The sequence below is a fragment of the Sus scrofa genome, chromosome 12 (genome assembly GCF_054392235.1).
Source record: "Sus scrofa isolate SSC_HxYL_T2T_F1_AM1 chromosome 12, Sscrofa_HxYL_maternal_Yorkshire_Landrace_v2.0, whole genome shotgun sequence".
NCBI lineage: Eukaryota > Metazoa > Chordata > Mammalia > Artiodactyla > Suidae > Sus > Sus scrofa.
The window spans coordinates 47763-190164 of record NC_139394.1 but is presented as its reverse complement, the minus strand read 5'-3'; the positions used below and the strand labels follow the sequence as shown (position 1 = coordinate 190164).

The 142402-nt window shown below is 50.1% G+C and overlaps 1 protein-coding gene and 2 long non-coding RNA genes across 20 annotated transcripts in view; 2 read left to right on the top strand and 1 right to left on the bottom strand.

Annotated features, from left to right (window-relative positions):
• LOC146397952 (uncharacterized) overlaps positions 1-12203 on the top strand; it is a 15591-nt gene extending 3388 nt beyond the window's left edge. The window contains exons 2-3 of one of the 2 annotated variants that reach the window (XR_014820382.1): positions 462-1440; positions 10254-12203. This is a non-coding gene — a long non-coding RNA (uncharacterized LOC146397952). Of the gene's footprint in view, positions 1-461; positions 1441-7420; positions 9725-10253 lie in introns of those variants that run through there. The other variant, XR_014820383.1, reaches the window with a different exon arrangement.
• Positions 12204-22874: 10671 nt separating this feature from the next.
• LOC110255247 (uncharacterized) lies at positions 22875-103611 on the top strand. 14 transcript variants are annotated; one of them, XR_014820373.1, is made up of 11 exons: positions 22875-23166; positions 77130-77210; positions 77936-78028; positions 78803-78855; positions 78972-79097; positions 79634-79756; positions 81196-81282; positions 82009-82133; positions 88043-88132; positions 89463-90928; positions 91216-91358. XR_014820373.1 is itself a non-coding variant. In XM_084983034.1 (10 exons), the coding sequence occupies exons 7-10, from the start codon at positions 82101-82103 to the stop codon at positions 103275-103277; spliced, it is 303 nt and encodes a 100-aa protein (XP_084839160.1). In that variant the 5' UTR covers positions 22875-23166; positions 77130-77210; positions 77936-78028; positions 78803-78855; positions 78972-79097; positions 81196-81282; positions 82009-82100; the 3' UTR covers positions 103278-103611. The 14 variants fall into 14 exon arrangements, 2 of the variants coding, with proteins under 2 accessions (XP_084839160.1, XP_005668626.3); XR_014820371.1 differs by lacking the exon at positions 79634-79756; XM_084983034.1 differs by lacking the exons at positions 79634-79756; positions 88043-88132; positions 89463-90928; positions 91216-91358 and adding exons at positions 102175-102305; positions 102672-102804; positions 103272-103611.
• LOC102167199 (uncharacterized) lies at positions 75080-128900 on the bottom strand. Of its 4 annotated transcripts, none has more exons than XR_014820381.1 (4): positions 128777-128900; positions 100686-100747; positions 78950-79119; positions 75080-78217 (listed from the first exon to the last, which is right to left on the bottom strand). It is a non-coding gene; the product is annotated as an uncharacterized LOC102167199 (long non-coding RNA). The 4 variants fall into 4 exon arrangements; XR_014820380.1 differs by lacking the exon at positions 128777-128900 and adding an exon at positions 121939-122095; XR_001299725.3 differs by lacking the exon at positions 100686-100747.
• Between the last annotated feature and the right edge of the window lie 13502 nt (positions 128901-142402).

Here is a 142402-nt window from a genome sequence, read left to right as displayed (position 1 = left end):
CTTTCTGATTTGCGGGGATTCTCTGTACTCGCCGAACGTCGGCCCCTGCGTTCACCCCGCGGATGCCAGCTGCTAGCCTTCTGCTCAATCGTTCGCCTTACCAGGGGCACCCTTCCCACCGCTGAGACGTCCTCGAGGTTGTCGTAGCAAACCTGCGGCTCACTCTTCCTTCAGGGCTTTGGATGTTGCCTCTGGCTGTCTCCCGAGAATATGCTCTTGGGTTTCGTTCCAGTGCTTTTATAATTATGCTTTTTGTCTTTAATCTATCCGAGTTTATTTTCGGGTATGCGTGAGACAGAGTGGAACTGCTTTTCCATGAAATCTTAGATGTCACAAGCCCTGCAGGGCAGCAATTATGGCCTAGGGGGCTTGGCGCCCAGATTGGAGAAGGGCTTCCTGGGCGGGACCCACGCCCTGCCCTCACGGCTGGGCCTGGCTGAGCCCCCTTTGCTCTTTTCCAGAAGGTTCTTTCGTGGATGAAGTGAGCACCTGTGCGTGCCTCTACAGCTGCTGAGCCTTTCCCCAGCCTGGGGCCCCCAGCTCTCCTGCTTCTTCTGGAAGAGGGGTAGGGCCAAGACGAGGGAAGAAAACCTGCAGCCTCCTGGTGGCTCGGCGAAGCGAGACCAGCAGTGCGCTCGGCGGGGCGCCTCGCACTGGTGACTTAGGGCAGACCTCAGGATGGCAGCCACAGGCTGCTGGTGGCCTCTGAGGAGAATCATATCCAGCGGGGCTTTGACAAAGCCCAGAGAGGCCCTGAAAGCTGGAAACGGATGTGGGGGCGGGGAGTAGAGGGCCTGGCTGAGGGTCAGCCCTGAGGACTGTGGAAGGATTCTCCCCCCGGCCACCGCTGCTCCGAGCATCGCCAGGTCGGCCTGGGTCCCCTGCAGGTCGGAGCACGGCCAGGAGGCCAAACAGCCTCACTGACCCTGCAGGGACCTCTCCCCCGAGCTGCTCCTTGCCTGTCAGAGGAGGGCTGCGCCGGCCACCCAGTGGCTCCTCCTGAGACCCCCGCCTCAAGGATGGGCCCCGAGGGGGCCGAGGGCCGGGGTTCCCTGACCAGACACTGGCCAGGCACGGTCAGCCTGAGCGCTGGCAGCAAGAGCAGAGGCCCCAAGAACCCGCCACAGGATGTGAGGAAATAGCAGGCCCTGCTCCAGACGGGCTTGTCGGATCCCAGAGAGGGCTGCTGGGCTTCCTCCTTTTCATCCGAGCTCGCCTCCTTTTCCAACTTTGTACGTTTTGTGAGACTTTGGAGGTGAGACGAGCTTCCCCTGCTGCTCTGTGGCCATTGATGTTGCTGAGCTGAGCTCGGTTGCAACACTTTCCTGTAAAATGGACTAAAGCAGAAGTTGCTGTGTTCCTCATAAAGAAATGCATAAATCAGCTAAAAATAGTTCTTCAGAGCGGATGTGATGATGCCGTGGCTGTCACAGGAAACACGTGAGTCAGGCTCCTCCCAGGAACAGGGGAGGGCGGCAGGGCGCACGGGCTCTGGGTGGCACCGGACACCTGGCCCAGGCAGAGCCCACCTGCAGGGACTGTGGGCTGTGCTTCTGTGTGCGCAGCTAGTTGCCGGGGGTTTGTTCAGAATTTACCAGCCAATGACCCACATGCCAGCACGTCACTGCTCACCCACCACAGGCTCCTCTCATCGTGTGGGCTTTCATGGTGCACACACACACGCACAGACCTCTGCCTGGTGCATGTATGTGTGGGCACACACATATACACGTGCACACATCTGCCTGGTGCACCTGTGTGTACAAGCACGTGCACACACACACACGTGCATGTTTAGCCAAGGGAGGCAGTGGTGGGGTCCTGCTCTTTCTGGACTTCTAGCCTCTCATCTTGCCAGGACCCAGCAGGCACCCACTGGCTACTGGCCACAGAGGCAGAGAGGTGGAGCCAGATGGCTGGGACTCCAGGGGGCTGCAGGGGGCTGCAGGGGGGCTCGGGTTTTCCCGTGGCCTCTGATGCCTTCTCTGTCCCAAGCACGGTGTGGGGTGAATGCCACCATCTGAGAGCCCCCAGGGTGAGGAGGTGCAGCCGTGCTCTCTTGTGGGGGGCACTGCTCCCAAGGTCCTCCTGCTCCATGGCCACCACCCGACCCTGTGCTGCCCCAAAGTTGGGGCAGCGCTCCTGAGCAGATCAGCTACCCCTCACTTGGTTTCTGATATCCGTCCCCAGCACCCAGGCTTGTTGACTGTCTCCCCAGCTAGGCTGCGGATGCTGGCTCTCACCCTCAAGAGTTTCTGAATCCAAACATCTCCAACGGCCTGTGCTCAGGGAGGGCATCTGTGCTTGGCCGCTGGATACAGGGCAGCAATTTCTCGTAAAGACTCCAAGCCCAGGCAGATAGAGCCATTGCTGGGGCTGCTGTCTCCTCCAGTCTCTCTTGCTGGGTAGTGCCGGGCAGGGCAGGTGCTGGCACCTGTTCGTGGCCGGCCCTCCTCTGGTGCCCAGTCCCAGCCAAGGGCCGCCCCTGCCCTCACTGACCCGGCAGTGGAATGTGTGTGTGAGTTTAACAGAACACCTTGTCTTTTCAAGCCTGTGATTAAACAGTGCGTGGAGATGGAGCTTCACAGGACGGAAGCATTTAAGCATCATCCACTGATGTCTAGAAGCCTCTCAGCTCAGACTCTGGTCTGGCCCTGAACTTTACCCTATGGTAGATGTTGGGATGGCTAGCTTTCTTTTTTGCATGATAGCTGGTTTACAGTGCCCTGTCACTTTTCTACAGTACAGCAGAGAGACCCAGCCACACACACACATATTCTTTGTCGCACATTATCCTCCATCAGGCTCCATCATAAGTGACTAGACATAGTTCTCAGTGCCGCACAGCAGGGTCTCATTGCTCATCCGTTCCCAAGGCAACAATCTGCACCTATTAACCCCAAGTTCCCATCCATCCCACTCCCTCCCCCTCCCCCCGGCAACCACAAGTCTGTTCTCCAAGTCCATGAGTTTCTCTTCTGTGGAAAGGTTCTTTTGTGTCTTACATTAGATTCCAGATATAAGTGATATCATACGGTGTTTGTCTTTCTTTTTCTGACTTACTTCACTTCGTGTGAGAGTCTCTAGTTCCATCCCTGTTGCTGTCAATGGTGTTATTGTGCTCTTTGTTATGGCTGAGTAGTATTCCATTGTGTGTATATACCATCTTTTTTTTTTTTTTTTTTTTTGTCTTTTGCCTTTTTTTTTTTTTAGGGCTGCACCCAGTGCATATGGAAGTTCCCAGGCTAAGGGTCTAATCAGAGTTGTAGCTGCCGCCCTACCCCAGAGCCACAGCAATGCCAGATCCAAGCACATCTGTGACCCACAGCTCATGGCAAGGCCAGATCCTTAACCCACTGAGCAAGACCAGGGATTGGACCCGCGACCTCATGGTTCCTAGTCAGACTCGTTTCCACTGCGCCACGATGGGAACTCCTATGTAACATCTTCTTAATCCATTCATCTGTCTAAGGACATTCAGGTTATTTCCATGTCTTGGCTGCTGTGACTAGTGCTGCAATGAACATAGCAGGCCATCTGTCTTTTTCAAGGAAAGTTTTGTCTGGATATATGCCAAGGGCGGGATGGCTGGGTCAAAAGATCATTCTACATTTAGTTTTGTTGGGGTACCTCCATACTGTCCTCCACAGTGGCTGCACCAGCCTACATTCCCACCAGCAGTGCAGGAGGGATCCCTTTCCTCCACACCCCCCTGCATCTGTCATTTGTGGACTCATTAATGATGGCCATTCTGACTGGTGCGAGGGGTAGTTTTGAGTTGCATTTCTCTCGTGATCAGTGGTGCTGAGCATTTTTTCATGTGTCTGTTGGCCATCTGTGTATCTTCTCTGGAGAAATGTCTAGTCAGGTCTTTTGGCCATTTTTCGATTGTGTTGTTGGCTTTTTTGCTGTGGAGCTGTACAAGTTGTTTGTATATTCTAGAGATTAAGCCCTTGTCAGTTACATCGTTTGAAACTATTTTCTCCCATTCTGTAAGTTATCTTTTCATTTTTTTTTAATGGTTTCCTTTGCTGTGCAAAAGCTTGTCAGTTTGATTATGTCCCATTGGTTTATTTTTGCTTTTATTTCTGTTGCCTTGGGAGACTGACGTGAGAAAACATTTGTAAGGTTGATGTCAGAGAATGTTTTGCCCGTGTTCTCTTCCAGGAGTTTGATGGTGTCTTGCCTTATGTTGAAGTCTTTAAGTCATTTTGAGTTTACTTTTGTGCATGGTGTGAGGGTGCATTCCGGTTTCATTGATTTGCAGGCAGCTGTTTAGTTTTCCCAGCACCACTTGCTGAAAAGACTGTCTTTTTATCATTTTATATTCTTGCCTCATTTGTCGAAGATTAACTGGCTTTCTTTTAAAAGTGTTTAAATGACAGTGCACAGCATCTGAACACAGTTATCCACCGTGAACGCTTGCCCAGGCTCCCAGCTCCCCCAGAGTCCAGCACACTGGTCAGGGCCTGGTTTCTCGACCCTGAGTCTGGATCCTGCATGGCGGGGTCCTCGCAGCTCAGGACCCTGCTCCTGGTACTTCCTGAAGAGGAGTTTTCAGCAACACGAACTTTGATGGGTTAGGTCAGACTCCAGGCTGGGCAGTCACAGGGGCGAGAGCTGGGGGTGGTCCTGGCCTTCACTCGGGCTTCGGAGACCACCTTAGCAAGGGCACTGAGTGTCCACCCAGCCCCTCTGCACCCCTTCTTCCCTGTTACCACTTTATCCATGGCTTCTAGACTGTGGAATCCTTGACTGCCTGTGCCAGGCTGACCACTCACTGTGTGAGGGCTTACCTGAGAAGCTCAGGGACAGCTTGGTGGCTGCCCAAAGTCCTTAAAGGTTCGGAAGCTTCACCATGTAGATCTACGAAGCACCGGCTATTTCTGTGCCAAATTGCTAATTCACCGAAGGAAGCAAATTCAGGACCTGGAGGGGGCTCTCCCCAAAGGCTGCCCCCATGGGACGGACATCTGCATGGCTGGCCACCACCCCCTCGTCCTGCGGGCTCACACTGCAGAGGTTCATGGAACAGCCTGGCTCTGAGAAGGAAGAGCCCGCCTTGAGCTCTGCGCTGAGCATTTGACAGCCCTGGACATCTTGTCTGATCCTCCGATTGTGCCCATTTTTCAGATGAACGGGCACAGAGAGGTTAGAGAACTTACCCGATGTCACACAGCAGCGAATGAGATGGCACAGAAGCCATCAGAACAGGACAGGTGCAGCCAGGGTACCTGGCCAGGGGCAATGAGATAGCAAGAGGGCAGCCCCGCTTACCCGCAGTGGCCAAGAGCATCGCATGCGTGCTGCAGGTGGGCTAGGCTGAGGTGACATGGACAAGACCCTGCTTGTGACCCCTCCCCTACTCTACTGCCCCCTCCCCAACTCGTGCCTCCAGAAGCTGGCTGCACCTCCACTGCCCAGCCAGTTTTCCTGCTGGAGGAGACCCTCTCCTGGCAGCCTGGGCAGAGCACCTCTGGGGCCCCATCGCTGGCATGTGGCAGCTGTCCTCTTTCTGACCCCACGGCCATGTAACCTGACCCTGTGCCGTCCCCCAGCCACACTCACCCCTTCCTCCCCTTCTGTCTGGTGCCGAGCCTGCAGAGGTGCCCCCAGGCACCCAGGTTCCTGTCTGGAGGGGCCACAGCCCTCAAAGCCACATTCCACAAGCCGAGGAGGCGCCCCTGCTGGGCCAGCAGGTGAGCACCCCTCGGGCTCCCCCTCCAGCCACGCCATCATTCAGAGCTCTCGTTCTCCCTCTAATTAGAGCTGGATTAGGGTTGGTGCAAGGGAACGCTGCTCACCAACAAAGAGGGCTTAGACTCAGGGTAGTGGTGGGCAGGTTGCAGCAGGGCGGCCGGCCCCTTCCTGGGGCAGCCCCTCAGCCATTGCCCTTCCCCGCCTCTCAGCCTCATGGACCCAGCGCAGCCCCAAGGATCAGGGCACCGATCCTGGCCTCCTCTGTAGGGCCCTCGATGCCTCCTGGGCTGAGGCCCATCAGACATCCCAGGGGACCCCTGAGGCTGGACAGCTCAGGGTGGCGGTGCCTGCTGCTTCTGGAGCAGGTGGCTGGACGCTCTGGAGGTGGGGTCTGCAGAGCACCCTGTGCAGCTGGTTCCAGGCTTTTAGCCAGAATGCAGCCTGCTCCTGTGGACCAAGCCACTGAACAGAACACAGAGGGTTCCAGCATCCCCACCCATCCTTCTGTGGGAGAGGCAGCCATCACCCCTGACTTGGGGTTCCTGCTGGCCTCGTCCCTCTGGGCTCCCCTGAGCAGGTGTGGGCTGCATCTGCGGGAGGCCTTCCCAAGGGTCAGCTGGGGCCACCAGGGTCACAGGAGGCTTCCTAGGTCCCAGAGTGGGCCTCTCCTGTTTGTGCAGGGGAAGGCGTGGCCTCTGGGACCCGACTCCCCTTCCTGCTGTCTCTGGAGAGTCTGCCAGTGCCACCTGGTTGGGGCTCACCCAAGCTGGGCTAGAACACAGGATATGCAGCCAGAGCTGTTGGGAAGCACCCCCGGCGGGTGCGGGTGGGGTCTGGATGGGATGGGCAGACCCTACCCCCACTCACTTGCCTTCAGGCTCTCTGACCCTCTCCTCGGGTGATCAGAACAGGCAGGTTCGGGCTCAGCCCTATCCTGAGAGCAGGGCAAGTCCAAGCTCTGGGAAGGGGGCCCTGAAGCTGGGGCCCTGCTCGCTGTCCTCTGGGCACATTCAGGGCAGTCTCAGGTGCCCTTCCAGAGTTTCTGGGGCCTCTCTCTTAGCAGGGCCTACCCAGAACTTCTCTTTCATGTTGCATATTTTAAAATGTCTCCATTACGGGCTGACCACAGGCTGAGACGCAGCACTCCTGCCCCCACATGGGTTTGTAGGGTCCCCATTGTGCATTAGGGTGTCAGAATCCCAGAAGAGGTGGCAGCCTGCCAGCCCCAAGACTTCCCCGTCCCGGAGTGCTTGATGGCTATCACTTCTCCAGCTATGCAGCCCGAGTTGGCTGTGCCGGCGCCCAGCCTGTCCGTCACCTCCTGGGGGCAGGGGTGAAGTGTCCCCAGGAGGCCAGCTGCGGGGGTGGGCAGAACCATGTGCTGGGCGTGCAGCGCGGGCAGAGGCGCGACGTGGCTGGCCTCTGAGGGCTGTGGTGGGTGGGGTGCAGCCCGAGCCTTCTCGAGCTGAGTCACGATCCGGCTGCAGGAAGCCTGGCCACATGACCTCCAAACTGAGGCAACTCTGGCTTTTTGCTGTGTGCAAGCATAGTTGCTGCTGCTCCTGGAAGCAAAGGGAGTGGAGTTTCACTGAGCCTCCCCTTCCGAGAACAGACGTCATCTCTGGGGCACTTCAGGGTCACATGAAGGGCAGGAACGTGGCCACCTGCAGGCACTGGCGCACCCCTGAGCAGGGGACAAGGCTCGGACCTGTCTGAGCATCTTAGGCTGAGGAAGAGATGAAGCTTACAGGTTCGGGAAGGTCCAGGAGCTGCTCACATACCCAGACACACACACCTGGTACACACACGGCTGGATGCACCCGACACACTCACCACACTTGTACTCACCCACAGAGAGCACACCCCTGCACACTCACAGACACCCACGCCAGCACTGCACATGCCCGCAGCACGGGGCCACCGGCTGAAGACTGAGGGCCCCAGATGGACCTGGACCCCACGACCTGGTCAAGAGGTGGCAGGAACATGCCCAATACAAGGTCCGGCCGGCTCGGCAGTGCAGGGCCGCGAGGTGTGTCCAGACCTGAGCCTCGACCTTTCATCCGGGAAACTGGCACCCGGGCCCACCAGGTTGTCTAAGGGGATCTGCCCCCCCAAGCGTCAGCACGGGGTGTGCGTGGAAGGATTGCCAGGGCACCGGCCTCTGCGTGGGACGCCCTCCCGCGCTGCAGCCTGAGCCCTCGCTCTGAGCCCACACTCCCCAGCCAGCGCGGAGCCCCGGAGCCCTTGGCAACCCCCACGGAGGAAGCCCAGCCCGCCGGTCCCCTGCAGCGCCACCTACCGGCCGCAGGGAGACTCCGCCGGCCACCAGACTCGGGAGCCCCGAGCTGCAGGACAGGCTCAACCAGGGGGTGGGGCACAGGCTGGGAGAGCCAGGGAACTGGCCCCCGATTTCTAGAGGGTCAGAAAGGGCAGAGGCAAAGCTTTGGTGCCAGGAGCCAGGCTCTCTTCCCAGAGTTACTCTTGGAAGTGGGTGAGTTCAGGAGGGCTGGATTTTGAGCCTTCCAACCCTGCCCCCGCCCCAGCTGCTCCCTCTGCAGGCCCCAGAGTTGAGGCTTCACCTTGATAAAGCAGGGTCCCATGGGATGGGACAGAAGATCCCATGGGCACGCCAGGAGCTCTGGTCCACAAGTTGACCCCTGGCAGGACACCCTAAGACAGTGAACAGGCTACAGAGGGCAGAAAAGAATATTTGGGGGAAACTGCCGTGAGTTGCGTGTGGCCTACACGTGTGTACCTCGAATTCCACTGGAGACAGTGCATTACTCTTGCACCGGGCTGAACCACCTCTCTGGCTCTGGGCTTTTGTGTTCCCACTGCCTGAACCCCCACAGCCACCTGATCAGCCTCAGGAGCCCCTACAGACCCAGGTGACACCCCCCTCCTCCACCTCCCCGTCCCGGCCTTGCCCCTTGGTCACTCAGGAAAACAGTGTCATTCTCTCCAAAATCCTACTCTCCCTGAAGTCCGCAGGGTGCAGGTGTGACAGCTCACCTAAGACATAGATTCCACTCCGCGGCCGGTCTCCAGTCTCCAGGACGCCTGCTACTGCTTGGCACTTGGTCAAGTCCATCTCAACTCATTATTCACACAAGTAGTTTCTCAACCCAGCCCCAGAGAGGGGGTTTTTCCCTCCTCTGGGGTGCCCCTTGGGGCCGAAAATCCCAGATCTTCCCCTGGTGCTGCCGTTTGCTTCTCTGACGGTTTCCCTGCTCTTTGGTTCTAATCAAGACTTGCTTGCCACTCAGGTTACTGGTTGGTGTTTCCCCCTCTCCTGCCAGCTAGTCCCCCAGAGAGAACCATCTCACCTCGCTGAAGGCTGGGACGCACTTCCGTTCACGTGCATCTCAGAGCTGCTGAAGCAGGCTGCTTTACAGGAGAGGAAGCGGCCGTGAGGCAGGAAGACCCTTTCAGTGCAGCTCCCTGTTCCTTTCCCCCCGGCCCTTCCCCTCTCTGTCTCGGTGTCTCTCTCTCACACACGGTGGAGCAGAAAACATGATGAGACCATGTGACGTTAGGGCCTGTTGACGTGGCCTTGCTCACACAGATAGATGACAGATAGGTGGTAGATAGACGGTTGATAGGCTATAGACGGTAGACGGTGCGTAGAGGGCAGAGTCGGAGAGAGGTCACTGCGGCTGAGGCAGGTCCGAACCAGCAGGGTGGGAACGAGGATGGAGGCGAGGTCCTTGCAGGTCCCGGCTCTCACCCCCAGTCCTGGGGGTTGGGGCTGGGCTCTGACCGCACGCCTTTTCCTGGGAGGGGATGCTGTAGGTGTCTCTGCTGTGGCTGACAGCTTCTGGGGCCGTCGGAACGAGAAACCCTCACCCCGGGGAGGGGGGGTGGCACACAGAACCCACTCACGGGGAAGCCTGTCCTTTCTGCCCGCCTGTTTTCGCCGCCTCTTTGTGGAACCGGCTCCCGGCTCGGCTCACCCTGCGAAGCAGTCCCCCATGCCTTCGGGATCAGCAGGAGAAACAAGAGCGAGGCTGTGGTAAAGCAGGTGTGGCCCGTGTTCTGCTCCTCGGGGCACTGGAGGGTAACGTGCACAGAGCTGAGCCCGCTGGCCTGGAGGGGATGTGTCCTCGGCCTTGTCCTCTTCTGCGTCTCCCGCGCTGTCTCTGGTGTGTGTCTCCTGCCCAGCGCGAGGCCCTGGCCTGTCCACTGTCCTTTGAGTGTTGCTTACAGGCCGTCCTGGGGGTTCTCACCTGGCTGCGGGTTGCTGGCAACGGGTGGGGGTGTCCGTGGTCTCTGAGCAGGCGCAAGTTTCCCTGGGCTCCTCCGTCAGGGTCCTCTGGCCTCCCTGGGACTGGGTGTCCCCCAGGGGGGCCTGGAACTGTTGAGGCCTGAGCGGACGTATGGACCCCGCCCCTCCCCTCTGTGTTCACGGGGGCTGGGGGCCCCAAGAGTGTAGAAGGTTGCCCTGCGGTTTTCATTCCTTTTTCCTGGGGAGCATCTGACGTCCCTGAAACTCTCTTTTCCCGATTTTCTCGGACTGATTTCCCTCCCCGCGCCCACTTTGTCCCTTCCAGGCTCCAACCATCTGTCCTCCCGTGATCTCAGCCGGACACCGCCCTCCTCACCCTGCCTGTTGCCCGTCACTGCCAAGGCCATACGAAGGGTAAAATGCCACCAGAAGCTGGTCCTGAACCAAAGTTGCTCCCGTGCTATGGGGAGAGTCTGACCCAGCAGTTCTGATCCTGGCAGCTCTGACCCTGCAGCTCTGATTCTGGCGGCTCTGACCCTGGCAACTCTGACCCTGGCAAGGTCTGACCTGGCTGCTGCTCAGGGCTGCCTGCTTGGCGCCACCGGACTCCTCCTGTGGGGACCCCTGAGTCAGGAGCCAGGGTCCTCCACAAATGGGATGTGTGATCTTGTCCATGCTGAGGGAAGAGAACGGGACTCTCCCTCGAACCTCGGGCCCCGGCCTTTTCCACCCAAAGCCCCAGCCTTTTTTGCTCTCCTAACGAGCCCTGTAGGGCAGAGTTTACCTGGAAAAAATTTCCACTCACTCCAGATGCCACCAAAACCCATGCTGGAAGGGTTAGGGGAGGATGTCCAGGGAGCACCCAGCCTGGGCAGTGGCCTGAGGGAGTGCTCGTGAGCCTGCCCGGGCGGGGGGTTACTCGAGGAGCCTGCTCCGCCGGCTGGCCCCCACCTCTGCACTCCGCTCACTGGCTCTGCAACCCCTGGACTCACAGGGGCTCAGTGGGCACGGAGGTTGGGGTTTTAGTTGTAAAGTTGCTCATTATTTAGAAATTAATCTATGTAACATTCAGTGATGCACCGTTATGGTGCACCGTTATGCACCTTATGGTGCACCGTTCTATGAATTTAACACAGTTAGAGACTCGTGTAAGAACGTCTTAGGTACAGAACAGCTGGATCCCCCCCCAAACTTTTTATAGTCACGCCCCCCCCACCCAACCCTTGGCAACCACTCCTGTGGTTTTGTTTTTATGGATGGAGCCAGGCAGTGCGTGACCTTGGGGCTGGCTGCTCACACTCCTGCCGTGATGAGAGGGGCTTGGCTGCTGCTGGTGGCGGCTCCTTCCTTTTCCTGCAGGGCTGTGCTCCCCGGCAGGTGTGCCACCCTCTGCTGACCCCCTTTCTCGGTTGAAGGGTACGTAGGTTGTTTCTGGGTTAGGGTGATTATTGAACAGAGTTGCCATGTGCATCTGCGTACAGGTGTTTGTGCGAATGTAAGTTTTATCTTTTTTGGGTGAATACTCACGAGCGGGCTACTGGGTGACACGGTAAATGTATGTGCAACTTCACAGGAAGGGCTCAGCTGCCTCCAGGGGGACCACGCCAATTTGCATTCTTTCTGGACGTGAGCAATTGCTCCTTCTGCTCTGTGCTTTTCTCAGCACTCAGCATTATCGTAGTTCAATCCCAGCCATTTCACGAAGTATGGTGGTATTGCATCACGGTTTTTTGGTCTTTTTAGGGCCACACCTGTAGCATATGGACGCTCCCAGGCTAGGGGTCCAATCGGAGTTACAGCTGCCGGCCTCCACCACAGCCACGGCAACGCCAGATCGGAGCCATGTCTGCGACCTACACCACAGCTCACGGCAACACCGGATCCTGAACCCACTGAGCGAGGCCAGGGATGGAACCCGCAACCTCACGGTTCCTGGTCGGATTTATTTCTGCTGTGCCGGGCTGGGAGCTCCACATCATGGTTTGAATTTGCATTCCCGTTGGCTGATGATGTGACACTCGTTTTCACGGGCTCGTTTGCCATCCACGTATCCTTCTGTGGTGAGGCATCTGTTCAGTCCTCTCCCAGCTTATAACTGGACTGTCTGCTTTTTTACTGTTGGCTCTTGAACGGTCAGAGTTCCTTCTGCGTTCTGGACACGATGCCTTTGTCAGCTATGTGGTTCGAAAATATTTTCTCTTGGTCTATGTCTTACGTTTTCACTCTCTGGCCATTGTCTTCTGCCAAGCATAAATTTTTAATTTCGATGAAGTCCAGTCTGTCACGGTGCTTTTCTTTACACACCCATACACGCGGAAGTCCTCAGGCTAGGGATGGAATCCGTGCCACAGCAGTGACAATGACAGATCCCTAACCACTAGACAAAGTCCTACCTTCGGGGTCAGGTCTCCCCGTGTCCCTGACCAGGCAGTCCTCCCCTGTTCTCACCCACCCTCCCTCTAGAAACTGGCTTCTGTACTGATTGGCCTGGTGCCCACCTGCCCTGGCCCTTGGATCTAAGCCCTTGAGGCAAGGGAGACCCCTGCCTCTCCTGCCCTCTTGCAAATAGGCTGTGGGAAGAGGTCAGAGGAGGCCCCTCACTGGGCGCGGCCACCTGTGCTGTGAAGCGGAGCCAGCCGGTGGGCGGGACAAGGCCAGGTTAGGCATCCATCCGAGTTTTAGGCAGCTTGTTTTCACCCGGTCGGTCGGAGTGAGGTTGGAGGGGCAGGTGTGAGGTGAGGGGCCCGTCCGGAGGTGACGTCACTGATGCACGTCCAGAAGACGAGGTCAGGAACGGCGAGAGGGGCAGAAAGGAGGGCGGGACTCAGGGGCCCAGGGGTGACCTCACAGGCGGGGGGCAGCCACTGACCCCCTGCCAGGGTCCCCAGCTAGGGCCGCACCACCGGGACAGGGAAGCAGAAGAGGACGCAGCAGTGCTGGGAGTCTGGAAGGCCCATCTGCGGGAGGAGGATGGAGCAGGAGAAGAGGGTGGGGGAGGGGAGTGAGACAGGCAGACAGACGGACAGAAAGGAAAGGGAGGGAGGGAGGACAGTGGCGACCAGGAGCCTCTGCTGCCGTCACAGACGGCCCTGTGGCTTTGCCTCTGCCACCAGCCCCTGCAGGAAACTGGCTGCGGCTCGGAGACACAGGGATGTCCCACCAGGCGCCAGCCATGGGGGCTCCCCGGGCTCGCAGCCTGCGCTGGAGGAGAGCAGACGAGGCCTTGCACCGCCCGGCGCTGGCTCCTGGACGGAGAGCCCTCCCGCATGCAGGCAGGCCTCGGGGCGAGCATCTCAGCGATGAGAGTTGGCGAGAGGAGGGGCGCTTCCGACCATCAACGCCCTCCTTGGGTCAGTGGTCATGCCGGTGGGGGCGCCCAGAAACCCAGCAGAAACCCCCCGAGGCCACGTCGGTGAAAAGTCATGTGTGCTGGTGACTATCTGAGTGACACAAGGCACACGTTTCCTGCCTTTAAAGTCAAGGCAGGTCCCAGCAAAGGAAGAGAAACACCGTGCCCTGTCAGGACAGTGAAAGGGGAGGACCAGAAGGACACAGAGGCAGAAGGAACACCGCCCACGTGCTGCTGGGGCCAGTGGCACCTGCCAGCCGCCCTGCCTGGGACTCTGCACTTCCTGTCTAAGTGGGTCTGGCGGTGCCTCCTGTTGCTCCTGCAGAGCTTGTTCAGCCGGGGCTCCTGCTGGTGTCCCCAGGGCTCCAGGTGGTGCCTGCCTTGGGGGTCATGCTGCCCCACCGTGTCCTGGCCGTGTGGCTGGGTGGTGGGGCTCTTTGCCCACCTCCACGGCCTGTCCACTGCCGGGGTCAACAGGGAAGTGTGCCATACCACCGGATATTAATTATTTACTTATGCTTCTTTGGGAACAGACAAAATCAAAAGGTCAGAAAACTGAACAGCAGTTGCCAGGGCTGCACATGGGAAGTTTTAGGGTCTGGATGTGTTCTGGGTGGTTCTGTGATGGGGTACACACTCCACACACGTGTGAGACCCCTTAGGACCCTGCGAGAGGTGGCCTTGGCTAGGAAAAGATCCAGAACAGCTGGGAAGGGGAGGGGCTCTGAGGCCTGGCCCTGGTTACGGAGAAACTGTTCACCGGAGCCTTGCACGAAAGCGCATGAGAGACGTTGTTGGAGACTCTGGCAAAGGTGGAGGGAAGCCGAATTCAATGCCCAGCCTAACGGGGACCAGGGAAGAGTGACCGCCTGCGGCTGGGCCAGGTGAGGATGGGAGCACCAATGAAAAATGGCTGGCACGGGGCTAAGATTGGGCCTGGAGAAGAGGCACCAGGGAGTGGCCTGAGTTTGCTCCTGGTGGGCGTATCTGCCGCCCTCGAAGGGCGCCTTCCCTCCAAGTGGCGGTTCCTGCCAGTCCAGGAACCTGCCAAGGAGAGGACGCCGTGGCGACAGACGGATGCAGTCTCATGTGCCAAGACTCCCGGGGGTGTCTCTGTGCCTCAGCCTCTGGTTCCCCTTCACCCCAGCACCCCTCTCGCTGGCCTCTGCCCTGATTTCTTGGGGGTGTGAACTGCTGTCTCTGCACCATCCCCACGTCCCTCCTCCGGTCCCTGTCTGCCCCCCTCTCCGCCCAGAGCAGGTCTGCTGATTCCCTGTGGGCACCTTGCTACGCAAAGGGCCGTGTGCCCGTTTCTAAAGGTGACGAGTGCAATGCTTTCTCTATTCTTCTTTCTTAAAAGAAGAATCCTGGAGTTCCCGCCATGGCTCAGGGGTAATGCATCTGACTAGCACCCATGAGGACGCAGGTTTGATCCCTCACCTCGCTCAGTGGGTTAAGGATCTGGCCATGAGCTGTGGTGTAGTTTGCAGACATGGCTTGGATCCCACGTGGCTATGGCTGTGGTGTAGGCTGGCAACTGTAGCTCTGATTTGATCCCTAGCCTGGGAACCTCCATATGCCGCAGATGCGGCCCTAAAAAGACAAAAAAATGAAAAGTCCAAACAATGAAAGTAATGTGCCCTCTTGGCTGTGCCCTGCTGGGGTCTCCACAGGTGGCCCCAGAGCAAAGGGCTCCTGGAGGAGGCTGAGCCCGGCAAGGCTGTCTCTGCCTCGGCTCTCAGAGAGCATGTGGGAAGAGCTGCCTGGAGGCCACTGATGAAATGGTCCCCTTCCCAGAGGGATGGCCCCCCAGAGGGATGGCCCCCCAGAGGGAAGACCCCCACAGAGGGAAGGCCCAGGAACCCCCTTCTCACAGCCCAGAAGCCCAGTTGAAACTGGTGGCCCCAGGGCCAGGCCGGTTTTTCCCGCTTGTCCTGTTTCCTCAGGCGGAAACCTTGGAAACTAGAGCAGAGAGGAGAGCAGAGGTGAGGAGGGTGGGGGAGGGATGCAGCGGTGGCCGCGGAGCAGGGTGGCCCCGCACAGGCCCTTGGTGCTCCCTTGCCTGGTCCATGGACCCCGCTCCCGCTCCTCCCAGGTATCCTGTGCTGCAGGTACATCCCCCCCCCCCCGCCCCCGGCCCCTCCTGTGGATGCTGGGTGCCTGGCCTCAGCTCCTTGGGCGGCCCCTCCCCCACACAGAGCCCCCTTTTCAGCTCCGTGGTCACCTCTCCTGTGTCAAGTCCAAAGAACAGCCCTCCATGCACCCCCAGAACCTTGGGCTTCCCATTCAGTGAGGGGCTGAGTCTTTCTTCCAAATGCTCAGGCCAAAACTTGATGTCACCCTTCTCTTGGCCCCTTCTCACACACCCCTCCCTCCAGCCCTGATTTCTTGCTGCCTCTACTGTTACAATGTCTTCCAAATCCACTGGGGCTCCTGCACCACCGCCCTGCCTCCGCTGGTCTAAGTTTCTTCCTCCGCCAGGGCTGGGATTGCAGTAAATGGCCTCCCAATCTCCCCCGCTGTCCTCCCACTGCCACCGGCCACCAGAGACAGTGACGCTCTCCTCTTCTCTCGTTTGGAGTGAAATCCAAAGTCTTCTTCAGACTCAGGAGGTCGGCCGTCACCTGCTATGCCCTTGGCTGCCACCTTGCAGGCACTCAGGCTCTGGCTCCCTCAAGCAAGCACGCCCGCCTCAGGGCCTTTGCACCTCCCGTCTACCTGCTAGAAAGCTCTTCCCACAGGCAAGTGTGAGGCTGGCTCCACTTCATCTGCAGCTAAGTTCACATCTGTGTCCTTGCAAGAACTAAAGCTCCCGGGACACTGGGCCCTCCTTTTCCACCTGCTTCCTCAACACCTGGGCTGATGGCCAGCACACAGTAGGTGCCTGACTGATGGAGCCAGGACCCCCGGGACTGGCTGCCCCAGGTGTTCTGTGCCCTCCCCCCAACCCCCCGCCTCTTGCCTTGGCGACCAGCCGTGGCCAGCAAGCTGGAAGCAGCCACCCCACGCACAAGGAGCGGAGGGTTCCTCCTGGCCAGCCAGGGCTGAGAGTGTGCCCCTGCCAGCCTGGGTGCCTGCGTCCTACAGCCTAAAGGACACCTCGTGCTGTTTAGGCCACTGACGCTGGCTGGGCTGCTTCTTCATGAACAGCATGTCACAGACAATTTGTTATTGTCCAGTGGGTGATTTGCGGGTTCTCCCCTCCATTGCACCCCAAGTTCCTGACTCTCTGTGCTGGACATGGTCCTGGGAGGGGCACTGGACAGCTGGGGGGGGGGCACAATGAAAGGACGGGGATATATGTGTCCAGCCGATCACCTGCCATGCACCAGGCCTTGTGTGTTAGTGATCTTGCCTATCAAGGACCCTGGACAAGGCCCTGGGCAACTTGCCCAGGAGCCTAGGCCACTGGCCACACCCCAAGGTCGGCTGCCTCTGGTAAAGCCATGTCTAGTTCCCGGCTCAGAGCTCCTACTAAAGCTGGGCTTTGGGGTCCAAAGCCACCCCAATAAAGCTCAGAGCAGGAGAAAGAAGACAGCACAAGCCAAGAAAGCACAGCAACAGCCAAAGGCACCGAGGAGCTGGTGAGCTGCGGCTGCAGCGCAGAGGGAGCACACGGCTTACCAGGCCCCTGGAGGGGGTGGGGGGGGGGATGGGGGGGCGTCAGAGCTCCTCTTTGCTCTCTCCTCTACTGCCACCCGGCGCCCCTGAGAGGCTGACCAGAAACCACACACGTTTCCTTGCGCCCAGCTCAACATCAGAGCCGTCAAGTAACCCTTTGAGAATCTGCCGAAAGGTGGGACGAAATTTTTTCCCAGGAAAATGCGCTTGCCCACGCTTGCAGGGCTACCCCGAGGGTGCGAGGTAAAGAAGCCCCTTTCCAGAAGCTAGATGTTAGACCAGGAGTGGTGTCTGTACTCTACGGCCCTCTGGTCCTTGACTTCCTGAGGCCCAGCGGTGAAGAGCAAAGTCTCCCAGTTGAAGGCACTTGGGACTGGGGTGTGGTCGGAGGCTACAGGTCTGCCCGGTGGGACCACAATGGAAACCCAAGAACAGATGCTCAGTTCCTAGAAACACACTACTGGAGGTTCCGGGCGGTGCAGTGGGTTAAGGATCCAGTGTCGTCACTGCTGTGGCTCTGGTCGCTGCTACAGCTCCAGTTGCTGCTGTGGCACAGGTTCGACCCCTGGCTGTGCCTCAGGTGCAGCCAAAAAAAAAAAAAAAAAAAAAAAAACAAAAAACAAAAAACCCAGAAAGACTTGATGTGTTGGGGGCACTTCAAATCCATGGAAGGGCAGATGACTTTATAAACAGTGTTGGGATAAGTGCTTTTGCTAGTTTAGCTTTTGCTCCCTAACAAGCCACTCCAAGGCATAGTGGCTTATGGCAATCCTTTGTTTGCTCATGATTCTGTGTGTGGACAATTCGGGCTGGCTCAACAGGACAGTAATTTTTTTGGCTCTGCCCACCACATGAGGAAGTTCCCAGGAAGAACCCACACCACAGCAGTGACAATGCCGGACCCTTAACCAGCTGAGCTACCAGGGAACTCCAATAGGACAGTAATTTTGCTGGTTTCACCTAAGCTTACTGAGTATCTTGGTTGGTGGCATGTTCTCCAGCATGCAGCAGGTGGATGCAAGTTATTCTAGCACACAGGAGGTTGATGCATGATCAGCAAGCATGCACCTGGTTAATGCAAGTTCCTCGAGCATGCAGCAGTTTGGCTCTGGTTCCTTCAAATGGCAGCTAGTCTTCAAAGAGAGATCAAGTCCCAATGCACAAACACATGTGCAGTATCTCACTGGCTGAAGCAGGCTCACGGCCAAACGCAGATGCAGGAGTGAAAAAATGGACCCCCATCTCTTCATGAGCGAGGAGGCAAAAAGGCATGTGACAGGATTTCCAACAATTGGTGCCCATATATTTTTTGCAGTCTACTACACTTAGCCTTTTGAGGCAAGAATCAACTTATAAGCTTGCCTCAAACAGGACATTCACCACAATGTACTCCCAACTGGAATAAAATTTAAATACAAAAAATGAAACTGTGACATTATTTCAGAAAACAATTAGTGAATATTTCTCTGCCCTTGGAGGAGAAAAAAAGTCAGACACCATAAAGAAAAATGTAGTTTTGGGGGTTCCCGTCGTGGCGCAGAGGTTAACGAATCTGACTAGGAACCATGAGGTTGCGGGTTTGGTCCCTGCCCTTGCTCAGTGGGTTAACGATCCGGCGTTGCCGTGAGCTGTGGTGTAGGTTGCAGACGCGGCTCGGATCCCGCGTTGCTGTGGCTCTGGTGTAGGCCAGTGGCTACAGCTCCGATTCAACCCCTAGCCTGGGAACCTCCATATGCCTCAGGAGCGGCCCAAAGAAATAGCAAAAATAAATTTAAAAAAATGTAGTTTTGGCAGGCATTCTTAAGAAATACATTTATTCATTAAAAACATCGTGCATAAAATTAAAAGCCAAAATAAAACTTGGAAAATTATTTGTAACACGTGTATCAGAAAGAAAGATTTAATACCCTTCCTATGTTGAGCGTTTATATCAGAAAGAAACGGCGAATGACAGGATCAAATCTTTGATAAAGGACATGGGAAATAATCAGCAGCCCTTTGTTTTCTAAATGAATAAGCTGCAAACGCGTGAAAATATGCTCAGCTCATTCTTAACTAGAAAAACACAAATGAAAACAGCAAAGTGCCGTCTTCACTGACTGAATTGGCCAAGTGTTTTTTTTGTTTTTATTATTATGGTTTGTTAATGGGCAGTGCCCTGTGTGGCCATAGGTGATAATGAGGAGGTTCAAACTCGGTTCCTCTGAGGATAGAGGTCTCCTTGGCCCCAATCACAGATTCATTCCTTCAACCAAAGTTTACCGAGCACCTGCTATGTGCCAGGCACAGCCTAGACTCTGGAGCTTCCCCTGAGAAAGGAACATTTGTGCAAAGACCTGAACGTGAGAAGTGAGCCGTGTGGCTGTCCGTGGAAAAGGTCTCCCAGGCAGAGGAAACAGCACTGCGAGCCTTGAAGATGCAGCTCGTCCAGGGGTCAGAGCCCAAGGGGCTCACGGGGGGCAGCTGAGGGTGAGTGTTGGGAGGAGGTCAGAGGAGGTGGGTTGGAGGGGGCCTCTGCAGGGCGCAAGCGCTGTGGGAACGGGTGGGGAACGGGTCGATTGGGTGTTAGCTGATCCCTCTGGCTGACCGAAGGGCCAGAGTGCAGCTTCCGCAACAACCCAGGTGAGAAGGGATGCAGGGTTGGGGCCTGAACAACTGAAGGGATGAAGCCGTCCTCTGCGGAGGTGGGAAACCTCGGAGGGGCAGGCGTGGGGGGAGTATTCGAGCTCGGTACTGGTCACAGATTTGGAGGGAAGATGTTGAGTGGCAGGTAGCCCTGTTGCCCAAACTTGGCCTCTGTCTTCAGGCACCTAATGGAAATGCAGATACAGAGTTTTGGAAGGAGGAAAAGACAGCTTTGATTGCTTTGCCAGGCAAAGGAGGCCACAGCAGGCTAATGCCTTAAAGACCGCGCCCTCCATTGGGAAAAACTGCCAGGAGTTTTGTCGTAAAAAGGAGAAAAACGGCTTTTCAGATAGGAATCAGGATTGGGACAAACTGGCATTCCTCTTTCTTTGGGGAATCTTAGTCATCAAAGCTGACGTCAGGGGATCTTGGCCTGATCGCGGCGGTGGTCTTCCGGGTCATTGCCTCGAATAACTGTACTTGTGAAAAGGGCCTACTTTTTGTTTTGTTTTGTTTTTGACTTTTTGCCATTTCTAGGGTCGCTCCCGTGGCATATGGAGGTTCCCAGGCTAGGGGTCAAATCGGAGCTGTAGCCGCCGGCCTACGCCAGAGACACAGCAACGCAGGATCCGGGCTGCGTCTGTGACCTACACCACAGCTCACGGCAACGCCGGATCCTTAACCTACTGAGCAAGGCGAGGGGTTGAACCTGCAATCTCATGGTTCCTAGTCGGATTCGTTAACCACTGCGCCACAGTGGGAACTCCTGAAAAGGCCTATCGATCAGAGAGTAGAACAAACTAGGAAAGTTCCTGAAAAATGGCATGTGCTAAGATCTTTAACCCACAGGCAACTGTGCTCAGGGCGCCTAATTTTTAGCTTATAGGTGATTGTGTTTAGGGTACAATCAAGCCAGGGAGAAGGACAAGGAAGGACTCTAAGCTGTTCCCTTTTAAAGCATTCATTTCTAAAAGAAGCATGAGGAATATGACTTTTCTCCTAGGTGGATAAGGTGCCTGTGTCATTATGTGGATCCCCTGAGAGGGAACCAGGATCCTACCCCAAGGCTGCACTGTTGTTTCTTGATGGCTCCTCCCGGGTCTCTGCCTCCCCTCCCTTCCCTGATCAGCAACTGTCTGAACCTGCCCCTTAGAACTCAGGGAAGGCCATGGAGGCTGAATGAAGTCCATTTCCTAAAAGCAAGAAATGGGGGACACAGAAAAGCTTTTGTGCTCAGGAGCCCCCAGGGCCCTGCTCGGTTATAGACCTAGAAGCCTGAGGGCACTGAAATTGAGGTACCTCTGCCTTGGAATTCCCAGCCTCCAGGACTATGAGAAATAAACTCCTGTTCTTATAAGCTCTTTTATATCACTTTTTGTTTTCTTTATTTGACAAGGATTAAAAATGATATGGTAGGGAGTTCCTATTGTGGCTAAGCAGTGATGAACCCAACTAGTACCCATGAGGATGCGGGTTCAATCCCTGGCCTCACTCAGAGGGTTAAGTATCCAGTGTTGCCGTGAGCTGTGGCCTAGGCTGGTAGCTGCTGCTCTGACTCGACCCCTAGCCTGGAAACTTCCATATTCCGCATGTGCGGCCCTAAAAAAAAAAAAAAAAAGAAAAAAGATAAGCTAACCCGTCCCATCCTATTATATTTTTTTATTGCTTTTCATGAATTGCCTTCAATTTTGGAAAAAAAATATAATATATATATATAAATAAATATATAGGTTAAATACTCACTGATTCGTGTTTGTATTATATGTATACAATCCTTGTGTTTGTATTATATATATAGTACAAACACACAAATTGGTGAATATTTTACCCATATTATATATAGTAAGGGACCATTAAATATTAATCATTAAGAAAGTATTTGGAATTACCTTTTGTCCTTTTTATTCAACAAATATTTCTTGAGCACTACCGCGTTTCAGGGTACTGTCCGAGGCTCTTTTTCTTACCGGTGAAGTGCCATAGCCTTGACTCTGCACTGCACTCTTCCATTTTTTTCATCTTGATAGTGTCACTGATGGCACGTTCTCCCCATGCTGCACCTTATGCCAGTTTTGCTATATATGATGTGTGATCCGCTCTGAGGTGCTGTCTGCTTCTATGCCCTATGCTTACCTTTTGTGAGTTGATATAATTCTTATCATGTAACCTGCCTATAAATTGCAAAACATGTATTTAAAACCTTTGTGTGATAAAGTGGTAATTCTAATTCATGGTGGGAATTTTGGGAAATATGGAGAAACATAGGATAAAAAATTTTTTAAAGCCTATAATCCCTGAAGACAAAAATAGCCACTGTTAATAGTTTAGTGTAGTTCCTTCTAGTCTGTCTTTTCTTTTCTTTTTTTTTATGGCCTCGACGGCAGCATATGGACGTTTCCTGGCCAGGGATTGAAGTGGAGCTGCAGTTGCGGCAACGCAGGATTCTTTAACCCACTGCCCAGGGCTGTGGATGGAACCCGCACCTCCACAGCGACCCAACCCACTGTGCCGCAGCAGAAACTCCGTGGATTCTCAACCCACTGTGGATTCTCAACCCACTGTGCCGCAGCAGAAACTCCGTGGTTTTTTTCTATATGTACTTTTCTGTATTTTCCAAGTTTTGCATAATGAACAAGGTTTCAGAAATATTTGCAGTTACAGTAGGGTTCTATCATGCCCTTTGCATGCCTGGCCAGAGAGAGAAAATAAGAAAATAAACAAGATAGGTCTCCCCACTGTCACCGCTGCAGTGACCCCAAGACAAGGGCTGGATTGTTCTCAGGGGCTGCAGTCCCTCGTGGGTCTGCCCCGCTCCCCATCTTCCCTTCGCAATCCAGGCTGCCTGACCTCTTGGCAGACTAAAAACGAACATAGCCAACCTCTGGCTGGCGGCTTCTGAAGTGTTTGTTGAGAAATGCCACTCATAATAATTTCTTAATGTCTAATACCCATCTCTTCGTTCCATTGTTCCCGACTGTGTCATACATATCTTTTTACAATTTGTTAGAAACAAGCATCCAAAGGACCACAGCGTCCTCTACCGTCTGTAACATTTTTATACCGTTCTTTCTGCTCCTGGCCTGTGCCGGGAGGCGGCTGCACCGCGCGCGCCAGTGTCCAGAAGCGGTAGCGCTAGCTCGGAAGCTACCCTAACCTGACACAAGCTGCAGCGTCCACCACCAGCACAGTGGGAGGGAGCAGGCGTGGGCGGCTACCATGGAGATTCGGTGCGCGGTCCTGATTGGCTACCAGAGGGCGAGGTTCCGGGGACTTCTGGGAAAAGGGAAATCCTAGAGACGGAAAGCGGAAGCGGCGCGTCCCGAGGCATTCTGGGAGTCGCAGTTCGTCCGGGGCAACTTCTGCCTCTCAGGCTGGTTGCAGCCGGCGCCCCGGGCCAGCGCAGCCTGGGCCCCAGCCATCCTGCCCCCTCTCCGGCCGGGAGAAGCGGGCGCTGGGCTCTGGGGCTCCCTGAGCCCGCGGAGGCCAGCGCCCAGGGCGCACAAGAAGAGCAGGGGTGGAAGAAGAAAGGAATTTCAAGGAGGGCATTGCTTAAAGGGACGTTTGGACAGAGCCAGTTTCGGTGCTGGGCCGCAGCTCAGTGCCTAATTTTAATCTCAGGACTGCAGCCTGCGACCCGTGGACGGTGAGTCTTTGCCAAGATGTTTGGTTGGAGACCCCAAATTTGTCCTGAAAGAGCTGTTTTTTTTTTTTTTTTTTTTTTGGAGGATTTGTGAAGGACTTGCATTCATCCCTACGCTATAATTACACTTTTCAAGATCTACTTTCTTAAGACTTGCTGAAAGTTTTTTGAGCACGCACATCTTTATTTAATTAAGGAAACAAGGTATTGGCTTCCACAATTTAGGTGACCACTTATTTGCGATTCTCAGAGGGTTCAATTTGGTAGAAAAGGAAAGAGGAACGGTTCCTTGCCTGCCTTTGTACCAGGGTATCTCCCATGTTTATGATTGGTGAAAATGTCGACCCGCGCCGAGAGAAACACGGAGACAGAGTTTTGAGTGAAGGGGAAAAAATAGCTTTTATTGCTTTACCAGGTAAGGGAGGCCACAGCAGGCTAATGCTTTAAAGACTGTGCCCTCCTCTGGGGAAGAATTGTGGGGCGTTTTATAGTCTAAAGTAAAAACAGAGTTTCAGATAAGAATCAGGGTTGGGGCAGACATGCATTCTTCTTTCTTTTGGGGAATCTTAGTCATCCAAGCTGGTGTCAGGAGATGTTGGCCTGATCTTGGTGGTGGTCTTCTGGTCATTGCCTAGAATAACAGTACTTGCGAAAAGGGCATATTGATCAGAGATTAGAACAAACTAGGATAATTCCTGAAAGACATCACGTGCTAATAATCTTTAATCCATAGGCAGTCATGCTCAGGATGCCTAATCTTTAGCTCACAGATGATTGTATTTGGGTTACAATCAAATGAGGGAGAAACACAAGGAAGGGCTCCAAGCTCTTTAGTTTTCAAGCATTCATTTCTAAAGGAAGCGTAAGGAATATAACTTTTCTCTTAACTGTATATGGTGCCTGTGTCATTATGTGTATCCCTTAAGGATCGTGTGTACACCCTTCTGCCTCAAGGCTTGACTGTTCCTCCCTTGTCTTTGGATCTGCTCCCTCCCCTGATCAGCAGCTGTCTGAACCTGTCCCTTAGAACTCAGGGAAGGCCATGGAGGCTGAATGAAGTCCATTTCCTAAAAACAAGAAATGGGGGACACAGAAAGGCTTTCTGTGCCCTGGAGCCCCACAGGGCCCTACTCACTTATCAAAATGCTCTTGCTCTAGTTAATGATTCTACCCAAAAGTTTACTGTGATCTTGGATCGCCCTTCACACTGCCCTTCCGTTTCCAGCCAGTGTGATGACACCTCTTTCTGCGTCTCTGTAAGTGTCCTTTCCCTCTCGCGTTGCAACTCGTCTCTTCTATTGTTTGGAGGACTGTAAGTCTTTGTCCTTCAACACAAAGACATCTGGGCGACTCGGATTATGTTGATTATATTATTGATAGTCCTAATACTTTGAAATTTGCAAAATATTTGTGATGACAGTTTTTTTGTTTTTTTTTTTGTTTTGTTTTTGTTTTTTTGCTATTTCTTGGGCCGCTCCCGTGGCATATGGAGATTCCCAGGCTAGGGGTCGAATCGGAGCTGTAGCCACCAGCCTATGCCAGAGCCACAGCAACGCGGGATCCGAGCCGCGTCTGCAACCTACACCACAGCTCACAGCAATGCCACATTGTCAACCCACTGAGCAAGGGCAGGGACCGAACCTGCAACCTCATGGTTCCTAGTCAGATTCGTTAACCACTGTGCCACGATGGAAACTCCTGTGATGACAGTTTTGATTTTGTTTCATATTTTCCCATGAGCAGGATTCTCAGTTTCTAAAATTAGTCTTGGCCAAGGAAAGAATTGTGGAGATACTGTGAGATATTGAGGGTCTCTTGAGACACTTACTCAGATGAGGGATGATTCTGTATGTGAATGTTTAGGAGGAGAGGAATCTAAAATGTTGTCCAAGGAGATCTCCTTAATGCCTTAGGCTCTGCTGTTCTGTTCAGATTTGCACCTTCTCAACTATTACTGCATTCTATATTGCTTTTTCAGGTGCTGTTTGTAGCTCCTCAGTGGCTTCTCTCCATGTGCTGTCACTGCCATTTCTTCTTGTGGCTCATTTTCTAGTACTGCTGTGTGGCTCTGTTGTTACTTGGCTTTTGACCAGGTACCTGCCCATTCTCTCATTTAAGCTCTGTCTAGTTTCCAGATCACTGTGGTAGTATAGTGGACAAAGCTTTAGTTCTGTTTCTGACCATCTCATTAATAACCTCCCTAGTTATTAATCTTTAGGTTCATCACATAACCTCTCTAGTTCTAAACTTATTTATATTTAAATGAGAAGGTTAAACTTGTATATCTGTAAAAAAAATTTTTTTTTAAGCTTTCAGAATCTTTGTGGCATTGCCTCTTGGGTCAACCTCTTTCCTACCACTTCACACTGCTCCACTGGTTCATTATCTTCACAGATTACAAGACTGTTCTTATGCATCCTAATTTTAGTGAGGTTATTTCCTTTCTCCTGAGTGCAGTTCCCCTAATCCCAACACAGAAAATATGTTTTTATAATTTTTTATTCCCCTTAGATTTGAAGATCAGAGCAGATACCAGAGAGAAGACCAGGAGATTGTACTTTAGAGTGAGCAGCCCCATCATAGTCATCATGGAAGGGCTCAGAAGGGATGTGCCCAGAGGATGTTTATTTGAGGAAAGCTGTGAATGTGAGGCCAAGGTAGAAAAGCAAAAGGATAACTCTCTGGGCAAGATTTCGAGAGACTCTCTTACCCAAATGACTGGTTTTCAGCAAATTATTGTTGCCCACGAGGAAATAGCACTTGAGAAAAATGGGCATATTTTTAAGGAATTTGAAAGAACTTTTGATCAAAGATCTAAACTTACTCCACAGCATGTTACTCACTCAGAAGAGAAACTCCATATAGTTGATCCATTTGGGAAAAGTGTCAAATGGAACTTTTCTCCAATTAAAAGTCACATAACTTCTAAAAAGAAAACTTACAATTGTAGTGAATGTGGAAAATATTTCAGTGACCGTCCAAACTTTTTTCGTCATGAGAGAATTCATACTGGTGAAAAACCTTATAAATGTGATGACTGTGGAAAAACATTTATCCAGAGTTCATCTCTTACTGAACATCAGAGAACTCATACTGGAGAAAACCCCTATAAATGTAAAGTTTGTGGAAGAGCATTCACTGTAAATTCATCTCTTGTTCAACATCAGAGAATTCATACTGGGGAGAAACCTTATAAATGTAATGAATGTGGGAAAGCCTACAGTGACTGCTCATCCTTTATTCAACATCAGAGAATTCACACTGGAGTGAAACCCTATGAATGTAATGATTGTGGGAAGGCATTCAGACGAAGTATGCACCTTACCCAACACCAGAGAACTCATACTGGGGGAAAGCCCTATGAATGTAATGAATGTGGAAAAGCATTCAGTGCCCACTTAATCTTTACACAACACCAGAGGATTCACACTGGAGAGAAACCCTATACATGCAGTGAATGTGGGAAGGGCTTCCCTGAAAACTCATCCCTTACTAAACATCACCAAATTCATACTGGAGAGAAACCTTATGAATGTAATGAATGTGGGAAAGCCTTCAGCCAGAGCACTCATCTTATTCACCATCAGAGACTTCATACTGGAGAGAAACCTTTTAAATGTGACCAGTGTGGAAAAGCATTTGGTAACAGTTCAATCCTGATCAGACATCAGCAGCTGCACACTTCAGAGTCATCCTGAGGATACGAGAGCTTTGTGGACTGCTTCATCCTTTCATGTTCCACTCTTAGTTTTTGGCTGTATGTCTCTTACCATGCCACTCACTCTTTTGTTTACAGTTAGACTCTCTAGGGATGTTTTACTCCTGGGGTAGAGTAAAACGTAATATTGTATATATTTTGCTTTTTAGGGCAGCATCCGCAGCATACGGAAGTTCCCAGGGCAGGGTCAAATCAAAGCTACAGCTGCCAGCCTACACCACAGCCACAGCAACATGGGATCTGAGCCATGTCTGCAACCTGCATCACAGCTCAAGGCAATGCTGGATCCTTAACCCACTGAGTGAGGCCAGGGATGGAACCCACATCCTCATGGATCCTAGTCGGGTTTGTTAACCTCTGAGCCATGAAAGGAACTCCATAGTATTTTATATTTAAGTTTCCCATACCAAAGCATTGAAAGTAGCAATTTTAATGGATTATACCAGTTTTCTTAACATCTACCCTAGGGCTGTGCGGTTGGTTCTCCATCTTCTTGGACGTTTTCTGTAGAACCCAGGCCATTTTTTAAGACAGCCAAGATGAAGGCTGCTTTTGTTATCAAGAGTTCTTAACCAAGTTGCTCAGGTCCTGATTTATCTTTCATTTCTGGGATTCTTCACCCTATGGTTGTTTAAACAGCTATGTGAATCATTAATATATTTAGCCATATTTCTCAGTTCTTTGCTCTGCCCCAGATACTAGGCTGAGATTAAATATGAATAACAAAATAATACAGTGTCTCTGGGAGGCATTCTATATTGATAATTTGGTTTATGTATCTACCTAAGTCAGTGTGTTCATCTAAAAGATTCAAACTTCAGAAATGCTCATTAGTCTTTCAAGATTCCAAAGCAAATCTTATGGCTGGCTGCATTTTTCCCATCTGGAATCCACCATATTTTTCATACCCTTCTTTCCATTCAAGTTTGACCTTATTACCCACTTATATTTACCGCTGCCCTCGTTCATGTGTTGGTCAGAGAGATGGAGAAATTTGGTTTTTGTACTATTTTCTTTTTAGGGCCGCTCCTATGACATATAGAAATTCCCAGGCTAGGGGCCCAATTGGAGCTGCAAGTGCCGGCCTGCTCCAATGCCTGCTTCAGAGCCACAGCAATGCCAAATCTGAGCCATGTCTGCAACCCAGGCTGCAGCTCACAGCAACACCGGATCCTTAATCAACTGAGAGAGCCAGGGATATAACCTGCATCTTCATGGATACTAGTCAGGTTTGTAACCACTGAGCCACAATGGGAACTCCTTATATTATTTCTTAACTCACCATCAATATAGCTGACTTGGGCTCTTGTTAGACTGGGTCCGAAGATCAAATCTGGGATCTGGCTTCCCATTCCTGTATTCTATAACTCAGAGTGGCTTTATATCACTGGTAATCCATCAACTCTATGCCCTGGTCCACTCACTCAAGAGGTGGCACCAAAAACTGCCACTGTTCCTCAGACCGAGCTGAGCGAAGCCTCTGCGAGTGGAACTGGATCCTTTGCTAGCTGCAAAATAGTTATGCTTTTAGACTCACTGTTAGGGCAGTTGCTACCCACACTCATTGGGCTGACCTATTTTGTACTTCGGATGTCTGCTTCGAATGACTTTGACATTTTCTTCTTGGCCTCCTCATTTGGTATTTGTTAGTTCCACTTCAGTCTTACTTTCTGGTCACTTTATGTCTAGTTCCTGCTGTTTACTTTCCATTCTTAACAGATGTGAATTTCATTGGCCACCTGGTCTCAGCCTTGGGTTATTAACCAGCTATTGCTGTTAGGTTTTTAGCTACTCTCTGGCCTTCAGCTGCTTATTGACGTTTTCAACATGATTCCTCCTGGTGAGTTTTTTGTTGCTGTAGTTTTCACCCTTGTTTGTGATTTACTAGCACTAAATACACCACTGTTACAGAACTTCTCACATGGTGTTAGAGCTTGGTGTTTGTCTTACTAGACTTTGACGCTTTCATCTTTGGTTCTCTAGTCTCCAGTAGACTGATTGGCCCAGGTTACTGCTCAGTAAACACATTTTGAGTTAACGGTATGCCTTCCTAGTTATCACTTCCACAATCCAATTGAATACATTTTTTTCCTGGAAAGTCTTTGAGGTCGTAGGAGCTCCTTGGGCTAGATATGTCCATGCACACCTTGGCTGTATGTTTCTGCCCTTTGGCATGGCGTGCACATGAGATAGAAGTCAGTGGGAATAAAGCACAGTGGTTAAGAGCTTGGGCCCTGAAGTCAGAGACTCAACTCTAGCATCTACAGATGGCTCATGCTGCTGATTTTCTTCATTTTCCTGATTGACACAAGCAGAATAATATCTACCTGACAGGGTTGTATTACATGAAGTGATGATTTTGAGGAATTCAGCACCGTGCCTGTCACGTAAGAATGACTCATTAGCTGGTTTTGTTTGGACCCTGTCTGCCTGCCTGTTGAATTCTGTCTTCCAGTCTAGACCCAGAATGTCAGCTCTTCCATTCCCAGTATCCTGCCTTGTCTCAAGGGTATGTTGTCATTACTCATTGTTGACATACAATTGACATGAATCCATAAAATTTCCCTTTGAGCTTACTGCCTCTTTATTTATTATTTTTTTCTTTTTAGGGCCCCACCTGTGACATGTGGAAGTTCCCAGGCTAGGGGTTGAATCAGAGCTGTAGCTGCTGGACTACACTACAGCTACAGCAGTATGAGATACAAGCTTCATCTGTGACCTACAACAAGCTCATGGCAACGCCGGATCCTTAACCTGCTGAGCAAGGCCAGGGATTGAACATCTATCCTCTTGGATACCAGTCAGGATCGTTACCACTGAGGCACGATGGCAACTCCTAAACTCACTGCCTTTTTTGAGCACCGCTTTCTTTCCTGTTTGCTGCTTAAGTTCTTGAGTGAGTGGTCTGCAGCTCCTAACCTAGCTTCCCCTGTTTGGTGGATGTCAGCTTTTGCTCCAGAACTTTGCTCTTCAAGTAGATGGGCTGTGATACTCTTTGTGCCCCTACAGTGTCCAGCACAGCACTTAATGCAAATAGACTCTGAGTAAATATTTGGCTACTTTTTGATGAGTGTAAGAACCCACACCAACCTGACAGGAGGCGCTGTGCAGTTATTTTTATATTAGAGACAGTTTTAAGGCCTTGATTTCGTGCAAACCATTTATTACAAGACTCCAGATTGTCTTACAGTGTCTGAAGACAGCGATGTGAGGATCAGGAGCAGCTGGAACCAGACCCACAGTCTCTTCCCCTCTCACCCGACCCTCTCGGGGTAGTGATTTCCTTTCTCTTGCAGAACTAGGTTCCACATGGGGCAACACTGGGCTACCAGTAGCTCTTAAAACTTTTACAGTCTGAAGCATCCAGAGCTGCTGGGTCGCTCCTGATTTCCTGCCTGCCTGCTTGGTCTGTCAGTTACTGACAAAGGAATATTGTCTCCAGCTATGACCTTGGATTTGTGTATTTCTCCCTTGAGTTCTATCAGTTTCATGTCCTATATTTTGAAGTGTATCATTAGGTGCATACAGATTTAGATTGTTTTATCTTCTTGGAGAAGTGGCCCATTTATCATTATTTAATGCTGGATCATATGGTGGTTCTATTTTTAGTGAAGTATTATTTTTGATAGATCTCCTCCTCCCTCCCTTTTTTCCCTTTTCTTTCCCTATTTATTTCTTTTGGCAGTGCTATTTTTAGTTTTCTGAGGAGATTCCATACTGTTTTTACATTGGCTACACAAACTTACATTCTTGCTAACAGTGTGGTAGACTTTCCTTTTCCCCACAACCTCTCCAGCATTTGATATTTGTAGACTTAGCTAAGGATGGCCATTCGGACAGGTGCTAGGAGGTACCTCCTAGTAATTTTGATTTGCGTTTCTCACCTACTGAGTGGTGGTGAGCATGTTTTCATGTGCTTGTTGGCCATCTGTATATCTTGTTGGGAGAAATGTCTTTTCAGGACTTTTGCCCATTTTTTGTTTGGGTTATTGGTTTATTTTCTGTGGAGTTGCATCAGTTGTTGAGCTAGCAATTTTAAAAGCCCAGCCTGGCCTGGGGTTTGGGATCTGGATCAAGTGCCTGCAGGTTGTGAATGGTGGTAACACGGTGATATTTTGGTGAGCAGCCAACACGAATTCTGGTGATTGTTCTCTTCAGAGGTCTTCTGCAACTCAGTTCTTTTCTTTCCACCTGAGCTTCTTTTATTGTCTCTAACCACCTGGTATGAAGACCTGATGTGAGCCAGGTCAGGTGAATTAAGGCTGGCAGTTAGGAAGAAAACTCTCATGGAGATCCCTTCTGCTCCCCGGGTAAAGGATCTGTCTTTGTCCCTGTGGTAGTTTGGGAACCTCCGTGGCTTGAGTGAAAGCCTTCGATGGGCAGACAATTCATGCACACTTCTGGTGACATCAATAAAGTGAGAAAGACAGAAGAAAGAAAGAAAGAATGAAAAATGAAAGAAATGAAAGAAGCAAGACATGTATGAATGAATGAATAAAAGTTTGAAAGTTAAGAAACTATATCAGCAGTTACCTATGTACACACTTCTATTGATCAACGCACCAGTGCATGAATATATGAAGAATGGAAGAAGGCTGTCCTGACTTGACGGAATGGGCGCTGAGGTTGTGAATGGAGTGGCAGAGGGTAGGTTGGCCTCAGGGCTCTGAAAGAATTTGAGAGAGAAAGAGCCCACTTTGTAGGGCACTTCTTGGTATTTCAAGAAATTGGAAGAAGGAAATCCAACCAGCACATTGCCCAAGGACAGTGCTGCCCAGGGGGCTGCCCGCCCCGGAGAGGAGGAAAGCCTGAAAGTTGCTGTTAGAGCAGATGTCCACAAGATGGCAGCAGAGTACCTTCTGGACCGGGGAGTGGCTCCAAAGCTGCAGGTCCGGGCTCAGAATAGGGGTGGAGGGTGTGTGGGGCAGAACCCACAGCAAGCACCCAGAGGTTTGGGGTCATTTTCTGGGCGCTCGGGACTCTCTGCTCCAAGATGCCTCCTGTCAGGCAGAGGACACAGCTGTCCCTTCAGTATTTGATGGGGATTGGCAGCCTGGCTGGGTGGCAGAGTGTATAGCATGCTTGAGGGTTTCACTGGCATCGTTTTGCCTTGTGTTCCTCCAGAGGCAGGTGCCGGGACCCACACAGCATCTGTGTTAAATCATGAACTGGTAGTTTTCAGGCCTCTGCCCATTGAGGGTTTAGGTTTCTGGATAGAAGCTGGTGCTCATGAGTGGATGATGGATTTCAGGGGCATTGGGGTGGACATCCCTGTGCTTTTTTCGCTCAGACACCTAGGGAAATGTCCTTGCCTTTCAAGATGAGCGTCACTTATCAGTACAGTGCCAGGGTATGGAGGCCTGACCAAAGCCAAGTCTGATCGATTCAACAGGGTTGATCGGTTTCGTCAAGAGAGCTCTCAGGGAGTTCCCTCATGGCTGCCTGGCTTAAGAGTGTCTCTGTCACCGCTGTGGCTGTGGTAAGAGCTGCGTTGGGAGATCAAACCCAGGACAGACAACATGCCAATGTCTCAGGTGGTACCCAAATAAATTTATAAATATAAGTATTGAAAAGAATGAGCCCAATTGATAAAGAAGTCCATACATACATATATATACATTCCCACAGAGTAGCTGGGGGATTGACCCAATCATAAAGGGTCACCTGCCACCTTGCCTCTGGTGGCAGAGGGCTTTAAGTACGAGCCTGGGGTTGTAAGAGCAGTGGTGTGGAATCAGTTCCTGGCCAGACAGTATCTGCATCCACCAATGAGTGCATAAAAATAAATAAAAATGTTAATAGATAAATTCATACACCCTAGATAATTACTTCTGGTCAGATATCGCATTGCTAAGAAATCTTGACAGGTTCAGTGGAGGCGCTTTGATGATTTTTGTTTTGTTTTGTTTTGTTTTTTTCCCCGAGAGGCAGGATTCTGTACCAAGACACATTCTCTGGAGAACACTGAGCCAGTAATTTTGGTTTTTATTTTTATATAATTTTTTAATTTCAATAATGGTTGCTTTATAGTGCTCAATTTCTTTTTGACAGCAAAGCGAACTAGACATATGTGTATCTACATAATCTTTTCTTGTCACATTGTCCTCCACCTTGTTCCAAAAAAGCGACTAGATACAGTTCCCTGAGGTATACAGCAGGATCTCATTGCTTACACTCCAAGTACAAGAGTTTGCATCCATTACCCCCCAAATCCCAGGCTTCCCACACACTCCCTCTCCAATCTGGCAACCACAAATCTGCTTTCCAGTCCATGAGTTTCTTTTCTGTAGAGGGGTTCATTTGTGCCATTTGTTAGATTCCAGAGAGATGGTGTATCCTGTGGTATTTGTCTTTCGGTATCGCCCTTATTTCACTTAGTCTGGGCGTTTCTCGTTCCATCTATGTGGCAGCGAATGGCATTTTTTGTTCTTATTTTATGGCTGAATAGTATTCTATCATTTATACGTACAACATCTACCTAATCCATTGATCTGTTGGTGGACATTGCATTTGTTTCCATACTTTGGCTATTGCAAATAGTGCATTTGACTTTTTTAAAAGAACATTTTAATGGGTATACACCCGAGAGTGGTGGGGAATAGAGTGGTACTTTATTTATTTTTTGGATTTACCTCGATCCTGATGTCTGGTGGTTGTACCAGTTTACATGCCCACCCCCACTAAAGGAGGGCACCTTCTTGTCCACACCCTCTCTGGGATTTGCCATGGGTTGACTCACAAGTGAGGGCCCTTTGGAGAGGTGTGAGGTGGTACCTCAGGGTAGTTTTTATTTGCATTTCTCTCCTAACGAGTGACGGTGAGCATCTGCTCCGTCTGGTTTAGGGAAGTGTCGATGCAGGTCTTTTGCCCCTTTTACAGTCGGGTTGTTGGTTTTGTTTTTCTGTTGGGCGGTATCAGTGATCGAGCTGGGAATTTGGAAACCCCAGCCTGACCTGGCTTTGGGATCCGGATAAAGTGCCTATGGGTTGTGCATGGAAGGTGGTGTAACGGTGATATTTTGGTGAGCAGCTGTGCGAATCCCTGTGATTTTTCTCTCAAGAGGTCTCCTGAAACTGTCCTTTACTTTCTATGGGAGTCTCCTTTGGTCTCTCTATACACGTGGCAGAATACCTGATCTAAATTAAGGGAATTAAGGCTGATAGAATGATATAAAGAAAGCTCTCACGGAGATCCCTCCTGGCCCCTGGGTAAAAGATCTGTTTTTTCGCTGTGGTGGGTTTGGTAATCTCTGTGGCTTGAAAACCTTTGATGGGCAGACAACTCACGCATGCTTCAGATGGGGTCAATAATGTAACAAAGGAGGGAGTGAGAAAAAGAGAATTAAAGAAAGAAAAACAAGGCTTTACTGTAAGAATGAAGGAATAGCAGTTGAAAATTACGGAAAAAACCAACAGTTCCATGTATACACACTATCTTCATAATTAGATAAGTGCAGGAGTATCTAAAAATGGAAGAAGGCTGTCATGGCCTGATGGGTCGGGAGCTGAGGGTTTGAAAGGAATCGCAGGGGGAGGTTGGCCTCAGGGCTCTGAAAGTCTTTGAGAGAGAAATAGCCCCCTTGGGAGGACACCTCTTGGTATTTCAGGAAATTGGAGGAAGGAAACCCAACCAGCACACCGCCCAAGGTCAATGCTCAGGGGGCTGCTGAGCCAGAGAGAGGAAAACCTGAGAGCGGCTGTTAGCGCAGATGTCCACACGATGGCGCCAGAGTACGTTCTGGACCCAGATGCAGCTCCAAGGCTGCAGGTGCAGGCTCAGAGGTGGGGTGAGTGGTGTTTTGGGTGGAACCCACAGCAAGCACCCAGAGGTTTGGGGTTGTTTTCTGGGCACCTGGGACTCTGCTCCAAGAGGCCTCCTGTCAGGCAGAGGACACAGGTGTCCCTTCAGCACTGGATGTGGATTGGCAGCCTGGTTGGGTAGCAGTGTGTGTTTGGAGTGCTTGAGGGATTCACTGTTTTTCAGAATGCCTTGTGTTCTTCCAGATGCAGGAGCTGAGACCCACACAGCATTTGTGTTGAATCGTGAGCTGCCATTTTCAAGCCCCTGACTGTCAGGGCTTTAAGGGTGTGGAGAGAGAGGCTGGTGCTGATGAATGATTGGGGGACTTCGGTGGCATTATGGTGGGCAGCTTTGCTAACCCCTATGCTTTTTTTGCTCAAGACACCTAGTGAAGTTTCCTTCTTGCCTTTCAAGATGAGTCTTTCTTTTCAGTACAGCACCAGGCTATGGAGTCCTGACCGAAACCAGGTCTGATGAATTCAACAGGGTTGATTGGTATCATCAAGAAAGCTCTCAGGGATTTCTCTTGAAGCTGCCTGGCTTAAGAGCATCTCTCTGTCACTGTTGTGGCTGTGGTAAGGCTGTGCTGGGAGAACAAACCCTGGGCAGGCAACATCACTGTGTTGCAGGTGGCACCCAATTAATTTTCTAAATAAAAAGAGATATTGAAAAGAATGGGCTCAATTAATAAAAAAGTCTCTCTCTCTCTCTCTCTCTCTCTCTATATATATATATATATATATATATATATACACACACACACACATTCCTGCAGAGTAGCTAAGGGAACTGATAGATAAGGAAAAAATGGAGGATCTTCTGACATGATACCTCTGGTGACAGAGGGTTTTCAGTAGGGGCCTGGGTTAATAAAAACAGCAGTGTGGATTCAATTCCTGGCCAGAGAGTATCTGCACTGCAAGTGGGTGCCAAAAAATAAATAAGTGAAAAATAAATAAATAAAGATGTTAATATAGAAATAAATTCATACGCCTTAGGTAATTACTTCTGGTTGGATGCACATTGCTAAGAAATCTTGACAGGTTCAGTGGAGCCAGGTTGCCTGTATTTTTTCTTGAGAGGCAGGAGTCTGGACCCGACACCTTCTCTGGTGAATGCTGAGCTGGTAATTTTTTGAAATCGTTTTATTCCATTATAGCTGATTTACAGGGTCTGCCCATTTCTTTTAACAGCAAAGTGGTCTCGTCGTATGTAGACATACCTATCCTTTTCCTCACGTTTTCCTCCGTCTTGTTCCAAAATAAGTGTAGATATATTTTGCTCTGCTATACAGCAGGATCTCATTGCCTACCAGCTCCAAGTACAAGAGTTTGCATCAATTACCACCCCCCAATCCCAGGCCTTCCCACACCCTCCCCCTCCAATCTGGCAACCATAAGTCTGTTATCCAGTCCAAGATTTTTTTTTTTTTCTGTAGAAAGGTTCATTTGTGCCATTTGTTAAATTCCAGATCCAAAGGGTATCCTATGGTATTTTCCTTCATTTTCAGACTTATTTCACTTAGTATGAAGGTTTCTAGTTCCATCTGTGTGGCTGCGAATGTCATTTTTATGGCTGTGTAGTATTCCGTTGTGTATATGGACAACATCTTCTTAATCCACCCATCTGTCGATGGACATTAAGTTTGTTTCCATGTCTGGGCTGTTGCAAATATTGCTGCAAGGAACAGAATGGGGCAAGTACCTTTTGAAAGGAATAGTCATCCAGATATAAGCCCAAAGAGTGGGCTTCCTGGGTCGTACATCCTTTCTATAGGCATTTTTTGGATTTACCTCCATCCTGTTGTTCAGAATGGTTGCACCAATTTACAAACCACCCACGCTGTGGGAGGGCACCCTCTTCCCCACACCCTCTCCAGGATTTGTTATTTGTAGACTTGCTAATGATGTCCCTTTGGACGGGTATGAGGAAGTACCTCGATGTAGTTCTTATTTGCATTTCTCTCCTAATGCGTGATGGTGATCATTTATTCTGGTGCTTATTGCCCTCTGTCTGTTTGGTTTAGGGAAGTGTCGATTCAGGTCTTTTGCCCATTTTCAATTGGCTTGTTAGTTTTTTTTTTTTTTTCTTTGCTGTTGGGTGGTGTCAGTTGTTGAGCTGGTAATTTTGAAACCCCATTCTGACCTGGGCTTTGGGAACCAGATAGAGTGTCTGTGGGTTGTGCATGGAAGGTGGTATAAAGATGATATTTGGGTGAGCAGCTGCACTAATCCCTGTGCTTTTTCTTTCAAGAGGTCTCCTGAAATTCTCTCCTTTTCTTTCCATGGGAGACTCTTGTTCGTGCTATACATCTGGTATGAAGACCTGATTTAAAGCCAGGTCGGGTGATTTAAGGCCGGGAGAATGATATAAAGAAAGCTTTCATGGAGATCTCTCCTGGATCCCTGGATAAAAGATCTGTCTGTATCACTGGGGTGAGTTTGGTAAACTCTGTGGCTCAAAAACCTTCAAAGGGAAGACAAACCATGTATGCTTCAGGTGGGGTCAATAAAGTAAGAAAGAAATAGGGGAAGAGAGAAAGAAAGAAAAGAATCAAGACTTTATTGTATGAATGAAGGTTTAACGCTGGAAAATTAAGAAAAAATTCACCCACAGTTCCGTACGTACACACCTATCTTCATAAATACGGAAGTGCAGGACACGAGAAAAAGAAGAAGAAGGCTCTCATGACGCGATGGATCAGGAGCTGAGGGTTTGAACAGAGTGGCTTGGGGTAGGTTGGCCTCAGGGCTCCGAAAGTCTTGCCCACTTGGAAGAGCAATTCTTGGTATTTCAAGAAAGAGGAGGAAGGAAATCCAAGCAGCATAAGGCCCACGGCCAGTGCAGCCCCGGTGGCTGCTGAGCCAGAGAGGAGGAAAACCAGAGAGTTGCTGTTAGAGCAGATGTCCACAAGACGGCGCCAGAGTACCTTCTGGACCCAGGTTCATGACCAAGGCTGCAGGTGCCGGCTCAGAATTGGGTTTGATGGTGTGTTGTGTGGACTCCACACCAGGCACCCAGAGCTTTGTGGTGGTTTTCTGGGCACCTGGGCCTCGCTTCTCCAAGAGGCCCCCTGTCAGGCAGAGGGCACAGGTGTCCCTTCAGTGGATTCTGGGCACCTGGGCCTCGCTTCTCCAAGAGGCCTCCTGTCAGGCAGAGGGCACAGGTGTCCCTTCAGCAGTGGATGTGGATTGGCAGCCTGGTTGGGGGGCAGTGTGTTGAGAATGCTTGAGGGATTCACTGTTTTTCAGAATGCCTTGTGTTCCTCCAGAGGCAGGATCCTAGACCCACACCACATCGGTGTGGAATCATGAACTGGCTGTTTTCAAGTCACTGACTGTCGGGGGTTTAGTTATGTGGAGAGAGAGGCTGGTGCTGATGAGAGAATGGGGGCCTTCACTGGCATTTTGGTGGGCAGCTGTGCTAATCCCTGTGCTATTTTCACTGGAGACAGCCATGGAAATTTCCTTCTTGCCTTTCGAGGTGAGCCTCTCTTTTCATTACGGCACCAGGGTATGGAGGCCTGACCAAAACCAGGTCTGATGAATTAAGCACAGTTGATTGGTTTCATCGAGAAAGCTCTCAGGGAGTTCCCTCATGGCTGCCTGGCTTAAGAGTCACTCTCTTTGCTGTCACTGGGATAAGAGCTGCATTGGGAAATCAAATCCTGGCCAGACAACATCCCAATGCCATGTTGGCACCCAAATAAATTTATGAAGAAAAATAGATAGTGAAAGAATTAGCTCAATTGATAAGAATCAATAAATACATATATACATGCCTGCAGAGTAGATAAGGTAATTGACAGACAAGGCAGCCCTAAAGGATCTCCAGACACAATACCTCTGGTGGCAGAGGTGGTTAGGTATGGGCCTGGGGTTGTACAGCAGTGGCGTGGATTCAACTCCAGGCCAGACAGTATCTGCATGTCACTAATGAGAGCAGAATATGAACAGCTAAGTAAAAAAATGCAGGAATAATGATGTTAGTATAGTAATAAATTCATACAACTTAGGTACTGACATCTGGTCAGATGTCACATGGCTAAGACATCTTGACAGGTTCAAAGGAGTCAGGCTGCCTGTTTTTTTCTCAAGAGGCAGGAGTCTGGACCCAGACATCTTCTCTGGTGAATGCTGACCTGACCTGGTAATTTTTTTTATCAGTTTGTATAAATGTCTTTATAGGCATCGGTCCATACACACCAGGAAATTAGGTCTGGTCCGATGTGGCTAGGCTAGGCAATCTTGGCAGGATCCACGGAGTCCTTGTGCCGGTCGCTTATCCCGAGGGGCAGCCGTCTCCACACTGACACCTTCTCTGGTGAATGCCGAGCTGCCAATTAGGTCATTGATTTGTTTGTTTTCTTCATGACTGATTGTCGATTGTCGCTGCTACATGGGGCTCCATTTCACCTTAACACCAAAGCGATCCCGTTGTCCATGCATATCCATATTGCTTTTCTCACATGATCCTCCGTTCGGTTCCCCAAACAGGGACTAGATATGGTTCCCAGGGCTAAACAGCAGGTGGTCTGTGATTACCCACTCCAAGGGCAAGTGTTTGGATTGATTCCCTTCCAAATCCCCGAGAGGGGCTGTTCGAGCCAATGTCCACACGAGGGCGCCAGAGCCCCTTCTGGCCCCAGGTGCAGCTGGGAGGCTTTAAGCGGGGAGAGCTGCAAGGCTCCAAAGGCGCAGGCTCCGCGTTGGGGCTGATGGCGTGTGGAGCGGAACCCGAACCCCCCACAGCAAGCACCCAGAGGATGTGCGAGTGTTTCCTGGTCCCCAGGGACTCTCTCCTCCAAGACACCTCCTGTCAGGTGGATGGCACAGGTGTGTCCCTTCCGGATTTGGAGGTGGATGGGCAGCCTGCTTGGGTGGCAGTGGGTGTCAAATTCCTGAAGCATTTCCTGGGCTTCGGCGTGCCTTGGGTTCCTCTCGAGGCAGGCACCCAGACACACACAGCCTCGGGATTGGACCGTGAGCTGGCCACAGTCAAGCCCCTCCCCGTCAGGGGTCCAGGTAGGTGAGAAGGAGGGTGGTGCTGAGCAATCCATGGGGGGCTTCGGTGGCATGAGTGTGGGGGGCTGGACCAATCCCTGTGCTTTGTGCGCTCAAGAGGCTGAGGGAACTGTCCTTCCTGCCTTTGGAGAGGAGCCTCCCTTGTCAGTGGGGCGCCAGGCTATGGAGGCTTGAGCAAAACCAGGTCTGAGCAGTTAAGGATGGTTGATTGGTCTCATCAAGCAAGCTCTCAGGGAGTTCCCACGTGGCTGCCAGGCTTAAGAGTCTCTCCTGGTCACTGCTGGGGCTGGGGCAAGAGCTGCGTTGGGTGATCTACCTCTGGCCAGACAACATCTCCGTGGGGCAGGGGGCACCCACATAAATGGATAAATAAGAAGAGAGATTGAAAAGAATGAGCTGATTTGATAAAGAAATGAGGCAATGTCAATCTCTCTCTCATTCTCTCTCTATATATATACACACACACAGGAATATATATATTTCTACACGCATACTCACACACACACACACACACACACACACACACACACACAAATGCCTACATAGTATGAAAGAAAAGCTAAGGAAAAGGATAGATAAATCCGTCCTAAAGTCTCTCCTGACCCGATATGTCGGGTGGGAGTGGGTTGGAAGTGCCCACCTGGGGATGCCCAGCCTGGGAGGGGAGGCTTTTGCAGAGCAGAGTGGATCTGCATGCCACCCATGGGTGCAGGAAAATAATTTGGTATGTAAATCAATTAAAAAATAATCATGTTTTTATACTCCTAGATTCATACACGCCAGGTCATTAGGTCGGGTCCGATGCGGCTAGGCTAGGAAACCTTGACGGAATCCACGGAGTCCTTTGGCCTGTGTCTTTTCCTGAGGGGCAGCCGCCTCGACCGTGACGCCTTCTCTGGTGAACGCTGAGATGCCGATTTTTCGGTGTTTTTCTTTTTTTTCCTTCCTTTTTCTCATGATTTATTTTTGATTGTCGCTGATGTAAGTGGATCCATTGCATTTTCACGACAAAGGGATCCCATCTTACGTGTCTGTCCATCCTGTTTTTCTCACACGATCCTCCCTTTGGTTCCACCAAGAGTGACTCGATAGCGTTCCTTCTGCTAACCAGCAGGAGGGCTCTGCACCCCACTGCAAGGGCAAGGGGTTGGAGCTCTGACCTCCCCAATCCCAGGCATGCCCACACCCTCCCTCCCATCTGGCAACCACCATCTGTATGGCCGCGTCCAAGGGTTTCTTTCGTGTGGGAAGGTTCCTGGGTGTCCTTTGTAAGATGTGAGAGGGAAGGGGTTTCTCGTGGTGTGTGTGTCTCTCTGACTCACCTATTTTGTTTCGTGTGAGCATTTCTCTTTCCAACACTGTGGCTGCCAGTGGCCCTTTTGGGGCACACTTTGACGGCTGAGTCCTAAGGATGGCTATTGGGACAGGGCTGAGGAGGACCCTCGACCTTTTTGGGATTTGGAATTCTCTAGGAATGAGGGATGCTGTTCCTTTTCCTGGTGCTTTTTGCATTTCATGTATCTGTTATTGCTAAGGCTCTCTTGAGGTCTCTTGGCTGTTTTTCTTTTGGTTGTTGTAGTTATGTATTTTTTTCTTGCTTGAGATGCACTGGGGATACCCACCTGACCTTGGTTTGGGGATGCACATAGAGTGCCTGCGTGTTGTGCATGGGAGGTTCAAAAACAGTGATTTTTGTAGAACAGTGGTACCAATTGCTGGGCATTTTCTCTCGAGTGGTCTCATGAAACTCCATCCTTTTCTTTCCATGGGAGCTCGTTCTCTTCTTTGTATGCACCTGGTGTGAAGACGTGACATAAAGCCAGTTCGGGCATGTGCAGGCCACTCTATCGACGGATCAAAAGAATGCTCTCATGGAGATCTCTTCTGGCCCCTCGTTAAAAGTTCTGGTTTTGTCACTGGGGTCGGTTTGGGACACCCTGTGCCTTGGCCAACATCAAGGGTGGGTTATCACACACACCCTCGAGGTGGGGCCAATGCATTTATAAAGAAAGTGGGAAAGTGAGAACAGGGAGGAAAAAAAAGAAAGAAGGAAAGAAACGAGGCCAGACTTGATTGTACACAGGAAGGAGACACAGGGATAATATTAAGTGAAAACAAAGTGTGCCATCCCTACAAACCTAGCTTCATAAATATATAAGTGCAGGGCTGTGTAGACTCAGAAGCAACCTGGCATGACATGATTGGTCGTGAGATGAGGGTTTACACAGTGAAGCGTGGCGTTGGCTGGCCTCTGGGCTCTGAAAGCCTTTAGGAGAGAAAGAGCCCACGTGGAAGGGCACTTCTCGGTATTTCTGGAGAGTGGGGGCCACCCGCATAGGGGCCCCAGACAGTGCAGCCCAGGGGACTCCTGACCCAGAGAGAGGAGGAAATCATGAGAGTGGCTGTTTGAGCCGGTGTCCACACGAGGGCGCCAGAGTCCCCTCTGGCCCCAGATCCTGCTCCACTCTCTCCTGGTTGAGAGCTGCAAGGCTCCAAAATTGCACGCTCAGGCTTGGGGCGGATGCTGTCTTTTTTCGGAAGGCACAGCAAGCACCCAGAGCATTTTCAGGTGTTTCCTGGGCACCGGGGATTCTCTCCTCCAAGATGCCTCATGTCAGGCAGAGGGCACATGTGTCCCTTCTGGACGTGGAGGTGGATTGGCAGCCTGGTTGTGTGGCAGGGTGTTTGGAATGCTTGAAGCATTCCCTAGGTTTTGGCATACCTTGGATTCCTCTAGAGGTAGGCGCTGAGACCCACACAGCATCGGGGTAGTAACGTGAGGCCACCATGTCCTAGCCCCTGACCACTTGGGGTTCAGGTAGGTGAGAAGGAAAGTGGTGCTAAAGAATAAATGGAGGGCTATGGTGGCATATGTTTGGGCAGCTGGGCGAATTCCTCTGCTTTTTTTGATCTAGAGAGTGAAGGATATATTCTTCTTGCCTTTCGAGAGGAGCCTCGTTTGTCAGTAGGGCGTCAGGCTGGATGAAATAAGCATGGCTGATTGGTCTCATCAAGCAAGCTCTCAGGGAGTTCCCACATGGCTGCCAGGCTTAAGCCTCTTTCCTGGTCACTGCTGTGGTTGTGGCAAAAGCTGCGTTGGGAGATCAACTTATGGCCAAACAACATCTCAGTGTGGCAGAGTTCACCCGCATTAATTGATAAATGAAGACAGAGATTGACAAGAATTAGTAATTGATAAAGAAATGAGTCAATGACTCTCTCTCTCTCTCTCTCTCTCTCTCTCTATATATATATATATATATATATATATACGTGCATACACACACACAAACACACACATATACTTAGTACGACAGAATAGCTGAGGAAATGGATAGATAAATCAATCCTAATGTCTCTCCTGACCCAATATCCCAGGTGGCAGTGGGTTCAATGTGCCAGCCTGGTGATGTCCAGCCTAAAAGTGGATGCTTTTGCAGGGCACAGTGTATCTGCATGCCACACATGGGTGCAGGAAAATATCTCGGTGGGTAAAGAAATTAAGAAATAATGAAGTATCGATACTCATAAATTCATACACTCCAGGTAATCAGGTCTGGTCCGATGGGGCTGAGCCAGTAAATCTTGATGGAATCCAAGGAGCCCGTTTGCCTGGCTCTTTTCCTGAGGCGCAGCTGTCTCGACCGTGACAGCCTTCTCCGGTAACACACTAATTTGGGTTTTTTTTATCATGGCACATAATGGATTGCGCTGATATATGTGGTTCGATTTCACTGTAACAACAAAGCGATCCCATCTTACAGGTCGGTCCATGTTGTTTTTCTCACATTAGCCTCCATTTGGTTCCAAAATTAGTGACTAGATCTCGTTCCCTGTGCTGAAGGGCAGGACGTCTCTGCTGACCCACTCCAAGGGCAAGGGTTTGGATCTGTTAGCCTCCCGATCCCAGCCCTTCCCGCACCCTTGCCCTCCAGTCTGGCAACCAGAACCTCTGCTGCAGTCCTTGAGTTTCTTTCCTGGAGGAACGTTCCTTGGTGTCATGTGTAAAATTCCAGAGGGAAGGGGTTTCCCATGGTAAGTGTGGGTGTCTCTCTCAGACGTATTTGTTTAGTTTGAGAGTTTTTCTTTCCAAATCTGAGGCTGCCAGTGGCATTTTCTTGGCACATTTTTAAGGCTGAGGATGCTTCCGTTGTGTATATGGACATCCTCCTCCTAATGCAATCATCTGACCATGGACATAGAGTGCGTTTCCATGCCTTGCTATGGTGAGGCATGCTGCGTGAACACACCGGGGTGTTTAACTTCTGGAAAGGTACATTTTCTGGATGTATGCCCTGGAGTGGGAGTGCTGGGTCCTGTGGCATCAAGGCCTTATTTTATTCTGAGCACCTGGACCACCAGATCAGACTCCCAGGTGCTCAAGAGCAGTGCCAGCAGAACTGGGTGCCATCAGCTGCAGACGTTTGGGATGAGAACAGGTGGGAGTGGTAGTGGCCACGTGAGGACATGGAGACCTGACACAGCACTGCAGTTTAGGTTTGGCAACTCCAGGGTCAGAGATGGGGTTGGAGGTGGGACTGGGGACACCCCAAGGACATCCCCCAGGTGGAAATTTGAGTTATGGGTTGCTTCTGGCTCTCGGGTCCCAGATATGTCCCCTGGGAGTGAGTGGGTAGTCCTTCCTCTGTGATTAGGGGGTCTGTGCATAATGTTCATGGGGCCCTAAGACCAGAAGGTTTGATAGTCTATCTGAAGGGGGGGGATCTGAAAGCCCTTGGCGTCCCCAGCAATATAACCGTGAATGCACAGGCTTTTGGTTTGAGTCATGGACATGTCCATTTAGTGGAAGGGGTCTTTTGTTGGGTTTGGCATATGGAAAGCTGTGCTTGTGGGCCTGAATGGTGTGTGTAGAAGTGGCTTTTTTGTCTGGGCAGGACGTGCTGCTGCCCAGGATCTATGTCTCAAATTTATCCCTAGAATTCTTTTTTTTCATTTCGACCTGAGCTGTGACTTCTTCTAAGTTACCCACAAGGAAAAAACCACAGTGAGAACTAGGCCACAAGTATTAAGGCAGGCTTACAAATTTCCAACTGGTGAGCTGACTTGACGTGGGATCTGCTGGTGGTTGTAGGGTAGTGGTCTCGGTGGGCTAGGAGGAGGGAGAGTCCTGGGAGACTTTGGGAGCCACCTCTGGCCTCTGTAAGGCACATGGTTGTACTTAGAGTGAGAGTAGGAGGGAGTTTGGCCATCAGGTGAACCAGACGAGTGTGGCGCATCCATGGCTTTGGTCAGGAGGCAGGAGGAAGGGCTCTGAGTTGTTATTTGAGAGATTGGCCACCAGAGGGCGACAGAGCACTGACAGGGCCCAGCAGCTGCTTGGCATTGGCATCTCCCGCTGCAGAGGTCAGGTTTGAGTTGCTGCTGTTGGATTCACCAGACAGGCCTCAGGATGAGGGCTAGGTTATGGGTCCCCTGTGAATCTCAGATTTAAATTAACTCAGCTTATAGGAAGGAGCTTGTCCTACCCTTCCCTCAGGGAGCCTAAAATCCAGATAATTGGTCAGGCTCTCAAGGGTTCTGCCTGCCTTTAGTTTCGGCAGTGTTGGACATCTGAACCTCAGTGGTGCGGGGTTGTATATTGGGCTTGCAGTGTTCCTGGATCAGGCTTGCATGGTGTTCGTCCCCTGGACAGCTGGTGAGGGGTCGTGAATGGAAAGTGCAAAAGCAGTGGTTCCTTGCTCTCCCCGCATGCTGTGTCTGTCCCAGAGACTCATCTCTCTCTCTCTCTCTTTTTTTTTTTTTGTCTTTTGCCACTTCTCACAGCATATGGAGGTTCCCAGGCTAGGGGTCCAATCGGAGCTGTAGCCACAGGCCTATGCCAGAGCCACCGCAACACAGGATCTGAGCTGCATCTGCAACCTACACCACAGCTCACGGCAACACCGGATCCTTAACCCACTGAGCAAGGCCAGGAATCGAACCTGCAACCTCATGGTTCCTAGTCGGATTCGTTAGCCACTGAGCCATGACAGGAACTCCAAGACTCATCTCTTGAAGGTTCTCTGAAAAGTTTCTTCTTTTCCTTCCATCTCAGCCTCTCCCCTCCTCAGGTTCACCCCTGAGGCAGAAAATCTTACCTCAAACCAAGTCCCAAAAATGAAGATGGGAGGCTGATCCACTGAGGTCTGGTCACCTGGTTTGTACTGGGTTCGTCTCAGTGACTTAGAGGAGTGAGGAATGTTTGGGAGGAGTGAGGGCCAGGGCTGATTTGGAGAGAAAAATAACCCTCCTGGAATACACTTGGTGGTTCTTAGGGTGAGAGGAGGGATTAAACTGACTATTGGGTGCACAAGCCCAGTGCCCTCCATCCAGGAACTCTGTTCAGGAGGCAGGAGGCAGGTCTCTGGCTTGTCATTAGAGAGAATGGCCACAAGAGGGTGCTGAAGCCCTGGCCGAGCCCAGCAGCATCTTGCTAGTGGCACTTCCAGGGCCAGAGATGCGGTTCAAGTTGGGAATAGGTGGATCCCCCAGGAGGTGCCCATCCAAAAGCGATGACTTACGGGTCACAGCTGACTCTTCAGTCCGAATTGTCTCACCTGGTAGCAGGGAAAGGATTCTGCCTTCCAAATGTCAGGGTCACCTTCAGTGTACTCAGCTGGCACGAAGCCCACATTATCATTATTCATTATTATGAAACTTCGGGTTCACACAGCCTTGGGGTTCTGCAGAGGTAGAAGTCTGAGCACGCAGCACCTGGCGGGGGGATGGCGCATGCAGTTTTCCAGAGTCCAGGGGCTTGGCCTCTGGGGAGCTGGTCGTCAATGGGGAGTGTGTGTAAAAGCTGACGTCTTGCGGTGGGCAGACTGTCTTTACGCAGGAGCCCCCTCTGGAGAGTGGTCTGCAATGGTCCTTAGATTTTCTTCCATCTGTGCCTCTCCTGTCTTGTGAACACCACTGAGGGCACATCTTACCTGGAGCCAGGTGACACAAAAAGGGGTGGGTGGGGTGGGGAATTAAGGTAAATCAGAACGCCTGACTCCAAGTGTGTTACCCTGATGGATGCAAATGAGGGCTGACACGTATGCAGCAGGAAGGCCTATGGAGGACTTAGAGAAACACTGTCCTCCATAGGGCTTTAGATTGATCTGAAAGAGAGAGAGAGATGGGAGGACAGAGTCAGGCTCCCAGGTGCTTAGGAGCAGGGCCAGCAGAACCAGCTGGTGTCAGGAGACCAGTTTGGGACGAGACTGGCTGGGAGTCGTAATGTCCACTAGAGGACGAGGAGCCCTGCATTGAAGCAGCTTGGCCTTTGCGTATCTGAGCCCCGATGTGCAGTTTGAACTGGTGGTTTTGGATCCCTCTGGTATCTGCCTTGTGAGGAGGGCTAGGTTACAGGTCACCTCTGACTCTTGGGTCTAAATTAACTCACCTGGTAGGAAGGGCCTTGTCCTACCCTTCCCATCTCTGGGTCACTTTCAGACAATTCAGGGAGCCTACATTCCAGGTGCTTGGACATGCTGTCAAGAACTCTGACTCCCTTCAGGGAGTTCCCATCATGGCTCAGCCACTAATGAACCTGGTTAGCATCCATGAGGACACTGATTTGATCACTGGCCTCCCTCATTGGGTTAAGGATCCAGCTTTGCCATGAGCTGTGGCTCAAATCATGTGTTGCTGTGGCTGTGGTGTAGGCCGGTGGCTACAGCTCCAATTGGACACAGCATGGGAACGTCCATATGCAGTGGGTGAAGCTCCCCTCCCCAAAAAAAGACACACAAAAAAAGAATTCTGATGGCCTTCAGATTCTGCAGAGGCCGACAAACAAGCCCAAAAAGCACTGCGTTGAATATTGGCCTTGCAGAGTTCCTGGATCCAGTTTGCACTGTTTTTTTTTGGCATTTGGGCATCTTGGCAGGTGGTCGTGAATGGGGAGTGCAAAAACAGCGGTTCCTTGGTAATCACTTTGCTTCCAACCCTTGCCTTGTCTCTTGAGGGTTCTCTGAAAAACATCTTCTTTTCCTTCCATCTGAGCCTCTCCCCTCCTCCCTTTCACCCCTAATGAAAATTCTTACCTCAAGCCAAGACACAGAAATGAAGAGCGGGATGCTGTTTCATTTAAGTCTGGTTACCTGTTTGGCTTAGGTTCACCTCCTTTACTGCGTCTGGTGTGGGATATAGGGAGGAGTGTGTGTCATTTTTTTTTTTACTTGGAGAGAGAAACACCCACCTCTCAAAGGGCTTTGCTTGTTCACTTCATCGTGTAAGAAGGTGCAGATCCCACATGCCCCTCCCTGGACACACCTCCAGGCTCAGATCCTGGGTTGAAGATGGGTTGATGGAACTACCTGGATTTGCCCAGAGTTGTGAAGTTGTTTACAAGAGATTCTGACTCCCCCAACCCCCCACCAACTGCCTCACCTCAGGCACAGGACACACCTATTCCTTCAAGTCTGATGAGCCTCTCTAGTCTCCTTGGGTGGCCCAAGTGCCAGAGGGTTTGACACATTCCTGGGGTCAGACTGTCCTTTGTTTTCAATGCTGGGCAGGACTCTGGACCTAGAAACATCTGTCTTGAACCTTGGGCTTGCAGTTTGCTAACTTCTGAGTTGTGTGGGTTGTCATTTGGAAAAGGGGTCTGTTGGGAGTTCCCGTTGTGGCACAGCAGAAACGAATCCGACTAGTATCCATGAGGATGCAGGTTCCATCCCCGGCCCCACTCAGTTGGTTAAAGGATCCAGCATTGCTCTGAGCTGTGGGGTAGGTCACAGACATGGCTCAGATCCCACATGCTGCGGCTGTGACATAGGTCAGTAGCCATCGCTCCATTTTGACCCCTTTCCTGGGAACTTCCATATGTCCCTGCAGCTCTAAAAGGCAAAAAGAAAAAGGAAGAAAAGAAAAAGGAAAAAAGAAAGAAAAAAGGAAAAGGGGTCTATTCTTCATGAAGCGTGGAAACCTTATGATAGATTGCTGGGTGGCTTTGGGATCCCTGTGATTTTTTTCTCTCAAGCCTTCTCCCCAAGTGTCCTGCTTCCCTTTCTATCTGAACCTCTTCCTCCTCTATCTGAACCCTGTTAGTGGGACCTATCTGAAAACCTGTAACGTGCATGGGGGTGGAGGTTTACTGATTTAAGGCTGGCTCACAGGCCTAAAGGGTGCTGATTGTTTTATCTATTATTTATTTTTTGTCTTTTAGGGCCACACCCACAGCATATGGATGTTCCCAGGCTAGGGGTCCAATTGAAGCTACAGCTACAAGCCTACACCACAGCCACAGCAACAGAGGATCTGAGCTGTTTGTGACCTATGCCACAGCTCAGGGCAACACAGAATCCTTAACCCAGCGAGGCCAGGGATAGAGCCCACATCCTCATGGATGCTAGTTGGTGTCCTTAGCCACTGAGCTAAGTGGAACTCATGTGCTAATTGTTTTAAATGCTCTTCACAGGACTGACAATGTGGGGCCTCTGACAGATTTCAGGTAGTGGGTGGTCTAGGGTGGGGTGTGCACTGGGAGACTTCGAAAAAGTCATGACCCTGTCTGTTGGGGCATCTCCTTGGGTTGAGAAGCAGATCTGGAAACAAATCCAGCTGGGGGGTATCCAAGGCCAGGGCAGCCCCAGGGGGGCTGAGCTAGAAGGGCAGAGAGTTGGTGTTAGAGCAGATGGCCGCCAGGTGGCACCAGAGCACAGGCAGAGCCCACCTGCACCTCCCTGGCTGCATCTCCAGGCTCAGAGATGGGGTGAAAGTTGGTTGCCCAGAGTGTGGGGCTGATTTCAGGGCACCTCTGATGTTCTGGCCCAACTGGCGAAACTCATGAAGGAAAAATAAGTGTGCCTTCAGCATCAGATTGGTTATCCCAACCTGGTCAGATAGCCCAGGGGCCAGAGAGCTTTCCAAGGTCCCTGGGGTCAGACCAGCCTTTGTTTTTCAAGAGGCGAGACTCCGGACCCACCAATCTCTGTCCTGCATCCTGGAATGATCATTTTCAAGCCACTGGCTTCTGTAAAGTTGTCATGTGGAAACAGGGCTGGTGGTCCTGAATGGAGCTTGTAAATGTTGTGATGATTGTAGTAGCTGGCAGTTAGAATCACTGTGCTTTTTCCCTCAAGAAATTATCCCAAACTTCCTTCTTCTATTCCCCCTGAGCCTTTTTTTTTTTTTTCCTGGCCTCTAACGTCTGTCAGGGAGCAGATTTTAAGGCAGGTTTCTTGAAGGAAAGCTGATTGACTTAAAGAAAGTGCTCAAGACCCGGTGGTTGGGGAGGCAGAGGGCTTTGAGGTACTGCAGTGGGTTCCATTGGGGTGAGCGCTCTGGGAGACTTGGAGAAACACCCCCAGTCTGCAGAGCAAGTCGTGGCACTTAAATGTGAGGAGGAAGACATCAAGCTGGCAGATGCCTAGGGCCAGTGCCCTCCTGGGGGCTGCTGAGGGAAACAGGGGAAGGGCGAAGAGTTGTCATTAGAGGGGCCTTCCGCCAGATGGCGCCAGAGCAGAGGCAGAGCCCATCTGCAGCTCCCTGTCCACACCTCTAGGCTCAGAGGTGGGCTTGAATTCGGGTTGGTAAGTACCCCAGGACATGCCCAGAGAGTTGGGTTAATTCCAGGGTGGTTCTGACACTCTGTCCGAAATTGCCTCACCTCAGGAAGGGGAAATACATGTGCCCCCATCCTCTGGTGGGTATTTCCAGTGTAGTTCAGCTGCCCTCAGGGGCGGAGAGTCTGACAGGTTCTCTGAGGTCGGGTTGCCCTTGTTTCTCAAGGGGCAGAACCCTGGACCACACGTATCTGTCCTGAGTCCTGGACTGGGAATCTTTACGCCTCCAGCTTCCGTGAAGGTGTCATGTAAAAAAAGCTGGCTGGTCGTTGTGAACAGAGCATGGAAAAGGGGTGGGTTTTGCTGGGCTGCCGTGCTAATTTCTGTGCTTTTTCTCTCAAAGTCCTCGCCAAACATCCTTCTTGCCCATCCGAGTCTCTTTTTTCTCTCTGACTCCAGTTACAGGGAGCAGACCTGAAGGCAGTTCTCAAGAATTAAGGCAGGATGACTCATTCTGTGAAGACTCTCAAGACCCAGTGGGTTTTAAGGGACCGGGGTGGGGTCGGCTGGCCTGAGTGCTCTGGGAGACTTTGAGAGAGAGACACTCCAGTCTGTAGGGCCCTTCGTTGCACTCAGAGTGTGAGGAGGAATGAAATCCAGCTGGCAGGGGTCCAAGGCCAGTGCAGCCCCACCCCCTGGTGGGTGGTGGGTGCTGCTGAGGGAAACAGGCGGAAGGGCTGAGAGTCGATGTTAGAGCTGAGGGCCACCAGACAGCACCAGGGCACGGGCAGGTCCCCCTGCTCTTCCTTGGCTGCACCTCCAGGCTCAGAGCTGAGGTTGGAGATGGGTTGGTAGGACCCCCGAGAGGTGCCCAGCATGTTGGGGTTGGTTACAGGGTGCCTCTGACCTCAATTGCCTAACTTCAGGGAGGGGACAGGCCTGTGCCTTCAGCATCTGATGGGCATGTCAAGCCCAGTCAGGCAGCCCGATTTGACATATTCACTGGCGTCAGATTGATTTTTCTTTCTCAAAAGGCAGGACTCTGGATTTGACATGTCTGTCTGAATCTTGGGCTTGCAATTTTCGAGCCTCGAGCCTCCATGAAGTTGTTACGATTAAAAAAAAAAAAAAAAAAAAAAAAAGCGGGAGTTCCCATCATGGTGCAGTGGAAATGAATCCAACTAGGAATCATGAGGTTGCTGGTTCTATCCTTGGCCTCGGTCTGTGGGTTAAGGATCTGGTGTTGCTGTGACCTCTGCTGTAGGTCACAGACACAGCTTGGATCCTGTGTTGCTGTGGTGTAGGCAGCAGCTGTAGCTCTGATCGGACCCCTAGCCTGGGAATCTCCATATGCCGAGGGTGTGGCCCTAAAAAAAAAAAATGGAAAAAATAATGTCGTGGATGTTTGTGAACGGAGCATGTTAAAAGGGCACACTACTTTGTGGCATCTGTGCCAATCTAGGTGCCTTGTCTCTCAAGAGTTCTACCTGCGTTTCCAACTATGCTTCCATCTGAGCTTTTTTCCTCGTGTCTAAGCGGGTTTCCGGGAGCCGCCCTGAGCGCAGGGGGTTGAAATAAACAAGGCGCTGGGGAACCGAGGGGCGGAGGCAGCCGAGGTGAGCGCTCTGGGCGCCTGTGAGAAGGGAAGGCCCCGGCTGCTGGGCAGTCCTTGCGCTAAAGGGGAGGGGGGAGGACCTCCAGCTGGCGGGGGTCCGAGGCCAGCACGTCCTGCTGAGCCGCCGAGGGAACGAGAAGCGACGGCTGTGAGCTGTTGGTGGAAGGAAACGCAACCTTTGTTTTCTCAGAGGCAGGGCCCTGGACTCGCAAATATGTGTCCTGAGTCCCGGACCTACAGGTTCCGAGCCGCCGGTCTCCTGAGGTCGTCGGTGTGAAAGGGGCGGATGCTCTTGAACGGAGCTCAGAGCTGCAGTGCTGATTCTGGGGGTGGCTGGAGAAGCCCTGGGTCTCTTCCTCAAGGCGTCTCCCCAAACCTCACTTTCCATCTGAGCCTTTTTTTTTTTTTTTTTTTTTTCCTGGCCTCTACCTCTGTATCGCAAGGAGCCGACTTGAAGGCAGGTCTTGCGAATGAAAACGGATTGATTTAAAGACTCAAGACGCAGTGGGTCGGGAGGCAGAGGGATCGGGTAGGCTGCGTGTGGGCTCTGGGAGACTGAGAAGGACCCCAGTGTCTGGGGTACTTCACTGTGCTGGGTGGCTGAGGAGCAATGAAATCAAGCGGCCAGGGCCCAAGGAGAGGGTAGCTCCAGGGGCTGCTGAGGGAACCAGGAGGAAGGGCTGAGAGATGGAGTCGGAGCAGATGGTCACCAGGCCGCACGGAGCCCTGGCGGAGACCCTCTGCCGCTGCCTGGCAGCACATTCAGGCTCAGAGCCCGAGGGGAAGAAGGAATGTGGGTGCACTCAGCACAGGCGCATCGATTTGGGGGTGGTTGGGGTGCCTCCAATACTCTGACCCAAATGGCCTCACCTCAGGGAGGGGTCATGGCTGTGCCTTCAGCATCTGATGGGCGTTTCCAGCCTGCCTGGGTGGCCCAGGGGCCGGAGAGTTTGACAGGTTCTCTGGGGATGGATTGCTTTTGGTTTCTCAGAGGCAGGACTCTGGTCGGAATCTTGGCCTCGCAACTGCCAAGCCCCGCCCCCCACCCAGGTCACTGTCCTGCGGCAAAGGGACCGATGGTCAGGAATGGAGCGCCTAACAGTGGTGCTGGCTCCTCTGGGCGACTGTGCAAATCGCCAGGCTTTGTGCTTCAGGACCCTCCCCCAAATTCCCTCTCTCTTTCCTTTGGGGCCTCGTTTTCCTGTCCCCAAGCCCTGTTTCAGGGAGCAGACTTCAAGGTGGTTCTCGGGAATTAAAGTAGGGTAATTAAAAGGATTTTAATGCATTAAGTGGGGGTGGGGGAGTGTGCTGGGAGTCTTTGAGAGAATTGCCCCTCTCTCAGGGCACTTCACTTGGCTTAGAAGGTGAGGAGGAATTCCATCAAGCTGGCAGCTGCCCAAGGCCAGTATGGTCCTGGGGGGCCGCTGAGGGAAACAGGAGGAAAGGCTGAGAGTCAGTGTTAGAGGAGACGGCCTCCGGAAGGGGCCAGAGCACAGACAAAGCCGATCCGAAGCCCCCTGGGTGCACCTCCAGGCTACGAGGTGGTGCCAAGAGGGGTTAGTGGGAGCCCCAGGATGTGTTAAGATGGCTCACAGGGCACCACTGACTCTCTGGCACCAATCGACTGACCTCAGGGAGCAGAAAGACATGTGCTTTCTGCATCTGATGGGTAGTTCCATCCGGCTCTGGCTGCCCAGGGGCCAGAGAGGTGGACATATTCTCTGGGGTTGGTTTGCTCTTAGTTTCTCAGGGAGCAGGGACACTGGACCCACAATATCTGCTTGAATCTTGGCCTCGCAATTACCAATCCTGCAGCTTCTGTAAAGTCATCACATGTCCAACGGGGCTGGTGGTCATGAATGGAGCTTGTGAAAGTGGTGCTATTTTGAGGGGGCAGACAGGAACCCCTGTGCTTTATCTTTCAGGAGTTCTCCCCGGATTCTTTCTTCCCCTTCCATCTGAACCTCTATGTCCTGTCTGCAATCGCTGTTTCAAGGAGCAGAACTAAGGGAAGGGCCTGAGAGGGAAGGCAGCTGGGACTGATTTAAAGAAGGCTCTCGGTACCCAATGGTGGGGATGCAGAGGTTTTTATGTATTGGGGTGGGGTAAGTTGGGGTGAGCACTCGGGGAGACTGTGAGAGAAATACTCCAGCGTCTAGGGCGTTCATTCAGCTCAGCAGCTGAGGAGAAATGAAATCGAGCAGCTCAGGCCCAAGGCCCGGGTAGCTTCTAGGGCGGCTGAGAAACAGGAGGAAGGGCTGAGAGACGGTGTTAGATGGAGGTCACCAGGCTGAACCCCAGCCCAGGCAGAGCCCCTGGCAGATGCCTGGCTGAGACTCTGGGCTCAGAGGTGCAGTTGAGGGAGGACTGTGGGACCCTCAGCACATGCTCATAGGCTTGGGCTGGAAACAGGGAGCCTCTACGGCTCTAGCCAAACGGACTCACCTCAGGGCAGGGACACAGCTGTGCATCTGGCGGGCATGTCAGCCAGATCGGTGCCCCAGGGCCAGAGTGTGACAGGCTCCCTGGGTCAGCTGGCCCTGTTTCTCCAGAGGCAGACCCTTGGGTCCAGAAACACCAGGGCTAAAGATGGGGCTTTGACGTTTGAAGCACTGGTCTTGGGCACAGACCGGCGTGAGTGTCCTCTGCTCCTTCCTCTCAGCGAACTGAACACCCAAGAAGAGAGGGCGTGATGTCAGCCTGGTTTCAGAAACCTGAACATTCGAGATTCAAGCCAGGAATTTGCTTGTCCCTCAGAGAGCCTGTCAAATTTTCTGGTCATTTATCAGAGAAACACACTGAATTTGAGCCAAAGATGTGTGAGCAGAATTATGCCAGTATCCTGAGGTGAAAGAAATTGGCCAGATGATAAGAGGCGCCCTGTAACCCCATCTCAGCCCCGAGCACTTCCGTGGGGTCTCGTCATACAATCGGCAACCACGTATTTCAGCCTGAAGGAGTGGAGGGTCTCCGGGGTTCTCCAGAGCCCTTTGACCAGAATGCGCTGCTCTAACAGCAACTCGGAGCCCTGACAGCCTCCAACGGCAGAAGTCCGCTCTGCAGGGCCCGGGGGCACTGCCAGTGTGATTTCCTTCCTCCTCTCCCTTTCAGCGCCCAGAAACACGCTACGGGCTGGGGTGTGACAATCTCAGAGCCGGAACTCACCCCACACCCTGAAATCAACAACCCCACTTGGTAAGTCCTGTGAGCAGCCCCTGATCAGTCAGCACCCTTCAAGCCTGGGACCCAGCATGAACCCAAGGACCATGCAGCCTTTGTAAAAGTTACCTGGTTTTAGGACCTCCCTGCAGCAGGTGTCTGGCGGAGGAGGGAGAGGATCAGGTGGGAGGGAAGGAAAAGCTTGAGATCTCTGGAGAGAAAGAGCACAGGTATGAGCACAGTCTGCGCCCGAAACCACTGTGCTGACACAGTGCCTTCACAACCAGAAGGCCACCTTTCCAGAAGTACAATTCCACAGGGACCAGCTTGATTCCAGCAAATTGTAGGGCCAAAATCCAAGCCCGGTATTTCTGGGTCCAGAGTTGTGCCTCCAAACCACCAACAGGACTCAGACCAGAGTTAGCCTGTCAAACTCTCTAGCCATTGGGCCACCAGACCAAGGACCCATCTCCAATCTTGCCTGGGGGCCTGAAGGTGAAGTCCAGGTGATGCAGGCGGAGGGGGGCGGGGGTGGGGGGGCACTCTGGTGCTATGGCGCCATCTGGTGGCCATCTGTTCTAACATTCTCAGGCCTCCCTCTGCCTCCCACAGCAGAAGCCTGGTCTGCACTGGCCTGGGCCCCTTGCCAGCCTGATTTCCTAAGTCCTCTCCCTCACAGCACACTGAAAGGCACGATGGGGGGACTATCTCAGAGTCAGCCAGGGCCCTCACCCCAACTGAGACCACCCCACTCCCTGAAATCAGACACCTTGGTAAGTTAGTGGAACCAGGTGGCCCTCCATCAGCACCCCGCAACCCTGCACCTGGCTTGAGATCCAGGACCTCCCAGGCATCATTCACACTCCCTGGATTGAGGTAGGTTCCTTGACAGAGTCCCCTGCAGAGGAGGAAGAGGCTCAGGTGGAACAGGAGGAAGGAGGAGGTGGAGATCTCGAGAGAGAAAGGTACAGGGAGAGGCTGAGACCTGCCCCCACAGCACCACCACATTAATGCACTGCATTCATGACCAAAAGCCCAGCTTTCCAGAAGCCAAATTTCACCCCAGGCTGATTTACAACTCTGCACGCCCAAGATTTAAGGCAGGGGTTTCTGGGTCCAGCAATGTGCTTCAAACCAGCAAAGGGCACTCAGGCCCGAGGCCACCTGTCAAACTCTCCAGCCATTGGGCCACCTGATCATGCACAGATTGAACCTGAAATGTGGTGGCAGAACCTTAATCCCCCTCTGAGTCGAGGCACATTGGGCCACAGCACAGGAGGCACCAAGTACCCAAGTACCTCCTTGGGCCTCCCCCAAGCCCTTTGCTCTCTGAATCTGAGCCTGGTGATGTGGCCACGGTGGTGAGAGTAGGCGGGGGTCAGGGGAAGCTCTGCTGTTGCTCCGGCTCAGGCTGGTGGACAGAGGCCCTCACAGCAAGTCTCAGCCTTTCCTCTGCCTCCCACAGAGGAACCCTGCTCTGCTTGGGCCTGGGGCACCTGTCATGTGATTTTCTTACCCATCTCCCTATCAGCACACTGAAATGCACAATGGGGGGTGAGGGGAGTGACTGTCTCAGTCGGCCAGGCCACTCACCCCACCCAACTTTATCCCACTCCCCAAAATCAGCCACCCTCCTTTTAAGTCAGGACAGCAGGCTTTGAATCAGCAGCCTTCCTCCCCAGGACTCTGCACTGGCCTGGGCCACTTGCCAGCCTGATGTCCTTGCTCCTCCCCCTCCCAGGTGCACTGAGATACACTATGGGCAGGGGTATGACTCTCACAGTCGGCCAGGACCTCACCCCACATGACACCACCCCACACCCTGAAAACAAAGACCCTGCTTTCAATCAGCACCCTCCAGCCTTTTGACCCAGCTTGAAAGCAAGCACCACCCAACATTTGTTCATGGTACCTGTTTGTAAGTGTCTTCCTTTAACAGGTGTCTGGCAGAGGAAGAAGAGGCTCAGGTGGGAGGGAAGAAAAAGCTTGAAGAAATACAACAGTTATGAGCTCAGCAGGTCCCCCCAAGACCCCTGGTTTGACACAGTGCATTCACTACCCGAAGGCCAGCTTTCTAGAGCTCAACTCCATGTGGAACAGACCGGTTGTGGCAAACTGCATGGCCAAAAAATAATCCATGTATTTCTGGGTCCAGAGTTGAGCCTCCAAACAAAGGGGACAGTCTGTCAACTCTCTAGCCACTGGGCCAACTGGCCTTTCAGGAATTGAACCATAGATGTGATGTAAGAATTATTTCCCCTCCCTCAGAGGAGGAAAATTTGGCCAGAGAGTCCGAGGTACCACATACCAAAACAGAAGGCTCTGGGAACCTCCTTGGGATGCTAAAGACCCATCTCCAACCTTGCCTCTCAGCCTGAAGATGAAGTCTGGGAGCTGCAGGGAGGGGCGCCAACGGTGCTCTGCCGCCATCCGGTGGCCATCTGCTCTAACAGCAACTCCCAGCCCTTCCTGTCTCCCACAGCAGAACCCTGGTCTGCAGTGGCCTGGGGACCTTAGCAGTACTGGGGTGTATTGCGTGCAGAGCAGTACCCACAGCAAGCACACAAGTTTTTCAGTTGTTTCCTGGGCACCAGGGACTCTCTGCTCCCAGATTCCTCATGTCGGGCAGAGGACACGTGTCCTTTCAGGATTTTGAGATGGATTCACAACCTGGTTGGGTGGCAGTGTGTTTAGAATGCTTGAAGGATTCACTGGGTTTCAGAATGCCTTGTGTTCCTCCAGAGGCAGGGGCTGAGACCCACGGAGCATTTGTGTGTATTGTGAACTGGCCAGTGTCAAGCCCCTGACCATCAGTGTTTTAGGCAGGTGGAGAAAGAGGCTGGTGCTAATGAATGTATGGGGGACTTTAGTGGCATTATTTTGGGCGGCTGTGCTAATACCTGCGCATTTTTGGCTCAAGAGTCCTAGTGAAATTTCCTTCTTGCCTTTCTAGATGAGCCTGACTTTTCAGTGTGGCAGCAGGGTATGGAGGCCTGCCCCAAACCAGGTCTGATGAATTAAGCAGGGTTGATTGATATCATCAAGAATGATGTCGAGGAGTTCCCGTCGTGGCGCAGTGGTTAACGAATCCGACTAGGAACCATGAGGTTGCGGGTTCGACCCCTGCCCTTGCTCACTGGGTTAAGGATCCGGCGTTGCCGTGAGCTGTGGTGCAGGTCGCAGACGCGGCTCGGATCCTGCGTTGCTCTGGCTCTGGCATAGGCTGGCAGCTACAGCTCCGATTCGACCCCTAGCCTGGGAACCTCCATATGCCGCAGAAGTGGCCCAAGAAATGGCAAAAAGACAAACAGAAAGAAAGAAAGAAAGAGAAGAATGATCTCGTGGTGTTCCCACATGGCTACCTGGCCTAAGAGTCTTTTCTTGCCACTGCTATGGCTGTGGTAAGTGGCGCTTTGCGAGGTCAAACTCTGGCAAGACAACATCCCAGTGTCGCAGATGGCACCAAAATGTATTGATAAGTGAAAATAGATATAGAAAGGAATCATCTCAATTGATACAGACGTCAGCAAATACATGTATATATCCCTACACTGTAGATAAGGGAATTGATAGATAAGGCAGTTCTAGAGCCTCTCTTGACCCTATACCTCAGGTACCAGTGTTTTTTAAGTACAAGCCTGAGAATACACAGTATAGGCCTGTATTCATTTCCCGTGCGGAGAGTATCTGCATGCCACCCATCACTGCAGGAGCATAAATATGTAAGGAAAAATAAGAAGTAAATATTATTATAGAAATAAATTCATACGTGCTGTATAATTAAGTCTGGTTGGTTGTCACATTTCTAGGAAATCCTGACAGGATGAATGGAGCCAGTTTTACTGTCCCTTTTCTCGAGAGCCAGGAGTCTCAATCCAGACACCTCTGCTCATGGCTGAGCCAATTAGTTTGTGGGTTTTTTAATCATGTATTATTTCCATTATTAATGTTTTGCTCAGTTTCAGTTTAACAACATAGTGATCTTACTGTCAATGCACATGCATATTCCTTTTCTCACATTATCCTCCGTTTTGTTCCAAAACCAGTGTCTAGACGAAGACCCTGAGCTATGCAGCACCGTCTCTGTGCTTACCTGCTCCAAGGGCAAGAGTTGGACCTACTACCCCAAATCCCAGTTCTTCCTACAGCTTCCCCACCAGTCTGGCAACCAAATCCATGAGTTTCTTTTGTGTGAAAGGTTCATTGATGTCATTTGTTAGATTCTAGATAAGTGGATATTCCTGAGATGATTGTCTTTCTCTTTCGACATATTTGGCATAGTTCGAGAGTTTCTCTTTCCATCTACGTGGCTGGGAACGGCATTTTTGCTCTTTTTTTATAGCTGATTATTATTACATTGTGTATGTGTACATCCTGCTCCTAATCCAATCATCTGTCCGTGGATGGAGTGTTTCCATGTCTTGCTGCAGTAAATAGTGCTGCATGGACACAGCAGGGAATTTAACTTTTTAAAAAACACTTTCTGGACATATGCCCAAGAATGGGATTGCTGGTTCATACGGTCGTTCTCTATTTATCTTTCAGATTACCTTGATCCTGTGGTGCATAGTGGTTGTACCATTTTTCCTACATACCCGCACTGGAGGAGAGCACCTCTGTCTCCAAACTCTCTCCAGTGCTTGTTATTTGAAAAGGTACTGATGGCACTGTGAGAGGGGTGAGGGGGTATCTTGGTGCCACTTTGACTAGGATTTCTCCCCTAAAGCGTGGCGGTAATCATTTTTTTCTGGGGCTTGTTGGCCTTGGTGTACCTGTTCGAGGGAAATGTCTATTCAGGTGTTTTGCCAATTTTTCCATTTTGTTGTTGGTCTTGTTTTGCTGTTGGGTGGTACCTGCTGTAAGCTGGTCATTTTGAATCCCCAGCCTGACCTGGGATTTGGGATCTGGATCAAGTGCATGGAAGATGGTAAAAAAGGTGATATTTTGCTGAGAGCTGTGATATTCCCTGTGGTTTTTCTCACAGGAGGTTTCCTGTCACCCTGTCCTTTACTTTCCATATGAGACTCTTCTGTACTCTTTATACACCTGGACTGAAGAACTGAGCTAAAGCCAAGCCTGGTGAGTTAGGGCCGGGAGAATGAGGGATGTAAAGAAAGATCTCACTGAGGTCCATCCCAGCACTTTGGGTAAAAGAGCATTCTTTGTCTCTGCGGTGGATTTGGCAAATTATGCGGCTGGAAAAACTTCGAAGGAAAGACCACTCACACATTCTTCATGTGGAGTCAATAAAGTTAGAAGTGGTGAGGAACAGAGAGGGAAAATCAAAGGAAAAAGAAGGAAGACATCACAAATGTAGGAATCAGAGATGGAAAACTATGAAAAAATTGTTACATGCCTATACATCCATCTTCATAAATACATAAGGGCAGGGACCTAGAAAAAAGGAAGAAGGCTGTCATGACAGGCTGGGTCAGGAGCTGAGTGTCCGAATGCAGTGGCATTTTGTAAGTCGGCCTCAGGGCCCTGAAGGCCTTTGAGAGAGAAAGAGCCCACTTGGAAGGTCACTTCTTGGTATTTCAAGAAAGCGGGGAAGGAAATCCAGTGAAAATATTACCCATGGCCTATGCAGCCCTGGTGGCTGCGGAGCCAGAGTGGAAGACCTGAGAGTCGCTGTTACAGGGGATGTCCACAAGAGGGCCCCATAGTACATATCTCACCCATGTGCAGCTCCAAGGCTGCGGTTGCAGGCTCTGAGGTGGGGTTGATGGTGGGTTGAGCAAGTACCCAGAGGTTTTTCAGTTGTTTTGGTGGCACCTGGCCCTCTCTGCTCCAAGATGGCTCATGTCAGGCAGAGGACACAGGTGTCCCTTCAGCATTTTTGGACTGTCCCCCTGGTTGGGTGGCAGTGTGTTTAGAATGCTTGAAGGATTCCCTAGGTTTCAGAATGCTTCCTCTTCCTCCAGAGGCAGGATCCAAGACCCACAAAGCATCGCTGTTGTATCGTGCACAGGCCAATTTCAAGCCCCTGACCATAAGTGCCTTAGTTAGGTGGAAAAAGAGGCCTTCTATTTCCATGTGAGACTCTTCTGTTCTCTTTACATCTTGTATGAAAACCTGACTTAAAAGCAAGTCAGGTGATTTAAGGCAGGTACATTGATTGATATAAAGAAATCTCTTACCGAGATGCCTCTGGCTTCCTGGGTAAAATTTCTGTCTTCATCACTGTGGTGGGTTTGGTAAACTCTGTGGCTTGAAAAACATCGATGGCCAGACAGCTCATGCACGTTTCAGGTAGGTCAATAAAGTTAGAAAGGTAGAGGAAAAAAGAGAATGAAAAAAGATAGAAAGAAAATTGGAAATACTTTACAAATGAAGGAATCACATTTGGAAAATTAAGGAAAAAATTAATCATTACACACCTACACACTGTCTTCATAAATACATAAGTGCAGGGATACATAAAAAGGAAGAATGCAGTCATGGCATGATGGGTCAGGGACTGATTGAACAGAGTGGTATAGTGTAGGTTGGCCTCAGGGCTCTGAAAGCCTTTGAAAGAAAACAGCCCACTTGGAAGGGCACTTAGTATTTCTAGAAAGTGGAGGAAGGAAATCTAATGAGCATATTGCCATAGTCAATGCATACTTGGGGACTGCTGAGCCATAAAGGAGGAAAGCCTGAGAGTGGCTGTTAGAGCGGATGTCCACAAGGGGGCGCCAGAGCGGCTTCTGAATCCAGGTGCAGCTGCGAGTCCACAGGTGCAGGCCCAGAGGTGGGGTTGATGGTGTGTTGATCCGAACCCACAGCAAGCACCCAGAGGTTTTCTGGTTGTTTCCTGGGAAACTGTGACACTCTTCTCCAAGATGCCTCATGTCAGGCAGAGGACACAGTTGTCTCTTCAGCATGTTGAGGTGGTTTGCAAACCTGGTTGTGCGGCAGAGGGTTTAGAGTGCCTGAAAGATTCTCTGGTTTTCAGAAGGCCTTGTTTTCCTCCAGAGGCAAGAGCCGAGACCCTGGCAGCAACTGTGTTGTCTCATGAGCTGGACATTTTCCAGCACTTGAGCATAGGGGGTTTGGGTATGTGGAGAAGGAGGCTGGTCCTGATAAATGAATGGGGCACTTCTGTGGCATCATGGTGGGCAGCTGTGCTAAACCCTGTGATATTTTCACTCAAGAGACTTATTGAAATTCCATTCTTGCCTTTCGAGATGAGCCTCCCATTTCATCACAACTCCAGGTTATCTGGTCCTGATTGAAACACTTGGCAGGTATGATGAAGTAAGCAGGGTTGATTAGTATCATCATGACATGTCTCAGGGTGTTACCTCGTGGCTTCTTGGTTTAAGACTCACTCCCTGTCACTGCTGTGGCTGTGGTAAGAGCTGCTTTGGAAGATCAAACTCTGGCCAGACATCTCAGTTTTGCCGGTGGCACCCAAAGAAACTGATAAATAAAAATAGACATTGAGTAGAATGAGATTAAATGATAGAGAAGTGAATGAGCACATATACATATGTATATATGTATATTTATGTGTATATATATGTACATTTGTATATATGTATATTTCTACAGAGTAGTTTAGGGAATTGATAATGCTGTCTTAAAGCCTCTACTGATCCTAAGCCTAAGCTGGGATAGTTGGTTTTTTTTTTTTTTGTCTTTTTGCCATTTCTTGGGCCGCTCTAGTGGCATATGGAGGTTCCCAGGCTAGGGGTCAAATCGGAGCCATAGCCACAGGCCTATGCCAGAGCCACAGCAATGCGGGATCTGAGCCACATCTGTGACCTACACCACAGCTCAAGGCAATGCCAGAACCTTAACCCACTGAGCAAGGCCAGGGATCGAACCCGCAACCTCGTGGTTCTTAGTTGGATTTGTTAACCACTGTGCCACAGTGGGAACTCCAGGATAGTGTTTTAAGTACAAATCTGGGGATGTACAGGAGTTTGTTGGATTCAACTTTGGGGCAGAGTTATCTGCATGAACACCTGTGTGCCAGAACATTAATAGGTGTGTAAAAAATAAATAAAAGTGTTAGTATAGGAAAAAATTCCTACAGGTTAGGTAATTAGGTCTGGTCAGATGTCACGTTGCTAGGAATCCTTGACAGGTTAAACGGAGTCTTTTTCCCTCTTTTCTCAAGAGGCAGTCATATCAGCCGTGACACCTCCTCTGGTGTAAGCTCTTCCGGTGATTTGGGAATTTTTATTTATCATTCATTATTTTCCATTTTTACTGATATATGGTTCTCAATTTCACTTTAACAACAAAGTGATCTATTCATACATGTATATACACATTCTTTTTTTCATAGGATGCTCCCTTGTAATCTCAAATAATTGAATAGATATAATTCCCTGTGCTTCACAGCAGGATGTCAGTTCTTTCCCACTCCAAGGGCAAACTTTTGGATTTATACCCCTGAAATCCCAGTCGTTCGCATACCCTCCACCTCCATCTGTCAACCAAAATTCTGTATTCCAGTTCATGAGGTTTCTTCTGTATTAAGGTACTTTGGTGCCGTTTGTAATTTTCCAGATAGAAAGTGTATCCCACGGTAATTGTCTTTTTCTGTTGGACATATTTAAATTATTATGAGAGTTTTTATTTCCATCTATGATTCTGCTGTTAGAAATTTTCTCTTTTTTATGGATGAGTAGTATTCCATTTGCAAGTGAACATACTCTTCCTAATCCAAATATCTGTCGATGGAGATTTTGTTTCCATGCCTCGCTACTATGACTAGTACTCCATGAATATAGTGGGACAGTTAAGTTTTTTAAAAGAACATATTCCAGATATATGCCCCAGAGCGGGACTGCTGGGTCATAGGGTCGTTCTACATTTATTTTTGGGTTACCTCAGTCCTGGGGTCCATTGTGTTTGTACCCATTTACATAACCACCCACACGGTAGGAGGGCACATTCTTATCCACACCCTGTCAGGGTTTGTTACTCGTAGACGTAAAATGATGGCCATTCGAAGAGGTCTGAGGTGGTACCTCAGAATCGTTTTGCTTTGCGTTTATCTCCTAATGGGCGATGGTGATCAGTTTCTCCGGTGCCCGTTGCCCTCTGTCTGTCTGGTTTAGGGAAATATCTAATCAGGTCTTTTGCCCGTTTTTCAATTGTGCATGGAATTTGTTTTGCTGTTGGCTGGTGTCAGTTGTTGAGCTGGTAATTTTGAAACCCCAGCCTGACCGGGGCTTTGGGATTCGGATAAAGTGCCTGAGGGTTGTGCATGGAAGGTGGGAAAATGGTGATATTTTGCATAGCGGCTGTGCCAACCCCTGTGTTTTTCTCTCAAATGTCTCCTGATACTCTGTCCTTTTCTTTCCATGTGAGCCTTTTCTCTTCTTTCTATACACCTGGTAGGAAAACCTGAGCTAAGGCCAGGTCGGCTGATTTCAGGCCCCTAGATTGACATATATAAAGAAAGTTCCACCAGGATCCCTCCCAACGTAAATGATCTGGGTAAATGATCTGTCTTATCGCTGTGGCGGGTTTGGTAACCTCTGTGCCTTGAAAATCATCGATCAGTGGACACTTCACACTCGCTTCCGGTATATATATATTCCTAAAGACTAGCTGAGTTATTTGATAATGAAGGCAAACATCAAGGCTTTCCTGAGCCTACACCGCAGGTGGCCGCGTGTTTTAAGTATGAGCCTGGGGACATACAGCAATGGGATGGATTCATTTCCTGGTCAGAGTGTATCTGCATGCCACACATGGGTGCAGGAACATAAACAGGTAAACAAATATAAATAATTTATTATAGAAATAAATTCATACACACTTGGCCATTAGGTCTGGTTGGATCTCATTTTGCTAGGAAATCCTGACAGGTTCAACGGAGTCTGTTTGCCTGTCGCTTTTCTTAGGAGACGGTTGTCTCCACACAGACACCATCTCTGGTGAACGCTGAGCCGGTAATTTGGTGGGTTTTTTTTATCATTTATTATTTTTGCATTATTGCTTATTTACGGTGTTTAATTTCACTTTAACAAAGCGATGCAATTGTTCATGTATGTACATATTCTTTTTCTCACATGATCCTCCGTTTTTTCCAAAAATTGAGCAGTCGTATTTCCCTGTGCTTTACTGAAGGTCCTCATTGCTTACCCAGTCCAATGGCAAGATTTTCAGTCTACTACCCCCCAAATCCCAGTCCTTCCCACACCCCAAACTCCAGTCTGTCAAGCACAAATCAGTTTTCCAGTCCACAAGTTTCTTTTCTGTAGAAAATTTCATGGGTGTCATTTGTCAGATTCCAGATAGACTCGGTGTCCCATGGTATATGCCTTTCACTTTCAGACATATTTCACTTACTATGAGAGTTCCTCTTTCAATCTATGTGGCTGTGAATGGCATTTTTTTGCTCCATTTTATGGCCAAGTAGATTTCCATTGTGTGTATGTAAATCCTCTTCCTAATCGAATATCCTGTCCATGGACATAGAGTTGTTTCAGTCTTGCTATGGTGAATAGTGCTGCATGAACAAAGCGGGGCATTTAAAAATTTTTAAAGAGTGTATAAATCCTCTTCCTAATCGAATATTCTGTCCATGGACATAGAGTTGTTTCAGTCTTGCTCTTGTGAATAGTGCTGCATGAACAAAGCGGGGCATTTAAACATTTTTAAAGAGTGTTTGCCGGGTATATGCTCAAGAGTCCGATTTCCGAGTCATATGGTCCTCTCACATTGGTTTTTCAGACTGCCTCGATCCTGCGTCCGTAGTGGTTGTAGCAGTTTACGTAACCACCCAACTGTAAGAAGGTGCCTTCAGCTCCACATCCTCTCCGGGGTTTTTATTTGTAGACTTCCTAATGAAGGTCATTCAAGAGGGGTGCCTTTTGAATGTCATTTTGTTTGCATTTCTCTCCTAATAAATGATCTTTTTTTTTTTTTTCTGGTGCTTGCTGCCCTCTGTTTAACTGGCTTAGGGAAATAGCTATTCAGGTCTTTTGCCCATTTTTCAATTGGGATCTTGGTGGTGTTTTTCTGTTGGGTGGTGTTTTGGCTGTTGTTGAGCTGGTAATTTTGATACCCCGGCCTGACCTGGGCTTTGGTATTCAGATAAAGTGCCTGCGGGTTGTGCATGAAAGGGGATAATATGGTGATATTTTGCTCAGTCACTGTGCTAATTCCTGTGCTTTTTGTCTCAAGCGGTCTCCTGAAAATCCATCCTTTTCTTTATATTGTGAGGCTCTTCTCTTCTCTCCATTCACTTGGTTTAAATACCTGACCTAGAGCAAGGTCAGGTTAATTAAGGCTGGTAGATTCAATTATATAAATAAATCTCTCACCAAGATCCCTCGAGGATCCCTTGGTAAAAGATCAATCTTTCTCTCTGTAGTGGTTTGATAACCTCTATGTCTTGAAAAATATCGACTGGCCGAAAACGCACACATGCTTAAGGTGGAGTCAATAAAGTTAGAAATATGTCAAGAGAGAAAGAGAAAAATGAAAGAAAAAAGCAAGACTTTATGAATGAAGGATTCACAGTTGGAAAATAAAGAACAAAATCAGTTGTTACATACCTACAACCTATCTTCATAAATACATAATTGCAGGGATATATAACAATGGAAGTAGGATATCATGAAATGATGGGTCTGGAGCTGGGTGTTTGAAGTGAGTAGCATCTGTAATATGTTTGCTACAGGGCTCTGAATGCTTTGAGAGAGAAGTAGCCCAGCTGGGAGGTCACTTCTTGATATTTCATAAACCAGAGGAAGGAAACCCAAGGAGCATATTGCCCATGAATAATGCAGCTCCTTGGGCTGTTGAGCCTGTTAGGGGAAGAAGACCTGACAGTGGCTGTTAGAGCAGATGTCCACCAGATGGCCCCAGAGTAAGTTCTGGACCCGATGCAGCTCCAGGCCTGCAGGTGCAGCTCAGGCCACATCCAGCACCTTGATTTTGGTTTTGTTTTCTGAACACCTGTGACTCTCTGCTCTGATATGTCTCATGTCAGGCGAAGGACACAGGTGTCCCTTCAGCATTTTTAGGTGGATTGGGGCCTGGTGGGGTGCCAGGGGTTTTAGAATATTTGAAGAATTCACTGGGTTTTGAAGTGTTTTGTGTTCCTCCCGATGTAGGTGCCAAGACCCATACATCATTTGTGTTGAATCGTGGCCTGGCCATTTTAAAGCCCCTGCGGGTTGGAGGTTCAAGTATGTTGAAGATAGAGGCTGGTGCTGATGAAGGAATGATGGCTTCTGGGGCATCATGGGGGCAGCTGTGCTAATCCCTGTGCTTGTTTCTTTCAAGAGGCCTGGGGCATGTTCTTCTTGCCTTTGGAGATGAGCATCTCTTTTCAGTACAGTGCCAGGTTAAGGAGGCCTGACTGAAACCATGTCTGGTTAAGTAAGCAGGGCTGATTGGTATCATCAAGAATGCTCTCAGCGTGTTCCCTCGTGGCTGCCTGGCTTAATAGTCTCTCTCTGTCACTGCTGTGGCTGTGCTCAAACCTTTGATGTGTGATCAGACTCTGGCCAGACAACATTCCAGTATCACATGTGGCACCCAAATATATTTATAAGTGCATACATATACTGAAAGGAATGTGCTCAATTTATAAAGAAGTCAAAGAAAGCATATTCACATTCCTACAGTGTAGCTAAGGACATTGGTAGCTAAGGCAATCCTAACGGCTCTCCTGACCCTATAACTTGGGTGGCAGATTTTTTTAAAGTACGAGCCCAGGTTTGTACTACAGTGGTGTGGTTTCAGTTCCTGGGCAGACAGTATCTGCATCCAACAAAAGGGTGCAGAGCCATAAATAGGTAAATAAAAAGAAAAATGTTAATGTAGAAATTAATCATAAACCTATGAAATTCTCTGTTTTTGGATGTCACATTGCTAAGAAATCTTGGCAGGTTCAACGGAGACGGTTTGCCTGTTGTTGTTTTGATTGTTTTGTTTTTTTGTTTTTTGTTTTTTTCTGAGAGAGGCGTGATTCTGGACCCAGACGTCTTCTCTGGTGAATGCTGAGCCAGTCATTTTTGTGGGCTTTATAAAACCATCTTTAAAGTTTCCATTGGAGCTGATTTATTCTCAATTTCTCTTTAAGAGCAACGTGATACATTTGTACCTGTATATACACATTCTATTTTAAAGTTGTAGTAGTTTTATTTTTTCCGTTATAGCTGGTTTAGAATGTTGTGTCAATTTTCTGCTGTACGCAGATGACCCATTATCACGCTCCATTATAAGTGACCATATATAATTCCCAGTGCTATGCAGCAGGTTCTCATTGACGCTCCATTCCAGAGGCAATAGTTTGCATCTATTAACCCAAAGTCCCCCTCCGTCCCCCTCCCTCCCCCTTGCCAGCGGCACAGGTGTCCCTCAGGATATGGAGGTGGACTGGCAGTCTGGTTGGGTGGCAGTGCTTTTAGAATGCTTGTAGCATTCACTGGGTTTCAGAATGACTTGTGTTCCTGCAGAGGCGGGGACTGAGACACACACAGCATCTGTGTTGTATCATCACTGGGCCATTTTCCAGCCCCTGACCATTGGGGGTTTATGTAGTTTGAGGAAGAGGCTGGTGCCCACAAATGAATGAGGGGCTTTGGTGTCATTAAGGTGGGCAGCTGGGCTAATCCTTGTGCTTTTTTCACTCAAGAGGCTTAGGGAAATTTCATTTTTGCCTTTTGAGATGAGCCTCACCTTTCACTACAGCGCCAGGGTGTGGAGGCATGACTGAAACCAGGCCTGATGAATTGAGAAGAGTTGATTGGTATCATCAAGGACGCGCTCAGGAAGTTCCCTTCTGGCTGCCTGGCTCAAGATTCCCTCTCTGTTGGTGCTGTGGTTGTGTTAAGAGCTGCATCGGGAGATTGAACCCTGGCCAGACAACATCCCCATATCGCAGGTGGCACACAAATAAATTTATAAATTAAAAGAGATATAGAAATGAATGAGCTCAGTTGATAAAGTCCTTAATCAATACATATCTGCATTCCTAAAGAGCAGACCAGTGAATTGATAGATGAGGCAATCCTAAAGGCATTGCTGACACTCTAACTCAGGGGACAGAGCCCGATCCTGCTGTTGTGCAGAAGTGCGGTGGACTAAGTACCTAGGCAGACAGTATCTGCATGCCAAACATTGCCCCAGGACATAACTAGATAAGTGAAACTAGTAAATAAAATGCTAATACAGGATTATATTCCTACACACTAAGTAATTATAGCTGGTCTTTTTCACATTGCTAGGAGATCTTGACAGGTTCAATGAATTCTCTCTGCCAGGTTTTTTGTTTTTTCCTTAAGAGGCAGGAGTGTGGACATAGACATCTTCTCTGGTGATGCTGAGCCGGTCATTTTAGAATGATTTTATCATTTTTTTCCTTTACAGCTGGTTTATTGTGCTCAGTTTTTCTTTAACAGCAAACTGATCCCTACGTACTTGTATATACATACTCTTTTGCTCACATATCCTCCACCTTGCTCTGAAAAAGGGGACTAGATATAGTTCCCTGGGCTAAGTATCAGGGTGTCATTGCTTACCACACCAAGTGCAAGGTTTTGGATCTATCAACCCCCAAACCCCAGTCCTTCACACACCCTCCCCCTCCAATCCGATAACCGCAAATCTGTTTTCCTGTTCAGAGTTTCTTTTCTGATGAAAGGTTCCTTACTGCCATTTGTTAGACTCCAGATAGAAGGGGTATTCTTTGGTATTTTTCTTTTTTCTTTTTGTCTTTTCTAGGGCCACACTCGTGGTGTACGGAGAGTCCCAGGCTAGGGGTCTAATCAGAGCTGTAGCCGCCGGCCTACGCCAGAGCCACAGCAACACAGGATCCGAGCCGCGTCTGCGACCTACACCACAGCTCACAGCAATGCCGGACCCTTAACCCACTGAGCAAGGCCAGGGATCGAACCCGCAACCTCATGGTTCCTAGTTGGATTTGTTAACCACTGAACCACGACGGGAACTCCCTTTGGTATTTTTCTATCTCTTTCGGACTTCTTTCACCTAGTGTGAGGGTTTCTAGTTCCATCTATGAGGCTGTGGAAGGCATTTTTTCTTCTTTTATGTCTGAGTAGTATTCCATTGTGTACATGTACATCCTGCTCCTAATCCCGTCATCTGTCGATGGACACTGGGTTTGTTCCCTTATTTTGCTATTGTGAATAGTGCTGCATGTGCCTAGCTCTGCCTTTAACTTTTTAAAAGAACACTTTCCAGGAGTATGCCCGAGACTGGGATTGCTGTGTCATGGGTTGTTCTATATTTATTTCTTGTATTTAACTCAATTCAGTGGACCGCAGTGGTTGTACCAATTTAGATACTCACCTACACTGTGGGAGGGCATGCTCTACAGCACACCCAGCTCACCATTCCTTAACTGTAGCCTTTCCAATGATGCCCATTCTCACGGATGTGCGGTGGCATCTCAGCACCCATTTTATTTGCTTCTTTCTACTGCTGAGTGATGGTGATCATTTTTACAGCGCTTGTTGCCCTCTGAGTATCTGGACTAGGGAAATGCGTACTTAGGTTTTTACCCATTTTTCCATGGGGTTGTTGGCTTTATTTTGCTGTTGTGCAGAATCTGTTGTTGGGGTGGTGTTTTGGAAACCCCAGCCTGACCTGGGATTTTGGATCCAGAAAACGTGCCTGTGGGTTGTATGGAAGGTTGTAGATGGTGATGGTTTGGTGAGCAGCTGTGCCTCCCTGTGCTTTTCCCCACGTGGTCCCTGAAACCGGGTCCTTTTCTCTCCACGTGATCCTCTTTTGCTCTCCCTATACACTTGCTGTGAGGACCTCATCTAAATCCAGGTCCGGGGATTAAGGCAGGCATATTGATGGATGTAAAGGAAGCTCTCACCAAGATGCCTCCCTGCTCCCTTGGTAAAAGGTACGTCTTTGTCACTGTGGTGGGTTTGGTAACTTCTTTTGCTGAAACAACTTTAGTGGACCAACAACTCATGCACGCCTCAGGTGGGGTCAATAAATTTAGAAAGAAAGAGGGAAAGAGGGAAAGAGAAAAAAAAAAGAATTGAAGCAAGATTTTACTGTGTGAATGAAGAAATCTCTGTTGGAAAATTAAGAAAAAAAATCATTACTTACCTACACAGCTGTCTTCATAAGTACATAAGTTCCGAGATATATTAAAAGGGAAGAAGGCTGTCATGCCATGATGGGTCAGGAGCTGAGTGTTTGAACAGAGAGGGATGGCATAAGTTGGCCTCATGGCTCTGAAAGCTTTTGAGAGAAAAATAGCCCACTGGAAAGGACACGTCTTGGCATTTCAAGAAATTGGAAGAACTCCAACAAGCATTTTGCCCATGGCCAGTGCAGCCCTGGGGGTCGCTGAGCCAGAAATAGGAGGAAAACATGGGTGTTTCTGTCAGAGCAGATGTCCATGCCACAGTACTTTCTAGACCCAGGTTCAGTTCCAAGGCTGCAGATGCAGGCTCAGTGGTGGGGCTGAAATTGTGTTGGGTGGAAGCCACAGCAAGCACCCAGAGTTTTGGTGTTTTCTGGGCACCCAGGACACTCTGCTCCAAGATGCCTCATGTCAGGCAGAGGGCACAGGTGTTCCTTCAGCACTTGGAGGTGGATTGGCAGCATGCATGGGTGGCAGTGTGTTTAGAATGCTTGAAGCATTCACTGGGTTTTTGAATTCCTTGTGTTCCTCCAGAGGCAGGGACCAAGTCCCAAATAGCATCTGTTGGATCATGAGCTGGCCATTTTCAAGCCCCTGACCATCTGGGGTTTAGATACAAGGAGAAAGGGGGTTGTGTTGATGAGTGAATAGGGGACTTTGGTGGCATTAGCGTGGGCAGCTGTGTTAATCCCTGTGATTTTTTCACTCAAAAGACCAAGTGAATTTTCCTTCTTGCCTTTCAAGATGAGCCTCTCTTTTCAATACGGCACCAGGGTATGGAGGCCTGACCTATACGAGGTCTGATGAATTAAGCAGGGTTGATTGGTGTCATCAAGAAAGCTCTCACAGAGTTCACATGTTGCTGCCTGGCTTAAGAGCCTCTGTCAGTTCTGTAGTTGTGTTGGGAGCTGTATTTTGAGATCAGTCTCTTGCCAGACAACATCCCAATACTGTAGGTGGCATCCAAATAAATTTGTAAATTGAATAGATATGGAAAAGAATGTGCTCTGTTGATAAGTAAGTCAATGAATACATATGTATGTTCCTCCAGAGCGGCTGAGGAGTTAATAATGCAAAGCATAAAGTCCCTCCCAACACAACATCTCCGGTGGGAGAAGGTTTCAAGGACAAGCCTGGGGATGTACAGCAGTGGCATCAATTCAGTTCCTGGGCCGAGAGTAGCTGCAAATCGTAAACGGGTGCAGGGACATAAACAGCTAAATTTAAAAATTGATAAAAATGTTACTATATAAATAAATTCATACACCGTAGGTAATTATGTCTGGTCGCATATCACGTTGCTAAAAATCTTCACGGTTCAACGGAGTCAGTTTGCTTGTTTTGTTTTTTTCTCAAGAGGCAGGAGTTTGGAGCCAGACTCTTCTTTTGTGAACACTGATCCAGAAATACATGGCTTGAGACTGTTTTCCAGAATCGGCCAGGGGTGCCGTTTGACTCCTGGAACCCTCGGCTTCTGGTTGTGAAGGGTACAGGCGTTTACGACCTGTGTCTGCTTTGGGGTGGTCAGTGACCCTGTGCCTGTTCTCTCCGCAGTCTCCTCCTCCACAAGTTCATTATTCCCTCCCACCTGAGCCTCTTCCTCCTCTGCCAACCCCAGTGGCAAAGAACCCAGCCAAATCCAGCTAATGCGTGGAAATTCTGGGTGATCCTTGGTTGCAAGCTGGTTCCAGGGCTGAAGGGTGCTGCCTTATTCAAATTCTACACACAAGAATTCAGAAGGGGTGTATTTTGTTTGAGGTCAGGGCATGGGTTTGGGTCAGTGTGGGGGTAATTGCCCTGGTGACTTTAGCTCGTCATAACCCCACCTATGCGTATTTCAGGAGGCAGAGAGGGAGAGAAGGAAATTTCACGGGCAGGAGCAGCAGGCCGGAGCAGAGCAGGGCTCCACTGAGGGAGGCAGAGGAAGTGCTGGGAGCTGCTGTTAGAGCCCATGTCTCAACAGATGGCACTAGGGCACCAGCAGATTCCCATCTGCAACCTCCCTGGCTGGACCTTCAGATTCAAATATAAATTTGGATTGGACTGGGGAAGCTAAAAGAAGGGCCCAGAGCTGGTACTGGGTTACTGGGCACCTCCAAGTCTCTGGGCAATTTGTCTCATCTCAGAAAAGCCATCATAGTTTTGTCATCACTTGTCAGGTTCAATTCCCACATGGCCCAATGGCTAGGGAATTTGACCGGCTGTCTTGAGTCTGAGTCTCCTCTGTTTGCTTTTGCTTTTTAGGGCATCACTCACAGCATATGTAAGTGCCCAGGCTAGAGGTCGAATTGGAGCTAGAGTTGCTGGCCTGTACCACAGCCACATCAACATGGGATCCAAAATATGTCTGCGACCTACTCCACAGCTTGCAGCAATACCAGATCTTTAACCCGCTGAGCAAGGCCAAGGAATGAATCTGTAAATTTATGGTTATAAGTTGGACTCATTTCCACTGTGCCACTGGGAACTCCTCCTTTGATTGTTTGGAGGCACAACTCTGGGCCCAGAAACACTTGGCTGGCTTTTTGCCCGTACAGTTTGCTAGGATCGGGCTGGTCCGTGTGAAGCTGAGCTTCCCAAAATATGTCTTTATGGTGGTGAAAGCGCTGTGGCATCCCAGTTGTTTGGGGCACAGGCTGTGCTCATACCCATGCTCTTTCTCTCTAAGATTTCCTCACCCTTTTCCTTCCACCTGAGACTCTTCATCCTCTGCCAGACACCGGTTACAAGGAAGCTACTTGCACCCAGATAACGTGAATGAAGGCTGGTGGTCCTTGGATTCATGCTGGTTCCCAGGGCTTAAGAGTGCTGATTTGTTCAGAGCCTGCTTGCATGTCTAATTAAGTGGGGTCACTGATTTCAGTTTGTGTGGTGATGTCATGGGGGGGTGTCTTGCCAGAATGTGAGATAGTCATACCCCAACCTGTAGTGTGTTTCACTGCTCCAAAGGGAGACCAGCAAGGACATCCTGCTGGCAGGTGCCCCCAGCCAGAGGAGACCAGGCTTCTGCTGAGGGAGGCAGAGGAAGGTCTGGGAGATGCTGTTCGAGCACGTGTCCGCCAGAGGGCGCCAGAGCAGAGCACTATGTACCTGCTTGTTTGTATCTCCGGGCTCAGAAGGAATTGGAGTTTCGCTCATGGATCTTCAAGGGTGATTCCTGGAGCCTGGCACTTGTGTTCTTGGTACTTCTCACCCTGTGCTCAATTGGCCTCAACTCATTGAGGGGACAGAGTTCTGCCACCGCAAGTCTAATTGAATTCCAGGCTGGTGAGGTGACCACAACATGAGAGAAATGGACAGGCTGCCTGGGGTCTGGGTGTCCTTTGCTTGTTTGGAGGCAATTTTGGACCCAGAAACACCTGGCTTGAATGTTAGACATGCAGCCCTTTAGAATAATCCCGGTGGGGAGTTTGGCTTCTGGTCATGAATGCAGGGTGCACCTGTGGTGGTCTTCTGGGGGTGGGCTGTACCCATGGCTGGGTTTTTCTCTCCAGAGAGTTGCACAACCTCCATCTTCTCTCTGCACCTGCCTGAGTTGCTTCAGCCTCTGCAGGACACACATTTGAAGGCAGCTGTCTAAATCCATGAAGGTGAATCACAGCTGGGTTTTTAGGATTCCAAGCAGAATCCCAGGGAGGAAGGCTGCCAATTGAAAGCCTGCTGCCCTGACATAAATAGCAGGGTTGCTGATTTCAGGGAGTGAGGTAAAGTCAGGTGGGTTGAGTGGCCTGGCCAACTGTGAGTGAGCCATGCCCCTGTATATCAGGCATTTGAATGTGCTGAGTGGGAGTGGAGTCAGAACCCTCACTTGCAAGTGCTCCAGACAAGTGCAGAGCAGGGTTCTGCCTTGGGAGTTAGAGGAAGGGCCGAGATTTGCTGTTAGGGCCCCTGCCCACCAGATGGTGCCAGAGAGACCGCAGAGTTTCCACCCCACCCAACCCCCACCCCTCCACAGCTCCACGGCTGCATCAACTGGCTCAGATTCAGGGTGGAGAGTGATTGGTGGAGGCCCAATATGTTCACAGATCTTTCCCTTTAAGTGCATGTTTCAATGGACCCTGTGGCCCAATGTGCCTCAACTCAGAGAAGGAGTAAGGTTCAGCCACCCCATCTCAGGTTCAGTCTCTGGACAATCGCGAGGCCCAACGCCTAGTTTGTCAGGCTCCCTAGGGCCTGAGGGCCCTTTGCGTGTTTGAAGTACAACACTGAACCTAGAAATCCCTGGCTTCAATCTTGTGTCATGAAGTGGTTTGGAATCAGGATGCTGTGAAATTTGGTTTCTGGAAACCTGGGCCTTTTGTTATGAATGCAGCATATCAATGCGTTTGTATAATGGGGTGGGGGGGGGCAGGTCTCAGCCTCTCCCTGTGCCCTTTCACTCTGGAGATCTCATCCTCCTTCTTCCCACTTCACCTGAGCCACCTACTCCTCTTGGGGGGACCCTTGTGCCAAGGAACCTATCTTAATCCAGATCAAGTGAATAAAGCCTGGGATTCTGGATCTCAAGGTGGGTGCAGGGCTGAGGGGTGTTGATTGAGGCCAGCCAGCTCTGTTGACTTACCAAGTGGGGTGTCTGATTTAGGGAGTGGGATGGTCTCAGTTGGGGTGAGTGCCCTGGCTGACTTTGAGATAGTCTTGCCCCTGTGCATCATGCATTTCAGTGCACTGAAAGGGAGAGGAGTCAGGAAATCAGACTGGCAAGATACCCAGGCCAAACTGGTGTTCTGCTGTGGGAGGCAGAGGAAGGGCTGGGGGTGGATCTTGGAGCAGATTATCACCAGGTGGGGGCAGAGCACCAGCAGAGCCTCTCCCCCTGAGCTCCCAGACTTCACCTCCAGGCTCAGAGATGGGTCCTTGCCACCCCAAGGAGGTGCCCAGAGCCTTCCATTTTGGTGCACTGTGCCCCTGCCCTCTGGCCATCACATCTGTGGCTCAGTTCCTTCCTGGTCAACTGTCCCAACTGATGGAGACTTTGACAGACTGGCCTGCGTTCTGAGGGCCCTCTGACTGTCTGGAGGCAGATCTCTGGGTCCACAGGTACCTGGTTTGAGGCTTGGGTGTGCATTTTTCTAGAATCACGATGGAGTGCAGCTTGACTTCTGGAAAGATGGGCTTCTGGCTGTGAATATTACCAGAGTTTCAACATGGTGGTTATTTTGGGATGTACGGTGCTGGTCCCTGGGCCGTTTCTCTCCAGAGATCTCCTCCATAACCCCCTGCTTCCCTCCCGTGTTAGACTCTACTGAACCGAGTGACAAGGAACCCACCCAAATCCAGGTGATGTGGAAAAGGTTGGGTGATCTTGATTTCAAGCAGGGTCCAGGGTTGATAGTTGCTGACTGATTCGAAGACTGCTCACTTGATTTCAATAGGGGTGGGGGGGGCTGATTTCAAGGAGTGGGGTTGTGTCACGCCTGTGGGTAATTGCCCTGATGCCCTCGAGACAGTCATAACCTACTTGTCATGTGTTTCAGTAGGCAGAGAGTGAGAGGAATAAAAAGTCTTGCTGGAAGGTGTGCCAGGCCAGAGCAGAGTTCTGCTGAGGGAGGCAGAGGAAAGGCTGGGAATTGCTATTAGAGCACATGTCCACCAGATGGTGACAGAGAACCAGCACAAACTCCCCCTCCCCTTGCCTGAGCCTCTGCAGCTCCCTGGCTGCAACTCAAGACTCAAATATACGTTGGAGATAGGTTGGTGGAAGCCCAGTGTGGTGCCCAGAGCTGGGGCCTGGTTATAGGGCATTTCCAAGTCTCTGGGCAATGTCCCTCCTCTCAGAAGAGGGGATGGAGTAATGCCATCACATCTCAGGTAAATTCCCTCACCGTCCAGTGCCTAGAGAGTTTGACAGGCTGTCTTAAATTTGAGTCCCCTTTGCTTGATGGAAGGCCCACCTCTGGACCCAGAATTCCCTGGCATGAATTTTGGCTATCCAGTTTGCTCATGTCAGGCTGGTCCACAGAGTTGAGCTTCTAGAAAGCTGGCCTTCTGGTTGTGAGTGTACTGTGTCAACCCAGTGCTTTTAGGGGGCAGGCTGCACTCATGCCTATGCTCTTTCTCTCTCCAGGTCTCCTCAAACTTCTTCCCTCACACCCGAGTCTCTTCCTCCCTAGGAGTCTCCTGGTGCATGGAACTGACCTGAAACTGGGTAATGTATATAAATCTGGGTCATCCCTGGCTTCACGCTGGATCCAAGGGCTGAAGGGTGCTGGTTGATGTGGAGCCTGCTCTCATGACTTACAAAATGGAGTGGATTTCAGGGTGTGGGGTGGTGCTGTGTTGGGTGAGGGTCTTGGCTGACTGTGACAGTGCACCCGACAGGGAGAGGAGGAAGAATATCATGCTGGCAATTGCCCCAGGCCAGGGCACACCAGAATTTAGCTGCGGGACACAGAGGAAGGTCTGAGAGTTGCTTTTAGAGGACATGTCCTCCAGAGGGCGACAGAGCACCAGCAGAGCCCGCTGCATCTCTCTGCATCTCTCCAGGCTCAGATTGGATTGGAAAGGGACCCATGGAATCCCAAGGAGGGGCCCAGAGCCTGGGGTTTGTTTTCGTGGTGCCCTGACACTGCGGCCCAAGGGGACTCCATTCAGTGAGGGGATGGAATTTTGCCATCACGTATCTGATTCCATTCCTGCCAGTCAGGCAGCCAGAGTATGAGTGAGTGTGACTGGCTCTCCGGGGTCTAAGAGTCCTTTTCTTGTTTGGAGGCTGGACCCAGAGAAACCTGGCTTGAATCCTGGACATGCCGTTTTCAAATCAGCCTGGCAGGGTGTTTGAAGTCTAGAAACCTGAGCTTCAGGGTGTTAAGGTCGTATGTCTTACGTGTTCAGGGTGTGAGCTGTGCTTATGGTGTGGTTCTGTCTCTCCAGGGTTCCCCAAAGCCTCTGCCTGCCTTCTGCAGCTGAGCTGCTTCAGCCTCTGTGGGACACCCATTTGAAGGAACCTGTCCAAATCCATGTAAGGTGAGTCACGGCTGGGTTGTTTAGGAGTCCAAGCTGAGTGTCGGGGAGGAAGGCTGCTGATGAAAGGCTTGCTGTCCTCACTTCAATAGGAGGGTTGCTTCTTTCAGGGAGTTGGATAAAGTTGGGTGTGGTGACTGGCCTGGCTGGCTGAGATTGGCACTCCATCATATGTAGTGCATCTGAGGGAGTCTAGAGGGATATGGGTATGAAAATCACATTAGCAAGAACCCCAGGCCAGGGCAGAGCAGGGTTCCTCTGTGGGATGTAGGGGAAGGGCTGGGATGTGCTGTGAATGCCCTTGCCCACCAGATGGCGCCCTAGCAGAACCTCTTCTGCATCTCCATGACTACACTTTCAAACTCAAATTTATGGTTGGAGGTGTGTTAGTGGAAGCCAAAGAAGGGCCCAGATCTGGGTCTGGGTTCCTGGGCACCTTCGTCTCTGGACAATGGGCCTCATCTCAGGAGATGGGACATAGTTCTGCCATCTCCTCTCCAGTTCAAGTCCTACATGGCCTGGTGCCCCGATGGCTAGGACATATGACAAGCTGTCTGGGGTCTGAGTCCCCTGCTTGGTTGCATGCACAAATCTGGACCCAGAATTACTGGGCTGGAATGATGGCTGTACAATTTGTCAGAACCTGGCTGGCCCACGTGGAGTTGGGCCTCTAGAAAGGCGGCATTCTAGTTGCGAATGTACTTTGTCAACCTGGTGCTTTTTAGAAGGCAGGCTGTGCTTTTTCTCTCTAGAGATCTTGTATTTTTTCCCTCCCAGCTGAGACTTCCTCCTCTGCCAGACACCTGTTCCAAGGAAGCTCCTGCAACTAGGTAAGATGAATCAAGCCTGGGTGGTCCTTGGTTTCTATCTGGGTCCCAGGGCTGAAGGGTGCCGATTGATTCAGAGCCGGCTGAAGTGACTTACAGAGCTGGGCCTTTGATTTCAGGGTGTGGGCTTGTGTCGTGAAGGTTGAGTATCCAGGGTGACAGTGAAGAATCCATACTCCCACCCAAGAGTGGATTTCAGTGCTGAGAGGAAGAGGAGGAAGACATCTTGCTGGCTTGTGCCCCAGGTCTGTGCAGACCAGAGTTTTGCTGTGGGAGGCAGAGGAAGGGCTGAGAGTTGTTATTAGAGCACATGTCCACCAGAGGGCACCAGAGCCCCCCATCGCCTCTCTGCAGCTCCCTGTTTGTATCTCCAGGCTCAGAAGGGGTTGGAAGAGGGACGCATGGAACCTCAGGGAGGGGCCCAGAGCCAGGTGTTGGTTTGCATGGTGCCTCTGACACTGTGGCCCCATTTGCCTCAATGCAGGGAGGGGACAGATTTCTGCCATTAAATATCTAATTCAGTTCCTATCTGGCCGGGTGGCCCCAAGTTTAGGGAGTTTGATAGGCTATCGGTCTGTGTGTCCTTTACTTGTTTGGAAGCAGAACTCTGGACCCAGAAACACCTGGCTTCAATGGTGGATGTTCAGTTTTCTAGAATCAGCCTGGTGGGGAATTCGGCTTCTGGAAAGCTGGGCTTCAGTGATGAATGGGGTGTGTCTGTGCTGTTGTATTTCAAGGGTGGGGTGGGCTATGCACATGGCTGAGCTCTTTTTCTCCAGAGATGCCCACAACCCTCATATTTCCACTGCCCTGAGCCACTTCCACCTCTGCCTGACACCCGTTTGAAGGAAGCTCTCTCCATCCATGTAAGGTGAATCACAGCTGGGTTGTTTAGTGTTCCAAGGTGAGTCCTGGATAGGTAGGCTGCTCATTCAAAACCCGCTGGCCTGACTTAAATAGGAGGTTGCTGATTTTAGGGAGTGGATAAATGTGGGCGGGGTGAGGGGCCTGGCTGACGGTGAGACAGTCCCTCCCCACCCGTCATGCGTCTGAGTGTGCTGAGAGGGAGAGCAGTAAGGAAGCCACCTGACAGCTGCCCCAGGCCCGGGCAGAGCAGGGTTCCTCTGTGGGAGGCAGAGGAAGGGCTGAGACTTGCTGTGAGGGCCTCTGTCCACCAGCCTGAGCAGAGCAACAGCAGAGCTTCCCCGACCCCCACCTACTCTCACCACCGTGGCCACATCACCAGGCTCAGATTCAGAGAGCAAAGGGCTTGGGGGAGGCCCAAGGAGGTACTTGGGTACTTGGTGCCTCCTGTGCTGTGGCCCAGTGTGCCTCGACTCAGAGGGGGATTAAGGTTCTGCCCCCACATTTCAGGTTCAATCTGTGCATGATCAGGTGGCCCAATGGCAGGAGGTTTGACAGGCAGCCTTGGGCCTGAGTGCCCTTTGCTAGTTTGAAGAACATCACTGGACCCAGAAACCCCTGCCTTAAATCCTGAATGTACAATGCTGTAAACCAGCCTGGGGTGATATTTGGCTTCTGGAAAGCTGGCTTTTGGTCATGAATGCAGCGCATCCAGGAGGTGGTGTTGCAGTGGGCGGGTCTCAGCCTCTCCCTGTGCCTTTCTCTCTCTCTCTCTCGAGATCTCCACCTCCTCCTTCTTCCTGCTCCACCTGAGCCTCTTCCTCCTCTGCCGGGGAGCCTATGCCAAGGAACCTACCTCCATCCAGGGAACATGAATGATGCCTGGGAGGGCCTGGGTCTCAAGCTGGGTTCAGGGCCGATGGGTGCTCTTTGATGGCCAGCTGCTTCTGTTAACTTATCCAGTGAGGTGTCTGATTTCAGGGAGTGGGGTGGTCTCAGTTGGGGTGAGGGCCCTGGGTGACTTTGAGATAGTCCCACCCCACCCATCATGCCTTTCAGTGCACTGTGAGGGAGAAAACTTAGGAAATCAGGCTGGCAAGAGGCCTAGGCCAGTGTAGCCAGGGTTTTGATCTGGGAGGCCAAGGAAGGGCTGAGAGTTGCTGTTAGAGAAGATGGCCACCAGATGGCACCAGAGCACCAGAGTGCCCCCCTCTTGCCCCTGGAGCTATGCGCCTTCACCTTCAAGACTTGAGATGGGTCCTTGGTCCAGTGGGCCAATGGCTAGAGAGTTCGACAGGCTAACTTGGTCAGAGTCCCCTTGATGGTTTGGAGGCACAACCCTGGACCTAGAAATACCTGGCCTGGATTTTAGCCCTAAAACTTGCTAGAGTCAGGCTGGTCCATGTAGAATTGTACCCCTAGAAAGGTGGCCTTCCGGTTGTGAATGCACTGTGTCAGTACAGGGGTTTCTCTAGAGAGAGATCTCCTCAAGCTTTTTCTTCCCTCCCACTTGATGCTCTCCCTCCTCGGCCAGACACCTGCTGCAGGGAAGCTACCTCAAGCCAGGTAACTTTTATAAAGGCTGGATGGTCCTTGGGTCCCAGAGTTCAGTGGTGCTGATTGATTAGGGGCCTGTTCACGTACGTTACAATGTGGGGTCACTGATTTCAGGGTGTGGCTTGAGTCCTGGCTGAGTCTAAGATTGTCATGCTCTAGCCCGTCGTGTGTTGCTGTATGCCGAGATGGAGGGCAGCAAGGAAGCCACCACGGACACTGCCCCAGGCCACTGCAGCGCAGCCGTTTGCTGTTGGAGGCTGAGTCAGTGTCCGAGTTGCTGTTGGAGCACATTCTGGTCAAAGAGCCCTAGGAACCCAAGGGGCCTCCTCTCCTTCAGGCTGAAATACCTGGCTGCTGCTGGGGTGGGGGGACCCCATGGCAGTGCTCAGTGCTGAGCTGTGGCTACTGGGCACCTCTTCTCATCTGGCCATTTTTTTTTCACCTCATCGTGTCCACATAAACCTGTGATCACATCTTTATTTCAAATTCAGCATGCTTCTCTGGGAAAATGGCCAGAAACTTGGCAGACTCTCTGGGCTCCGTGTGAGGGGACAGGCACATCCCTGGCTTGAATCCCGAATGGGCAGTTTTCTGAAACCAGGCTGACATCCCCTCCTCTCCTGCTGTGTTGTTCAGTTCTCTGAGAGGAAGAGGACGATGACACTGGTCCATGCCCAAGACCAGCGCTTAAAACGACAAGCCCAATGTTTAACACGGTTGTTTCTGGGCCCAAAGGTCTGCCTCTGGAGAAACAGGGCAAGCTGGCCCATGGAACATGTCACACTCTTGCAACCGGGGCACCTGATCAGGCTGGATGTGCCCATCAGATGCTGAAGGCACAGCTGCGTCCCTGCCCTGAGGTGAGTCCATTTGGCCAGAGCAGGAGCGGTGCCCTGTCTCCAACCCAAATCCATAAGCATGTTCTGAGTGTTCCAACTCTTTCTTCAACTCCATCCCTGAGCCCGGAGTCTCAGCCAGGCGTCTGCCAGGGGCTCTGCCTGGGCTGGGGTTCAGCCTGGTGACCTTCAGTCTAACACCACCTCTCAGCCCTTCCTCCTGTTTCTCAGGAGCCCTAGAAGCTACCCTGGCCTGGGGCCCGGGAAGCTCCATTTTGTTTCTCCTCAGCTGGGGAGCTGAACGAATGCCCTCGACACTGGGGTCTTTCTCTCTCAGTCCCCCAGAGCCCTCACCCCAACTTACCCCGCCTCAGTACATAAAAACCTCTGCATCTCCACCATGGGGTACCGAGAGCCTTTAACTCAGTCCCAGCTGCCTTCCCGCCCAGGCCCTTCCCTTAGTTCTGCTCCTTAAAACCACGATTGCAGACAGGACATAGAGGTTCAGGTGGAAGGGGAACAAAGACATTTGGGGAGAACTCCTGAAAGATAAAGCCCAGGGAATCCTGTCTGGCCCCCCAAATAGCACCACTTTTACAAGCTCCATTCACAACCACTGGCCCCTTTGGACACGTGATGACTTTACAGAGGCTGCAGGCTTGGTAGTTTCAAGGCCAAGATTCAAGACAGATATTGTGGGTCCAGTGTCCTTGCCCCTTGAGAAACAAAGAGCAAACCAACCCCAGAGAACACGTCCACCTCTCTGGCCCCTGGGCAACCAGAGCCGGATGGAACCACCCATCAGAGGCAGAAGACACACATCTTTCTGCCCCCTGAGGTCAGTTGATTTGTGCCAGAGAGTCAGTGGTGCGCTGTGAGCCATCTTAACACATCCTAGGGCTCCCACTAACCCGTCTTTGCACCAGCATCCAGGGGGCTTCAGATGGGCTTTGTCTGTGCTCTGGCCCCTCCCGGAGGCCGTCTCCTCTAACAAACACTGACTCTCAGCCTTTCCTCCGGTTTCCCTCAGCGGCCCCCCAGGGCTCTCCTGGCCTTGGGCAGCTGCAGGCTTGAAGGAATTCCTCCTCACCTTCTAAGCCAAGTGAAGTGCCCAGAGAGAGGGGCAATTCTCTCAAAGACTCCCAGCACACACCCCAACCGACCCCAACGTAAGGCCTTAAACCCTCTGTTTTCTCCACCCACATGTGCCATGAGAGCATCCTTTCAATCGATTACCCTACTTTAACTCCCGAGAACCACCTTTAAGTCTGCTCCCTGAACAGGGGTTGGGGACAGGAAAACAAGGCCCCAAGGGAAAGAGAGGAGGGAGTTAGGGGAGGTGTCTTGAAGCACAAATCCTAGCGAATTGCACAGTTGCCCAATCAAAGCAGCACCACTTTCACGTGCTCCATTCACGACCACCAGCCCCTTTTGACAACCACATGGAGTGGGAGGCTTGGCAACTGCAAGGCCAAGATTCAAGACAGACATTTGGGGTCCAAAGAGTACTCTTACCCCAGAGAACCCGTCACACTCTCTGGCCCTGGGCCACCCAGGCAGGCCAGAAATGCCCATCGGGTGCTGAAGGCACAGCTCTGTCCCTCCCTGAGGTGAGGTGACTTGGGACAGAGTGTTAGAGGCACCCTGTAAGCAGCCCCAGGTCTGTGAGCAGGTACTGAGTGTTCCGACACTCCTGCAACTCCACCCCCGAGTCTGGGTGTGCTGCCAGGCAGGTACACGTGGTCTCTGCCAGTGCTGTGGTGCGGCCTGCTGACCCTCTGCTCTGACTCCATCTCTCAGCGCTTCCTCCTGGTTCCCTCAGCAGCCCCTGAAGGCACACGCTCCTTGGGCCCTGGCATCTTGATTTCATTGCTCCTCAGCCACCCAACGCAATGAAGTACCCTGGACACTGGGGTAATTCTCACAGCCCAGAGCACTCACCCCATCCTAACGGACCCCAATACATTCAAACCCTCTGCCTCCCCACCCGCTGTGTCTTGAGAGCTTTAAATCAATCCGCTTTCATTCACAAGACCTGTATTAAAGTTAGCTCCTTATGATACAGAGGTAGAGGCCCCCCCCCCCAAAAAAAAGGCTCAGGGAAGAAGTTTGGGGAAACATCTTGAGGAAAAAATCCAGTGCTTCTAACAGCCTCCCACCAAAATTATCACAACCGTTCTGAGCTCCATTCACGACCACCAGCCTCCTTTTACACACGGCAACTTCACGGAGGCCAGCGGCTTGAAAATTTCCAAGTTCAGGACTCAAGACAGCTCTTTGTGCGTCCAGAATCCTGCCTCTGAAAAAGCAAAGGGTGTTTTTCCCTCTAACGACACCTCTCAGCTCTCGCTTCTGTATCCCTCAGCAGCGCAACGGGACAAGCTGGCCTCGGACCCTGGCAGCTTGATTTCCTTCCTCCTCGCCCTTTTAGCGCAATGAGGGGCCCGGCAGACGGGGGCACTTCTGTCTCCGTCTCCTGGAGCCCTCACCTCAGCCTGCTCCACGCCCATCCATGACATTTCTCTGCCTCCCCCCCACGAGAGCCTGGCTTGTTTCCACCACTCTCCCTTACTTCCCGCCACCCGCATCCAGGTCTGCCCAGAACACGGGTTAGAAACAGGCAGAAAGCTCAGATGGAAGCGCGGTTAGAAATGCAGGCGGAACTCTTGAGGGACGAAGTACACAGATCGGCACAGCTGCCCCCCAAAACCGCCCCCTTCACATGCGCCATTCACAAACTTCCACTGAATTTTTTTTTAACATAACTTCACTGAAGCTGGAGGCTTGAAAACGACAAGCCCAGGATTCAGACAGGTATTTCACATCCAGAGCCCTGCCTTTTGAGAAAGAAAAACCAGTCTGACGCCAGAGAACTTGTCGAACACTCTGGCCCCCAGGCTGCCTGACTGGGTTTGACATGCCCATCAGATGCTGAAGGCACAGGCCTGTCCCCTCCCTGAAGTTAGGCAATTTAGGCCAGTGCACCCTGTAACCAACCCCAACATGCTGGGCACCTCTCGGGGGTCCTACCAACCCATCTCCAACCTCAGCTCTGAGCCTGGAGGTGCAGCCAAGGAAGAGCAGGGGGACCTGCCCATGCCCTGGTGCTGTCTGGTGGCCCTCAGCTCTAACATCGACTCTCAGCCCTTCCGCCTGTTTCCCTCAGCAGCACCCACCACCCACCAGGGGGTGGGGCTGCACTGGCCTTGGACCCCTGCCAGCTGGATTTCATTCCTCCTCACACGCTGAGTGCAACGAAAGGCCCTACAGACTGGAGTGTCTCTCTCAAAGTCCCCCAGAGCACTCAGGCCAGCCGACCCCACCCCGGTCCCTTAAAACCCTCTGCCTCCCCACCCACTTGGGTCTTGAGAGTCTTCACAGAATGAGTCATCCTGCCTTAATTCTTGAGAACTGCCTTCAGGTCTGCTCCCTGTAACTGGAGTCAGAGAGAAAAAAGAGACTCGGATGGGCAAGAAGGATGTTTGGCGAGGACTTTGAGAGAAAAAGCACAGAGATTAGCGTGGCAGCCCAGCAAAACCCACCCCCTTTCCATGCTCTGTTCACAACGACCAGCCAGCTTTTTTTACATGACACCTTCACGGAAGCTGGAGGCGTAAAGATTCCCAGTCCAGGACTCAGGACAGATACGTGTGGTCCAGGGTTCTGCCCCTTGAGAAACAAGGGCAACCCGACCTCAGAGAACCTGTCAGACTCTCCGCCCCTGAGGGCAGCTGAACTACACTGGAAATACCCACCAGAGGATGGGGGCACATGTATTTCCCCTTCCTGAGGTGAGGCAATTTCGGACAGAGTGTCAGAACCACCCTGGAATTAACCCAACTCTCTGGGCATGTCCTGGGGTACTTACCAACCCGAATTCAAGCCCACCTCTGAGCCTAGAGGTGTGGACAGGGAGCTGCAGATGGGCTCTGCCTGTGCTCTGGCGCCATCTGGTGGCAGGCCCCTCTAATGACCACTCTTCATGCTTCCTGTTTCCCTCAGCAGCCCCCAAGAGGGCACTGGCCTTAGGCACCTGCCAGCTTGATGTCTTCCTCCTCACATTTAAGTGCCACGACTTGCTCTGCAGACTGGGGGTGTTTCTCCAAGTCTCCCAGAGCGCTCACCCCAATGGAACCCACTGCAGTACCTCAAAGCCCTCTGCCTCCCCAACCACCGGGTCTTGAGCACTTTAAGTCAATCAGCTTTCCTTCAAGAAACCTGCCTTAGAATCTGCTCCCTGACAGACGTTAGAGGCCAGAAAAAGAAAAAAAAGGCTCAGGGGGAATAGAGGAAGGAAGTTTGGGGAAATGTCTTGAGGGGAAAAGCACAGCGATTCAAACTGCCAGCCACCAATATTGTCACATCATTTACAAGCTCCATTCAGCACCACCAGCCCCTGTTTCCACATGACAACTTTACAGAAGCCAGTGGCTTGAAAATGATCATTCCAGGATGCAAGACAGAGATTGGTGGGTCCAGAGTCCTGCCTCTTGAAAAACAAAGGCTGGTCTGACCCCAGGGACCTTGGAAAGCTCTCTGGCCCCTGGGCTATCTGACCAGGTTGGGATAACCAATCTGATGCTGAAGGCACACTTATTTTTCCTTCATGAGTTTCGCCAGTTGGGCCAGAACATCAGAGGTGCCCTGAAATCAGCCCCACACTCTGGGCAACCAACTTTCACCCCATCTCTGAGCCTGGAGATGCAGCCAGGGAGGTGCAGGTGGGCTCTGCCTGTGCTCTGGTGCCACCTGGCGGCCATCTGCTCTAACACCAACTCTCTGCCCTTCTAGCTCAGCCCCCCTGGGGCTGCCCTGGCCTTGGATACCCCCCAGCTGGATTTGTTTCCAGATCTGCTTCTCAACCCAAGGAGATGCCCCAACAGACAGGGTCATGACTTTTTCGAAGTCTCCCAGTGCACACCCCACCCTAGACCACCCACTACCTGAAATCTGTCAGAGGCCCCACATTGTCAATCCTGTGAAGAGCATTTAAAAGAATCAGCACCCTTTAGGCCCGTGAACTATACTTAAATCAGTAAACCTCCGCCCCCACACATGTTACATGTTTTCAGATGGGTCCCACTAACAGGGTTCCGGTAGAGGAGGAAGAGGCTCAGAAGGGAAGGGAAGCAGGACACTTGGGGAGGACACCTGAGAGAAAAAACCCTCAGGGACCCCAAAGCCGACCACCAATCTATCATGAGGTTTCCATGCTCCGTTCATGAAAAGACCCCTTTTCTTTTTCTTTTCCTTTCTTTTTTTCCCCTTTTAGAGCTGCAGGGTCATATGGAAGTTCCCAGGCAGGGGGTCAGAATGGAGCGATGGCTGCTGGCCTACACCACAGCTCAGAGCAATGCTGGATCCTTTAACCCACTGAGTGGGGCCAGGGATGGAACCTGCATCCTCATGGATGCTAGTTGGATTCATTTCTGCTGTGCCACAATGGGAACTCCGAACAGACCCCTTTTCCAAATGACAACCCACACAACTCAGAGGTTAGCAAACTGCAAGCCCAAGGTTCAAGACAGATGTTTCTAGGTCCAGAGTCCTGCCCAGCATTGAAAACAAAGGACAGTCTGACCCCAGGAATGTGTCAAACCCTCTGGCACTTGGGCCACCCAAGGAGACTAGAGAGGCTCATCAGACTTGAAGGAATAGGTGTGTCCTGTGCCTGAGGTGAGGCAGTTGGTGGGGGGTTGGGGGAGTCAGAGTTGCTTGTAAATGAGTTCACAACTCTGGGCAAATCCAGGTAGTTCCATCAACCCATCTTCAACCCAGGATCTGAGCCTGGAGGTGTGTCCAGGGAGGGGCATGTGGGATCTACACCTTCTTACACGATGAAGTGAACAAGCAAAGCCCTTTGAGAGGTGGGTGTTTCTCTCTCCAAGCAAAAAACTAAAATGACACACACTCCTCCCTATATCCCACACCAGACGCAGTAAAAGAGGTGAACCTAAGCCAAACAGGTAACCAGACTTAAATGAAACAGCATCCTGCTCTTCATTTCTGTGTCTTGGCTTGAGGTAAGAATTTTCATCAGGGGTGAAAGAGAGGAGGGGAGAGGCTCAGATGGAAGGAAAAGAAGAAAATTTTCAGAGCGCCTTCAAGAGACCAGGCACTGGGATGGATGCAAACTGCTACCAAGGACCCACTGCCTTTGCTCTGCCCATTCACGACAACCGCCAAGCTGCCCAGATGCCAAAAGCAGTGCAAACCAGATCTGGGAACTCTGTGGGGCCAGTATTCAGTCCAACACACTTTTTAGGCTCCGATATCTGCCTCTGCAGAATCTGAAGGCAATCAGAATTCTTTTATGGACGTTCCCAGGCCAAGGGTCCAATTGAAGTTGTAGCCACTGGCCTACACCAGAGCAACAACAGTGCAGGATCAGAGCCATGTCTGCAACCTACACTACAGCTCATGGCAAAGCTGGATCTCTAAACTGCTGAGGGAGGCCAGGGATTGAACTTCATCCTCATGGATGCTAGTCAGGTTCACTAACTGCTGAGCATGATGGGAATTCCCTGAAGGCAGTCAGAATTCTTTTTTTTTTTTTTTTGTCCTTTTTTTTTTTTTTAAGGGCTGCACCCATGGCATATGGAGGTTCCTAGGCTAGGGATCGAATCAGAGCTGTAGCCACTGGCCTACACCACAGCCACATCAATGCCAGGTCCAAGCCTCATCTGCAGCCTACACCATAGCTCATGGCAATGCGGGATCCTTAACCCACTAAGCAAGGCCAGGGATTGAACCCAAAACCTCGTGGTTCCTAGTCAGATTCATTTCCACTGCCCTATGACGGAACTCCCAGTCAGAATTCTTGACAGCATGTCTAGTCATCTGGACTTCAGGCTCCCTGAGCTGTCTGAAAGTGACCCAGAGATGACAAGGTCCTTCCTATCAGGTGAGTTAATTTAGACCCGAGAGTGAGAGGTGACCTGTAACCTAGCCCCCTCACAAGGCAGACCCCAGAGGGACCCAAACCACGGACTCAAACTGCACCTCTGGGCTAGGACATGCCAATGCCAAGCCGCTGGGTGCGTCAGGCTCCTCGTCCTCTAGTGGCCATCACGACTCCCGGCCAGTCTCATCCCATACCTCTGTCTCCTGACACCACCTGGTTCCGCGGGCACTGCCCTTAAGCGCCTGGGAGCCTGGTGCTGTCCTCCCGTCTCTCTCAGACTCTGAGGCCTGCGGAGGACAGTGTTTCCCCAAGTCCTCCACATGCCTCCCCGCTCCCTGTGTGTCAGCCCTCCTTTGAGTCCATCAGGGGAACACACTTCGAGTCAGGCATCCCGATTTACCCACCCCGCCCCGCTTCACCAGCCTTTACTCTGCGTCACCTGGATTCAGGTAAGATGTGCCCTCAGGGGTGCTCGAAAGGCAGGAGAGGCACAGATGGAGGAAGATCTAAGGAACAATGCAGCGCACCCCCAAGAGAGAGGGCTCCTGCATAAGGACAGCCCGCCCGCCACAAGGGTCAGCTTTTACACACACTCTTCACTGACGACCAGCAGCCCAGCTCTCCAGAGGCCAAGCCCTGGACCCTGGAAAACTGCAGGCCCCAAACCCCAGCCAGCCACCTGTGTGCTAACACTCCTGCTTCTGGAGAACCCCAAGGCCCTGTGGACCCCAGTGGCACATACAACGATGTGGGCTTTGGGTTAGCTGAGTCGACTGAACCTGACCATGACATTTGGAGGGCAGAACATGTTCCCTTTTACCGGGTGTGCCAGTTCAGACGGGAGAGTCACCTGAGGCCTGTATGTAACCTCCTTTCGAAGGACATCTCCTGGGGGATCCTCCCATCCCCATCTTGAAACACCCCCCCCCTTTTTTTTTTTTTTTTTTTGGTCTTTTTGCCTTTTCTAGGGCCACTTCCCATGGCATATGGAGGTTCCCAGGCCAGGGGTCTAATTGGAGCTGTAGCCACCGGCCTACACCAGAGCCACAGCCACAGCAATGCGGGATCTGAGCCGAGTCTGGCCTACACCACAGCTATGACAACGCTGGATCCTTAACCCACTAAGCAAGGCCAGGGATTGAACCCGCAACCTCATGGTTCCTAGTTGGATTCAATAACCACTGCGCCACAACAGGAACCCCGAAACCCATCTTTTAACCTGGAGGTGATACTACCAAGCCTCTGCTGGGCTTGAAATGTGTCATTTCTAATGACAACTCACAGCCCTGCCTCCAGCTTCCTGAACAGGAAAGAATGCCCTTGGCTTGTGCTCCAAATAGTGGATTTAATCCCTCCTCTCACTCTAAGAACAATCAAGCTCATTCTAGGCGCATTAATATTCTGTCGAAGTCAGCTATGGCACTCACTCCTCCTAATCCTTCCCCACTCGTCTAAGTCCTTGAGTCAAACTCATCCAAATCTGGTGACAGAATTTCCATGAGTCTTGTTCCCCACTCTTCATTTCTGGGTTTTGGCCAGAGGTTTGTTTTTCCCCTCCAGGGGGAATTAGAGGAGGGGAGAGGCTCTGAACGAAGGAAAAGAAGAAACTTTTCAGAGAATCCTTGAGAGACCCGTCTCTGGGATGAATGCAGCCTGTGGGCTGATCAAGGAAGCGTGGCTTTAGTGCATTCAATTCATGAGCCCCCGCCCAGCTGTCCTGAGGGCAAACCCTGCAGAAGCCTGATTGGGAGCACTGAAAGCATAGTCCTCAGTCTCCTGCCTTTCGGCTGAGATGTCAGCCTCTGCAGAAGCTGAGGGCCATCAGAGATCTTTCCAATCATCTGGAATTTAGGCTCCACCAGCTGTCTGAAAGTGACCCACAGATGATAAGAGCAGGACAAGTCCTTCCTATCAGGTGAGTTAATTTAGACCTGTAACCTAGCCCTCCTGGCAAGGCATGTCCCGTGGGGATCCACTTCACCCAATTCCGACCTCACCTCTGGGCTGGGATTCGCCAATGCCAAGCAGCTGCTGGGCCCTGTCAGTGTTCTGTCACCCTCTGGTGATGAATTGTTGAATAAAAATTCAGAGCCCTTCATCCTGTATCCTGACCAAAGCCACACTAGCACCACGCTCGCCTTGTTCACCTGAGGGCGCATCTCCCTCCTACCCTCCTTCTAAGTACAACCGTGTGCTTTACAGGGGCCAGAGGTCTCTCTCAAAGTCTCCTGTGACTCTCCCTCCTCCTCCCTGCCCATCACCACTACCCCATGTCGTCCGGCTGATCCCACTTCAGTTCAGCTCACCACCTGTAAATACATCTGGCTTCCTGAATACACGCAACCTATTCCTTGCCATTGTTCATTTTCGTGGATGACTTTTAGCAAGCCATGGCTCAGTTAGAAAAAAAATAGGAACCACATGGAGGAATTTGAGACTTAGACCCAGGAAAGAGCACATCCTGCACAGCCAAAAATGCCGCTTCTACACCTCTCCATTCATGTCCTCAAGCACTGCTTTCCAGGTGCCACCCCCAACCAAAGCCCCATTCTCCAAATCAGACATGCCCAAGGCTCAAACCAAGTACCTGTGGATTCAGGGTTATACTGTTGGAGAAACCAAAGGCTATTGGCCCAACCACACCTGCTCCCCAGATAGACAGTCAAATCATTGGCACTTAGGGCTCCGTGACCCCTATGGAAATGACCACCTGGTCATGATGGAAGAACTACGCAGCCACCCCCAGGGGATGTGTTTGGGACCTGAGAGTCAGAAGCAGCTGTAACTCAACTTTCCTCACTGGGAGGTCCCTGGGGTGCCACCAGCACCACCTACAACCCCATCTCTAACCCTGGAAGGGCCAACACTAAGCAGCATCTCGGTATGTCGGAGCTCCTCGACCTCTAGTGGCTATTCCCACTCCCAGCTATTCCCATCCCAAACTTCTGCCTCCTGACCAGACCCGGTTCTGTTGGCACTGCTCTTGAGCACCTGGGAGCCTGGCTTGGTCCTCCTGTTGCTTCACTCTCTCAGAATCATCTAAGGCCTTATGGAGGGTGGTATTTCACTAAGTCTTCCATGTGCCTCCCTGCTCCCAATCTGTCAGCACTCCCTTGAGCCCATCAGGGGAGCACATTTCAAGTCAGGCAACTGGCTTCACATTACTTCCCAGAACATCCTGCTTCACCAGTCATTCTTCTTTGTCACCTGTTTCAGGTAAGATGTGCCCTCAGTGGGGCTCGCAAGGCAGGAGAGGCTCAGATGGTGGAAAAACTAAGGAACATGGCAGAACACCCTCAAGAAAGAGGGATCCTGCATGAAGACAGCCTCCCTCCAAAAGATGTAGGCTTTTATACTCACTTTTCACTGATCAGCAGCCCAGCTCTCCAGAGGGCAACCCCCGGACTCTGGAAAACTACACGCCCAATACTCCAAGCAGCAGCCTGCTTGCTCAGAATTCTACATTTGGAGAACCTAAAGCATGTGTGAACCCTGATGGCCCATCCAATAATGTGGGCTTTAGGCCAGCTGAGTCGACTGAAAGTTACCCCCTTTTTTTTTTTTTTTTTTTTTTTGCTTTTTAGGGCCAAACCTGCAGCATATGGAGGTTCCCAAGCTAGGGGTCAAATCAGAGCTGTAGGTGCTGGCCTATGCCACATCCACAGCAATGCAGGATCTGAACCACATATTTGACCTACCCCGAAGCTCATGGCATTACCAGATCCCTAACCCACTGAGCAAGGCCAGGGACTGAACCTGCATCCTCATGGATGCTAGTCAGATTCGTTAACCGCTGAGCCATGATGGGAACTCAGTCCCTGATATTTTTAAGACATAACACTTTCCCTTTTACTGGGTGATCAAATTCAGACTGGAGAGTCAGCTGTGGCCTGTACATAGCCACTTTTTGATGGACACCTCCTGAGTAATCCACCCATCCCCATTTGAACCCCATTTCTGAACCTGGAGGTGCCACTACCAAGCAGCTCTTGGACTTGGACCTCCCTTCAGCGCCCTCTGGTGGCCTTTCTCTCTAATGACACCTCACAGCCCTGCCTCCTTCCTTCTGAACAGAACCCCTGGTTGGACTGCATTTGGCTTGTGCAACCAATAGTAGATTTAATCCCCCCCTGTTACTCTTAGAACAACCAAACACATTCCGGGGGGGGGGTATTATTCTCTAAAAATAAGCCATGGCACTCCCTCCTCCTAATCCTTTCCTCTCCTCAAATTCCTTGAGTCGAACACCCTTCAAATCATGTGACCAGATTTCAATGAATCAGCTCCACAATCTTTTTTGGGACTTGGCCAGATGTAAGATTTTCCACTCAGGGTAAAGAGAAGATGGGAGAGGCTCAGGAGGAAAAAAAGAATCTTTTCTGAGAACCCTCAAGAGACCAGTCTCTGGGGCAAATGCAGTCTGGGGCCCAAGCAAGGAACCGCTGCTTTTGCACCCTCCATTCATGACCACCTGCCCAGCTTCCCAGAGGACAAACACTGTTCAAGCCTCCTCAGGGTACCCTGCAAGGCCAGTATTAAATTCCATGCCTTTTATCTCGGATACAGCCTCTGTAGAATCCAAAGGCAGTCAGAACTCTAGACAGCCTGCCCCATCATCTGGACTTTAGGCTGCCCAAGCTGTCTGAATGCGACCCACAGATGGAAAGGGAAGGTCTTTCATTCAGGTGAGTTAATTTAGACCCGAGAGTCAGAGGCAACCTGTAACCCAGCCCTCCTCAGAAGGCATGTCTCATGAGGATCCACCACTCCCAGCCTCCTGGTTCAGATTCTCCTATGACAAATAGCTGCTGGGCTCTGCTGGTGCTCCATCGCCTTCTGGCAGCCAGTATCTCTAATAACAACTCAGAGTTTGTTCCTTCTGAGCAAACCATGGATGCACCGCACTCACCTTGTTCACCTGAAGGCCGAACTCCCTCCTACTCTCACTCTAAGAAACCCCCCCATGTGCCTTACAGATGCCTAGAAGTCTCTCTGAAAGTCTCCCCTCCTCCTCCCTATCCAACACCACCACCCTATGTCCACCGGCCAATCCCACTTCAAGTCAGCTCACCAGCTTTATAGTCATCCTCCTGCCTTAATACCTGCGACTTAGTTCTCATTATGTTTCATTCCTCATGGGTAACTTACAGGATGCTGAGGCTCAGGGGGAAAAGGAAAAAAGGAGCTCTAGGGAGGAATCTGAGACTTAGACCTGGGAAGGAGCACAACCCGGCCAGCCAGAAATGCTGCTTCTACACACTCCACTCAGGTCCCCAAGCACTGCTTTCCAGATGCCATCCCGACAAAAGCCCCATTCTCCTAAACGGACATGCCCAAGGCTCAAACCTGTGGATTCAGGGTTATTCTGCTGGAGAACCCAAAGCCTTTCTGACCACCAGTGTCTCCCGGTCCAGATAGGCTGTCAAATCATCTGTAGGTCGGGCTCCATGATCCCCAAGGAAAAGACCATTTAGTCGTGTAGGAAGAACAATGCACCCACTCACAGAGGAAGTTTTGGGGGCCTGAGGGTCAGAAGCAACCTGTAACTTGAGTTTCCTCACTGGGCACATCCTTGGTCTGCCACCAGCGCCACCTCCAAACCCATCCCTGAGCCTGCCAGTGTCAACGCGGAACAGAAGCTGGGCATGTCATAGCTCCTTGTCCTCTAGTGGCCAGAACCACTCTCAGCCACACACATGTCAAACTTCTCCTTCCTGAGCACACCCAGTTCTGTTGGCACTGCTCTTGAGCACCCGAGAGCTTGATTTGGTGCCCCCCCCAACAATTTATATCTTGATGGAGGGTGGTATTTTTCTCTCTAAATCTTTGACCTGCCACTCTGTTTCCTGTCTGTCAGCACTTTGAGTCCATCAGCAGAACACACTTCAAGTCAGGCAACTGGTTTTACACTGTTCCCCATCACGCCAGGCTTGGCCAGCCCATATTTTGTGTCACCTGGTTTCAGGTAATGCGTTCCCTCAGTGGTGCTCAAAAGGAGGGAGAGGTTCAGATGGAGGAAAATCTAAGGAATTTTGCAGAACACACCCAAGAGAGAGAGGGTCCCTTCATAAAGACCGTCTGCCCACCTCAAGCTGTCAGCTTTTACACTCATCCTTCATTGATGACCAGCAGCCCAGCTCACCACAGGTCAAAACCCTGGACTCTGGAAAACTGCATGCCCCATACTCCAGCTGCCTGTGTGTTCACAGCTCTACTTCCGGAGAACCACAAGGCCATATGAACCCTGAGGCCGTGTACAAAAAAGTGGGCTTTGGGGTAACTCAGTCGACTGAAGGTGACCCTGATATTTGGAAGGCAGAACACATTCCCTTTACCAGGTGAGCCAAATTGGACTGGAGAGTGTTCTGGCCCTTTCAGTAAGGCTTTTCGATGGACCCCTCCTGGGGGATCCACCCATTCCCATCTCAAACCCCATCTCTGAGCCTGGAGGCACCACTGCCAAGCAGCTCCTAGGCTTGGACCATGCTTTGGCCTTCTTGGTGGCTATTCTCTGAAGGACAACTCACAGCCCTGCCTCCTGCCCCATGAACAGACCCCCTGGATGGGTTGCCCTGGGCTAGTGCATTCGATAGTCCATTTAATCCCTCTTCTGACTTGAAGACAAGCCAGCACCATACAGGGGGGTGATTTTTCCTCAAAGTCAGCCATGGCACTCACTCCTCCCAATCCTTCCCCACTGCTCTAAATCCTTGAGGTGAACCCATCCAAATCTGGTGACCAGATGTCAATGAATCTGTGTCCCACTCATCATTTCTGGGACTTGGACAGAGACAAGATGTTCCCCTCAGGGGGAATGAGAGGAGGGGAGAGGCTCAGATGGACAAAAAAGAAGAAACATTTCAGAGAGCCCTCAAGAGACCTGTCTCTGGGGACCCAACCTGCTGACCAAAGCAGCGCTGCTTTTGAGGATTCTATTCATGAACACCCTCCAGCTGTCCGGAGGTCAAACACCATGCACGCCTGACCTGGGAGCCCTGCAAGCCCAGTATTCAATCCCACACATTTTGGTATCCGGTGTTAGCTTCTGCAGAATCTGAAGTCAGTCAGAACCCTTAGCAGTCTCGCCAATCATTTGGACGTTTGTCTACTAGAGCTGTTGGAAAGAAACCCACAGATGTGAAGGGTTTATAGGCAGGACATGCCCTCCTCTCCGTGCATATCCCAGGGGCATCCACCATCCCAACTCAAACCCCACCTCTGGCCTGGGACTCCCCCATACCAAGCAGCTCTCGAGCTCTGTCGCCCTCTGGCGGCCATTCTCTTGAATAGCATCTCAGAGCCCTTAACTCCTGCTTCCTGACTAGGGCTGTGGGTGCACCGTGCTGGTTTTGTTCAGCTGATGGCAGAAGTCCCTACTACTCTCACTCTAAATACCACCCTGTGATTTACGGAAGGCCAGATGCCTTTCTCAAAGCCTGCGGGGACTCTCCATCTTCCCTATGCCACAAAACTACCCCACATCCAGCAGTGGATCCCATTGCACGTCAGCTCACAGGCTGGACATTCACCTGCCTGCATTAATACACACAACATAGTTCTCTCTATGGATCGTCCTTGGGGGTCACTTACAGGAGGCCATGGCTCAGGTAGAAGAAGAAGAAAAGGGAGTTCCCATCGTGGCTCAGTGGCTAAATCCGACTAGGAACCATGAGGTTGTGGGTTCGATCCCTAGCCTTGCTCAGTGGGTTAAGGATCCAGTGTTGCTGTGAGCTGTGGTGTAGGTGGCAGATGTGGCTTGGATCCTGCATTGCTGTGGCTGTGGTGTAGGCTGGCAGCTACAGCTCTGATTCGACCCCTAGTCTGGGAACCTACATATGTCGTGGGAGTGGCCCAAGAAATGGCAAAAAGATGAAAACGAAGGAAGAAGACAAAGACAATGAAGACAACGACGATGACGAAGAAGAAAAAGAAGAAACACATCTCCTCTCCTGGGAGATGTTTTGGGACCCAAGAGCCAGAAAGAACCCATACCTCGAATTTCCTCAGTGGGCACATCCTCAGGCTGCCATCAGCACCACATATAACCACCTCTCTGAGCCTGGTAGTGCCAACACCAATCAGCAGCTGGGCATGTCATAGCTCCTCATCCTCTAGAGGCCATTACCACTCCAGCCAGTCTCGTCCCAAACTGCTGCCTCCTGACCCCACCTTGTTCCACTGGCAATGCTCTTGAGCATCTGTGAGCCAGATCTGGTCTTTCTCTGTCTCTCAGAAAAATAAAAGAGCATGTGGAGGGTAGTATTTCTCCCTCTAAGTCTTTCATGGGCTTGCCTGCTCCCATCTCTCAGAAATCCTTGAGTCCATCAGAGGAACAAACTCTGTCTCAGGTAACGGGCTTTATGCTAGTTCCCCACCCCACCCCTACCCCGCTTCACCAGCCCTTAGTCTGTGTCACCTGGCTGCAGGTAACATGTTCCCTCAGTGGTTCTTGAAAGGAAGGAGAGGCTCAGATGGAGGAATAAATATTTAAGGAACTTTGAAGAAAACCCTCAAGAGGGAGGTCTCTGGCATAAAGACTGCCTGCCAGGTAAAAGATATCAGTTTTACACTCACTCTTCATTGATGACCAGCAGCAGCCCAGCTCTCCAGAGGCCAAACCACCGACTCTGAAAAACTGCATGCCCAACACTCCAGCCAGCTGCCTGCGTGCTGAGAGTTCTTTCTCAGCCATCTGGACTCTGCAGACCCGTCTAAAAATGTGGGCTTTGGGCTAGCTGAGCCAACTGAAGGTGACCCTGATACTTGGAAGGCAGAATCCTTTACTGGGTGTACCAATTCAGACTGGCATGTCAGCTGCAGCCTGTAAGTAACCCTGTTTCAATGGGCACCTCCTGGGGGATCCACCCACCCCCATCTCTAAGCCTGGAGGTACCACTATCAAGCTGTTCCTGGGCTTGGACCATGTTTCAGCACCCTCTGGCAGACATTCTTTCTTTTTTCTTGCCCCCCCCCTTTTTTTTTTGCTTTTTAGGGCCGCACCTGCAGCATATGGAGGTTCCCCGGCTAGGGGTCCAATTAGAGCTACAGCTGCTGTCCTAGGCCACAGCCACATCAGATCAGAGCCACGTCTTCAAACTACACCACAGCTCACAGCAATGCTGGATCCTTAGCCCACTGAGTGAGGCCAGGGATCAAATCTGCAACCTCACGGTTCCTAGTTGGATTTGTTTCCACTGCACCACAACAGGAGCTCTGGCAGACATTTTTTTCTAATGACAACTCACAGCCCTGCCTTCTGAACAGACCCCCTGGATGGACTGCCCTTGGCTCCTGCACCCCTTGGCAGATTTAATCACCCATTCCCCTCTAAGAACAAGCAAGCACCTTCTGGGGGGTTATTTTTCTCTTCAAGTCAGCCATGGCACTCACACCCTCCCCACGCCTCTAAGTCCTGAGTCAAACCCACTCCAAATCAGGTGACAGGACTTCAGTGAAGACTCCTCCCCTCATCATCTCTTTGACTTGGCAAGAGGTAAGATTTTCACACTCGGGGGGAATGGGAGGAGGGGAGGATGGAAGAAAAGAAGAAATTTTCAGATAACCCTCAAGAGATGAATCTCTGGGATGGATTCAACCTGCCAACCAAGGAACTGCTGCATTTGCACTCTCCATTCATGACCACCATGCAAGTCTGATCTGCAAAAACACTGCAAGCCCAGTGTTAAATCCCAAGCCTTTGGGCTGAGATGTAAGCTTCTGCAGAATCCAAAGGCAGTCAGAAATCTTCAGAGCCTGTCCAATCATTGGGACTTTAGTCTACCTGAGCTGTTGGAAAGTGACCCTCAAATGGGAAGGGCAGGACAAGGTCCTTCCTATCAGGTGAGTTAATTTAGACCCAATTACCTTCACTTTAGGCTACCCAGCTGTCTGAAAGAGACCCTCAGATATGAAGGGCAGGACAAGGTCCTTCTTATCAGGTGAATTAATTTAGACACGAGTCAGAGGCAACCTGCAACAGCCCTCTTCACAAGTCATGTCCTGGAGGTGGGGGGGATTTCCCCCCCCCCCCAAATCAAACCCCACCTCTGGTCTAGGAAAACCAGTGCCAAGCAGCTGCTGGGCTTGACATGCTCTCTGGTGCCCTCTGGCGGTCATTCCCTCTCATGACAACTCAGAGCCCTGCCTTCTGCCTCCTGAACTCTAGAACCCTTGGATGGACTGCTGTGGGCCTGTGCACCCAATATTTGATTTAATCCCTCCTCTCACTCTATGAACAACCAAGCTCCTTCCATGGGGTTATTTTTTTTCTCAAAGTCAGCCATGGCACTCACTCCTACCAATCCTTCCCCACTCCTCTAAGTCATTGAGCTGAACCCGCTGCAAATCAAGTGACCGATTTCAATGTATCAGCCTCCCTCTCTTCATTTCTGGGACCTGGACTGAGGTCAGATTTTCCCCCTAAGGGGTAAACGAGAGGAGGGGAGAGACTCGGATGGAAAAGAAGAAACTTTTCAGAGAACACTCAAGAGTTGAGTCTCTGTGATGGTTGCAACCTGCTGACCAAGGAACCTCTGCTTTTGCCTCTCCATTCACGTTCACCTGCCTGGTTGTCCAGATGCCAAACAGCAGGCACGCCTGATCCAGGAACACCGCAAGCCCAGTGCTCAATCCCATGCCCTTTGGGCTTGGATGTCTGCCTCTGTGGAATCCTAAGTCAGTCAGAACTCTTGACAGCGTGTCAAATCATCAGGACTTTAAGCTACCCAAGCTGTCTGAAGGTGACACCCAGATGGGATAGGGAGGACAAGGTCAGAGGTGAGAGTAAGAGGGCATCTGTAAGCTAGCCCTCCTCACAAGTACGTCCCTGTGGGATCCACCGTCCCCAACTCCAACCTCACCTCTGGGCTGGGATTTGCCAATGCCAAGCAGCTGCTGGGCTCTGTTGGTGCTCTGTCACCCTCTGGTGGCCATTCTCTCAAACAACAGCTCAGAGCCCTTCCTCCTGCCTCCTGACCAAAGCCATGAATGGACTGCTCTCCCCTTGTTCCCCTGATGGCTGAATATTCTCCTACTCTCACTCTAATTACCACTGGTTCCTTACAGAGGCCAAAGGTCCCTCTCAAAGTCTCCCAGGGCATTCCCTCCTCCTCCCTACCCAACGTCACTACCCTGCACCCACTGGCCAATCACACATGAGGTCAACTCACCACCTGGACATTCGTCTGCTTGCCTTAATCTACTCGATCTAGTTCTATCTGTGGATCATTCCTCTGGGGTATCTGACAGGATGCAGTGACTCAGGTAAAAGAAAAGGAGAAAAGGAGTGTGTAGAAGTGATGTTTTCGGCTGGCGAGGATGTGCTCCTTCCTGAGGTCTGTGTCTTACGTTACACCCGAGGGTGTAAGACGTCACCTCTGCACGCTCCATTCAGGTTCACGAGCACTGCTTGCAGATTCCACACCTGACCAAATCCCAGTTCTTGAAAACGGACATGCCCAAGGCTCAAACCAAACATTGATTCAAGCAAGGTCCTACCGCTAGAGAACCCAAAGGCATTCAGACTCTCCCCCTCCCAGGTAGCCTGTCAAGTCATCTGGTCTTAGGCCTCTGTGACCCCCTATGCAAGTGACCACTAGTCATGAAAGAAGAATGATGCACCCACTCTCAGGACCTGTTTGGGACCCAAGAGTCGAAAGCAACCTGTAACTCACCTTTCTTTGCTGGGCACATCCTCAGAGTGCTGCAAGTGCCACTTCCAACCCCATCTCTGACCCTGAAAGTGCCAAAACCAAACAGCAGCTGGGTATGTCAGGGTTCCTCGTCCTCCAGTGGCCACTTCCACTCCCAGCCAGTCTCATCCCAAATTTCTTCCTCCTGACTCACCTGGTCCCACTGGCGCAGCTCTTGAGAACCTGTGAGCTCAATTTTGTCCTCCTCCTCCTGTCTCTTTCTTACAGAAAAATCAAAGGCCTTATGGAGCATGGAATTTCTCTAAGTCTCCTATATGCCTCCCTGTGCCCTGTCAGTACTCCCTTGAATCCATCAGGGGAGCACATTTTGAGCCAGGAAACTTGCTTTGTATTGTTTTCCACCCCCCACCCTCATTGCCAGCCCTTATTTTGTGTCACCTAGCTTCAGGAAAGATGTTTCCTCACTAGGGCTCAAAAGGAGAGCAAGGCTCAGATGGAGGAACAACTATGGAACTTTGCAGAACACCCTCAAGAGAGAGGGCTCTGGCATAAAGACAGCCTGCCCTCTAAAAGACATCGGCTTTTACACTCATTCTTTATTTATGACAAGCAACCCAGCTCTCCAGATGCAAAACACCTGGACTCTAGAAAACTGCATGTCCAGTACTCCAGCCAGTTGCCTGGGTGCTCTGAGTTCTATTTCTGGAGAGCGTCACGGCCAGCTGAGCCCAGAAGTCCCGCCCAATAATATGGGCTTTGGGCTAGCTGAGCTGACTGCAGTTGAGCCAGATATCTGGAAGGCAGAACTCTTTCCATTTATTTATACCAGATGAGTCAGCCGCAGTGGTTCAGTAACCAATTTTTGCTGGACCCCTCCTGGAGGATCCACCCATACACATTTCAAACCCCATCTCTGAGCCTGCATGTGCCAGTACCAAGCAGCTACCAGGCTTGGCCAGCGCTTTGGCGCCCTCTGGCGGCCATTATGTCTAATGACAACTCAGAGGCCTGCCTCTTGCCTCCTGAACAGACCCCTGGATGGACTGCACTGGACTTGTGCACTGGACTTGTGCACTGGGTAGTTGATTTAATCCCTCCTCTCATTCTAAAACAACCATTTTTCTCTCATAGTCAGCAAAAGTGCTCACGCCTCCCAATCCTTCCCCTCTCCTCTGAGTCATTGAGCCGAACCCACTCCCAATCACGTGACCAGATTTCAATGAATCAGCCTCCCCATCTTCATTTCTGTCACTTGGGTCGAGGTGAGATTTTCACCATCAGGGGTGAATGAGAGGAGGGGAGAAGCTCAGACGGTAGGAAAAGAAGGAAACTTACAGAAAACCTTCAAGAGATGAGTCTCTGGGATGGATGAACCTGCTGACCAGGGAAATGCTGCTTTTGCACCCTCCATTCACAGCCACCCACCCACTGCCCAGAGGTCACACACTGCGCAAGCCTGTTCTGGGAGCGCTGCAAGCCCAGTATTCCATCCCACACCCTTTTGTCTCAGATGCAGCCTCTGCAGAATCCAAAGCAGTCAGAACGCTTCACGGACTGTCCAGTCATCTGGACTTCAGGCTACCTGAGCTGTCAGAAAGTGACCCGCAGCTGGGAAGAGCAGGACAAGGTCCTTCCTATCAGGTGAGCTAATTTAGACCCAAGAGTCAAAGGAGACCTGTAACCCGGCCCTCTTCACAAGGTATGACCACTGCTGATCCACCACCCCCACGTCAAACTCCACCTCTGGGCTGGGATAGGCCAATACCAAGCATCTGCTGGGCTCTGTTGCCCTCTGGTGGCCAATCTCTTGAATTACAACTCAAAGCCCTTCCTCCTGCCTCTGAAACAAGTCCATGGGGCTGCCCTGGGCTTGTGCACCTCAGAGCCAATGTAAATCATCCTCTCCCTCTAGGAACACTGGTTTCAGCTCTCCTAGGCAAACACCATGCAATCCTGGCTCTGGAAAACTGCACGCCAAATATTCTGACCAGCTGCTTGTGGGTTTAGGGTTCTTCTTCGGGAGAAACCAAAAGTCAGCCAGACCCATGATTGCCAGTCCAAGGGTGTGGACTTTGGTCTATCTGAGCTGACTGCAAGTGACCCAGATGCGTTGAAGGTGGAACCATTTCCCTTTTACCGGGTGAGCCAATTTTGATTGGAGAGTCAAGGGCGGCCTGTAACCTTCCCCTCCTCACCAGACACCTCCTGAGGGAATCCACCCCTCCCCATCTCTGAGCCTGGAAGTGCCAACACCAAGCAGTTGCTGGGCTTGCCCAGTGCCTTAGTGCCCTCTGGTGGCCATTTCCTCTAATAACAACCCAGAGCCCTCCCACTCCTGCCTCCTGAACAAACCCATGGACTGCACTGGGCTTGGGTACCTCAGAGCTGATGTAATTCCTCCCTTCCTTCTAGGAACAACCAAGTGCCTTCCAGGATGGGGGTATTTCCCTCTCACAGTCATCCATGGCACTCACTCCTCCCTATCCCTTAGCATTCCTCTTAGTCTATGAGCTGAACCCACTGCAAATCAAGTAACTGGATTTACATTAAATCAGCCTCCCGCCTTAATTTATGTGACCTGTCTTGAACTAAGATTTTTTCCCTTAGGGATGAATGAAAGGGGGGAGAGGCTCAGATGGAAGAAATAGAAAGAAATTTCAAGAGACCAGAGACAATTTTCAGGAAATGGGCAACCTTCCCACCAAGGAACCTCTGCTTTTCCATTCTCCATTCATGACCACCCACCCAGCTTTCCAGATGCCAAACATGGTGCAGGCATGATCCTGGAGCACTGCATGCCCAGTAGCCAAGCCAACTACATCTGTGTTCAGTTTTCTGCCTCTGCAGAATCCAAAGGCAGTCACCACTCTTGCCAGCCTGCCCAAGTGTCTGGACTTTAGGCCACCTGAGCTGTCTGAGAGCGCCCCACAGATGGGAAGGCAGACAGGTGAGGTAATTATTCTGGGGAGTCAGTGGTGCTCTGTATCCTACCCTGCTCCCTAGGCATGTCCTGGGGGATCCACCAGCCCCATCTTCAACTCTGGCTCTGTGCTGGCACAGGCCAATCCCAAGCACCTCTGGGCTTTGCCGGTGCTCTGGCAACCGTTCTCTCTAATAACCACTCTGAGGACTTCCTTCTGCCTCCTGACCAAACCCAGGGGTGGACTGCACTAGGGTTGTGCACTTGACAGCTGATTTCCAACCTACTCTCCCTCTAACGAAAACCACATCCCGCCTGACAGAGGGCAATCTGTCTCTCTCTCAAAGTCTCCTGTGGCACTGCTTCCTCCTTTCCCAACACCACTGCTCTACGTCCCTCAGCTGATCCATCCCACTTCACGTCAGGTCACCAGCTGGAAAGTCATCTGCTCACCGTAAAACATGTGATCGCCTCTTAGCAAATGCCCTTTCCCTGGAGATGAATGAGAGGAAGCACTGGTTCAGGAAGAAACATGAAAAGGCACTCGGGGGAGAAATTTTGGAGATATATCCCAGTGAGGAGCACAGCCTGACCAGACAAAACACTGGTGCTGTTTCACACTCCATTCAGATCCTCAAGCACTGGTTTCCTGTGCATGTAACAGAAGGCTGATTTGGGACAGCTGCATGCTCAGGAATCAAGCCAGATATTTTGTATTCTGGGTTATGATGCTGGAGAATCCAAAGGCAGTGAGACCCCAGGCAGCCTACCAAACCGTTTAGTCTTAGCGCTCCACCAGCAGCACGGAAATGACCCTTAGTTGTAAAGGAAGACCTGTGTACCCACTATCAGGAGAGGAATTTTGGACCCGAGAGTCAGAAGCAACCTGTAACTCACCTTTCCTTGCTGGGCACATCCTCAGGGTTCCACCAGCACCATTTCCAACCCTGTCTCTAAGTCTGGGAGTGCCAAGCTGCAGGTGGGCAATGTCAGGGCTCCTTGTCCTCTAGCGACCATTACCTCTGCTGACAATTCAGATCCCATCCTCTGCCTCCCGACGGCAAGCGGTTCTGTCTGCACTGCTCGTGACTATCTGCGAGCCTAATCTGGTCCTCCTTTCTTTCTCAGAAAACTCAAGGGCCTTACAGAAGGTGGTGTTTCTCTCTCAAAGTCTCCCATATCCTTCCCTGCTCCCTATCAGCAGCCCTTGAAGTCCATCAGCTGAATGCACTACGAGTCAGATAATTGGCTTTAAATTATTTCCCCTCTGTCCTCCTTTTAGCCACCCTTTATCTTATGTGACCTGGCTTTAGGTAAGATTTCCCCTCAGGGGTGCACGAAAGGAGAGAGAGGCTTAGATCAAAGAAAAATGTGGGATGTTCAGAGAACACTCAAGAGACAGGTTTCTGGGATGGGCATAGCCTGCCCTCCAAAGGACCCCTGTTTTATACTCTCCACTGATGACCATCGGCCCTGCTCTCCAGATGCCAAACATCATGGAAGCCTGATTCTGGAAAACCAAATGCCCAATACTCAAACCAACTGCCTGTGTTTCGGAGTTCTACCTCTGGAGAATCAAAAGGCAGTCTGAACCTTGAAGAGCTGTCCTTTAACATGGGCTTTGGGCTAGCTGTGCCGCTTGAAAATGACCCAGATGTGTGAAGGTGGAACAAGTTTCCTTTCCCCAGGTAAGTCAATTTGTCCTGGAGGGTCAGTTGCGACCTGTAAGCAACCCCTCCTGGCGGGACATCTCCTGGGGTACCCACCATCCCCATCTGCAACCCCATCTCTGAGCCTAGCAGTGCCAACACAAGCAACTGCTGTGCTTGGATGGCACTTCAGCGCCCTCTGGCGACCATTCTCTCCAATGACAACTCAGAGCACCTCCTCCTGCCTCCTGAACAAACCCATGGACTGCCCTGGGGTAGCTAATTCAGTTCCTCCTCTAAGAACCACCAAGAGCTGTCCAGAGGGAGTATTTTCCCCCTCCAATTCAGCTACGGCACTCACTCCTCCCAATCCTTCACCATTTCTCTTAGTCAATGAGCCACGGCCACTCTGAATCAGGTAAACTTTTTAAAAATTAGTCATCCTCCCCTCCTAATTTATGTGACTTTTCTTGAGTCATATTTTTCCTCGGGGGTGATCCAGAGGAGGGAGAGGCTCGAATGGAAGAAAAAGAAGAAATTTTTCAGAGAACCGAGAGACAGGTCTGTAGGATCGTCGCAGCCTGCCCACCAAGGAAACTCTGCTTTTCCTCTCTTCATTCATGACCACTGGTCCAGCTTTCCAGGCCCCGTGCCGTGTGCAAGTCTGATCCTGGAGCAGTGCTTGCCCAATATTCAAGCAAACTCCTCTTGGGCTGATTTCCCTCCTCCTCTCACTCTAAGAACCATCACAGGCCTCATATGAGTCCACGAGCTCTCTCTCTCTCTCTCAAAATCTCCCAGCACGGTCCTTTCTCCCTGTCCAACACTACCAGGCTGGTTGGAGCTTGCCCTGCCTCCAGGACAGGCCCCAAACTCACCCTCCCCAAGGTCACTGGAGTGACCCCTATCTGGTATCGAAGCACATATTCAGGTCAAGACTGGCAAACTGATTTTACAGTAATGCTCTGGGCACAAGGGAATTTTAGATGTCTGTGGGTTTTGACTGACACCTTCTCAGACTGGATGGAGTCATTTCTCACCTGAACTGAGACTGCCTTGGAGGTTTCTAAGACCTTTCTCAAGGAAAGAATTCCCCGTTTGGGCCCCCTAAGTCCATCAAGAGGGACAAGGGGCCTGCCTTTGTTCCCAAATTACGAAGGGAGTCTCTAGAGCTGTAGGAATTACATGGGGTTTACCCTCCACTTGGAAACCGCAATCCTCAGGAAAGTAGAACAAATCAAACCCTCAAAAGGAACTCCTGGATTTCCCACTGTGGCTCAGAAGGAGAAGGTAGTTCTGGATCGTCGCGTGGTGTAAAGCTGTGATTATTTCCCCCTCTCTGAAAGGCATATTTCTACTGGTCCATATCCCCCAGGGTGGTCTCAGAGCCAGTTCCTTCAGGAATGTGCCTCCCATACATGGTCTCATATGGACTCAACATGATTTTTCCTTTAGGGACTATTCGCATTCGTACAAGTGCTATGGGGAAAAGGGAGATCAAGCCTTGATGAGTGTCTTGACATAATTTGAATGTTTCCCTTTATTATTTAATTTTACTGGAGTGTGTGTGTGTGTATATATATATATATAGAGAGAGAGACAGAGGTATTCATTTTTTTCCCCACATAGGTTATTACAGAATATTGAGTCTATTTCCCTGTGCTCTACAACAGATTCTTGCTCGTTATCTATTCTGCACATAGTAGTGTGTATATACTAATACTATTGTCCCAATTTATTCCCCCTCCCCATGGTTTCCCCCTGGGTAACCATAAGTTTGATTTCAGGAACTGTGTTTGTTTCCATTTTATAAGGAAGTTTTGTATAATTTTACTAGATTCCACATAGAAGGGATCTCATAAGCTATTTCTCTGATTTACTTGGTATGTTAAACTCTAGGTCCACCCATGTTGCTGCAAATGGCATTATTTCATTCTTTTTACAGCCAAGTAACATTCCATTATATATACCACATCTTTAGCCATTCCTCTGTCAAAGGACATTTAAGTGGCTTCTATGTCTTGGATAGTGTCAGTAGTTCCACAATGAATGTTGGGGTACATATAACTTTTCCAATTATGGTTTTCTCCAGATATATGTCCAGAAGTTTCTTTGTTTTTTGTTTTTCTTTTTAGGGCTGCATCTGAGGCATATGGAAGTCCCCAGGGTAGGAGTCAAATAGGAGCTGCAGCTGTTGTCCTATACCACAGCCACAGCAATGCCAGATCCCAGCTGCATCTGCAACCTATGCTGCATCTTGCAGCAATGCCAGATCCTTGCTTAAATGATGCCCCATTTGTGCACAATGCACACTAGGCTGGTAAGTTCTAGGAACCTAGGTATAACCATTCATAACATCACCCAGCACTGAGATAAAGGGGCAAAAAGATTCCCTCCAGCAGGAGTAGGGATTGCTCTTGGATTAGACAAGGGGGATTTGGTGGCCCCCCTGGGGAAGTTCTGCATACCATGAAATCACTGCACAAATCCTTACACGAGCCCCTGAGGACTTGCCTAAAAGCATGAGGGATGCTTTATTCCATACTTCTCTGGACTTGGTAGAAAATATTGTACTTGACAATAGGCTAGCCCTTGACTACTTCCTGGCTGAGCAAGGGAAATTCGGCATAGTTATTAATAAAACCCACCACGTACATGGGAGTAACTCTGGTCAGATTGAGGTAAACATAAAAGAGGTGTATAAGCAAGCTCAAAGGGCACAAAGGTATCCCCCCAAAGGTCCCAATCCAAGCTCCATCTGGAATAAGGTCAAAGAGAGCCTTTCTAGTTTAAACTGGTCTCTTCCATTTCTTGGCACACTGACTGCATTAACCTCCTGTTCGTCTTCAGGCCTTGCTTCCATAACCGCCTTGTCAACTTTGTTAGCAAAGAGCTTGAATCCCTCAAACTTCAGATGATACTAACACAAGGGTACAAGAACTGAGGCTGCAGCCTTCTGAAGCTCAGGCTTATGTTAGGCGGGGCAGGGACAGTTCTGCGCCTCCAATCCAGGGGAAACCTATGCCCATGTTCAGCAGGAAGCAGCCCCAGAAGACAGACTCCCCCCTCAAGAATGGGGAGTAGTGACGAGGAAAGGGGGTGTTGTTGCCAGAGCTGACAGCAGATCCTTGCCAAAGCCTGTGAAACCCTCCTTGAACTGGAGTTACCGTGTATCGAGAAGTGAAAGGTCTGGAGACAAGAGGAGGAAGGTATAGGAAGAGACAAACCAGACGGAACCAGGTGGAATCAGGATGACGACGACTCTGGCCTCCCCAGACTCCGAGTCTCATTCAACAGATTTTGCCACATTAGCTACTAGATGACACACCTACTGGTGGTCGTGACTGGGAGATGCTGACCAAAAAAGGATAAAAGAGGGGTGGCACCCATTTCCAGGAAAGCCCTGACCCTTCCCTGCAGAGCAATGGGCAGGCCTCCCTGTCATTAGCTTCACTCCTCCTCCCTTTATCTTTACTCCTTAAAATCAAAGACCTCTCCTAACTTGACTGGGAACTTCAGCCATGAACTAAGGTCCTACTTATCCATTCTTTGCCCACCGAATAAAGCCTGGGCATCCATCTCAGCTTTGGTTTCATTTTTTGGCTACAAAAACCCAAACTAGCATCTATTCTATGCTTTTTTTCCCTTTTTTTTTTTAGGGCCACTGGTGAGGCATGTGGAAATTCCCAGGCTAGGGATTGAATTGGGGTTATAGTTCCTGGCCTACGCCACAGCCCTGGCAATGTGGGATCTGAGCCATGACCTGCACCACAGCTCATGGCAACTCTGGATCCTTGAACCACTGGGCAAGGCCAGGGATCAAACCTGCTTCTTCATGGGTATGATTTGGGTTTGTTACCACTGAACCACAATGGGAACTCCCCTATTCTATGCTTTATTTTCATTCTTGTCCTTATGCTAATGACAAGTATGATTGAAAATGACCACCTTAAAAAAAGACTTTGAAATATATTTACTACCCTTGTTTGTAAATCAGAAAAGTAGAGCAACACATCTCCTTAAGATTCAAGGAAGAAGCTCTAGCTCCACCTTCAGCTCCCGAATTTGGAATTCAACTTAAACTCTTCCCTGAACCATTTGCATATGGGACATTTACACTATCTTTACGTGCTGTGTAAATACTAAAAATTTTATCATAAAACTGACATTACTATTTACATTGTGCATCACATGTCCTTCCACACATGTAAGTACAATACCTATGTTTTATTATATATAATAGATGATCATGTAATTATGTATCAATTATCTCCCTCATGTGTATAAGCATGTACTTCAGCCTACTGTTATTACAGGACACATTAAGCAGTTCAATCCAGGAATTCCCTCATGGCCTAGTGGTTAAGAACTTGGCATTAAGACTGCTGTGGCCCAGGTTACTGCTGTGGCTTGGGTTTGATCCCAGACCTGGGAAATTCTACATGCTGCAGGTGCTACAAAACAAAAGACAGTTCAATCCTGATTAGATTCCAGTCACTAGAGAACATTCATGGGGTAACTGAAGTGATTGATAGTGTATAGGACTATATTTATTAATTCTACATATCACATTATATCCAAACATTTTCCAGTCAACATGCTTATCATAACCAACAACCAGAACATAGTCAGAAAGCCTTGATAAATCATCAACCTGCCCACAAATGTGCCTCTCTCCTAGTTCAGGGCCCAAGAATCATGGGGATTTCTATAAATGATTTATCCATCCATCCATCTGTCCATACCTGCGGCATGCTGAAGTTCCAGGGCCAGGGGTCATCCCCAAGCCACAGCAGTGACAATACCAGTCCTTAACCACTAGGCCACCAGGAAACTCCAAAGGAATTATATCTTGCATTTGGTACTTATTTTAGGGCCATTTTTACCCTTAACTGCCCACTTTTTCTCCTTAAGTAAGACATCCCAGTGGACTATCATATCAGCTTGTGTTCACATGTAACTGGCTCTATGCATTTGGTATTTTTAATTATGGAGGAGGCTGTGACTCAGCTGTGGCCATCAGATGCCTTATCACAGTCAAGCAACTTGTAGCTGGGATTAAATTTTATAGTATTTACCAACATGATAAACCATAATGTGTTATTGAGTGAATGGTCACAGGACATAGAGTAATTACACACACTCACAGGCTTATCAGGTAAATAGCTTCCCTAATCAAATCCTCCTACCTCCCACTCAATCTCATACTTCATATGCCATTATTGCCTGGCCAAACCCCCCAACAAGGCAAAGCATGTGACTGCATAAGAGTCAACTAACCAATCTAACAAAGTTATTGCCACTACTTCAGTGACAGAAAGTTAGTATAACTACAACAGAGCCTGCTAATAATACAAATCAATTAGATATATAAGGCTTAAACAAAATGATGTCCCCCCTAGCTGTCGTGTACCTCAAACAAAATAAAGTACATTTTAATAATCTCCAAAAGAAAATATATTAAATATATCAATGTCAATTTTAACAGACTACTACACTGAATACTAATGTCACGTAAATGCATAAATCTTATATGTATAAAGTTCTATTCAACCTGTTGAAGTAGTTTCATATTTAATGTGAGGCACTATAAGTGACTAGATGAACTTACTAGCTCCATATACATATGGGTGTTGTCCCAGTCTATTAATTTCTAATAAAATTAGACATCCGGAGTTCCCGTCGTGGCGCAGTGGTTAACGAATCCGACTAGGAACCGTGAGGTTGCGGGTTCGGTCCCTGCCCTTGCTCAGTGGGTTAACGATCTGGCGTTGCCGTGAGCTGTGGTGTAGGTTGCAGACGCGGCTCGGATCCCGCGTTGCTGTGGCTCTGGCGTAGGCCGGTGGCTACAGCTCCGATTAGACCCCTATCCTGGGAACCTCCACATGCTGCGGGAGCAGCCCAAGAAATAGCAAAAAGACAAAAAAAAAAAAAAAAATTAGACATCCTCAGAAAACGCTGGTAAAGAACAAAGAGCAGGAGTTCCCATCATGGCTCAGTGGTTAACAAATCCGACTAGGAACCATGAGGTTGCGGGTTCGATCCCTGGCCTTGCTCAGGTTAAGGATCTGGCATTGCCATGAGCTGTGGTGTAGGTTGCAGACGTGGCTCAGATCCTGTGTTGCTGTGGCTCTGGTGTAGGCTGGCGGCTACAGCTCCGATTCGACCCCTATCCTGGGAACCTCCATATGCCATGAAAGCGGCCCAAGAAATGACAAAAAGACAAAAAAAAAAAAAAAACAACCAAAGAAACAATGAGCATAATTATCAGACATAAAAATCTCAGATGAAGGTGTAACCTATAGGAGGGAAGAAGGGGGTATGTTTTCTACCTCAAAAGCATTAAGTAATTTATACAAAAGTTTTTATGAAATAAACAACTGAAGGAAGATTTAGTAGAAAATTAAGAATAAAGTGCTTAGTTGAATCAAGTCATGAAGCACAGACACACTGCCCACCACCCTCCGCAAATACAGAACAGTTTTCATAACCTATTAACAAGTACCAAACATAAAAGGGGAAATAAGGAGTTCCTGCTGTGGCTCAGTGGGCTAATTAATTAATTAATCAATAAAAACTCCAATAACTGAACTTTAAAGAATAACATAGTTTTTACTGGACTCACAATTTTGGTTGGGGTGACCTTGGAGAATAACGTTTAGGGTAACAGTGCAATCTTATTCTAGAATTCGACAGAGTAATGACATTGATGCTGGATCAGGACATCCCAGTGGCGTAACTGGGTATAATGGTCTGTTTGCTCAATGACTGGAGTCCTACGTGTTAGACTGGAGTGGTCCTGGTCGCTCTATCTATCATAGATTTCTCCCACTGTGAAAGGACAAGAGATGTAAGACCTAATTTTCAAAATGCCTTCAAACTAAATGATGATATAATCTACATTCAATTGATTTATACATACTCCAATGCAGAACAGGGTGTGTTAGGGTTTGCAGAGCCCGGCAACTGTATAAAACTTGAAATTCTATCCACAGTGGTTCAAGTCCTCTTCCTAAGGATATACTTATAATAGGCATTCTTTCACTAATTACCCAATTTTACTTGCTATAGCATTCCTTACAGTAACTGAATTAAAAATCTAGGCTATCTACAAACCTGGAGAGAGCCAAACAACATCAGCTCCTATGGATTATTGTAACACATTCCTGATGCAGCCCAATTATGTATTAAAGAACCACAATCCTAAGAATATGCTTATAATAGGCATTCTTTCACTACCCAGTTTTACTTGCTATAGCATTCCTTACAGTAACCGAATTAAAAATCTAGGCTATCTACAAACCTGGAGAGAGCCAAACAACATCAGCTCCTATGGATTATTGTAACACATTCCTGATGCAGCCCAATTATGTATTAAAGAACCACGATGGCCATCCTACCATCACCAAGGTATATATTTTAGCACCAGTGCTCGCCTTAACCCTGGCTGTCACATAATGAGTTCCTCTTCCCACGCCCTATCCACTAATTAATGTAAACCTAGGCGTACTGTTTATATTAGTTGTATGAAGCCTCACAGTGTATTCAATCCTCTGAGCTGGATGAGTTTCAGATTCAGAACACACACACACCTGGAATTCTGGGCAGTAGAAATCTCATATGAAGAAACACAAGCTATTGTTCTCTTATCAGCCCTGCTGCTAAATGGACCATTTACACGTTCACCAGTAATTATTACACAAAAACACCCATGACTAATTTTCCCATCCTGACCCCTGCCCAGAGTTTGATTATTAAAGGAGAAATCCGGTGGAGCCCCATTTGATTTAACGGAGGGGAATTAAAACCTCTATTTAGTTTCAATGTAGAAAATGCAGCAGGCACATTCACGCTGTTCTTCCTGGAGAGTATGTCAGTATCATTCTCATCAACATTTTCACAACAATCCTATTTTTAGGAGCATTTCACAACCCTATAAGCCAGAATTGTGTACAGCCAATGTCATCATTAAAACACCCCTAACAATCTCCTTTCTATGAATTTGAGCATCCTATCCATAATATTGATACGATCAACGTATACATCTATTATAAATTTTTTTACTGTTAACATTATGAGAAGTGTACCAAAGTATGTGAGCAGTTTCACTACATATCTTCACATCAGACATCCCACCGCAAACACAAGACATATGTCTGACAAAAGAGTTATTGAGAGTGAATAGTAGACGTTCCCTAGAATTGTAGGAATTGAGCTGCTGTTAAGAGCTTTACATGCTCCTTGTCACCACGTTACACCACATGCTACAGCAGGTCCACTAAGTGAGCTATTGGGCCCAGACACCCAAGATGTTCTAGACATGTTGTGTTATGTCTTCATGCACTAATAAACCACGTTGTTTGTGCTGTCATTTTACTGACCACCATCTCGGGGAGCATAATTGTAGTAACAGGCTCATACTGGTCAACACTATCCTCCTTCTAATAAAAAATTAAACCCTAAGCTGTAGAAGCATCCAACAGATATTTTCTGAAACAATCCACATCAATACTGCTTATGACGGCTGTTACTGCTAATCCAATATACCCTGGCCAGTGAACACCATAAATTATAAAAACCTTTAGTCCAACAGCACCCACCATCAAAATAATAGCTTTTGTCCTAAAATTAGGATCTTCCTTGTTTTATTTCTGAGTGCCTGAAATAACTCAAAGCAGTCTACGAGCAGTAGGCCTGATGCTGTTAATGCGACAGACTTGGATCCACATCTCACCACCCATCATCGTACTGTTAGTTACAGCTGTACTATGAATCGTAACTGGAGGCTGCAGGGAACTCAAGCAAGTTCAACTACAAGAATCATGGGCTCCTCATCGACTGCCCATAGAGAATGAGTAACAGATACTATGATGCATAATCCAACCATAACCATCCTAATGCAATGGTTTCTATAGTAACAGTCTTCTTACCAATGATGCACCGATTATGCGCCACAACAGCGTCATTATCACACACGAGTAACAACACACCTCCCATCACAACCCTCAGCTTCGTAATTAGAGCATCATCAGGAAGGCTCCCACCACGAGGGTTTTTACCCAAGTGAATACTTACGCGAGAGATAACAAAAATGAGGAGTTCCCGTCGTGGCACAGTGGTTAACGAATCCGACTAGGAACCATGAGGTTGTGGGTTTGGTCCCTGCCCTTGCTCAGTGGGTTAACGATCTGGCGTTGCCGTGAGCCGTGGTGTAGGTTGCAGATGTGGCTCAGATCCCGAGTGGCTGTGGCTCTGGTGTAGGCCGGCGGCAACAGCTCCAATTAGACCCCTAGCCTGGGAACCCCCATATGCTGTGGGAGCAGCCCTAGAAAAGGCAAAAAGACAAAAAAAAAAAAGAGAGAGAACAAAAATGATAACATCAGTCTACCTATCAGAGAACGACTCAGCATGTATTTCTATTTGTGTCTATCATTCTCCAAATAACTATATTCCCATCAGTAAACTTAAAACAACAATTCACTCACACAAAGCAAATCACCTTTCTATCATCACTGACTGTCATATCCACACCATCACTGGCCTTAACACCCATTCTACCAGTAATGGGCTAGGAGTTTAGGTTGGTTTAGACCAAGAGCTTTCAAAGTTCTAAGCAGGTACAATGTACTTAATTCCTGAAAATAAGGATTACAAAACACTTGAAGATGGGTTTCCACCCCAGGAAATTTTAGTTAACAGGTAAATACACTCTCACCTTTGAGAACAAAGAAAAATCTGGAAAAGCACCTGAAGAATTGAGGCTTCTTTGAATTTGCAGTTAAGTTTGTTGATTCATCACAAGATTCAGCAAAAAGAGGACTCACGCTCTTTCATTTGATTTCTAGTCTAATGCTTGCTCAGCCGTTTTGCCTGTGTTCATCAACTGCTCTTTTCAACGAATCACAAGTGTATTGTCATTGTACTGTTTGGTGCCTGAGCTGGAACAGTAGGCAACACCTTAAGTCTATTAATCCATGCTCAGCTAAGCTAATCTGGAGCCTACTTGGAGATGACTCAATCTATAATGTAGTCATGGCAGCCCCTACATTTTTAATACTTTTCTTTATTGTTTTACCCATTATGATTGGAGGTTTTGGAAATTGTCTTGTCCCACAAATACCTGGGGCGTCTGATGTAGCATTTCCCCAAATAAATAATACTAGCTTTTGACTACTTCTCCCTCATTCCTACTCCTACTCATATCATCAGTAGTAGAGCTGGTTCTGTACTGGTTGAAACCTACATCCACCTGAAGCCAGAAATATGGGACATGCAGAAGCCTCTGTAGACCCAACCATTTTCTCCTCGCTTTTAGCAGATGTTTCCTCAAATCTCGATGCTATTACTTTTATGACTACAATCTTTAATATGAAACCACCAGCCATTATTCCAATACCAAACACCATTATTTGTTCGATCTGCCCCAATTATAGCCATATTACTATAATTATCACTTTCAGTCCTAGCAGCCAGAATTACCATACTGTAGATCAAAATATAAACACTACTTTCTTTGACCCTGCAGGGGGAGACCCAATCCTATCCCAACATGTATTTTGATTCTCTGGTCACCCTGAAGTCTATATTCATAGCCTACCAGGGTTTGGAATAGTCTCACATATCATTACATAGTATTTAGGACAAAAGCCACCTTTCAGATATATGGGAATGGCTTGAATCATGTCCATTGGTTTTTTAGGGCCTGTCTTGTGGGGCCATCATACATTTGCCATAGGGAGAGATGTCAGCCCATGAGCTTACTTTACATCAGCTGCCGTAACTATTGCTATTCTTACAGGAGTAAAGATATTCAGCTGATTAGTAGCTCTTCAGAGAGGGAGTAGAACATGATCTCCCACTACCTTGTGAGCTTTAGGCTTTTTCTTTTTATAACAGGTGGTTTGACAGGAATCGTCTTAGCCAGTGCGTTCAGGGCCATTGTTCTACGTATGACGTAGTAGCACACTTCCATTACGCAATGTCAGCAGAGCCATCTTCGCTATTATAGGAGGCCCCATATGCTGATTTTTACCATTCTCAGATATATGCTTAGCTAAACATGAGCCGAATTTCACTTCACAATGTCATTTGTAGGAGTAAATAGGACCTTCTTCCCACAGCACTTTCTTGGCCTTTCACGGATGTCACGACATGACTCCAACTCCCCTGACACATACACAACATGAAATGCTTCCCCTCTAGGCTCACTCACTCAGTAACAGCAGTAAGGGTACTTATCTCCATACTTTGAGAGGTATTTTCATCCCAGGGAGAAGTTTCTTCAGTGGAAACTCCTACTGCTAATCTAGAGTGGTTACATTCTCCACGTCAGAGGTTTGAAGAGCCCACCTATGTACATTTACAATAAGGAGCGAAGAGGGAGTTCCTCTGGGGCTCAGGAGGTTGAGAATCTGGCATTGTCACTGCTGTGGCTTGTGGTGCAGATTCAACCCTGTCCAGGAACTTCCACATGCTGCGAGGGCGGCCTAAAATAAATCAATGGAAAGAAGGAAGGAATTGAATCCTTGTCAACGGTGTCAGCCAACACCATGACTGTTGTGTCTTTCTCCACGAGTGTGATTTCGTGTAAAAAGTGCATAAATTTGTCAAAACTAAATCATAGGCAAAAATCCTGCATATCCATTCCACACAGGCTCTCAAGAGGCAACATCATCTAACGTGGAATAAATTTTTCATGACCACACATTGGTAGACGTTTTGGGGAGTTCCCTTGTGACAGAGTGGGCTAATGATCTGGCGTTGCTGCTGCAGTGGCTTGGGTTGCTTCTGCGTTGTGGGTTCTATCCCTGATCCAGGAACTTCCACATGCCACTGGTGGGGCCAAAAAGTAATTATTTTTGGGTAACCTCTCTAGTTTTCTATATTATTTCACTAGTATTGACAACTGAATGGATTCATACATGTACATTAGATGCACAAGTAGATAATATGAATCATTTACCAGCCAACATCCTCAAATTTTTTTCTTTTTCAGCCTCCCCACGGCATATGCAGTTCCAGGGCCAGGGATCAAATCTGTAGGCCACAACTGCAACCTACATCACAGCTGTGAAAACACCAGATCCTTTAACCACTATGCTGGGCAGGGGATCTAACCTGCACTGCAGAAATGCCACCAATCCCGTTGCCCCACAGAAGGAACTCCCACCATTCTACTCTTAATTGCCCTGTTATCATTGTAAGTCCTGTACATGATACATGAAATCAGTAATCCTTCCCTAAACATAAAAACTACAGGTCATCAGTGATACTGAATCTATGAATACACAGATTGTAAGGATATAAATTTTGCTCCTTTGTAACCCCCACATCAGATCTAAAACCAGAAGTATTATGACTAACAGAAGTCAGCAATTGAGTAGTATAGACAGTCATCAAATATTAATTTCCCCTGAAAATGCTTTACATGCATGAACTGTTCCCTCCTCAGGCCTGAAAAGAGCTGCCATAACAGGATGCCTAAGTTAAAGGACCCTGATACCGACCAGGCCAGTGTTGTGGCCAGTGCTCAGTAGAAGTCGTTTTCATGTTCAAGATGGGACAGAGGGTGACAGCGGAGAGGTGGGTGAATCCAGAGCCCATGGTGAACATGCCTTCTGAAGTCCAGGAAAGGAACGGGGCCTCCGGGGCCCCAGGCCACCCCCAATGCCCTTCTGAGTTGGGTAATGGGAACATTCCCTGTGGGTGACAAGGTGGCCTGAGAAAGTGTCATGACGCTGACACTGTGTCCTGTGTGAACGCCATGCTCTTGGTATCACACCCCATCCTCTGCGCGTCCCCCCTGCAGGGTCCTTCCTGCCTCAGGAGAGAGACCACCTGGCAAGCAGTTGACCTGTCAGCAAACAGCAGAGGATTCTGTTCTAATGGGAGCCCTGAAGGTGACAACTCGTGGACAGAAGTGGCCCGTGGTGTTGGGGCTGCCAGAGGGGGTGGGGAGTGAGACTTTCATGGTTGTGGAACCTCAGGTTTAAAAGCTGAACTATTCTATGGATAGTGTGAGGGCTCCACAAAAAGGTGAGTGTACCTGATGCCTTAAAAACGTGAACTTAAAATGGTGATGAGGGTGTGACGTGTGCTACAGTTCACTTAGATTTAGAAATGATGCCTTGGGAGCTCCTGTCAGGGCTCAGTGGCTGTGAACGTGACTAGTGTCCATGAGAGTGCAGGTTCAATCCCAGGCCTCGCTCAGTGGGTTCATGAACAGGCATTGCTGGGGCTGTCATGTAGGCTGGCTGCGGCAGCTCTGATTCCACCCCTAGCCTGGGAACCTCCATATGCTGCAGGTGCGGCCCTTAAAAGCTAAAACAAAACAAAGAAACCCCTGATGTCTTACTCAGATTCCAGTTTGAATCCTCTTTATCACAAACATGGGAGGCCCAAGCACTGTCCCCCACCAAGGAGGCCCTCATGGTACTTTCATGTGGCACATGGGGATCATTCTTAGGGGGCTAGTCTGTGCTCCTGGAGCTCCGTCCGGGGAACCCAGGCAGCAGTGACACGAATGGGTTGGACATGTGATAGACTATGATATTAGCAGGGGGGCTAGTCCGTGCTCCTGGAGCTCTGTCCGGGGGAACCCAGGCAGCAGTGACACGAATGGGTTGGACATGTGATAGACTATGATATTAGCAGGGGGTCTTGTCCGTGCTCCTGGAGCTCCGTCCAGGGGAACCCAGGCAGCAGTGACACGAATGGGTTGGACATGTGATAGACTATGATATTAGCAGGGGGGCTAGTCCGTGCTCCTGGAGCTCCATCCAGGGGAACCCAGGCAGCAGTGACACAAATGGGTTGGACATGTGATAGACTATGATATCAGCAGGATAACACCAAGGGTTGTCACTCAGCCGAAATTTGAGCCACAACCACTCAAGGTGCTTGTCCTCATTTGATATGGCAAGAGAAAGAGAAGAAAGGGGACCACAGGTTCCTCAGAGCAACACCCTCAATTCAGATATTTGAAACTTCAGGGAGGACAAGAAACACTGGAGGAAGACATGGGGTCTCCCCTGAACCAGAGCCTGACCCACACGGATGGGGTGAGACCCACACAATCCCCAGACCCAGCACCAGGGTGACCTCACCTCTCCAGACCCTGCACCTGGGGTCACAGGTCCCCTTGGCCAGGACGCTAGGGCTGTGCTGAGTGGGCCCCCAACATGGGAATGAGTCAGGTCCTGGGACCTGCTAGGACAGCAGAAGGAGTGTAGGGTCTGCCTCCTCCCCTCTTTTCAGTTTGTCCCAGAGAAGTCAGTCTCCACCTCTTTTCCCCTTGGTTCTGGGCTATTTTAATTGCTTTTAGCCATTTATGCTAAAGTTGAGCACAATACCTTGGTTCTAGCAGGCTCAGCCATTTCTTTGTCTTGCTGAAGTGCTGAGACAACTCCCTGGAAGGCAAGACTGACACAGGAGGTGCAGGACTGGGTGCTGCTGAGCAAGGATAAGCAACTAGAAGGAGACCTCAGAGGCAACTTCCCCTGCTGCTAGTTGGCCTTACACCCAGACCCACGTGCCCAGCAATCAACTCACCAGGCAAACCCGCCTCCCTCCTCACCCTGTGAATCCTGTTTATTTTTTTTAATGGCTGCACCCACAGTATATGGAAGTTCCCGGGCCAGTGATTGAATACAAGCTGCAGCTTAGGCTTATGTTGCAGCTGCAGCAATGCCAGATCCTTTAATCCACTGTGCCAGGCTGGGGATTGAACCTGCACCACCACAGAGACCAGAGCTGTTGCATACTCTTTTTTTTTTGAGGGCCACACATGCAGCATATGGAAGTTCCTAGGCTAGGGATCGATTGGTGCTATGGCTGCCAGCCTATGCCACAGCCGCAGCAATGCCAAATCCAAGCCACATCAGTAACATACACCACAGCTCAGGCCAGTGCTGGATCCTTAACCCCCTGAGTGGGGCCAGGGATTGAACCTGCATCCTCATGGATACTAATCAGGTTCATTTCCACTGAGCCACAATGGGAACTCCCTGCAGTCAGATCATGAACCCACTGCGCCACAGCAGGAGTTCCCCGGTGAATTGGTTTAATTATGAGGGAGCTCACCTGAGGCGCCTCCACCAGCCCCAGGGAAGGTGAACCTCCAGGGGTAAGGACTAGGCTCCCCCTGCCCCCGTAGCTATGACCCCCAGGCAAGGTAGAGAACCAGCCTTAGAGCAGAGGCTGTGACCAGACAAGTCCAGCTCAGCTCCAGATCTGACATCTAAGCACAGACATTTGGACAGAGGCACAGACCTTCCCAGGACTGCGGCCAGTCTGGGTCTCTACCCACGACCCCATGTCCCCCTCAAAGCTCTCAGGACTGAAGCTGGGTCTCTACCCAGGACCCCACATCCTAGTGTGGGCTGAACTTGGTCATGTCTAAAAACGCACAGTGTAGACAGGGCACGGAGAGGGCTAAATCTACCATGTGGACAACTCAGTTTTAAAGTAGTTTGGGGCTGCTCTTCTGTGGGTCACATGTCACACAGGTGGGGTCTTTCACCTCTGGACAGGGATTTGCCCCTTGGTGGGAGTGGGATGTCCGTTTCTTGGAGAATAAATCAACATAAGGCTCCACATTTCACCTGCATCAACGAACTGCACAAAATGCTTGTCATTAAGCATTTCAACATGCAAAACAAAAACATTACCAATTTCTCTGGCCGTGGTCAGGACTCAGAAGTCAGCCCAGGCTCCCACAAGGGAGGAGCAGAAGTGGCCCAATTCCACTATCCCAGGTCCCCGCCAGATCATCCATCCTGCTGACAACTAAAATGACCCAAATACATACACTAGATGCACAGGTAGGGCAACTTGAACCATTTGCTAAGCCGCCATTATAATCTTAACTGTCCTATCATCATTGCATTCTTTACATGACACATAAATCAATAATTCTTCCCTAGCCATTACACTGTCATCAATGATACTGAAGCCACAAATACAGATGGTGAAAACTTAAATTTTGACTCCTCTATGATACCCACATCAGATCTAAAACCAGGAGGATTATGACTGAAAGAAATCAACAACCAAGGACCGCAGTCATCAAATATATCCTCTGAAAATGTTTTACCCTCCTGAGCTGCTCCCCCTGTACGCCCAAAAACAGAGGCTACCCGAGGACACCTAGATGACAGGGCCCTGATGTCCGCAGGGCCAGGCCTGTGCTGTGCACAGTGACCAGCAGCAGCGCACCCGCTGCCCCCTCAGGGGGATTACCTGCCATGGCAGTTTCCATGGCCCTCCTCTGAGGGGACCAGCTCACAGGCCTCCGCTTAGGAGGATTCATTTTGTGAGCCTTCCCTTCAGTGGGGTTCATCCTTCAAATCCTTTCTTTGATGGACTTTGCCTTACAATCCTGTGTTGGGGTCACGCAGCAGGCATTTCCCCCTGAAGTGGTTTTAGGCTCATGTGAGAAGATCGCACTCACCACCTGCCCGTCCACTCCCAGCTCAGACCCAGAAAGACCCCCCTTGGTCTCCCAGCCCATGGCTCTGCCTGGGCACCCTCTCCCCTCCCTCCTGGCCTCTCCCTCCCATGTCCCCTGAGGGTTACCAGGAGCTCCCGCCTGGGGTGGGCTGTCCACTCTGTCCTAAGGAAGCCTCCATGTCATCAGGTGAAAAAAGCAAGAGGTACTGATGGGGCCTCCCTCATGTGGCACAGTGGCCAGCACCCACCTACTGACCTTGTCACTCTGGATGAGTCTGGGTGGGGGTCCAAGGACGTGCAGCACTTTCTGGTTCTCATTTCATTCCAGCAATGCCCCCAGGAATCACACTAAACAACTCTGTACCAACTGCAAAGGATGCTTGTTCACAAGCCCCTTCCAGTTCCCAGGGCTCACGAGGGCAGGCCCTGCCCGGGTTATGCAGCTCACCTTGGCAATAACCCAGCAGCCCCTGGGGCTCACGAGGGCAGGTCATGCCTTGTATATGGAGCTCACCTGGGCAATCACCCATCATCACCCGGGGCTCACAAGGGCAGGCCTTGCCCAGGATAATGGAGCTCACCTGAGCAATAACCCAGCAGCCCCTGGGGCTCACGAGGGCAGGTCATGCCTTGGATATGGAGCTCACCTGGGCAATCACCCATCATCACCCGGGGCTCACAAGGGCAGGCCTTGCCCAGGATAATGGAGCTCACCAGAGCAATAACCCAGAAGCCCCTGGAGCTCACGAGGGCAGGCTCCTCCCAGGATATGGAGCTCACCTGAGCAATAACCCATCATCACCCCGGGCTCAAAAGGGCAGGCCTTGTCCAGGATATGGAGCTCACCTGAGCAATAACCCAGAAGCCCCTGGGGCTCACAAGGGCAGGCCTTGCCCAGGATATGGAGCTCACCTGAGCAATAACCCAGAAGCCCCTGGGGCTCACAAGGGCAGGCCTTGCCCAGGATATGGAGCTCACCTGAGCAATAACCCAGAAGCCCCTGGGGCTCACAAGGGCAGGCCTTGCCCAGGATATGGAGCTCACCTGAGCAATAACCCAGAAGCCCCTGGGGCTCACGAGGGCAGGCCTTGCCCAGGATATGGAGCTCACCTGAGCAATAACCCAGAAGCCCCTGGGGCTCACGAGGGCAGGCCTTGCCCAGGATATGGAGCTCACCTGGGCGGGCACCCTGACAGCGACCAGCACACAGGAACCACATACAGAGACCTCACTGCAGACCCCTCCCCCAGCCCCCTTTGTTAGAGCGGACCCTGAGCACCTTAGAGCAGTGTCTGAACTAACAGCAGCTCCTGGGCAGGTCTGTGCCCCTGGACGTTTCTCCGTGCAGCCTCCCTCCAGTGGGTCTTCCAGAGGCTTCCAATGCACCAGGGTACCCGGCCCCTGTTTCCACCCACCTCCCCTCTTCTCCCTTCTTACAGGATTTCTCTCATGAGGAGAGAATCTTCTTGAAATAGTCTCCCACTCGTGAGCCAGATAAAATTAGAAAATGAGCTAGAGCTGCAGCCCCACGTCTACCTTGACCCTCAGGACTCCACATGCTCTTTGTACAGAACCTGAGGAGCAAGGCCCATTTCCCACAACCATAGGCACCTGATGGGTTAGGGTCAGGGTTTAGGGTTGGGGTTAGGGGTCAGGGTTTGGGTTCTGGTTGGGCTTTGGGATCAGGTTCGGTGTTAGGGTTTGGCTTGGGGTGAGAGGTTAGGGTTAGAGGCTTAGGGTTTGGGGTTAGGATTAGAGGGTTAGGGTTAGGATTGGAGTTAAGTTGGGCTCACTGCTCTGAAAGACTTTGAGAGAGATATAGCCCATATTGGCAGGCGCTTCTCAGTAATAAAGAGGGGGAAGGAAGCTGACCTGCATATTGCCCAAGGCCAATACAGCCCCGGGGGCTGCTGAGCCAGAGAGGAGGAAAGCCTGAGAGTTGCTGTTAGAGCAGATGTCCCCAAGACAGAGCCATAGTACCTTCTGGACCCCTGTGCAGCTTCAAGGCTGTGAGTGCAGGCTCAGAGGTGAGGTTGATGGTGGTTTTGGTAGAACCTCCAGCCAGCAGTCAGAGGTTTGGCATGGCTTTCCAGGCTCTGGTGACTCTGCTCCAAGATGCCTCATGTCAGGCAGAGGAAACAGGTGTCTCTTCAGCACTGGATGTGGATTTGCAGCCTGGTCAGTTGGCAGAGCATTTAGAATGCTTGAGGGTTTCACTGGGTTTCAGATTGCCTTCTGTTCTTCCAGAGGCAGGAGCTGGGACCCACACACTCTCTGTTTTGATTCACGTGCTGGGAATTGTCAAGCCCCCGATTGTCGCGGGTTTAGGTATCAGGATATAGGCTGGTGCTGATGAATGGATGGTGGAATTCGGTGGTATTTTGGCTGGTGGCTGTGCTAATCCTTATGCTTTTTTTCATTCAAGAGACCTAGTGAAACTTCCCCCTTGCCTTTCCACAGAAGCCTCTGTTTCACTACCACACCAGGCTATGGAGGCCTGACCAAACCCAGGTCTGATGAATTAGGCAAAGTTTATTGATATCGAGAAAGCTCTCATGGAGTTCCCTCATGGCTGCCTGGTTATGAGCTTGTCTCTGTCACTGCTGGGGCTGTGATAAGAGCTGCATTTGGAGATCACAACCTGGCCAGACAAGTCCCCAGTGTCACAGTTGGCACCTCAATAAATGAATAAATAAAAGTAAAAAGTCAAAAGAAAGAGAGCAGTTGATCAAGAAGTCGATAACTACATATATACAATCCTACAGAGCAGCCAAGTGAATTGATAGATAAATCAATACAAAAGGCTCTCCTGGGAGTTCCCATCATGGCTCAGTGGTTAACAAATCCGACTAGGAACCATGAGGCTGCGGGTTTGATCCCTGGCCTCGCTCACTGGGTTAAGGATCTGGCATTATTGTGAGCTGTGGTGTAGGTTGCAGAGGCGGCTTGGATCCCACATTGCTGTGGCTCGTGGCACAGCAGTGGCTACAGTTCCAATTAGACCCCTAGCCTGGGAATTGCCATATGCCATGGGAGCGGCCCAAGAAATGGCAAAAAGACAAAAAAAGGCTCTCCTGATGTTATGCTTGGGGAGGCAGAGGATTTTAAGTACAAGGCTGGAGTTGTAACAGCTGTGGTATGGTTTCAAATCTGGGCCAGACAATGTCGTCATTCCCCAAGGGGATCCAAAAAAAAAAAAGTAAGTAAATAAAGATGTCAATAAATCATTGAATTCATACACCAGAGATAATTATTACTGGTAATTAATATCTGAAGAAAGACATAAGGCTCCCATGGCACAATGGGTTGGGCGGCAGAGGGAATTTACATAACAGCCTTGGTTAAGTATGGCTGAGTGCTCCGAATTTTTTTGAGAGAGAAATACCCCACATCTTAGGGGACTTCATGGCACTTAGATGGAAAGGAAATATAAAGTCAAAGCCTCAGGCTTGCCCAAGGCCAGTGCAGCCCCCAGGAGAGATGAGGCAACAGGTGGAAGGCAGGCCTGAGAGGTGCTGTTAGGGCCCATGTCCACAAGATGGTGCCAGAGTACCTCCTGGACCCATGGGCAGCTCCAAGGCTGCAGGCTCCAGGCTCAGAGAAGGGGTGAATGATGCATTTGGCTGAAGCCCCAGCAAGCAGTCTATCACAGCCCCAGCAGTGACAGAGACAAGCTCTTAACCAGGCAGCCATGAGGGAACTCCGTGAGAACTTTCTGGATATCAATATACTTTGCCTAATTCATCAGACCTGGGTTTGGTCAGGCCTCCATAGCCTGGTGTGGTAGTGAAACAGAGGCTTCTGTGGAAAGGCAAGGGGGAAGTTTCACTAGGTCTCTTGAGTGAAAAAAAGATTTAGGGTTGTCTTCAGGGCACCTGGGACTCTCTGGGCCAAGATGCCTCCTGTCAGGCAGGGGACACAGGTGCCCTTTCAGCATTGGATGTGGATTTGCAGCCTGGCTGGGTGTCACAGCGGTAAGAAAGCTTGGCAGGTTCAATGGGATCAGACAGCCTGTTGTTTCTCAAGAGGCAGGAGTCTGGACTAGGATACCATGGCTTGTGAAGTCGGAGCTGGCAATTTTGAAACCCCAGGCTGAGCGGGGGTTTGTGATCTGGATCAAGTGCCTGCGGGAGGTGAGTGGAGGGTGGATTGGTGAGCAGCTGCTCTAAATCTTGTGCCTTTTCTCTCAAGAGGTCTCCTGAAACTCTGTTCCTTTCTTTTCATGTGAGCCTCATTTTTTCTCTCTATACACCTGGTAGGAAGACCTGATCAAAAGCAAGGTCTGGGGAATTAAGGCAGGTAGATTGATATAAAGAAAAGCTCTCCCAGAGATCCCTCCTGGCTCCCTGGGTAAAGATCTGCCTTTGTCCCTGCGGTGGGATTGATAACTTCTCTTCCTTGAAATATGTCGATGGGCAGACAACACACTTATGCTTCAGCTGGGGTCAAGAAAGAGAGAAAGAAAAGAAGGAAGAAACAAAGAAAGATAGGTAGGCATGAATGGATAATGTTCCCAAGGTCAAGAAAATCAATAATTACATCCATACACAGTTACATTCATAGAAACATAAGTGCACAAATACATGAAAAATTGAATAAGGCTGTCATGACATGATGGGTTGGAGCTGAGGTTGTGAATGGATTGTTCTGGTGTAGGTTGGCCTCAGTGTCTTGGAAGACATTCAGCGAGACAGCTTACTTAGTGGAGCACTTCTCGGTATTTAAAGAAAGAGGGGGAAGGAAAACCAACGGGCATATTGCCCAAGGGCAATGCAGAGAGAGGAGGAAATCCTGAGAGTTGCTGTCAGAGCAGATGTGCACGAGACGGCACCAGAGTACCTTCCGGACCCTGTGCAGCTCCAAGGCTGCTTGCCTATCCAGTCTCAGAGGTAGGTTGTTGGTGGGTTTGGTCAAATCCCCAGCAAATATCCATTGTTAGATAAGTTCTCTTGTCTTTTATATTATTTTACTAATATTGACAACGAAACTGATTCATACACATACACTAGATGCATACGTAGGAAAATCTGAACCATTTACCAGCTGCTGTTCTAAACTTTAAAAAAAAATTACGTAAAGTCTAAACCCATTTCTGGGTGGCATTATCTACCATGACCCCATTTTTCCTGATTTTCTAGTGGCCGTCTTCTATTCAGGTCAGGGCGGAATTCTTACATTTCACAGATACATCACGATTGTGCCTATGTCTGCCCCTCAAGTCAATCTAATCATGTGACTCTGGCTCTTAAATGCCTTAATGGCTTCCCGTTACAGCGAGAGGGAATTCATGACACCTTCCATGGCCTACATCATGATCTGGAATCCATTTTTTTTTCTTCTTCTGGCCACACTGCAGCACATGGAGTTCCCAGGCAAGGGATCAGATCTGAGCTGCAGATGCAGCCTATGCTGCAGCTGTGGCAATGCTGGGTTCTTAACCCACTGTGCTGGGCTGGGGATGGAAACCGCTTCCCATTGCTCCAGAGACGCTGCTGATCCCGTTTCGCCACAGCGGGAACTCCCACTGTTCTAATCTTAACTTCCCATCCGCATTGCCAGTCCTCTACATGATACATGAAATCAGTCACTCCTCCCTAAAAACCACAGGTCATCAATGACCCTGAAGCTACAAATACACAGATGGGGAAGATTTAAACCTCTACAGCAGATCTAAAACCAGGAGAATTATGACTAATAGAAGTCAACAGCTGAGTAATAGAATCATTGAATATTAATTTCACCTGAAAATGTTTTGCAGTCATTAGCTGTTCCCTCTTTAGGCCTAAAACAGCTCCTATTCCAGTAATCTCATCATTGAATATTAATTTTACCTGAAAATGTTTTGCAGTCATTAGCTGTTCCCTCTTTAGGCCTAAAACAGCTCCTATTCCAGTAATCTAATCATTGAATATTAATTTCACCTGAAAATGTTTTGCAGTCATTAGCTGTTCCGTCTTTAGGCCTAAAAACAGCTCCTATTCCAGTAATCTAATCATTGAATATTAATTTCACCTGAAAATATTTTAACTCATTAGCTGTTCCCTCTTTAGGCCCCAAAACAGCTCCTATTCCAGGACGCCTAAATTAGAGGCCCTGATTCTGACATGACCAGGCCTATATTGTGGAAAATGATCAGTTCACGTTGTTTTCCTGGGTTCAAGACATGACAGAGGGAGATGGCAGAGACGCGGGGTGAATCTGGAGTCCAGGGTGGATGTGCTGCCTGAGCTTCCGGACAGGAACATGGCCTCTGGGGTCCCAGGCCTCCCATCACGCCACCTTCGTGGAGTCTTGGGAACACTCTGTGTGATGAGACAGCCCACACACTTGTCATAGCCCTGATGCTGTGTGCTATGTGGGCCCCATGCTCTTGGGATCAGAGCCCACACTCCGTGGTCCCCCCTGCAGGGTCCTTCCTGCCACAGGAGCAGAGACCACCCAGCAAGCAACCTCTCCCCAACCTGCAGGATGAGGGGAACAGGGACGCCAGAGTCCCCAGAGCACCAGTGGGGACAGCGATGACGCAGATGAGGCTCAGTCCAAGAGATGGGACCAGAGAGACCCACAAGGCCAGTCAGGTCATGGTTCATCTGAGCCCCAAACACACTGTCCCTCATATGCCGTCCCTAAATGCAGGGTCTTGAGATGCAAACAGCCTGAGCTTCACACTGAAGGTCAGCTCTTCCAAACTGACCCCTCAGCAAACACTGCAGGAATCCGCTCAGATGGGGGCCTGGAGTCCACAACTCATGGACCACAGAGCCAGGACTGTGGGGGGTGGGGTGGGGGGAGTGAGACTTCCACCCCAACTCCCCAGCCTCCCTACCTGGGTACCACATCCACCCTCAGAGTGACCCCACCTCCCCAAACCCTGTGCCTCGGCTCACATCCCCTTGGTTGATACCAGGGCTGTGCTGGGTGGGCCCCCGTTGTGAGCTGGGTCCCTGGGAGCTGCTAGGACCGTAGAAAGAAATGCGGGGTCCATCTCCTCCCCCAACACTTGTCCCAGAGGAGTCAGTCCCCTCCTCTTCTCACTTGATTCTGGGTTATCGTCACTGCTTTTAAAGCTTCCATGATAAAGTTGAACACATTACCTTGACTCTGGCAGGCTCAGCCCTTTCGTCTCACTGAGGTGATGAGAAAACTCACAGGACGGCAGAGCTGAAAGCGAAGACGCAGGTCTGGGCTCGGCCAAGTGGGAAGGAGACTCTAAAGGCCGCCTCACCTGCTGCCCTTTGGCCTTAAATGGAGATCCACGAGCCCAGCAATCAGTTCACCAGGGAAACCTGCCCCCTCCTCGCCCTGCGTGTGCTGCTGAATGGGAGTCATTGTGAGGTAGCCCAGGTGAGGGGTCTGCACCAACCCCAAGGGAAGGCGACCACTGCAGGGGTAGGACTCGGGCCCTCCCAGGGCACTGACCCCTGGGAGGCCAGGTCACCATGCTCAGAGCAGACACTGCGAACAGACAAGCCCGCATAACTCTAGACCCAACACTTAAGCCCTGACATTCAGACAGAGGCGTGGAACTTCCCAGGACTGAGGCCATGTCTTCCTCAGGTCCCCACATTGCCCTGAAGCTCCAAGACTGAGGCCGGGTCTCCACCCAGGCCCCCACATCCTAGCGTGGGCAGAACCTGTCAATCTAAGTGTTCTCACTGTAGACAGCACATGGTGAGGTCTAAACACACTCAGTGTAGACAGCACATGGAGAGGTCTAAATCTACTGTGTCCACAGAACTTGGTCAGGTTTAAACTGGCTTAGGGCTGCTCCCCTGGGAGGCACAGGTCACCCACGTGGAGTCTCTCATCTTTGGACAGGGGCTCAGCCTCCTGTGGGAAGGAGGATGTCCATTTCTTGGTGAATAAATCCACACTGGGCTCTACACCTCACCCTCCTCAGGCAACTGCACAGTCTCTCTGTCACTAAACATTTCACCATGCAAAGCAAAATGTTCCCAATTTCTCTGGCCACATGACGGTCAGGACCCAGGGATCAGCCAGGAGCTTTTCATAGTGCAGCCTAGGCTCCAGCAAGGACAGACCAGATGTGGCCTGATGCCAGCATCCTGGTCTCCTCAGGAGTGGCTGCCCTGGAAGCTGGGCAGGACGGTCCCGCACAGTCCGGGTGGAGTGTGTTCAGGGTACTGAGAGCCTGGCCCCCAGGTCCTGCTTCATGGCAACATGTGCAGAGTGGGGGGATCACAGGGAGAGGTTGGGGCACAGAAGCTGCTCAACTGGGGAACCCAGAGCCCGAGCTCCTTGGGCACTTGCCTGTTTCCACCTGCAGCCCGCCTGTCCCCTTCGGCTGGCCCATATCCATCCCACATGCCCACTGCCTGCTCTTTCAAAAGCACAGGATCTCACACCCAGGGGGTCTATCAACCCCCACTCCTCATGCTGAATTTTGGGAGAATAAACCCCTTGACTGGATTCAGGACCCTCCAAGGAAGGAGGCTGTGTGGCTGATCCCAGTCGGGGCTGTGCTGACTGATGCGGACACAGGAGCCACGTTCAGGGCCTGGAGGCAAGGGCCACAGAAGGGGGGTCCACAGCCCTGGCCAGGCTCTCCCATCACGACATTGTGGCTTAAAGGAGATCCAGGACAGGTGGCTGAATGCAATGGGGGCCTAAGTGGAACCTCGAATGGGGCTTAGAGCAGATGTGAAGGACATTACTGAGACAGCTACCATGGCGGGGAGACAGACTCTGTTAGGACAGCCTGCTCCACCCACTTAAATGCCCAAGATCTGTGACCTCACATGGCAACACGGGATCGACTGAGCAGGATGTGCTGATGTATTTGGGGCCCAGTTTAGTCTGCAACCAACTTGCAAGTGGTTCCAGCGAACACACAGGTGAACACATATGTGCAGCACACACTCTAACATATGCACATACACAGCACAAATACACACACACTAGCACATGAATGTGCATGCACACAATGCATAGCACACATATGCCCTGCACACACTAACATGTGCTCCCACACACAGCTATGCACACACAGCACGCACTCCATGCACACAGTTCACACACAGGGACTAGTATCGTAGAGTGTTAATTCCTGAACACAAGTGAAGTTCACATGCATTCCTCCCTTTTTCTTCAACTTACTGTTTTTCAAAATAAAAAGTTTAAGAAAAAAGTTACTAGTCAATGACTTTTGATTCATAGGACTTTCTGAAGTTATTCCACAACATTATGACATAGGAAATTAACGTAGATGTTACATTACCGCCTATTGATGGATGGATAGAGAAGCAGAATGCTGTCCATCCACACAATGGAAGGTTTTTCCACCTAAAAATGAAGGAAATTCTGTCACAAGCTACAGCATGAATGAACCCCCTTTCAGTGATAACCCCCCTCTATGGTAAGAATACCCCACAGAAATAGTGCTGCCTCTACTGTCACCATTACTCTCTGCAGAATGGGCCTCCTCTATTGGGCTAGTGCCCTTTATCACAGCAGCCCCCTGTACTGTCACAGTCCCTTCCCTGCTGCAGCACCCCCACGTCATCCTAGTCCCCCATCGTAACTTTCCCCCCACAGGAACCATCCCCCCTGCTGCAGCACCCCCACGTCATCCTAGTCCCCCATCATAACTTTCCCCCCACGGGAACCATCCCCCCAGTACAGCACCCCCACGTCATCCTAGTCCCCCATCGTAACCTTCCCCCCGCAGGAACCATCCCCCCTGCTGCAGCACCCCCACGTCATCCTAGTCCCCCATCATAACTTTCCCCCCACGGGAACCATCCCCCCAGTACAGCACCCCCACATCATCCTAGTCCCCCATCGTAACCTTCCCCCCGCGGGAACCATCCCCCCAGTACAGCAGTGGTCCTCCTTTACGGTGAGAGTCCCCTCACCAGGGTATCATCCCCCACACTGTCTTGGCCCCAACTCAGTGTCACATCCCCATCACATTCGTCACCTCTGTACAGGAGTCCCCTCCCTAGTGTTCCTTGTAGGGATATAGTCCTTCCTCTTCAGTAACCGTCCCCCCTCTATTGTAATGGTCCCCCCATTAGCACCCTCATCCCAGGTAATCGTCCCCCTTCCTCCTCACAGTAATTCTTGTGGAGTAAAAGTTTCCTTTCTAACTGGATTTGAATTGCACAGGCCTCAAAGGACTGCAGGAGTGACATACAGCAAATCCCTCCTTGCAGGGCCCAGGCATGGGCAGTCTGAGGCACCTGTGGATGCGTGTCCCCCATCAGGTAGGGTGCCTGTTGGTGTGCCCTGTGTCACCATTGGGGGCACCTCTGTGTCTGTCACTATTGTGGGGACCCATATGTGTGTCTGCTTCTCCATTGCAAAGGGCACCTCTCCCCAAACACAAGTCATGTGACACTAAGAGGATCCTGTTTACTCTGGTCCATAACTGCGGTTATCTGATCTCTGGGTCCCTGTCCCCTCCTGTCCCCAGGTCCCCAGGCCTCTGTTTCATCAGAATCTGTGTCACTTTGTATTAAGTCCCTCATCCTCCCATTTACTCCCCCCACCCCCCGCCTGAGAAGGTCATGAGTTTGTCCGTGATGGGAGGAAAATTGTCCCATCCCCATGGACACCAATCCCGTGCTTGCCAGGAGGCACTCACCTCCTCCCAGGTGCACAGATATGGTCACCCATCCTCTCCCTTGCTACAGACCCCAGCTCTCTGGTTTCCAAGTACAGATTCAGGTGCGCTCAGCACTGGTGCTGAGAACCACCCAGGTGACCCCATGCCCTGGCCTCGAGCCCTCGGGCAGCACCCCTGGGAGTCAGCCAGGTGCACCTGTGCATCCTGCTGCCTTCTCCACTGAGCGCTTCCTCAGCTGTATCCACGCCGCCCTCTGCCTTCTCAGTCAACGCGGGACTCAGTGAGCACGAGGAGAGGCTTTCACAAACGCATGGGGGTCTTTTGCCCATTTTTCAATTGGGTTGTTGCCTTTTTTGCTATTGAGTTGTATACGTTGTTTGCATATTTTAGAGATTAAGCCCTTGTCCGTTCCATGATTTGACACTCTTTCCTCCCATTCTGTAAGTTGTCTTTTCGTTTTCTTTTTGGTTTCCTTTGCTTTGCAAAAGCTTGTCAGTTTGATTAGGTCTCATTGGTTTATTTTTGCTTTTATTTCTGATGCTTTGGGAGACTGACCTGAGAAAACATTTGTAAGGTTGATGTCAGAGAATGTTTTGCCTATGTTCTCTTCCAGGAATTTGATGGTGTCTTGTCTTATATTTCAGTCTTTAAGCCATTTTGAGGTTTTTTTTTTTTTTTTGTCTTTTTGTTGTTGTTGTTGTTGTTGTTGTTGTTGCTATTTCTTGGGCCGCTCCCGTGGCATATGGAGGTTCCCAGGCTAGGGGTCGAATCGGAGCTGTAGCCACCGGCCTACGCCAGAGCCACAGCAACGCAGGATCCGAGCCGCGTCTGCAACCTACACCACAGCTCACGGCAACGCCAGATCGTTAACCCACTGAGCAAGGGCAGGGACCGAACCCGCAACCTCATGGTTCCTAGTCGGATTCGTTAACCACTGCGCCACGACGGGAACTCCCTTTTTTTTTTTTTTTTTTTAAGGTTATTTTTGTGCATGGTGTGAGGGCGGGTTCTAGTTTCATCGATTTGCATGCAGCTGTCCAGGTTTCCCAGCAATACTTGCTGAAAAGACTGTCTTTTTCCCATTTTATGTTCTTGCCTGCTTTGTCAAAGAGTAATTGACCGTAAGTGTCTGGGTTTATTTCCAAAAGACCTGAATAGACATTTCTCCAAAGAAGATATACAGATGGCCAACAAGCACATGAAAAAATGCTCACTGTCACTGATGATTAGAGAAATGCAGATCAAAACTACCATGAGGTACGAACTCACACCCTCAGTTATTAATAAGTCCACAAATAACAACTGCTGGAGAGGGTGTGGAGAAAAGGGGACCCTCCTGCACTGTTGGTGGGAATGTAAGTTAGTACAACCACTATGGCAAACAGTATGGAGATACCTTAGAAAACTATACATAGAACTACCATATGACCCAGCAATCCCACTCTTGGGCACATAGCCAGACAAAACTTTCCTTGAAAAAGACACATGCAAACCGCATGTTCACTACAGCGCTATTCACAAAGGCCAAGACATGGAAACAACTTAAATGTCCAGCGACAGATGATTGGATTAGGAAGATGTGGTGTATATACACAATGGAATAGTACTCAGCCAGAAAAAAGAATAAAGTAATGCCAGTTGCAGCAACATGGATGTTACTAGAGACTCTCATACTGAGTGAAGTAAGTCAGAAAGACAAATACCATATGATATCACTTACATATGGAATCTAATATACGGCACAAATGAACTTTTCCACAGAAAGGAAAATCATGGACTTGGAGAATAGGCCCTAACCCATCAGGCCTGCCACTAGGGATGAAAGCTGCTCCCACAAGGGAGCAGGGAACAGGTCCCATGTATATTGTGGCCCAGAGACTCAGTGTAATGCCTCCTACAGAGAAGCAGCAGATGTGTCTCATGGATAAAGACCCTGACATCATCCAAGGGGACAGGCACTGCGATTTCCCAAGCCTGGGCAGTGGGCAACTTTTCTATAAAACCTTGGTGTGGGTTTTATGGAATTCTAGTTGTGGCTCAGCGGAAACAAACTTGACACAGTCTCCATGAGGATACAGGTTCCATCCCTGGCCTTGCTCAGTGGGTTAAGCATCCAACATTGCTATGGCTGTGGTGTAGGCTGGCCCCCTAGCCTGGGAGCTTGTATATACCACAGGTGTGGCCAAAAAAACCCCAAAACCTTGGTGTGGGTTTTTATTGTTAAAAATTGTTTTGTGTTAAAGAGAACAACTTGGGGGCATTTAGCACGTTCCCAGTGTTGTGCCAGCACCACCTCTATCTGGTTCCAGCACATCCTCATCCCCCTGGAGGAGACCCTGTCCCATTAATCACTCTCAGTGTCCTCACCACCCCCCCACCCCGAAAACACCAGATTACTTCTGTCTCAATGCATTTGTCTGCTCTGGATGGCTCATATTAAATGGAATCAAGAAAATGTGGGTTTTCACTTGGCTGTACAGTAACAATTGGCAGAACATTGTAAATCAACTGTAACAAAAATTTTCTTGTAAAAAGAAAATGTGACTTTTGTGGCTGGCTTCTCTCACTGAGCATCATGTCCTCAGGGTTCATCCACTTCTTAAGCAGGTGTTGGAACTTCATTACTTTTCATGGCTGAGTAATATTCCATCAAGGAATGAGAGTAACTGCTATGGGTTCAAATCGATGTGACAACCTGTACATCCCATTCTGATGATGGAGCAACCTTAGGGAGGAGAATGCAGCTTCAGGACATTCCAGTGTACTTTTGGGGATCTAGACAAAAACTCATGATATCCTCCTCCCAATAGAGCATCACATGGTGGAGAGGGGGCCCAAGTAAAGGTGAGGGGTGCCCATGAGGCACAGGGCCTGGAGTGGAGAGTCAGGGGAACCTGCATCACCCCCTCACCCCCCACCTGGGCCCTGACCTCCCTGTGAATGTCCCCCCATCCGGGCTCTGACCTCACTCTGGACATCCCCCCATCTGGGCCTTGACCTATGTGGGCATCCTCCCATCTGGGCCCTGACCTCACTGTGGATGTCCTCCCATCTGGGCCCTGACCTCACTGTGGATGTCCTCCCATCTGGGCCCTGACCTCACTGTGGATGTCCCCCCACCTGGGCCCTGACCTCACTCTGGTTGTCCCCACATCTGGGCCCTGGCCTATGTGGACATCCCCCTGCCTGGGGCCTGACCCCACTGTGGATGTCCCCTCATCTGGGCCCTGACCTATATGGATGTAACCCACTCCCCCCCATGCTCCTGCAGCTCCGTGGTATCCATCCTGGCAGCCCCCAGCCCCGTCCCCACTTTTGTTCCCCTCCTCCTTCTCTGGTCTCTGAACAGCCTGCCCATGGGTCCCATTAACAATTGACATCACAGGGAATTCCCGCTTCTGCACAGAAGCCAGTGTTCAGCCTGTATGTTCACGTGTGCCCAGCAGCGCAGGATCGAATCCACCAAGGGCAGGGCCAGCTTTATCATCACGCTGTTGATGAGACCAGCTCAGCAGAATGGGGCTGAAGAATGGGTGCTGTGAAACTTAAGGAAAAAAGTTAACATAAAACAAGACACAGAGACATTTATCTGAAGTAAAGGTGGGAACCGGGGGACTCAAGGTCTCAGGGACCAAGATCACCGCCTTAAGAAACCACACTGCTTTTATTGTGTTTTTTAGGATTACGTCGCGTGAGAAGGGGGTTGTAGGTTCAGGATATAGGTTTTTTAAGTTATTTTAAAAGTCACATAACCTGTTGCTGATTAAGCTTTTACTCTGCCTTTAGGCATTTAAGAATCATTAGCAGGGTGTTCCCATCGTGGTGCAGTGGTAACAAATCCAACTAGGAACCATGAGGTTGCGGGTTCGAACCCTGCCCTTGCTCAGTGGGTTGGCGTGAGTTGTGGTGTGTGTCACAGATGCGGCTCGGATCCCACGTTGCTGTGGCTCTGGCGTAGGCTGGCAGCTACAGCTCCGATTAGACCCCCTAGCCTGGGAACCTCCATATGCTTTGGGAACGGCCCAAGAAATGGCAAAAAGACAAAAAAAAAAAAAAAAAAAAAAAAAAAGAATGGCACATACATAAAAAGCATCATACTTAAATGCAAATACAAAGGAAAGGAAAGTTACCTTAAAAAAGAATCATTAGCATATGAGGAAGCTTGGCGTCAGCTGTCTATGCATAGCATCTAGAGAATCACCATTGTGCTTCTGCAGACTGCGTGCCTATCTGCAGCAACCTGGCTTGCTCAGGTTTGCACCTCGGTTCTTCTTTGCTAATGCAAATCCAGCTAATGACCCCTCATAAACCCCTTGGGGCTATGGGGCTCCTCTTTTATTCTTCAGAGGACGTATCATGCTGTGCAAATGGTGCGCCAATCTGCACAGGCCTGGCGTGCCCAGACCAACGTGTTAAGTCCTCATTCCGCTGACCCTGTGACTAACTTATGCCTTTAGGTCTTTGTTCTTAAGCCCAAGTCATTCACCGTCACTGCGACTGTTTTTCAAGCAGGAGGATGGGGTAAAGTAAAGCAGGACGAGAGAGAGTTTTCAGCAGAGAGGCCAAGAAAATATTGTAGAAACATGTCTCGTGACACGCTGTGACCAGCCCCATGGGGCAGGGGCCCTGCACAGGCTGACTGACTGACTTCGGCCCTGTCCCGGATGGTGACTGAGACATTTAACGGGGGTGGTGGAGGCCGAGCCCCGACACCATGCAGTGGTCCCATAGGGAAGCCCACTCATTAATTACCACCTGCTCAACCAGGGATGTGAGTAAGACCCAGCCATTCAGTGATCCGAGCACCTGTGTTGTCCTGGATGCCACTGGGAGACCCGAGAGACACGTGAGAGAGAGCTGAAGCAATGCCGAGCTAAAACCTAGAGGAATTGCCAGGGATAGAGTAGGCACAGGTGGTTGAGAAGTCCCAATAGGGGATCATCGCTAAAGAGGGAAACCTGGGGGATTTTGGGAGACCTCTGCAAGTTCCAGAAAGCCTTGCTTGATTAGTGGAGGCGTGAGAATTGCCTCAGGTCATTGGATGGGGGATGGGATGAGCCCTGCATTCGGATTCAGACCGAGGGCAAGAGTTTGAGGACCGCCCTTCAGCTGATTTGAATACGCACTTTACCGGATTCTAAGGAGGAGCTACTCCTCCCAGAAAGGAAGAGGCGGGCCTTTCCAACCCCCACTTCCCTTGGAAGGTAAAACTGCGGACCCCTGGATCCTTGGGGCAGAGCTTCCTTTATTTCCCACTTGCATCTCTCACAAACATCCTATCGTAATAACTCTGTTTCTTGCCTATCACTTTGTCTCTCACTGAATTCCTTCTGAGCAGAGGCATAAAGAACCTGAACCTCAGTGAGTCCAGGCACAGGGTGAGTAATTCTAATTTAAAACCTTGGGTTTAAGTCCCAATCTGGCTTTAGGCTGGGTTCGAGTCCCAGAACATGGGTTCAAGTCCCAGTATGGATTTTGGCTGAGTTCAAGTCCCGGCATGTGGATTTAAGTCCCAGTCTGGGTTTTGGCTGGGTTCGAGTTCAAGCCCCAATCTGTGTTCTAGGTTCAGCCATTCGTGCTGTCAGTTTCAGAATGAAGCTCTCGAGCAGCATACTGGCCCACCACACAATGTCATTAGTTAACTTTATCCCTGACAAATTCAACTTTAAAATGGGAAATGGAATTTCAAGCAGAAAAACGAGGAGCATCGGAAAGCCAGCCTCCAACTAACACCTCAGCCAGATTTTTGTGTGTACGTGCGAAACTTACACTTGCAAGTATCTACTTAATAAAGTAGTAAAGGAGGACTTTTGCCCTAAGAATCAGTCAGAATGGGCTCTTTTATTGGTCCCTGGTCTTCTCCCGAGGAGGGTGACTGGCCAGAGTGCCCCGACCGGGTAGGGGACAAGAGATTTTCTGAGGTTTTCCACGTCCCTCCTCACGAGCTGCCCTCTTTCCGTCCCTTTGAGACCTTCGAGGACCCGAGACATGTCCATTTCCTCCGTTCATTAGGACTCGGATCCGAAGGGTCTCTGTCTCTGCAGGTCTTCTGAGAGGCTACAGTCTTGCCCATAAGGGAGTGTCTGATGAGGAAGACCGTGCTTGTGGGATTTGTGCTTTATGTTCTGTGTTGACGTTGTGACGGCCATTCTGCTGAGTGAAAGAGGAAGGTCTGGTTCTGTTCCACCGCAGAGCCCTGTCCAGAATTCTGTCTGGCTGGAAAGAGGCTAAGACTGAGAAGAAAAAACAGTTTAACTGTATGGCCACAGTATTGTTTAGAGTCCAGAGAAAGGTGGTTTTTGCATGTGCAATTAAAAAAAAATCAAGCTTGAGAAAACCTCTTTTCAGGATTCTGAACTTGAGAGAATAAGTCCTTCTAGGAGAACTTGCTTTTCTTGCATTTGCCTTGACCTGGGCTCTCAGGAACACCTGTCTAGACCATCTCTAATTCCTGAGACTGAAAAGGAAAAATTGGGAAAAGTCTTCAAAACTTATTTTTAAGCTAGTGAGTTTTATTTGTAATATCTGACTCATAACTAGGCTTAGAAGAGGAAGCTATGAGATCTCTCTGTCCATGTGTATGTGCATCACCTGTCTCACCTTTGGGATGATGTCATCAGAAATTAAATGCAAAGGAGCCCTACCTAACTGGCTTAAAGGAAACAAAGTGCTTCTATAAATTCTCAAATATAGAAGGTAACTGGCCGGAATAACGTTTAGGTTCACATGAACTGAGAAATATTCCGTATTAAATTAATATCTAGCATTAAAGCTAAAGTTTGTTAATTAATAGAGACATGTCTTTAGACTTATCAGCATTCAGTAGAATTCCTTATTGTACCTAGGTTTCATAGAAGTCAGGTGAGATAGTGAGACATCAATTACAAACAGAAACTAAAGGTGTTTAGGACTATTATTACTGTGTTCGGTGTCACCCCGAGATGTTCTCTGTAAGGAAAATATGTTTTAGAAATGATAAAAGACAATCCATCATTGCTTTAGAAAAGTAGCATGTGTGTTTTCTTTGAAGAAGGATGAGGAAGGGAATTGCATTTTATCAAGGGAAAAAGGAGCATTGTTTGTAGTTTGTTGCTCTGGATGGAAAAATAAGGGACAGACCAATATGGATACAGAAAGTGATGCAGGACGTGTGGGAAGTGGACATTGAGAAAGGAGTTTTGTGCATGGTTGGAACTGACAAAGTTTAGACTAAAATTAAGTGTAAATTGATTTTGAAAGCAAGCTGCTGCAAAACTTGAATTTGGCTTTTCTCTCTCTGCTAAGAGAACAAAGTCATCTTGGAATGGTACTTTTGACAACAGTTATGTGGAGTTCTTTGCCTTTAAGTGATCTGTATTTTCTTTTGAGATCTCTTCTAACTTTGGGAAAATATTATCCACAATGGCCTATCAGTAACACTTTAAAGGAACCAGGCCATAATGTCTTGTTTTCTCTTAATCTTGGAGTTCCCGTCGTGGGTCAGTGGTTAATGGATCTGACTAGGAACCATGAAGTTGCGGGTTCGATCCCTGGCCTTGCTCAGTGGGTTAAGGATCCAGCGTTGCTGTGAGCTGTGGTGTAGGTTGCAGACACGGCTTGGATCCTGCATTGCTGTGGCTCTGCCTTAGGCCGGTGGCTACAGTTCCAATTCAACCCCTAGCCTGGGAATCTCCAAATACCATGGGAGTGGCCCAAGAAATGGCAAAAAGACCCCCCCAAAAAAAATATTATACAATCTAATATGATATCTACCTAAAATTTAGAAGCAAAGGGACCAAAATTTGTCCAGAACCCCCACTGTGCCTTAGAAGAATTCAACCAGGTGTGGATGGCCTTTCCTGGCTCACCCCCGAATTTGGGACATTAAGTGACAAGGCACCCCTAAATGGGGAACAGAGGAACCATACTCTATCTAATTGGACAAATTCTACCCATTTCCTCAGGCGGACACCCTGGGAACAATGTCTCCATCTAATTGTGATTAAAAATAGTGACTTTTTGCCACCGAGTGAGTAGGGAGACCCGAAGTCTATTGGAGGGCCCCTAATGGGACCTGCTGGAGTTGTGGAACTAACTTGTGGCCCTGGCTCCCTCCGGGGTGGATTGGGAGAGGCACCCTGGGTTTCCCTTGGGCCCAAGGACATAAACAAAAACCCTGCAATTTGCCAAATGGCCAACCTACCACATCTCTCTACCAGAGGGACTCAGTCGGTTTTCAGAGTGAATGATTGCTTGATCAATTTCTTTGTTCCCAACATAGGCCTGGAGAGTGTCACTCTCCACTGAGAAGCTCTGGCCAGGTTCACCCCTCAAGCCTTAAAGGATAGCCAGAGAAGCACTGCCTTGTTAAATACTGAGGTCTCCCTGACGAGAAAGGCAATCCTACAAAATAGCATCTCCCCAGACGTCCTCACTGCCTCTCAAGGAGGAACCTGCACATCTTTCACTCAGAATGCTGTGCTTTTATACCGTATGATCTGGCGATATCAGGGCTTTGCTTCATCAGATGAAAGCCCAAATACGGAAAGTAAACCAGGAGAACGCTTACGCCTCTGAGGTAGTGACTAAAGTTTCAGACTGGTTTTCTGATATGCTAGGTTGGATGGTATTATCCAAATTAATTTTTCAATGAGCTTTACTTGATTGGCTTAAAAATTAAGTGCTTATATAAATGCTCAAAAATACTGATAACAGGCCAGAATTAATTTTAGGTTCATGTGAACCGGGAAATATTCAGTATAAAGTAATACCTGCTATTAAAACTTGTTGCTATAGTGAATATATACATGTCTTTAAAGCCATCAAGATTAAGTATACTTCTTTTTTTGGGGGGGGGTGCTGCAGGTGTGGCATATGGATATTCCCAGGCTAGGGGTCAAATCGGAGCTACAGCTGCCAGCCGACACCACAGCCACAGCAACGGTGAGTCCTTAACCCACTGAGCAAGGCCAGGGATGGAACCTGCATCTTCATGGATACTAGTCAGGTTCTTAACTCACTGAGCCACAGAGGGAACGCCAACATTAAGTATAATACGTTATTGTACCTAGGCTTTGTAGAAGTTTACAAAACTTCTGTTACATCTGTTGTAAATTTCTTAGCAAGAAAAATAACTTTGTATGAAATTTTTTTTTTTTCTTTTTACAGCTGCACTTGCAGCATACAGAACTTCCCAGGCTAGGGGTTGAATCGGAGATGCAGCTGCTGGCCTGTGTCACAGCCATCGCAACACCATGTCCGAGCTGCATCTGTTACCTACGCCATAGCTCACATCAATGCTGGATACATGACCCACTGAGCGAGGCCAGGGATTGAACCTGCGACCTCTCAGATACTATGTCAGGTTCAGCTGAAGATCCAATTCAACCCCTAGCCAAAGAATGTACAAATGACACAGCTGTGGCCTTAAAAAAATAGAGTCATAGGAACTCAAGGGAAACTGTCACCATAGCTCCACATCCAGATGATGGCAATGGGAGGATTACAGACCAACTTGAAACAGAAATCTGTCTTGCTCCCAGGGCACTATCCCTAGGAGCCCCTAGGGCACTTCTAGGGCACTCAGGCATCCAGAGGTTTTACTGACAAACAGGAGGGTTCACATACCTGATTTCAAAGAGTGGTTGCCATCAGAAAGGGTAGGTGCCCAGGCCAAATCTGAGATCGTCAAACCCCAGCCTGTATGGATTTCACGCCCTGAGAAGGAGAGGAGTAGGAAAATCATGGCTGCCCATCAGGCATTTCAGGGCTCATTGAAGGAGAGGAGCCAGGAAATCACGCTGGTAGGTGCACAAGACCAGTGCCAAAAAGAGTCGGGCTGTGGGAGGCAGAGGAGTGGAGGGTTGCTGTTAGGGCGCATGTCCGCCAGAGGGCGCCAAAGCGCAAGCAGAGCGGCTCCCTCTGCGTCTCCTCTCCTGCATCTCCAGGCTCCGCGATACATGGCAGGAGATGGATGGAACCTCAAGGAGGGGGCCAGAGCCTTGTTTGTGAACATGGTGCCTCTGATCCTGTGGCCCCATTTTCCTCAACTCAGTGAGGGGACATAGGTCTACCATCACATGTCTAATTCAATTCCTGTCTGGTCGGGTGGCCCAAGGATCAGCTTGACAGGCTCTCTGGGGTCTGAGTGTCC

Coding starts and splice junctions, on each gene's coding strand:
- LOC110255247 (XM_005668569.4), top strand. CDS start 25,752: ATGGAAGGGCTCAGAAGGGATGTGCCCAGAGGATGTTTATTTGAGGAA.